The 144179-nt window shown below is 45.3% G+C and overlaps 3 protein-coding genes across 5 annotated transcripts; 2 read left to right on the top strand and 1 right to left on the bottom strand.

Moving 5' to 3' along the window:
* The first annotated feature begins 6657 nt into the window (after positions 1–6657).
* ark2ca (arkadia (RNF111) C-terminal like ring finger ubiquitin ligase 2Ca) lies at positions 6658–45714 on the top strand. The gene is given in 9 exon segments (XM_063047332.1): positions 6658–6716; positions 6718–6800; positions 14301–14574; positions 19031–19150; positions 22808–22934; positions 34758–34862; positions 38510–38605; positions 43218–43324; positions 45597–45714. Coding segments are annotated over 9 exon segments (1089 nt in total).
* Positions 45715–60186: 14472 nt separating this feature from the next.
* Positions 60187–114075, bottom strand: LOC134345782 (clathrin light chain A-like). Of its 3 annotated transcripts, none has more exons than XM_063046980.1 (8): positions 113739–113858; positions 96909–97068; positions 88854–88897; positions 84161–84272; positions 75159–75270; positions 69538–69591; positions 63887–63922; positions 60187–60678 (listed from the first exon to the last, which is right to left on the bottom strand). In XM_063046980.1, exons 2-8 carry the CDS (start codon positions 97054–97056, stop codon positions 60507–60509), a joined length of 678 nt encoding a protein of 225 aa, XP_062903050.1. In that variant the 5' UTR covers positions 97057–97068; positions 113739–113858; the 3' UTR covers positions 60187–60506. The 3 variants fall into 3 exon arrangements, with proteins under 3 accessions (XP_062903050.1, XP_062903051.1, XP_062903049.1); XM_063046981.1 differs by lacking the exon at positions 113739–113858 and adding an exon at positions 98662–98715; XM_063046979.1 differs by lacking the exon at positions 96909–97068 and having other exon boundaries at positions 113739–114075.
* LOC134345781 (sialic acid synthase-like) lies at positions 113930–137448 on the top strand. Its single transcript, XM_063046978.1, has 6 exons — positions 113930–114125; positions 119005–119220; positions 134944–135043; positions 135122–135276; positions 135813–136079; positions 137133–137448. Exons 1-6 carry the CDS (start codon positions 113994–113996, stop codon positions 137328–137330), a joined length of 1068 nt encoding a protein of 355 aa, XP_062903048.1. The 5' UTR covers positions 113930–113993; the 3' UTR covers positions 137331–137448.
* The last annotated feature ends 6731 nt before the right edge of the window (positions 137449–144179 follow it).

Raw genomic sequence — 144179 nt, 5'->3', positions numbered from 1 at the left:
GCACTTATCCGTGTAAGCGGAACAAGTGCTACACATGCCCTTACACTTCCTCCCTTACCACCATTCAGGGCCCCAAACAGTCCTTCCAGGTGAGGCATCACTTTACCTGTGAGTCGACTGGGGTGATATACTGCGTCCGGTGCTCCCGATGTGGCCTTCTATATATTGGCGAGACCCGACGCAGACTGGGAGACCGCTTTGCTGAACATCTATGCTCTGTCCGCCAGAGAAAGCAGGATCTCCCAGTGGCCACACATTTTAATTCCGCATCCCATTCCCATTCTGACATGTCTATCCTTGGCCTCCTCTACTGTAAAGATGAAGCCACACTCAGGTTGGAGGAACAACACCTTATATTCCGTCTGGGTAGCCTCCAACCTGATGGCATGAACATTGACTTCTCTAACTTCCGCTAAGGCCCCACCTCCCCCTCGTACCCCATCTGTTACTCATTTTTATGCACACAGTCTTTCTCTCACTCTCCTTTTTCTCCCTCTGTCCCTCTGAATATACCTCTTGCCCATCCTCTGGGTCACCCCCCCCCCCGTCTTTCTTCCCGGACCTCCATCCCCTTTTGCCTATCACCTGTCCAGCTCTCGGCTCTATCCCTCCCCCTCCTGTCTTCTCCTATCATTTTACATCTCCCCCTCCCCCTCCAGCTTTCAAATCCCTTACTCACTCTTCCTTCAGTTAGTCCTGACGAAGGGTCTCGGTCTGAAACGTCGACTGTACCTCTTCCTAGAGATGCTGCCTGGCCTGCTGCGTTCACCAGCAACTTTGATGTGTGTTGCTTGAATTTCCAGCATCTGCAGAATTCCTGTTGTTTTCGATCAGTACCTGTTCTTATATAAATAAGTACAGAGTTTGAAAAAAGAGCACGTTTTAAGGAAACTGCGAGGGATATGAATAGGTCAAGTGGGTGGCAAAAATCTATCAAAAGGAGTATTAAATGGGAAATATGAAATTATTTATGGTACATGCTCTACCCATGAATACTATACACTACTCTGGTTCTCTTCTTGCTCTCTCTATATATATATAGACGGTATACTTCATTGCACTGCAACACATTTCTCGATATATGTCAGTTATCATGAATCTGATTCTGATATATACAATACAAAGAAGCAGGTTGTCTGAACGTTGGCACCTCGCACAGCCCTGTGGTGCAGAGGATCCAAGCTTCTGGTTTTCCCTAGATCAAATGGTTCACCCATTCATCCCAGTAATATGTTGTCTCATCTGTGGATCAGTTTATATTAAAAGGAGCAGTAAGTGACCTATTTTTTAACCTTCTGTACCCTACCAGAGGGTTACATCCCCTGCTTTGGAAGCCACTTTTTGAGTATATGATTTGTAAAAAGATATTATACAGGTACAGCAAATCACAGGACATTGCTAACGGGATTTAACATTGTGTGGAGGTTATGCTTCAGTGATATGGGGCAATGGAGAGGCTTTTTCTAGAGCACAATGTACAGCACTGGTCCTCACATGTTTTGTGACCTCTGTCACGGAGGCTGACACGAGAACATCTTTCAAGAGGTTAGACCCTCACAAGGCAACAGGCCCCGATAGTGTAGCTGGCAGGGCTCTAAAAACCTGTGCCAACCAACTGGTGGGTGTGTTCAAAGACATTTTCAATCTCTCACTGCTAAGGTTGGAAGTTGCCACCTGCATCAAAAGGGCGGCAATCATACCAGTACCTAAGCAGAGCAGGGTGAGCCACATTATGACTGTCACCCAGTAGCACTCACATCTACAGCCATGAACTGCTTTGAGAGGTTGGTTAGGGCGAGAATCAACTCCTTCCTCAGCAAGGACCTGGATGTGAGATACTCAAAGCACCCTGTCTGGCAGCAACAATCATTCCACGGTCAAAGTCACTTCGATCACATTTCTTCCCCGTTCTGATGTTTGGTGTGAATAAGAATTGAATCTCTTGACCATGTCTGCGTGCTTTTATGCATTGAGTTGCAGCCACAAGGCGGCAACAGTGGTATGCAGGAAAGCACCTGCTGTTCACCTGTTCTATGTTCATGATGGGCTGTTGAACGAGCAGGTCTACAGGTATACCTAATAAAGTGGCTACCGAGTGCAGTTAGGCACAACTTATCAGTAGGTTAAAAGTTTATTTTGTGTAGATGAGTAACAGAGTGACGAGGGGACTTTTGGGAAGTTAGAGTTGGTATCACATATCCATTTTTATGTTAAAATAAACTCTAACACTGTGGGCTGAAGGGCCTGTTTCGGTGCTGTACTGGTCTATGTTCAGTCAAGGGAATTCATGGCATACGTACACACATCAAGGTGGCAAAAAGAAAACAGAATGCAGAAGAGGGTATAACCAATACAACAGATGTGGGAAAATCAGTGCAGGTAATATACTTTGTCATTCAGGAGAATTTTCACATATGTTAATGTGCAAACCTAGGGCACATATGTTTGGGTTGCGGGGGCGGGGGGTTACCATACTAGCATGGACAGAGATATTGATGACTGGCTGACAGCTGGTCCACCTCTGATCACTGAGGTGACAACCTGAGAGGGCCCTCTGGAATATCTCATGATACGCTAACACTGAGGCTGCTCAGTCAAAGCATCCCCCTGCAGTGGTGAGAATTTCCTGGCAGAAGACACTCCAGAGGGAGTTACTGGTCAAGTGACCCAACAGAGGAGAAACTAACGTGTGAGGTACGTATACAGCCTCAGTCTCTGACAGTTCTGTAAACATCTTCTTGAGAAGGCCTCTGTTGTGCCCATTAGTGCGTGGATCTTTTAGCTGGGGTGCCCCTTGGCTGCCACTGGGCCCTCTGGTCCTTAGGAGGGCCTGACAATTGCATTCCTATGTCATAGTATATCTGAAGCACCTTCAATAACTCCAAAAGACTGAAGTAGGGTAAATACTGAAAGGCTTCTATTCGCTGTACGACTTCCATGGTGAGTATCTGCCCCCGGACTTAAGGGGAGGGGCAAGGTGAAATCACCTTTATTCAGGGATCTGTGGGAGGAGCCACAGGGGCAGTCAGCAGAGGGGCCTGTCCAGACAGTTAACCCAGTTACAATATATATATGGTTTACCACAACATCCCTGATTCAATCCTAGTGCCAATGGACATACTGTTACTACTAAAAATCGTATGGATCTGCTCCCCTAAAAGGACTTTGACCATTTGCCCTACCCTTGCTCCTTATATTTTTAGCAACCCCTATAAGGTCACCCCTCTTTCTTTTGTGGAGAAACAGCACTAGCCTATCCAATCTCAGTAAATATATTTAAGACACGGTTGGATAGATTTTTGCATAGGAGGGGAAATTAAGAGTTGTGGGGAAAAGGCAGGTAGGTGGAGATGAGTCCATGGCCAGATCAGCCATGATCTTATTGAATGGCGGGGCAGGCTCGATGGGCCGGATGGCCAACTCCTGCTCCTACTTCTGATGTTCTTATGTAATCTCTTCTTATAACGCAGGCAACCAATCTGTGCAAAAAGGAAGCTGAATAGATTGAGGAAACATTAGTAATGATCTTTCAAGAGTCACTAGATTCTGGAATGGTTCCAGAGGACTGGAAAATTGCAAATAGCGCTCCAATATTTAAAAAAGGAGGGAGGTAAAGGAAAATAGATTATAAGCCAGTTAGCCTGATTTCAGTGTTTGGGAAGATATTAGATATTAAGGATAGGGTTTCAGGGTACTTGGAGGCACATGATAAAATAGGCCATGTTCAGCATGGTTTCTCTAAGGGGACATTTTGCCTGGTAAATCTGTTGGAATATATTGAGAAAATAACAGGCAGGATGGACGAAGGAAAATCAACGGATGTTATTTATTTGGATTTTCAGAAGGTCTTTGACTAGATGCTGCACATGAGGCTGCGTAACAAGGTAAGAGACTACAGGAAAGATACTAGCATGGATAGAAGATTGGCTGACTGTCAAGAGGCAAAGATTAGGAATAAAGGAGGCATTTTCTGGCTGACGGCCAGTGACTAGTGGTGTTCTGCAGAGTTGGTAACTGGAACTGCTTCTCTTCACATTATTTGTCTATGATATGGATGATAGAATTGATGGCTTTGTGGCCAAGTTCATGAATGATACAAAGACAGCAGGGAGTCTGCAGAAGGACTTGGACAGATTAGAAGAATGGTTTAAGAAGTGGCAGATGGAATGTAGTGTAGGGAAGTGTATGTTCATGCACTTTGGTGGATGGAATAAAGGTGTAGACTAAATAGGGAGCAAGGTCAGAAATCAGAGCCACAAAGGGACTTGAGATTCTTCATGCAGAATTCCCGAAAGGTCAACTTGCAGGTTGAGTTGGTGGTGAGGAAGGCAAGTGCAATGTTAGCATTCATTTCAAGAGGATTAGAATATCAAAGCAAGGATGTAATGCTGAGGCCCCTTATCTATGAAAAGATGTGCTGGCATTGGAGAAAGTCCAGAGGAAGTTCATGAGAATTGTCCTGGGAATTGCCCTGGCCCTGTACTCATGGAAGTTTAGAAGAATGGTGGGGGGGGGGGGTCTCATTGAATCCTATTGAATATTTAAAAGTGTTAATAGAATGGAATTGGAGAGAGGATGTTTCCTATAGTGGGTGAACCTAGGACCAGAGAGCACAGTCTCAGAGTAGAAGGTTGCCCCCTTAGAACAGAGATGAGGGGAAATTTCATTAGCCAGAGAGTGGTGAATCTGGAATTCATTGCCACAAATGGCCGTGGAGGACAAGTTGCTGAGTATATTTGAAGTGGAGGTTAATAGGTTCTTGATTAGTAAGGGTATCAAAGATTATGGGGAGAAGACAGGAGAGTGGGGTTGAGAGGGGTAATAAATCAGGCATGTTGGAATGGTGAAGTAAACCCTTTGAGCCAAATGACCTAATTCTGCGTCTTATAGTCTATGGTTTTATAGTAGAATTTAAAAATTCAAGAATAAACCATCCAATGCTTTTTCACTCTTGCAATTATATTCAATGCTTTAAGTAGTGTCCATAACCATGCAAATAGGCTGTTGCCACCCACTTGGCCCTCTGGCGTGGAGCACAACTGCAATAATTGAGGAATTTCTTCACCCAACCTGGCCCTTCTCTCTCCAGTAGGGGAAGAACCCTGCACTGTGATCCTTCCCCAACAAGCCCTTGTGGTAGATACAGTGTGTCCCTCAGCACGTACTCCTGCAGCTTAGGATGTGCGGGTCAGCTGCCCTCCCCCACGGACATCTCAATGGATTGGCAGACCAACAAGTTTCGGGCAGGCCAAGGGCTGTCGCTCACATGAGATACTCACAAACACCGTGGGCAGGGAGGGTCCTCGAGCTTTCCACGGCCCTTTCTGTTCTGGTTCCTCCTCCTGCTCATCTTCATCCTCCTGGTGAAGTCTGTGTCCTCACGATGGCAATATGCTGCAGCGTACAGTGACCCACCATGGATCATGGTATCCAATCTGCCTCTCAGCGAGACCCCATCAGAGCAGCCTGTTATTTTGGCACACAAGTGGTCTTTCTTGTCACCTCTTGCTTTCTGTTTTACAGGTTACAGCCAATGCGTATCCAGACAGAGTTAGAAACACCTTTCGTTGGGATTTGTTGGGCTTGGAGTACTTACAGGTATATACTCATGGAATGCCATAACACAGAAACAAGACCTTTGGCTCAGCTAGTTGAAGCCGAACTATTAATCTGCCTCATTCCATTGACCTACCCTCAGACTATACCCTCCATACCCCTCCTATCCATAACCTATCCAAATTTCTCTTCAGTGTTGAATTCAAACTTGCACTGGTGGCTCATTCCACCCTCTCACCTTCCTCTGATGCTTAAGTTCCCCTTAAGCATTTCACCTTTCACCCTTGACCCATGACCTCTAGTTCTCCTCTCACTCAACTGCAGTGGAAAAAAGCCTGCTCACATTAAACCTATCCACACCCTCATAATTCTGTATAACTCCATCAAATCTCCCCTCATGCTTCTACACCCTAGGAAATAAAGTCCTGACCTATTCAACCTTTCCCTATAACTCAGGTTCTCAAGTCCCAGCAACATCCAGGTAAGTTTTCTAGATCTTTGGAGTAAATTTTTAAATTTACTTCATGGATTAGAGGAGAAGAGTCACTTTAGTTTAATTTTGACCTCAGGACAAGTACAAGTGAAGAGAGAGGTTAAACCGGTGGCTGGTTTTCATCTGTTTATAGTGTTGTACAAAGTTTAGTTCCAATCTCAGTACTCCAAGCACATGGTATAACATCGGAAATTTTATAATGAGTTACTTACAGACACATGTTTAAATGCATCTCTGAGTGGTAGCTACATTTCAACCACTAAATAACACGTGTCACCTTTTGATCATAAACATCACTCATAATGTTCCCAATGTTACGAGATGCAAAGCTGACATTTCAAATTATACACATATACCCAACTTCTCCACACACACGCTCGTGCACTCGGACACCAAGTCTGACCTATTCCCGTACACTCTGCGGTGGAGAGAGAGTTGTGTATATTCCTGGGGGAGGGGTGTGATGGGGTGAGAGTACAATAGGGTCAGTAACCCCCGATTGGCTGGCTGGAGCGCTACGGGATAGAAAGTCCCTGGATAATGAGGGCTCTCGATTGGCCTGCTGCTCTTTGTACGAGAGGCAGCTGCCGGCGCAGCTCCACATTTGAATGTATATAGGGATAGGGGATTGGAGAGTAGCGGCTCCATGGGCCATCTGTCTCAGCGGCCAGCGGCAACAAAGACGCCAGGATGGTGCTGATGCACGTCGGATATCTCGTCTTCCCAGTTTTTGGGTCTGTGAGCAACAGAGGTACTACCTTCAGGGGGAAAAAAGTGATTTAATGTATTCTCCCTTTTTAAGTGACAAGTGCTTGCTTTCATTTTTGCTAATTAAGTGCTGTGAATCTCTCATGTAAAATCTGCAGCACAGATCAGGTGCTCTTTGTGTTTCAGTTTGTGAGGAAATATTAATCTTTAAATCTTGGTACATAATTCTCTTTCAGTCTCTAGTTCAATCTATTTTGAACCTGCTATATATATAAGTTAAACAAATCTTACTTTGTTGGTCTATTTGTCTTATCCTAAGTTACAATATTTACATAATTCATTTACCTTCTAATGCTGAGAATGACAGAATTAAAATACACCTTTGTTATAAGAGCTTTATTGAATATAATGTGCTGTGTAAGTACTTTACGGTGTTCTACAGACAACCCTTTTGTTCTCGACACAGAGGTACCTGTCCTGTTTACAAGGCTGTGCCTCTTCAATGCACTAATGTACTAATGGACTGGTGCTAATCTGATGTTATTTTCTTTGTTGCAGTTTTCCCTCAGCCTGCTTCACTTTTTGCAGGACGGGTGGAATGAATTATTATTGTGGTTTCTGCACTGATTGAGACTGATGCTTATTTGGAATCCAGCTGTGGAACTGTTTTTCTGACGTACATTCTCTCTCGGACAGCTTTTGACAATGTAGTTCTGAAAATCCATTGACCTCCATGACTTCCACCATCTGATGTCCTGTTTTTGTTTAATTTCTGAGGCAAATTAGGTTCTGAGATTTAGTTCAGGGAGCCTTACCCATGTTTGTATTAGTCATAGAACACTACAGCACAGAAACAGGCCCTTTGGCCTATCTAGTCTATGCCAACCCATTAATCTGCCTAGTCCCATTGACCTGCACACAGACCACAGCCATCCATACCCCACTCATCCATGTACCTATCCAAATTTCTCCTAAACGTTGATATTGACCCTTCATCCACACTTGCATTGGCAGCTCATTCCACACTCTCTCAAACCTGAGTGAAGAAGTTCCCACTCATCTTTCCCTTAAACATTTTCCCTTTCACCCTTAACCCATGTTACAACTTAACCTTTAGTTGTAGTCTCACCCAACCTCACCGGAAAAAGCCTGCTTGCACTTACCCTAAATGTAGCCCTCATAATTCCATAAATCTCTATCGAATCTCCTCTCAATCTTCTTTGTTTGAGGGAATAAGGTCCTAACCTATCTTTTCCCTACAACTCAGGTTCTCAAGTTCCAGCAACATCCTTGTAAATTTTCTCTGCACTCCTTCAATCTTATTTACATCTTTCCTGTAAGTAGGTGACCAAAACTGGATGCAGTGCCCCAAATTAGGCCTCACCAATGTCACATACAATTTCAACAGAACATCTCAATTCCTGAACTCAATACATTGATTTATGAAGGTCAATGTGCCAAAAGTTTTCTTTGTGACCCTGTCTGCCCGTGATGCCGGTTTCAAGGAGTTATGGATCTGTATTCCCAGATCCCTCTGTTCTACCACACTCCTCAGTGCCCTGCCACTCACCGTGCAAGATTGATTGGTCCTCCCAAAGCAAAACACCTCACACTTATCTGCATTGAATTCCGTCCGCCATTTTTCAACATACTTTTCCAGCTGGCTGAAATCCCACTGAAAACTTTGATAGTCTTCCTGGCTGTTCACTATGCCTGCAATCTTGGTGTCATTGGCAAATTTGCTGATCCAGTTTACCATATTATCATCCAGATCACTGATAAATGACAAACAACAATGGACTTTTAATTTGCCTCAAGGCAGCACACATCTCCTCCTCTGTAATCTGTACAGGGTCCATGGGCTCACTGCTGCTTTGCCTCTCATCTATGGACTCTATGTCTGTCTCATGAGTAAACTCAGAAACAAGATATCTATTTAAGATCTCTTCCAACTCTTTCGGCTCATATATTACCACTCTGATCTTCCAGAGGACCAATTCTTTCCCCTGCTATTCTTTTGCTCTTAACATATCTGTAGAAGCCCTTGGAATTCTCCTTCACCTTGTCTGCTAGTGCATCCTCATGTTTACTTTTAGCACTCCTGAAATTTCCTTCTTAAATGTTCTCCGGTGTTTCTTACACCAGCTATACACCTCCTTTTTCTTAATCAGTGCCTCAAAATCTCTTGAAAACCAAAGTTGCCTAAACCTTGCCTTTTATTCTGACAGGAACAAACAAACTCTTTACTCTCGAAATTTCACTTTTGAAGACTGCCTGCTTACCAAGTATATCTTTGCTAGAAAACAACCTATCTCAGTATACATTTAAGGCCTAATTAGGCCATTTGGTCATTTGGCCCGTTGAGTCTGCTCCACCATTTCATCATGGCTGATCCAATTTTCCTCTCAGCCCCAAACTTCTGCATTCTCCCCATATCACTTCATCATCATCATCATCATCATCATCATCAGGTGCCGTGCCCAGTTTGAGCTCTGACTGCCATGGCTCACACACTCCTGTTTCGGGTCAAGTGGATCAATTCATTGGTATTCATTTCCAGTTCTCTGGCTGCTGTCTCCATCATCCCTTCATGTCCTGACCAATCAATCATCTATCAGCCTCTGCCACTATAATTCTATACACTTAGCAGATTCTTTCTGATACATAGAAACGTAGAAATCTGCAATACATTACAGGCCCTTTGGCCCACAATGTTGTGCTAACTATGTAACCTACTCTAGAAACTGCCTAGAATTTCCCTACCACATAGTCCTCTATTCTTCTAAGCTCCATGCACCTGTCTAAGAGTCTCTTAAAAGACCCTATTGTATCCGCCTCCACCACCACTGCCGGCAGTGCATTCCACACTCTCTGTGTGAAAAACTTGCCTCTGACATCACCCTTGTACCTACTTCCAAGCACCTTAAAACACCCTCTTGTTAGCCATTTCAGCCCTGGGGAGAAAAACCACATGATCAATGCCTCTCATCATCTTATACACCTCTGTTAGGTCACCTCTCATCCTCCATCACTCCAAGGAGAAAAGGTCAAGTTCACTCAACCTATTCTCATAAGGCATGCTCTCCAATCCAGGCAACATCCTTGTAAAGCTCCTCTGCACTTTTTCTGTAATATCCACATCCTTCCTGTAGTGAGGTGACCAGAACTGAACACAGTACTCCAAGTGGGGTCTGACCAAGATCTTGTGTAGCTCTAACATTACCTCACAGCTCTTGACTCACTCCCTTAATTGATGAATGCCGACACATCATATGCCTTCTCAACAACACTGCCAACCTGAGAAGCAGCTTTGAGTGTCCTATGGACATGGACCCCAAGATCTCTGAGATCCTCCACACTGCCAAGGATCTTACCATTATTATATTCTGTCTTCAAAGTTGACCTCCCAAAATGAACCACTTCACACTGATCTGGGTTGAACATCTGCTACTGCTCAGCCCAGTTCCGCATCCTATCAATGTCACGCTGTAACCTCTGACGACCCTCCAGACTACCCACAACACCCCCAACTACCATCAGAATAGCATATAAATTGACCTTTCTCCAGTTTAGAATCTCAACCTGAGGACTAGACCTATTCTTTTCCATAATTACCTTGAAACTAATGGTATTATGATCATTAGATGCAAAGTTTTCACCTACACAAACTTCTGTCACCTGCCCTGTCTCATTCCCTAATAGGAGATCTGGTATCTAGTATCACACTCTCCCTAGTTGGGACTTGTATGCACTGATTAAGGAAACTTTCCTGAACACATCTAGTATGGGAGTCCCAGTCAATATGTGGAAAGATAAAATCATTTACTATCACAACGTTATGTTTCTTGCAACAATCAGCACTCTCTCTACAAATTTGCTCTTTTAAATCCTGCAGACCGTTGGGTGGTCTATAATATAATCCCATTAACGTGGTCACACCTTTCTTATTCCTCAGTTCTACCCATAAAACCTTATTAGACAAGCTCTCCATTCTGTCCTGACTGAGAACTGCTGTGACATTTTCCCTGACTGGTAATACAAACCCTCCCGCTCTATCACGTCTGAAACAGCGAAACTCCAGAGCAGTGAGCTGCCAGTCCAGCTCCTACTGCCATCAGGTCTCACAATGTAATAATTCCACACGCCGATCCGTGCCCTAAGCTCATCTGCCTTTCCTACAACCCTCCTTGCTCAGAAATATATGCAGCTCAGAACATTAGTCCCACCTTTTGATTTCTGACCTGGTATGTAGGCTTAACAATAACTTTCTCCACAGCCACTCCATTATCTGTTTTGGCACTCAGGTTCCCATTCCCCTGCAGCTCTAGTTTAAACCCCACCACGCAGCACTAGCAAACCTTCCCGCTAGGATATTGGACCCCCTCCAGTTCAGGTGAAACCATCCCTACTCTGCAGGTCTCACCTTCCCTGGAAGAAAGTCAAATGATCCAAAAATCTGAAATCCTCCCTCTTGCACCAGCTCCTTAGCTACGTACATCATCTTCCTCTTCCTGTAAGACTTCCTATTTCTTAGCTGTATGATCTTCTATTTCTGGCCTCACTAGAACTTAGCCGTCCTGACATCATAACCCTTTTAACTTGACACCTAATTCCCCGAACTCACACTGCAGGACCTCATCACCCATCCTACCCATATCACTGTGTACTGTACCTATGTACTGTACCTGTATAGAGTACCACCTCTGGCTGCTCACCTTAGGAATGCTGTGGACTCGGTCTGAGTTATCCCTGACCCTGGCACCTGGGAGACAACACACCATCTGGGAATCCTGTTCTCATCCACAGAATCTCCTCTCTGTTCCCCTAACCAGCCAATCTCCTATCACTACAGCTTACCTCTTCTTCCCCCTTCTTCCCACCCCCACTATTCCTTCTGAGCCACAGAGCCAGACTCAGTGCTAGAGGTCTGCTTGCTGCAACCTCTCCCTGGGTAGGATGTTCCCCCCACCCCAGCCAACAGTATCCAAAGTAGTATACTTATTATTGAGGGGAATGACCAGGGGCTATTCTGCATTGGCTATCTCTTCCCTTTTCCTCTCCTGACAGTCAACCAGGTACCTGCCTCCTGCAATTTGGGGATGACTACCTCCCTGCAGCCCCTGTCTATCATCTCCTCATTCTCCTGGATGAGCTGAAGGTCGTTGATCTGCAGGTCCAGTTCCCTAACATGGACAGAGTGGATGTGGCAAAGTTGTTTCCCATGATGGGGGAGTCTAGTACGAGAGGGCATGACTTAAGGATTGAAGAGCGCCCATTCAGAACAGAAATGCGGAGAAATTTTTTTAGCCAGAGGGCGGTGAATCTATGGAATTTGTTGCCACGGGCAGCAGTGGAGGCCAAGTCACGGTGTATTTAAGGCAGAGATTGATAGGTATCTGAGTAGCCAGGGCATCAAAGGTTATGGTGAGAAGGCGGGGGAGTGGGACTAAATGGCAGAATGGATCAGCTCATGATAAAATGGCGGAGCAGACTCGATGGGCTGAATGGCCGACTTCTGCTCCTTTGTCTTATGGTCTAACATGGTCTCCAAGGATTGTTTCAACATGAATGATGAAAGTGGACACTGACTGGTGATTTAAACCATGAATCAAACGTGAAGCTGCCCTTGCTTTCTGCTTGTGCTCATTCATACCTGAAGGCGTTCCCTGGCTTGATTTCCATACCTTTCTTCCCTATAGTTGTACTAAATTAGAATACTAATTGACTGCCTGATCTGATAGCAAGAATAGCAAATAAAAGATAAATGAGAGTCCTGAACATCCCAGCAGGAATGACTTCCTAATGATCAGAAGTCAGGCTGCTTCACCCAGGAGCACTGCAAACATTTAGAGTGTTCCAGCTACTGCACTGAGTGGGATGAATTAAATCAGAGTGGACCAGAGATGGTATCCAAAAAGAATCCTGTCTGGGCTTGCAGAAAGACAAGGGGAGTAGGGATTAGCACGCGATGGTAAAGATAAAAAATGACAAAAGATGTGCAGATGGGCCAAATGAGCTGATTCTGCACCTATGTCTCATGGACTAATCAGGACGAGCACAAACTTCCCTCTATCTGTTTTCTTCTTTTAGACAGGTTGAAAAGCTTTAAGTAGCTGGTTAGTGAATTTAGAGGGCAGATTGGAAATTAGACCTTGGGCTGGCTAATTATCCTCTCACTGTGGACTGCTATGGCACTAAAATTCACTTGGGTTGGATGCACCTGCTGACACCTATTGTGTGGAAACATGTCAGGTTAACTCTTGTGAGATACAATCATGCATTGACAGGCCATTTTGTAATGGTGCTCTTCTTAAATGTTTAAATAAGCTATCTTCTTCATTGATCAGATTCAGTATCAAGACCTGGGCATCCAAAATATCGGCTCCTTCAGCCTTCCGACTACTGTTTTAGATGTTTATTCAGAGGCAGAAGATGCAGAAAGACAAGACATAGGAGCAGTTTTTATCAGGCCATTCAGCCCATCGAGTCTGCTCCACCATTCGATCATGGCTGATTTATTTTCCTTCTCAACCCCATCCTCCTGCCTTCTCCCGTAACCTTTGATGCCCTTACCAATCAAGAACCCGTCAACCTCTACTGTAAATATGCCCAGTGACTTGGCCTCCACAGCAGTCTTGGCAATAAATTCCACAGATTCACAACCCCCCAACCCTGCTAAAGAAATTCCTCCTCATCTCTGTTCTAAAGGGATGTCCATGTATTCTGAGGCTGTGCCCTCTGGTCCTAGACTCCACCACTATTGGAAACAACCTCTCCACATCTACTTTATCTAAGCCTTTCAATATTTGATAGATTTCAATGAGATCTGCCTCAATCTTTTAAACTTCAGTAAGTACAGGCCCAGAGCCATCAAACTCTCCTCACATGTTAACCATTTCATTCCCAAGATAATTTTTGTAAGCCTCCTCTAGACCCTCTCCAAAGCCATTCTTTAATAAGGGGATCAAAGCTGATCACAATCGAAACTGATCAGTCAGTGTTTCGAGATTATCGATCCAGTGATAATCTGATGACAAATGATTTGTCGTCTTAAAAATTCAATGTATCTTCAGCTAATCCTGGTCCAGTAGTCAATGGATTTTGTGAAGGGAGAGGGAGAGGCTCAGTGAATTGTACACTGGGTTCCCCTGGTGTATCAGTTGACTGTAGGTAGGTCAGAAGGCACAAGGGGATGAAGTAAAAGCTATGGACCTTACTTCTTGAGTCATGGCATGTTTAGCGTCACTTGCCAGGACTCGGGAGGCAGTGAGTTCCAGTCCCACCCCCAATGTCCACTGAGGTAACTTTCAGAATTGAGGTTCTTCTAGGAAAGTAGATCTGCCAAGTGAAATGCATTCAGAGAAGGATGGGTGTTAAACATTCACCCAAGATCTCTCAATCTGCAAATTTGGTAGAATAATAAGATGAAGAGCACAAACTTCCGTTTTAACCTTGCGCACCTTCACAACGGTCTTCTGCAGAACCTCCTACAAATCCTGTGCTATTGTATTAGTCATAATAATGATCATTCTTATCTTTGCAGGTCCACCTTTTCCAAGGCCACAGTCTTCTCAAGCCACTTCCTGCAGACAGCTTCACGTCACTCATCAGCACGAGTTTCCTCGACCTTACTCTGTCTCGTCACAACCAGCCCTGAGTGCCCAGGTGACCTCATCGCACCAGGCCTCCACTTCTTCTCTGCCACTGCACCAGACTTTGACAAGCCCTCAGTTCCAAGATCTGCCTGCCTTCTTATCTCAGCCGCTACACCAGCAGTACCTCCTGCACCAGCAGGGAAGGCTGATGGCATTCCCCAGGTACGTAAAACTCACTGACAATCAGCAACATTGCATCTTTTAAAGTATGAATTCTGTACAAGCTTCCTCTGAAGTGAATGCGGTATTGCCCCCAGCAATTAGAACTGATCTAACCATGATCAAATAGCAGATCTGATAGTCAGTAACACTGACTCAGGCTGAGAAAGCTCAGACTCACTCAAGTATTCCAACTAGAATTGGGATTGTCATAGATGTTCTCAGAAATTAAATATTCTGCAAGTATTCAGTGGATGTAGTGTACTTGGACTTTCAGAAGGCCTTTGACAAGGTACCACACGTGAGGCTGCTTAACAAGCTATGAGCCCATGGTATTACAGGAGAGATTCTAGCATGGATAACTCAGTGGTTGATTGGCAGGAGGCAAAGGGTGGGAATAAAGGGAGCCTTTTCTGACTGGCTGCCAGTGACCAGGGGTCTGTGTTGGGACTGCATCTTTTTACGTTTTATGTCAATGATGTGGATGATGGAATTGATTGCAGCATGCTGCTGTACAGAGGGACTTGGGAGTGCTTGTGCACGAATCACAAAAGGTTGGTTTGTAGGTGCAGCAGGCTGTCAAGAAGGCAAATGGAATGTTGGCCTTTGTTGCCAGAGGGATTAAATTTAAGAGCAGGGAGGTTATGCTGCAACTGTGTAGGGTACTGGTGAGGCCGCACCTGGTGTACTGTGTGCAGTTCTGGTCTCCATACTTGAGGATGGCTATACTGGCTTTGGAGGCGGTGCAGAGGAGGTTCGCCAGGTTGATTCCAGAGATGAGGGGGTTAGACTATGAGGAGAGATTGAGTCACCTGGGACTGTACTTGCTGGAATTCAGAAGAATGAGAGGAGATCTTATAGAAACATATAAAATTATGAAAGGGATAGATAAGATAGAGGCAGGAAAGTTGTTTCCACTGATGGGTGTGACTAGAACTAGGGGACATAGCCTCAAGGTTCAAGGGAGTAAATTTAGGACTGAGATGAGGAGAACTGCTTTTCTCAAAGAGTGGTGAATCTGTGGAATTCTCTGCCCAATGAAGCAGGGGAGGCTACCTCAATACATATATTTAAGACAAGGTTGATTTTTGCATAGTAGGGGAATTAAGGGTTAGGGGGGAAAGGCAGGCAGGTGGAGATGAGTTCATGGCCAGATCAGCCATGATCTTACTGAATGGTGGAGCAGGCTCAGTGGGCCAGATGGCCTACTCCTGCTCCTATTTCTTATGTTTTTATGTTGCGAAGTTTGCAGATGATATGAAGATAGGTGGAGGGACAGATAGTTTTGAGGAAGTGGAGAGACTACAGAAAGAGTTAGGTAGATTAGGAGAATGGACAAAGAAGTGGCAGATGGAATACTGTTGGGAAGTATATGGTCATGCACTTTGGTAAAAGAAATAAAAGGTAGACTATTTTCTAATGGAAAGTAAAATACAAAAACCTGAGGTGCAAAGGGGCTTGGGAGTCCTTGTGCAGGATTCCCTAAAGGTTAATTTGCAGGTTGAGTTTGTGGTGAGGATGACAAATACAATGTTCGCATTCATTTCAAGAGGACTAGAACATAAAAACAAGGACATAATGTTGAGACTTTATAAAGCACTGATGAGCCCTCCCTTGAGTATTGAGAGAAATTTTGGGCCCCTTATCTTAGAAAGGATGTGCTGAAACTTGTGAGGGCTCAGAGGAGGTTCGCAGAAATGATTACAGGATTGAATGGCTAGTCATAGGAAGAGTGTTTGATGACTCTTTGCCTGTATTCACTAGAATTCTGAAAAATGTGGGGTGACCTAATTGAATCCTATTGAATGGTGAAAGGCCTTGATAGAGTGGATGTGGAGAGGATGTTTCCTATGGTGGGAGAGTCTAAGAAATGTGCATACAGCCTCAGAATAGATTTGCATCCTTTTAGAACTGAGATGAGGAGGAATTTCTTTAGCCAGAGAGTGGTGAACATTCCAAAGGGTCAACAGCCGCAAGGCAGTGGGCCGGATGGTATCCCAGGGTGGGTCCTCAAAGTGTGTGTGGAACAGCCGGCTGGGTTGTTTATGGACATTGTTAATCTCTCCCCCTCCCAGTGTGTAGTGCCCTCCTGTTTCAAATTGTGCAACATTGTCCCTGTACCTAAGAAAACCAAGGTTGCATGCCTGAATGATTGGCGCCCTATCGCACCCACCCACCTCAGTTATAAGCAAATGCTCTGAGAGGCTGGTCAAGGACTACGTCTGCAGCATGTTACCACCCAAAGTGGACCCCCTGCAATTCACCTACCGATGGAACCGATCAACAGATGATGCAATAGCCATAGCTCTACACACTGTCCTCACACACCTGGAGAAGGATGCTTATGTGAGAATGCTGTTCTTGGACTACAGTTCGGCATTCAACACCATAATTCCCCCCAGGCTTGACAGGAAGCTCAGAGACCTTGGCCTGCACCCCACCTTCTGCAGCTGGATCCCGGACTTCTTGTCAGATCACCGACAGGTGGTAAGGATGGGCTCCCTCACCACTGCCCCTCTGACCCTCAACTCAGGTGCCCTCCAGGGTTGTGTCCTGAGTCCCCTCCCCTACCCCCTTTACACCCACGACTGTGCTGCCACACGCAGCTCCAATCTGCTAATCAAATTCACAGATGACACAACTTTGATCGGCCTTACTTCTAGCAGTGATGAGACAGTCGACAGAGGAGAAGCTGACACCCTGACACAGTGATACCAGGATAACAACCTCTCCCTCAATATCCAAAGAACAAAAGAGCTGGTCGTGGATTACAGGAGGAGCGGAGACAGGTTTGCCCTGGTCAATATTGATGGATCTGCAGTTGAGAGGGTGAGTAGTTTCAAGTTTCTTGGTATACACATCACAGAAGATCACATGTGGACTGTACACATTGACTTTGCAGCAACAACAGCCTCTCTTCCACCTCAGGCAACTGAAGAAGTTTGGCATGGGCCTCCAAATCCTCAAGACCTTCTATAGGGGCACCATTGAGAGCATCCTGACTGGCTGTATCACTGCCTGGTACAGGAACTGCACCAGCCTTGATCACTGGGCATTGTAGATGGTGGTACGGACAGCCCAGTGTTTCAGTGGACGTGAACTTCCCTCCACTGAGGACATTTACAGCAGCAGGTACTTGAAGAAAGCCTGGAAGATCACCAGGGACACCAGTCACCCCAGCCATAAACTGTTTCAGCTGCTTCCGTCTGGCAGACGGTACCGCAGCATTAACGCAACGACCAACCAGCTTCGGGACAGCTTCTTTCTACAAGCCATTAGACTTTTAAATTCACATTTCTGTACATTGCAACAGAGTCATAATGCAAAGATTTTTACTCTCTCATGTTGTGGGACGAATGTTAAGATTTTAATAAATTAAGTTTTCATGAAATGAAATTAGAATCCCAATGAAATTTAAGGTATTTACTCTGATTCTAATTTCATTTGTCATATGATACAAAATTAATATTTAGAAGTACATCCCATGGCCCAGAAATTATTCTATGGAATAGTAAGTAGTAGCACCTTAACATGCTGATTTGAAATTTCTCTCTCTGATAATACTGATTAATACAAATAGTGGACAGTAAAACCTCAGGTCAGTTTGGTACAATTCACAGTGCAATCTCAGGTTATCTTACTGCATTAAAGTATCTTCCTGAAGATTGCCCCTGTTTAATTATGTCACGTGTAAGCTAAAGCTAGTTGACTAAAAGACACCGAAGCATTTAGGCTCTCACGACCAGACTATGTAACAGTTCCCTCCCCCAAGCCATCAGACTCCTCAATACCCAGAGCCTGGACTGACATCAACCTATTGTGCCTACTGTCTTGTTTCTTATTTATTATTATTTATTGTAGTGCCTGTACTGTTTTGTGCACTTTGTGCAGCTCTGGATAGGACTGTAGTCTAGCGTAGTTTTTGTGTTTTCTCTTTCGTAGTTCAGTGTAGCTTTTGTATTGTTTCATGTAGCACCATGGTCCTGGAAAACGTCTCATTTTTACTATGTTCTGTACCAGCAGTTATGGTTGAAATGGCAATAAAAAGTGACTTGACTTGACAATGTTGTTCTGGACCAATTAAATTAATAATCTAACTAACTAATCTCTTCTGCCTACACAATGTCCATATCCCCTATTTTCCTTGCATTCATGTACCTACCCAAACATCTGTTAAAAGTCCCCAGTATATCTGTCACTCCCACCAGCCACCCGAGGCAGCACATTCCAGCCACACGCCTGATAGATTTCCCTCGACAGTGAGGCAGGGTCTCGGTGTCTGAGTCAAGCCAGCTGTCTTCACTGAGATGTCCCCCTATATCACACTTAAGTACACTGGAGACTTGGGTTCAGAACTGTACGAGGGGCCAAACCTGTAGAGTAGTGCAGGCAACCTGTGACTCTCAGTAAATGTAGGGATTGGCCCAATCTGCAGTAGCTTCATCATGTCATTTTGCAGGCGGGCACAGGAAAGGGCACCTCCTTACCCTCACCGCCTTCGGCCGGCCTATGACTTCACCAACCATTCTGCTTCGGGAGTGGGAACGCAGACCGGATACCTGACTGAAGGCACTGAATGGTAAGTGCTGGGAAATCCTCAGTGGTTTGCTTTTGCTAAGGTGTCAGTGGTATCATACATTAGTTCTGCCTCAGGAATAGGTGAATAAGACCTGACACTACATCAAGTTGTAATTACTTTTCTGTCGTCTTTGCAGTGTAAGTCGTCAAATAAGGGGAGGACATATATGTTAACCAGAAATGTTGCTGTACGGAGGCACCTTGGGATCCTAGAACATTGGTCGATAGGATGTTGGAGAAGGTATCTTCATAGATAGGGACATAGTGTATAAGAGTTGGGAGATTGTCACAACTTTACAAACACCGGTTAGGTCATACTTGTGCAGTTCTGGTTGCTGCATTATAGGAAGATTGTGATTGTGCTGGAGAAGGTGAAGATTCACCAGGATGCTTCCTAGATTGGAGAACTTCAGTATGAAGAGAATGAATCTCAGGAGAGTATATGGTGGCATATAGTCACTTTGATAATAAACTTGCGTTCAGACTGATCCTTCATATCAAAGGGGAGAAAACTGAGGGATAACAGACATCTCAAGCTTGTCAGGCTGCAGAAGAGTCTTCTGAGAGATGGCCTTGGAAGTTTATTTGAATTAATAAGCTAAATCTGGGTATTAACTAAAAAGTAAAGTGAGAGATCAGGACAAGGGAAAACAAGGTAAGTAAATTTAATCAGAAAAGTAAGTTTTTAAGTGAAAAACCATTAAGTAAATTTAGCTTTGTTAGTTTATTGTTAACAGCGAGTGAGAAAAGAGCGTATTAGGAGAAGTACTGCAAGTTACTCTGGCAATAGAAAGTAGTATAAATTTACATTTAAGAGAAAATCTGCAGATGCTGGAAATCAAAGCAACACACACAAAATGCTGGAGGAACTCAGCAGGTCAGGCAGCATCTATGGAAAAAAAGTACAGTTGATGTTTCAGGCTGAGACCCTTCAGCAGGACCGTGTTGTGTGTGTTGCCATAAATTTGCATTTTTGAAGCTTTATTGATAAATGAACTGTGATAAATTGAAAGCCCATTCCATTTCTATATTTGCCTTGAAATCTGGATAAAGGATAAATGTCCAATGTGGTGTTCTGGAAAGACAAGAGAAAGCCACAGGTAATATTTCTGTGAGGGAAATGGTGCACGGAAGGGGTAGAAACTGGAATAGTTTTGGGAATGGACTGGAAATCCCCTTTCTGGAGCAATGGGACAATACTAGACCTTTGCAGGCACCAAACATGCATCTTCTCAATCACAAAGCATTGATCTACAAAGGGATGGCGATCAATTCAATGAATGAAAAAAAAACAGTGACAGATGGATTACAACATCAACAAATCTGGACCCAATTAGGAAAGTGTATCTAAAGCACTAACTGGTGAATATATGGAGGCAGCGAGAAACAGAGGTGTGGCGTTGGACAAGGACACCCACTTGCTTGGCATCCCATTTCCCACACCTCGGCATTCGATCCTACCACTAGCTTCAGTGTTTGTCAGCTACAAAGACACAGCAGTTACATGCCCAAACTAGTCTGAGAGCACTTCTTAAAAAGTCATTCACCAAAAGTACTGGACAAAAGGTGGGTGGCAACACCAGCACCTGTAGGTTCCCCTCTGATTCACACGCTAAGTCCTGACTTGGGATTAGTTGGCCATTTTTTCACCATTGCTGCATCTCACTGCACCACTGATGAAACACAATGAGAAATGTTGTAAATTTGGCCAAAAAGAAAAAGGAAGCATAAATATGTTCAGGAAGATGAAATCAAACACACCCTTAAGGAATATAAAGAAAGCAGGGACAAACTCAGACTTTCAGTTCAGCATCCAAGGATTTTGGTTCAAGTTGATCCAGACTCAAGTTGTTCATGGGCCTCTGAAGTTCCCATGAGAGGATCTGAGTTATTGGGAAAAGTTGAGAAGGTTAGGACTTTATTCAATGGATCAAAGGGAAATTAGAAGGATTTTATAGAGGCATACAAAATATTGCAGGGTACAGATAAACTGAAGGCTTGCAGGCTTTTTTCCCCTCAGCATCCTGGTGAATCTGCATCCCCTTGCAGGCGTTTCCCTTTGGAAACCTTAGCTGGAGCTCATAGTTTAGAGTGAAAGGTGAAAAATTTAGGAGGAATCTGCGGGAGATCTTCTTTACTCACAGAGTGGTGCGAGTGTGGAACGAGCTGCCAGTGGGAAATGGTTTGCAAGTTCAATTGCAACATTTAAGAGAAGTTTGGGTAGCGACACAGATGAGAGGCATTTGGAAGGATATTGTCTGGGAGCAGGAACATGGACTAGGTAGAAAATTCAGGCTGGCATGACCTACGCAGGCCTGTTTCTGTGCTGTCGTGCTGTACTGCTCAATGACTATGCCTGGCTTTATGTTAAGGTAGATGCAAAGAAACAATTCCCACAGGATGAGGGGGCAGAGTTAAAATGAAACAAACCATTCCTGCTGCAGTTAGTAAGAAGGTGTTTCTACTTGCAGAGGGACATAGAGATCTGGAATTCTCTTTCATAATGGATACCAGGTCAATTATTAATTTAAACTCCGAGATTGGTGGATTTTTGTTACCTATGGTAACAAAAATATTTAGAAAAAACAGCTGCAGGGAGTTAGGTTATAGAATAGCCATGATCTCATTTGAATGGTGCAATAGCCTCCAGGGGTTAAATAGTTTATTCCTGTTTCCACGTTTCTCTGCTTAACGCACAGAGAGTGGAATACATTCAGTGGCCACCTTATTGGCTACCTCCTGTACCAAAAATAAATGTGGCCACTGAGTGTATGTTTGTGGATTTCTGCTGCTGTGGCTCATCCACTTCAAAGTTCAATCTGTTGTGCGTTTAGAGATGTTCCTCTGCACACCACTGTTGTAATGCATGATTATTTGAGTTACTCTCATCTTTAAGACTTCACCTTTTTCTCCAGTCCTGATGAAGCGCCTCGGCCTGAAACATCGACTGTTTACTCTTTTCCATAGGATGCTGCCTGGCCAGCCGAGTTCCTCCAGAATTTTGTGTGTGTTGTTCGAATTTCCAGCATCTGCAGATTTCCACATGTTTGTGATTCCATGGTCAAAGTCACTTAGATCACATTTTTTTCCCTGTTCTGATATTTGGTCTGAACAACAACTGAACCTTTTGACCATGTGTGCATTCTTTTGTGCATTGAGTTGCTGTCACATGATTGGCTGATTAGATATTTCCATTAACAAGCAGGTGTACAGGTGTACCTAATAAAGTGCCGCTGAGTGTAGATGTGTTGGCGCGTGGCCAAGTGGTTAAGGCGTCGGTCTAGTGACCTGAAAGTCGCTAGTTCGAGCCTCAGCTGAGGCAGCATGTTGTGTCCTCGAGCAAGGCACTTAATCACACATTGCTCTGCGATGACACTGGTGCCAAGCTGTATGGGTCCTAATGCCCTTCCCTTGGACAACATCGGTGGCGTGGAGAGGGGAGACTTGCAGCATGGGCAACTGCCGGTCTTCCATACAACCTCGCCCAGACCTGCACCCTGGAAACCTTCCAAGGTGCAAATCCATGGTCTGACGAGACTAATGGGTGCCTATGATGAGTGTAGATAGCCTCATGCTTAACCTGGAAAAAGTTGCTTTTTAGAATTGGAGTTTTTTGGGAAACACGCAGTTATGTGTTTGCTGTTTCTCTGTTTTGAAGGGACGTCAGTGCAGAGGCTGGAATACCCCACGTTCAGTACCAGCTCCTTCCAGTGCACCGTCTGCACCATTACTTAGCAACGCCTAGGATACATCACATATCCAGAAGTATATCTTCCAGCTCAGTGGTAAGTGCGTTTGCTGATCTACCTTCAGAAAACTAATAGAACACTGGCTTTTATTGCAAAGGGGAAGGGAAATACCAAATGAGAGGAGTGTTAATGCAACTTAAAGAATACTGGAGAACAATGTACAATTTCAGAATCCCTGTTTAAATAAAGATTGGAGAGAAGGTTCATTCAGTTGATTCTTGGGATGAGGGCTTGGCACGTGAAGAAAGGTTCAGCAGATTAGCGCTGTACTCATTGGGGTATCGAAGTGTGAGAAGGTGAAAGTGCAGGACTTGGAAAGGTGGACGTTGAGAGTGTGTTTCCCCTTGTGGGAGTTTCTAGGACTCGGGAGTCTGAGAATAAGGGGCTTTTCATCTCAGGTGGAGATGTTGTCAGGGACCGAGGCCCTGAGTTATAGGGTGAGGTTGGGCAGACTAGGGATTTATTCCATGGAGTGCTTATGGAGGTGCTTAAAATCATGGGGGAGGGGCATGGATAGAGTACTGTAATCACACAGCCATCTTGTCCCCAGGGAAAGAACCAAAACTAAAGTACACATGTGAGGAGAGAGCGGAATGATTTAGAAGGCACCTGAGGGATGTCTTCTTGGAGAGAGCGAGGAGTGTTTGGAATGAGCTGCTGGAGAAATTAGTTGTGGCAGATGCAACATTTAAGAGATACTCGGATAAATATATGAATCGGAGGGATTGGGGGATGAGGGCCAAATGTGGGCAAACAAGACTAGTTTAGGTGGGATCTGGGTCAGCATGGACAAGATGGACTGAAGGGCCTCTTTTCTGCTCCATTGCTCTGACGAGGAGAACAAAGTTCTTCACTCGGGGTTAGGGAGTTGTGGAGGTGAGTCCATTAAATACATTCAAGGCAGAGGTAAAGAGGCATTTAAACTATGAGGGTATGGGGAGAGAGGTGGGAAGGTGGTATTGAGGGGAGGATGGGGAGAGAGGTGGGAAGGTGGAATTGAGGGGAGGATGGGGAGAGAAGTGGGAAGGTGGTATTGAGGGGAGATGAGGAGAGGTGGGAAGGTGGTATTGAGGGGAAGATGGGAAGAGAGGTGGGAAGGTGGTATTGAGGGGAGGATGGGGGAGAGGTGGGAAGGCGGTATTGAGGGGAGGATGGGGAGAGAGGTGGGAAGGTGGAATTGAGGGGAGGATGGGGAGAGAAGTGGGAAGGTGGTATTGAGGGGAGATGAGCAGAGGTGGGAAGGTGGTATTGAAGGGAGGATGGGGAGAGAGGTGGGAAGATGGTATTGAGGGGAGGATGGGGGAGAGGTGGGAAGGTGGTATTGAGGGGAGGATGGGGGAGAGGTAGGAAGGTGGTATTGAAGGGAGGATGGGGAGAGAAGTGGGAAGGTGGTATTGAGGGGAGGATGGGGGAGAGGTGGGAAGGTGGTATTGAGGGGAGGATGGGGGAGAGGTGGGAAGGTGGTATTGAGGGGAGGATGGCGGGAGGTGGGAAGGTGGTATTGAGGGGAGGATGAGCAGAGATGGGAAGGTGGTATTGAGGGGAGGATGGGGGGGAGGTGGGAAGGTGGTATTGAGGGGAGGATGGGGGGAGAGGTGGGAAGGTGGTATTGAGGGGAGGATGGGGAGAGAGGTGGGAAGGTGGTATTGAGGGGAGGATGGGGAGAGGTGGGAAGGTGGTATTGAGGGGAGGATGGGGGAGAGGTGGGAAGGTGGTATTGAGGGAGGTTGGGGAGAGAGGTGGGAAGGTGGTATTGAGGGGAGGATGGGGAGAGAGATGGGAAGGTGGTATTGAGGGGAGGTTGGGGAGAGAGGTGGGAAGGTGGTATTGAGGGGAGGATGGGGAGAGGTGGGAAGGTGGTATTGAGGGGAGGATGGGGAGAGGTGGGAAGGTTGTATTGAGTGGAGGATGGGGAGAGGTGGGAAGGTGGTATTGAGGGGAAGATGGGAGGAGAGGTGAAGGTGGTATTGAGGGGAGGATGGGGAGAGGTGGGAAGGTGGTATTGGGGGAGGATGGGGAGAGAGGTGGGAAGGTGATATTGAGTGGAGGATGGGGAGAGGTGGGAAGGTGGTATTGAGGGGAGGATGGGGAGAGAAGTGGGAAGGTAGTATTGAGGGGAGGATGGGGAGAGGTGGGAAGGTGGTATTGAGGGGAGGATGAGGAGAGAGGTGGGAAGGTGGTATTGAGGGGAGGATGGGGAGAGAGGTGGGAAGGTGGTATTGAGGGGAGGATGGGGGGAGGTGGGAAGGTGCTATTGAGGGGAGGATGGGCGGAGATGGGAAGGTGGTATTGAGGGGAGGATGGGGGAGAGGTGGGAAGGTGGTATTGAGTGGAGGATGGGGAGAGAGGTGGGAAGCTGGTATTGAGGAGAGGATGGGGGAGGTGGGAAGGTGGTATTGAGGGGAGGATGGGGGAGGTGGGAAGGTAGTATTGAGGGGAGGTTGGGGAGAGGTGGGAAGGTGGTATTGAGGGGAGGATAGGGAGAGAGGTAGGAAGGTGCTATTGAGGGGAGGATGTGGTGAGGTGGGAAGGTGCTATTGAGGGGAGGATGGGCGGAGATGGGAAGGTGGTATTGAGGGGAGGATGGGGGAGAGGTGGGAAGGTGGTATTGAGGGGAGGATGTGGAGAGGTGGGAAGATGGTATTGAGGGGAGTATGGGGAGAGGTGTGAAGGTGGTATTGAGGGGAGGATGGGGAGAGGTGGGAAGGTGGTATTGAGGGGAGGATGGGGAGAGGTGGGAAGGTGGTATTGAGGGGAGTATGAGGAGAGAGGTGGGAAGGTGGTATTGAGTGGAGGATGAGGAGAGGTGGGAAGGTGGTATTGAGTGGAGGATGAGGAGAGGTGGGAAGGTTGTATTGAGTGGAGGATGGGGAGAGGTGGGAAGGTGGTATTGAGGGGAGGATGGGGAGAGGTGGGAAGGTGGTATTGAGGGGAAGATGGGAGGAGAGGTGAAGGTGGTATTGAGGGGAGGATGGGGAGAGGTGGGAAGGTGGTATTGAGGGGAGGATGGGGAGAGAAGTGGGAAGGTAGTATTGAGGGGAGGATGGGGAGAGGTGGGAAGGTGGTATTGAGGGGAGGATGAGGAGAGAGGTGGGAAGGTGGTACTGAGGGGAGGATGGGGAGAGAGGTGGAAAGGTGGTATTGAGGGGAGGATGGGGGGAGGTGGGAAGGTGCTATTGGGAGGATGGGCGGAGATGGGAAGGTGGTATTGAGGGGAGGATGGGGGAGAGGTGGGAAGGTGGTATTGAGTGGAGGATGGGGAGAGGTGGGAAGGTGGTATTGAGGGGAGGATGGGGAGACAATTGGGAAGGTAGTATTGAGGGGAGGATGGGGAGAGGTGGGAAGGTGGTATTGAGGGGAGGATGAGGAGAGAGGTGTGAAGGTGGTATTGAGGGGAGGATGGGGAGAGAGGTGGGAAGGTGGTATTGAGGGGAGGATGGGGGGAGGTGGGAAGTTGGTATTGAGTGGATGGAGAGACAGGTGGGAAGGTGGTATTGAGGGGAGGATGAGGAGAGAGGTGGGAAGGTGGTATTGAGGGGAGGATGGGGAGAGGTGGGAAGGTGGTATTGAGGAGAGGATGGGGGGAGGTGGGAAGGTGGTATTGAGGGGAGGATGGGGGAGGTGAGAAGGTAGTATTGAGGGGAGGTTGGGGAGAGGTGGGAAGGTGGTATTGAGGGGAGGATAGGGAGAGAGGTAGGAAGGTGCTATTGAGGGGAGGATGTGGTGAGGTGGGAAGGTGCTATTGAGGGGAGGATGGGGAGAGAGCTGGGAAGGTGGTATTGAGGGGAGGGGGGAGATGTGGGAAGGTGGTATTGAGGGGAGGGGGAGATGTGGGAAGGTGGTATTGAGGGGAAGATGGGGAGAGAGGTGGGAAGGTGGTATTGAGGGGAGGATGGGGAGAGAGCTGGGAAGGTGGTATTGAGGGGAGGGGGGAGATGTGGGAAGGTGGTATTGAGGGGAGGGGGGAGATGTGGGAAGGTGGTATTGAGGGGAGGGGGAGATGTGGGAAGGTGGTATTGAGGGGAAGATGGGGAGAGAGGTGGGAAGGTGGTATTGAGGGGAGGATGGGGAGAGAGCTGGGAAGGTGGTATTGAGGGGAGGGGGGAGATGTGGGAAGGTGGTATTGAGGGGAGGGGGAGATGTGGGAAGGTGGTATTGAGGGGAAGATGGGGAGAGAGGTGGGAGGTGGTATTGAGGGGAGGATGGGGAGAGAGCTGGGAAGGTGGTATTGAGGGGAGGGGGGAGATGTGGTAAGGTGGTATTGAGTGGAGGATGAGGAGAGGTGGGAAGGTTGTATTGAGTGGAGGATGGGGAGAGGTGGGAAGGTGGTATTGAGGGGAGGATGGGGAGAGGTGGGAAGGTGGTATTGAGGGGAAGATGGGAGGAGAGGTGAAGGTGGTATTGAGGGGAGGATGGGGAGAGGTGGGAAGGTGGTATTGAGGGGAGGATGGGGAGAGAAGTGGGAAGGTAGTATTGAGGGGAGGATGGGGAGAGGTGGGAAGGTGGTATTGAGGGGAGGATGAGGAGAGAGGTGGGAAGGTGGTATTGAGGGGAGGATGGGGAGAGAGGTGGAAAGGTGGTATTGAGGGGAGGATGGGGGGAGGTGGGAAGGTGCTATTGAGGGGAGGATGGGCGGAGATGGGAAGGTGGTATTGAGGGGAGGATGGGGGAGAGGTGGGAAGGTGGTATTGAGTGGAGGATGGGGAGAGGTGGGAAGGTGGTATTGAGGGGAGGATGGGGAGACAATTGGGAAGGTAGTATTGAGGGGAGGATGGGGAGAGGTGGGAAGGTGGTATTGAGGGGAGGATGAGGAGAGAGGTGGGAAGGTGGTATTGAGGGGAGGATGGGGAGAGAGGTGGGAAGGTGGTATTGAGGGGAGGATGGGGGAGGTGGGAAGTTGGTATTGAGTGGATGGAGAGACAGGTGGGAAGGTGGTATTGAGGGGAGGATGAGGAGAGAGGTGGGAAGGTGGTATTGAGGGGAGGATGGGGAGAGGTGGGAAGGTGGTATTGAGGAGAGGATGGGGGGAGGTGGGAAGGTGGTATTGAGGGGAGGATGGGGGAGGTGAGAAGGTAGTATTGAGGGGAGGTTGGGGAGAGGTGGGAAGGTGGTATTGAGGGGAGGATCGGGAGAGAGGTAGGAAGGTGCTATTGAGGGGAGGATGTGGTGAGGTGGGAAGGTGCTATTGAGGGGAGGATGGGGAGAGAGCTGGGAAGGTGGTATTGAGGGGAGGGGGGAGATGTGGGAAGGTGGTATTGAGGGGAGGGGGAGATGTGGGAATGTGGTATTGAGGGGAAGATGGGGAGAGAGGTGGGAAGGTGGTATTGAGGGGAGGATGGGGAGAGAGCTGGGAAGGTGGTATTGAGGGGAAGGGGGAGATGTGGGAAGGTGGTATTGAGGGGAGGGGGAGATGTGGGAAGGTGGTATTGAGGGGAAGATGGGGAGAGAGGTGGGAAGGTGGTATTGAGGGGAGGATGGGGAGAGAGCTGGGAAGGTGGTATTGAGGGGAGGGGGGAGATGTGGGAAGGTGGTATTGAGGGGAGGGGGAGATGTGGGAAGGTGGTATTGAGGGGAAGATGGGGAGAGAGGTGGGAAGGTGGTATTGAGGGGAGGATGGGGAGAGAGCTGGGAAGGTGGTATTGAGGGGAGGGGGGAGATGTGGGAAGGTGGTAATGAGGGGAGGGGGAGATGTGGGAAGGTGGTATTGAGGGGAAGATGGGGAGAGAGGTGGGAAGGTGGTATTGAGGGGAGGATGGGGAGAGAGCTGGGAAGGTGGTATTGAGGGGAGGGGGGAGATGTGGTAAGGTGGTATTGAGGGGAGGTTGGGGAGAGGTGGGAAGGTGGTATTGAGGGGAGGTTGGGGAGAGGTGGGAAGCTGGTATTGAGGGGAGGATGGGGAGAGAGGTGGGAAGGTGGTATTGAGGGGAGGATGGGGAGAGAGGTGGGAAGGTGGTATTGAGGGGAGGATGGGGAGAGAGCTGGGAAGGTGCTATTGAGGGGAGGATGGGCGGAGATGGGAAGGTGGTATTGAGGGGAGGATGGGGGAGAGGTGGGAAGGTGGTATTGAGTGGAGGATGGGGAGAGGTGGGAAGGTGGTATTGAGGGGAGGATGGGGAGACAAGTGGGAAGGTAGTATTGAGGGGAGGATGGGGAGAGGTGGGAAGGTGGTATTGAGGGGAGGATGAGGAGAGAGGTGGGAAGGTGGTATTGAGGGGAGGATGGGGAGAGAGGTGGGAAGCTGGTATTGAGGAGAGGATGGGGGAGGTGGGAAGGTGGTATTGAGGGGAGGATGGGGGAGGTGGGAAGGTAGTATTGAGGGGAGGTTGGGGAGAGGTGGGAAGGTGGTATTGAGGGGAGGATAGGGAGAGAGGTAGGAAGGTGCTATTGAGGGGAGGATGTGGTGAGGTGGGAAGGTGCTATTGAGGGGAGGATGGGCGGAGATGGGAAGGTGGTATTGAGGGGAGGATGGGGGAGAGGTGGGAAGGTGGTATTGAGGGGAGGATGTGGAGAGGTGGGAAGATGGTATTGAGGGGAGGATGGGGAGAGGTGGGAAGGTGGTATTGAGGGGAGGATGGGGAGAGGTGGGAAGGTGGTATTGAGGGGAGGATGGGGAGAGGTGGGAAGGTGGTATTGAGGGGAGTATGAGGAGAGAGGTGGGAAGGTGGTATTGAGTGGAGGATGAGGAGAGGTGGGAAGGTGGTATTGAGTGGAGGATGAGGAGAGGTGGGAAGGTTGTATTGAGTGGAGGATGGGGAGAGGTGGGAAGGTGGTATTGAGGGGAGGATGGGGAGAGGTGGGAAGGTGGTATTGAGGGGAAGATGGGAGGAGAGGTGAAGGTGGTATTGAGGGGAGGATGGGGAGAGGTGGGAAGGTGGTATTGAGGGGAGGATGGGGAGAGAAGTGGGAAGGTAGTATTGAGGGGAGGATGGGGAGAGGTGGGAAGGTGGTATTGAGGGGAGGATGAGGAGAGAGGTGGGAAGGTGGTATTGAGGGGAGGATGGGGAGAGAGGTGGGAAAGGTGGTATTGAGGGGAGGATGGGGGGAGGTGGGAAGGTGCTATTGAGGGGAGGATGGGCGGAGATGGGAAGGTGGTATTGAGGGGAGGATGGGGGAGAGGTGGGAAGGTGGTATTGAGTGGAGGATGGGGAGAGGTGGGAAGGTGGTATTGAGGGGAGGATGGGGAGACAATTGGGAAGGTAGTATTGAGGGGAGGATGAGGAGAGAGGTGGGAAGGTGGTATTGAGGGGAGGATGGGGAGAGAGGTGGAAAGGTGGTATTGAGGGGAGGATGGGGAGAGGTGGGAAGGTGCTATTGAGGGGAGGATGGGCGGAGATGGGAAGGTGGTATTGAGGGGAGGATGGGGGAGAGGTGGGAAGGTGGTATTGAGTGGAGGATGGGGAGAGGTGGGAAGGTGGTATTGAGGGGAGGATGGGGAGACAATTGGGAAGGTAGTATTGAGGGGAGGATGGGGAGAGGTGGGAAGGTGGTATTGAGTGGAGGATGGGGAGAGGTGGGAAGGTGGTATTGAGGGGAGGATGGGGAGACAATTGGGAAGGTAGTATTGAGGGGAGGATGGCGAGAGGTGGGAAGGTGGTATTGAGGGGAGGATGAGGAGAGAGGTGTGAAGGTGGTATTGAGGGGAGGATGGGGAGAGAGGTGGGAAGGTGGTATTGAGGGGAGGATGGGGGGAGGTGGGAAGTTGGTATTGAGTGGATGGAGAGACAGGTGGGAAGGTGGTATTGAGGGGAGGATGAGGAGAGAGGTGGGAAGGTGGTATTGAGGGGAGGATGGGGAGAGGTGGGAAGGTGGTATTGAGGAGAGGATGGGGGGAGGTGGGAAGGTGGTATTGAGGGGAGGATGGGGGAGGTGAGAAGGTAGTATTGAGGGGAGGTTGGGGAGAGGTGGGAAGGTGGTATTGAGTGGAGGATAGGGAGAGAGGTAGGAAGGTGCTATTGAGGGGAGGATGTGGTGAGGTGGGAAGGTGCTATTGAGGGGAGGATGGGGAGAGAGCTGGGAAGGTGGTATTGAGGGGAGGGGGGAGATGTGGGAAGGTGGTATTGAGGGGAGGGGGAGATGTGGGAAGGTGGTATTGAGGGGAAGATGGGGAGAGAGGTGGGAAGGTGGTATTGAGGGGAGGATGGGGAGAGAGCTGGGAAGGTAGTATTGAGGGGAGGGGGGAGATGTGGGAAGGTGGTATTGAGGGGAGGGGGAGATGTGGGAAGGTGGTATTGAGGGGAAGATGGGGAGAGAGGTGGGAAGGTGGTATTGAGGGGAGGATGGGGAGAGAGCTGGGAAGGTGGTATTGAGGGGAGGGGGGAGATGTGGGAAGGTGGTATTGAGGGGAGGGGGAGATGTGGGAAGGTGGTATTGAGGGGAAGATGGGGAGAGAGGTGGGAAGGTGGTATTGAGGGGAGGATGGGGAGAGAGCTGGGAAGGTGGTATTGAGGGGAGGGGGGAGATGTGGTAAGGTGGTATTGAGGGGAGGTTGGGGAGAGGTGGGAAGGTGGTATTGAGGGGAGGTTGGGGAGAGGTGGGAAGGTGGTATTGAGGGGAGGATGGGGAGAGAGGTGGGAAGGTGGTATTGAGGGGAGGATGGGGAGAGAGGTGGGAAGGTGGTATTGAGGGGAGGATGGGGAGAGAGCTGGGAAGGTGGTATTGAGGGGAGGATGGGGGAGAGGTGGGAAGGTGGTATTGAGGGGAGGATGAGGAGAGAGCTGGTAAGGTGGTATTGAGGGGAGGGGGGAGATGTGGTAAGGTGGTATTGAGGGGAGGATGGGGGGAGGTGGGAAGGTGGTATTGAGGGGAGGGGGGAGATGTGGGAAGGTGGTATTGAGGGGAGGATGGGTTCACCCTTGTGCCTGATGGGTGCAGCAGATTTCAGGGACAGTCTGGCCTTGTTCCTGCTCCTGATTTATTTTTATGTTCTATGATCGTCACCTCATCATTATGGCACCAAGTAATAGTAACGTGAAATGCTTCCATAAGCACACTCAATCTATTCACATCATTTGTTTCGAGGTTCAGCGTGGCACAGGCCTTTCCAGCCCAATGAGCTGCGTTGCCCAGCAACACACCTATTTAACCCTAACCTAATCACGGGACAACTTACAATGACCAATTAACCTACCAACTGGTCCGTCTTTGGAGTGTGGGAGGAACCGATCTGCTCATGAGGAGGAGATACAAACTTCTTACAGACAGTGATGGAATTGAACTCTGAACCCCACTACCCCAGCACCCCGAGGTGTAATACCATCGTGCCAACCTTGATGCTAGCGTGGTGCCCTGAGGCAGGTTCCCTCAGACTCTCTGGTTGCTGCACCTTTCCTGACGGACATACTGGTAAGGCCAGTTCGTAACTGAGCCACACTGACCGTGAGCTGAAGGGTTTAATTTTTACTCTGGGCTGAGTCAGCAGAACGTCAGTTGAGGTGGAAGTCCCGGCCCTCAGATGCCCCCAGTTGGAAACATTGGCCTACTTTACAACTGGTAGGTGTGTTTACAGACATTTTTAATCTCTCCCTCTCCCAGTGTAGAGTGCCCTCCTGTTTCAAAACGTCCATCATTGTTCCGGTACCTAAAAAGACCAAGGTAACAGGCCTGAACGACTGGCGTCCTGTCACACTCACCTCTATAATAAGCAACTGCTTTGAGAGGCTTGTCAAGGACAACATCTGCAGCATGTTACCACCCACACTGGACCCCCTACAATTTGCCTACCGACACAACCAATCGACAGATGATGCAATAGCCACAGCTCTACATACCGTCCTTACACATCTAGAGAAGAGGGATGCTCTGTGAGAATACTGTTCTTGGACTACAGTTCAGCATTCAACACCATAATTCTCTCCAGGCTCAACAAGAAACTCAGAAACCTCGGCCTTCACCCTGCCTTGTGCAGCTGGATCCTGGACTTCTTGTCAGATCACCAGCAGGTGGTAAGAGTGGGCTCCCTCACCTCTGCCCCTCTGACCCTCAACACAGGTGCCCCTCAGGGTTGTGTCCTAAGCCCCCTCCCTTACTCTCTGTATACCCATGAATGTGTCTTCACCCACAGCTCCAATCTGCTAATTAAATTTGCTGACAACACTACACTGATTGGCCTAATCTCAAACAATAATGAGGCAGCCTACAGGAAAGGAGTCATCTCTCTGACACAGTGGTGTCAAGAAAACAACCTCTCCCTCAATGTCGCAAAAACAAAGGAGCTGGTTGTGGATTACAGGAGGAATGGAGACAGGCTAGCCCCTATAGACATCAATGGATCTGGTGTTGAGAGGGTGAACAGCCTTAAGTTCCTCAGTGTAAACATCATCAAGGATCTCACGTGGTCTGTACATACCGGCTGTGTGGTGAAAAAGGCACAACAGTGCCTCTTTCACCTCAGGAGATTGAAGAAGTTTCGTATGGGTCCACAAGTCCTTTCTATAGGGGCACAATTGAGAGCATCCTGACTGGCTGCATCACTGCCTGTTACGGGAACTGTACTTCTCTCAATCGCAGGACTCTGCAGAGAGTGGTGCGGACAGCCCAGCACACCTGTAGTTGTGAACTTCCCACTATTCAGGCCATTTACAAAGACTGGTGTGAGAAAAGGGCCCGTAAGATCATTGGGGACCCGAGTCACTCCAACCATAAACTGTTCCAGCTGCTACCATGCAGGAAACGATACCGCAGCATAGAAGCCAGGACCAACATGTTCCAGGACAGCTTCTTCCACCAGGCAATCAGACTGCTTAATTCATGCTGACGCAACTGTATTTCTGTTATACTGTATTGACTATCCTGTTGTACGTACTATTTATTATTAATTACTATAAATTGTGCATTACGCATTTAGACGGAGATGTAACATTAAGATTTTTCTCCTCATGTATGTGAAGGATGTAAATAATAAAGCCAATTTAATTCAATTCCACCTACAAGAGTCATAGAACACTACAGCACAGGAGCAGGCCCTTCAGCCCATCTAGTCCCTGCTAAACGGTTATTCTGCCTAATGCCATGGAGCCGAACCTGGACCATACCACTCCATCCATGTGCCTATCCAAGCTTGCAATCGAACCCGCATCCACCACTTTCATTGGCAGCTCGTTCCACACTCTCACCACCCTCTGTGTGAATTAGTTTCCCCTCACGTTCCCCTTAAACATTTCACCTTTCACTCTTAACCCCTGACCTCTAGCTCTCGTCTCCCCAAACCTTAGTGGAAAACATCTGCTTGCATTTACCCTATCTACACCTCTCATAATTTTGTACACCTCTGTCAAATCTCCAGTCAATCTTCGAAAGCCCTGGAGAGTTATCCATACTAATCTGCATCAAGACAGAAAACACCTCCTCTTCTGTAATCCAGATATGGTCCATGATCTCAATAATATTTTGCTTCAGTCCTGTAGATTCTGTGTCTATCTCCTCAGTAAGTTCAGATGAAAAAAAATCCATACAAGATCTCTTACGTTTCTTTTGGTTCCACGCATAGATGACCACTCTGCTCTTCCAGAGGACCAATTTTGTCCCTTGCTATCCTTTTGCTCTTAATGTATCTGTAGAATCCTTTGGGATTCTCCTTCACCTTGCCTGCCAGAGCAATCTCGTGCCTTCTTTTAGACCCACTGATATCCCACTGGAGTGTTCTCTTGCATTTCCTGTACTCCTCAAGCACTTAGTGAGGCGAGGCGAAAGTGAGTATGTGAACATGGTGGATGTGAGGAAGTGTTTGCGCTAGTATGCATGTGTAAGTGTTTGTGAGCGGGTTTGAGCTCCACTGTAATATGTAGCCTCTCCCTGTGCTGTGGTAGAAAGCTTCCACAGGTTCACTGCTTTGACTTATTGTAATAAAAAAATGTTTTCCAGATTATTCCCGAGGTGAGGAATTATTCTTATCCACATCTTCACCTGCTTACGCTCCAAGGATTGAATGCAGGACAACAGATTCCAGCTGTCAGAGAAAGTTATGAGGTGTGTTACTTGTATCATAAATCCTGAACATGAGGCCTATTTATAGCGCTTGAACAGCCTGCATGATTGGCGGTCTTGAGATAGCGAATGGTTGACGTGGGTGTAAAGGCCAACTTCAAACTTCTCTGCTCAGTGTGCTAGCATGCACAATGAGTCACCAAGCAATGTTGAGAAAAGGCTGCTTCACCCTGACGTGTGGCAAATGTTTGATAACAGCAGCTGGTGCTTCACCCTGACGGGCGGCAAATGTTAGTAGTAATGGAAGTAGGCCACGTCAAGGAGTCACACGGCAAGGAATAGGACTTCCAGCCCAACTTGACATGTCTACCATCTAATCTAGTCCCATTGGCCCATATCCCTCTAAACCTCTCCTATCCATGCACATACCTGTCCAAATGTCTTTTAAATGCCAGCTTCACCACAGGCACTAGCCTCCCCAGCATCGAGGAGGCAGCACCCATCATTAACGACCCCCATCACCCAGGATATACCCCCTTCTCATTGTTACTATCGAGGAGGTGGTTCAGGATCCTGAAGAAACACACTCAACGTTTTAGAAACAGGTTTTTCCCCTCTGCCATCAGATTTCTGAATGGACATGAACACCACCTCACTATATTTTTTTTGTTTGCCTATATACTTAATTTTTTATATATATTTATTGTAATTTATAGCTTTTCATTATTATTATAATGTATTGACCTGGCTGGTGGCGTAGTGGCATCAGCGTTGGACTTCGGGCCGAAAGGTCCCGAGTTCGAATCCGGCTGGCTCCCCTGCACGCTTTCCATCCGTGCTGGGTTACGAGCTGGTGATCTCTTTGGAAACTCACCCGGCAGAAGGCAATGGCAAACCACTGCTGTAATTTGCCTTGTACGCGATTCCCCACTGCGTCAGAGAGGAGTGGAGGGAAATCGTCCGCTAACCGGAGAAACTCTGGGTGCGACGTACCTTTACTTTCCTATAATGTATTGCAATGTACTGTTGCTGCAGAAAAAACAAATTTCATGACACGCGCCAGTGATATTAAACCTGATTCTTATTCTAATAAATGTTATTCTACCTGCCTTAACAACTTCCCTTGGCAGCTCATTCCGTATGCACGCCAGCCCCTCCATGAAGAAGTTATCCCTCAGGTCTCTTTTAAATCGCTCCCCTCTCACCTTAAACTTATGCCCTCCAGTTTTTGATTCCCTTTCCCTGGGGGGAAAAAAGACTGAGTATATTCACCTATGCCCCTCATGGTCTGGTACACCTCTATAAGGGCACCTTTCTGTCTTCTACACTCAAGCAATAAGGTCCCAGTCTGGCCAATTATTCAAGCCTCCGAAACCTTGTAAATGCTCTCCTCAGTTGATTTAAGACCATAAGACCATAAAACATAGGAGCAGAATTGGGCCATTTGGCCCATTGAGTCTGCTCCACCATTCAATCATGGCTGATCCTTTTTTCCCTTCCTCAGCCCCACTGTCCAGCCTTCTCCCTGTAACCTTTGATGGCCGTGTCCAATCAAGAATCTATCAAGCTGTGCCTTAAATACACCCACTGACCTGGCCTCCACAGCTGCCTGTGGTAATAAATTCCACAAGTTCACCACCCTCTGGATAAAGAAATTTCTCCACTTCCCTGTTTTGAAAGGATGCCCCTTTATCCTGAGGCTGTGCCCTCTTGTCCTAGACTCCCCCACCATGGGAAACATCTTCTCCACATCTACCCTGTCTAGACCTTTCAGCATTTGAAAGGTTTCAATGAGATCTCCCCTCATCCTTCTAAATTGCGATGAGTACCGACCCAGAGCCATCAAACGTTCCTTGTATGATAACCCTTTCATTCCTGGAATCATCCCTGTGAACCTCCTCTGAACCCTCTCCGATGCCAGCACATCTTTTCATAGATAAGGAGCCCAAAACTGTTCACAATACTCAAGGTGAGGCCTCAGCAGTGCCTTATAAAGCCTCAGCATCACATTCCTTAAATGGGTATGTCTCCAGTGGAGTTAAAGCCTAGAGACTTTCTCCCTGAGCTGTATAATGTGCTTGTGAGGCCACACCTTGAGTACGGTGTACAAGTTTTGGTCTCCATATTGTGTGAGGGATGTGAAGGCACTGGAGAGAGTCCAGAGAAGGGTGACGAGACTCATTCCAGGTCTGCAGGGTATGAACTATGAAGAAAGATTGAAAGAATTAAATCTTTTTAGCCTAAGTAGATGTAGAATGAGAGGAGATATGATAGAAATGTTTAAAATTATTAAGGGTATAAGTAAGATGGATGCAAGCTGATACTTCAAAATGAATCCATCAATGAGGACACGGGGCCATAGGTGGAGACTGGTTAAAGGGAGATTTCAGACTAACATTTGGAAGCATTTCTTTACACAGCGAGTTGAGAACACATGGAAAAAAAATGCCCAGTTGTGTAGCTGAGAGTAGTACCTTAGAGACTTTCAAATCTAAACTCGATAGATATTTCAGCACACTATGTGAATAGGAATTTGGCAAGCTTTGTTGGGCCGAACAGCCTGTTCTTGTCAAAACTTTTCTAATGTTCTAATGTCTCACTTTAAGTTACATGTTCCAGAACATTCTAAGGGTGAAAGAAAAAAGAAACTTTTAACTGGAAAATAAAATGAATAACAAGCTGAACATCTGAGCTGAGACTGGTGCAGACTCCTGGGGGCTACGGAGGAACACCTGGCAGAATTTTCACTTGTCATAGTCTCATAAAGACAAACAGCGAGAAATGAGGGCTTCAACCCACCTCATCCTCAACCATCACTACCTGTGTAGACATTGCGTGTGTGTGTGAGTGAGTGATGGGGCTTGTTTTTCTGTTGTTGTTGCTTGTTGTGTTCTGTGTCGTTCTGCCGAGCGTTGGGGTATGCTACGTTTATGCCGGTATGTATGGCGGCCCCATCACATTGGTTAGATTGTATTGGATGTTAACACAAACTACACATTTCATGTTTTGCTGTACATGTGATAAACAAATTAATCTGAATCTACATTAATTCTATTCTTTTAGTTCTCCCCACGTTCTCATCAACTGTCCCTCGGATTTGACACAGTAGGGGCGATTTACAGGGCCAATTAAGATACAGGAGCAGAATGAGGGCCACTTGGCCCGTTGAGTCTGCTTCGCAACCTACCAGCTTCCACACCTCTGGGTTGTGGGGGGGATACTAGAACATGCAAAGGAAACTTGTGTAGTCGCACTCCACAAAGTCAACATTTACATACAGGTTTGAATGCAGGTCTCAGTTGCTAGCAGTCGTAGGTTCTACTAGCTACACCCTATTGCAGAGAAGGGGAAGGGCATGTTGTCTGTGCCCTATCTGTCTCCAGACCTACCTGATGGCAGATTGGTATGATGCGGAACCCCCAGTGACAGGTCACATAGTGTAAATCCTCCATTTAATGGCATGCTGCATTGATAAGCAAAGTCGTTCTTTGCCCCTCCGCAGTCCACCAATCGCCCTGTCTCACCAGTCCCTCTCTCCTCATTAAACTGGCTTTTTTCCCTATCCACTCTTATGGGGCTTAGCACGAAATAGTGGCAATTCCTTCCCCTCACAGACGCTGCTCGACACACTGAGTTTCTCCAGCCGATTTGCTCACGTCGCCTTGTTCACTATTGCTTGCGCCTTTCAGGAGCTGTTGCAGCTCGAGGACAGGCTCGGGACTGCGAGCCGGGCGAGCATGCAGAATACGATTGAGAGATGCACCTTGCCACACAAATACAGGAAGGTGAGAATCGGGTGACTGCTCGCAACGCTGCCAATCACAGAAGATGGTGAAGGTGGGTGGGTTGCTTGGGACAACTGGCTGAGTTTGAAAGGAATGAGATGTCAGGAGAATGGGATTGCATAATATGAAAAGGGTTTGAGATGTCAGGCTAATTTCTGACGTGCTTTGTGCACCTTTTAAAATGTATGATAAATGCTCAGTGCACCTCTAGTAATCCAACAAGACCTTTTTGTTAAAACTTTTTTTTTGAAAGTTCTCTACTACAATGCTTTATTTTAACTTTAAGACTCCTAAGGTGTGGACAAAACAGAAAATGCTGGAAACAATTGAAGTCGAGTACATGGTATTCAGAAGTCCCTGTATGCACAGGTGCAATGAAACATTTGCTGATGACAGCATCGCAGGCACAAAGTATTGGAGACACTACATTAACAAGAGAAAAACATAAATTGAATATAAATTAAACGAAATTATTCAAGGAATAAGACAATTAGAACAAAAAGGAAATGAAATCCTGGAGGAACTCAGAGGGTCAGCAGCATCTACGGAGGGATAGAAACAGTTGACATTTCAGGTTGAGACCCTTCAAAAGGACTGGAAAGAAAGAGGGAAGGTAGCCAGTATAAAAAGTTGGAGGGAGGGGGAAAGGGTGAGCAGAAGTAGGATTGGTGGAGCCAGGTGAGGCTGGGTGATGGGTCAGGGAGGGAGAGAGTGGGGAGTGGGCAGGTGTTAGCTGTAAGTGACAAAGGGCTGAAGAATTTGAAATCTGAAAGGAGAGCTCAGTTGATCATGGAAGGAAGGGGAGGAGGGGAGGAGGTGAAGAGGGAACCATCCCTGTCCATGGCCTCCTCTACTGCCAGGTTGAGGTGAGATGTAAATTAGAGAACACACCTCATATTCCACCTCAGTAGTCTCCAATCTGACAGCTTGAACATTGATTTCTCCAACTTTCGGAAAACACTTCTCTCTGTTCCTCTTTACATTCCCCTGCAGACAGAAACAGGTGAGTTGATTATGGGGAGCAAGGACATGGCAGACCAATTGAATAGTTACTTTGGTTCTGTCTTCACTAAGGAGGACATAAATAATCTTCCAGAAATAGTAGGGGACAGAGGGTCCAGTGAGATGGAGGAACTGAGCGAAATACATGTTAGTAGGGAAGTGGTGTTAGGTAAATTGAAGGGATTGAAGGCAGTTAAATCCCCAGGGCCAGATGGTCTGCATCCGAGAGTGCTTAAAGAAGTAGCCCAAGAAATAGTGGATGCATTAGTGATAATTTTTCAAAACTCGTTAGATTCTGGACTAGTTCCTGAAGATTGGAGGGTGGCTAATGTAACCCCACTTTTTAAAAAAGGAGGGAGAGAGAAACCGGGGAATTATAGACCGGTTAGCCTAACGTCGGTGGTGGGGAAACTGCTGGAGTCAGTTATCAAGGATGTGATAACAGCACATTTGGAAAGCGGTGAAGTGATCGGACAAAGTCAGCATGGATTTGTGAAAGGAAAATCATGTCTGACGAATCTCATAGAATTTTTTGAGGATGTAACTAGTAGAGTGGATAGGGGAGAACCAGTGGATGTGGTATATTTGGATTTTCAAAAGGCTTTTGACAAGGTCCCACACAGGAGATTAGTGTGCAAACTTAAAGCACACGGTATTGGGGGTAAGGTATTGGTGTGGGTGGAGAATTGGTTAGCAGACAGGAAGCAAAGAGTGGGAATAAACGGGACCTTTTCAGAATGGCAGGCGGTGACTAGTGGGGTACCGCAAGGCTCAGTGCTGGGACCCCAGTTGTTTACAATATATATTAATGACTTGGATGAGGGAATTAAATGCAGCATCTCCAAGTTTGTGGATGACACGAAGCTGGGTGGCAGTGTTAGCAGTGAGGAGGATGCTGAGAGGATGCAGGGTGACTTGGATAGGTTGGGTGAGTGGGCAAATTCATGGCAGATGCAATTTAATGTGGATAAATGTGAAGTTATCCACTTTGGTGGCAAAAATAGGAAAACAGATTATTATCTGAATGGTGGCCGATTAGGAAAAGGGGAGGTGCAACGAGACCTGGGTGTCATTATACACCAGTCATTGAAAGTGGGCATGCAGGTACAGCAGGCGGTGAAAAAGGCGAATGGTATGCTGGCATTTATAGCGAGAGGATTCGAGTACAGGAGCAGGGAGGTACTACTGCAGTTGTACAAGGCCTTGGTGAGACCACACCTGGAGTATTGTGTGCAGTTTTGGTCCCCTAATCTGAGGAAAGACATCTTTGCCATAGAGGGAGTACAAAGAAGGTTCACCAGATTGATTCCTGGGATGGCGGGACTTTCATATGAAGAAAGACTGGATGAATTGGGCTTGTACTCGTTGGAATTTAGAAGACTGAGGGGGGATCTGATTGAAACGTATAAGATCCTAAAGGGATTGGACAGGCTAGATGCAGGAAGATTGTTCCCGATGTTGGGGAAGTCCAGAGCGAGGGGTCACAGTTTGAGGATAGAGGGGAAGCCTTTTAGGACTGAGATTAGGAAAAACTTCTTCACACAGAGAATGGTGAATCTGTGGAATTCTCTGCCACAGGAAACAGTTGAGGCCAGTTCATTGGCTATATTTAAGAGGGAGTTAGATATGGCCCTTGTGGCTACGGGGGTCAGGGGGTATGGAGGGAAGGCTGGTACAGGATTCTGAGTTGGATGATCAGCCATGATCATAATAAATGGCAGTGCAGGCTCGAAGGGCCGAATGGCCTACTCCTGCACCTATTTTCTATGTTTCTATGTTTCTAATCCCAGTAGCCCCTTCGCCTTTTCTCTTCCCCTGCTTCACTTGCTGGATCTGCCCTCCTGGTTTCTCTCCTTTCCCCCTTCCCTCCAGTGCATGAACCACTGTTCTCTTCTATCAGATTCCATCTTCTTGTCCCTTCTACCCATCTCCCATACTCTTACATCTTTCCTATTCTCCCCCTCCAATAACTGCCCATCACTCTGCTTTTGCCACCATCCGCCTGTCACCCTCCATCTCTTGCTCTGCCCCTTCCCCCACTTTTTATACCAGCCATCTCCATTTTTTCTTTCCAGGCCTGAAGAGAGTCTTGGCCCGAAACGTTAATTGTCCATTTCCATCTGTAGATGCTGCCCTTCTGTCTGAGTTCGTCTGGCACTTGGTATTGCTTCAGATTTTCAGTCTGTTTTGTATTTCTATTGCAGTTCTAAGTGGTCATAGTGTTGCTACGAGTTATTGATTAGTGTTGCTGAATGGTTGAAAGGAAGTAGCTATTCTTGAACCTTCAGGCATCTGTGTTCTTGCCCTCTGATAGCTGAGACGATGGCATGTCCCAGATGGTGAGGATCTTTGATAGATTTTGCCTTCTTGAAGAACGCATAATGTAGATCCGTATGATGCTGGGGAGGAATGTGCCTGTGATGTGTTGAATGGTGTTCACTACTCTCTGCAGCTTTTTATATTCCTGCAAACTGGAATTGCTGTACCAGATCGTGATACAACCAGCTAGGATACTCTCAACAATATATCTGCAAAAGGTTGATTAGGAGCAGTAGCTCACCTTCAGCCGAGATGCTTTAAAGCCTTGCAGATTCATCAATAAAATGAACAATTTCAAATAATTTTGCATTTCACATTCTGAACATTCGCTTCATTTTGTACTGGCACTTTCAGATTTTATTCCTCTTCTCTTCACTATATCTCTATCAGATTACCCAATAACACCTTTATCACATTCTTTCAATTGGTTCTATCATCACTGGTTGATTTTTCAACTTTCCTGCCTTCCACTTTGTCACGGACTTTCCCTCTTGCTCTCTCCACGATGTTAAGATCTGTTTTATCTACTTTTTCCAGCTCTATCTGAGGATTAGCTTTGCTTTTCCCTTTGCAGATGCTTCCTGACATTCACAAGCAGTCAGTGTCACTCATTGGTTGGGTCAATATTTTGTCTCTGAGTTGTGCGGCCCGCATCAGCTCAAGTTTCGGAGAGGTTCTATTTGCACCATTACTGAGGCTTTATAAGGAATTGGTTAGACCACACTTGGGGTATTGCGAGCAGCTTTGGGCCCTTTATATATGAAAAGATGTGCTGACATTTGGAAAGGGTTCAGAGGAGAATGATTCCAGGAATGAAAGGGTTAACACATGAGTTTTTGATGGCTCTGAACATGTACTCAGTCAAGTTTAGAAGTACAGGGAGGGGGTGGGAATCTGATTGAAACCTATTGAATATTGAAAGGCCTGGACAGTGTACGTGGACATGGACAGGATGTTTCCTATAGTGGGGGAGACTAGGAACAGAGGACACAACCTCAGAATATAAGGGATATCCCTTTAGAACAAATGAGAATTTTTTTTTTAGCCAAAGTGGGTTAAATCTATGGAGTTCATGGCTGTGGAGGCCAAGTCTTTGGGTATATTTAAAGCAGAGGGTGATAGGTTCTTGATTGCTAAGGGTGTCAAAGGTTACAGGGAGAAGAATGGGGTTGAGAGGGAGAATAGATCAGCCATGATGGAATGGTGGGGCAGACTTGATGGGCTGAATGGCCTAATTCTGCTCCCATGTCTTATGGTGTCTGACATTAATACATTTACTTATTATTTGTAGAGAATACAACAGGATATCAAAGAAGGTAAAAAGGAAGAAGAGGAAATGGACTTCGATGAGAAATGCACGATTTGCCTCTGTATGTTGGAGGAGGGAGAAGATGTTAGGTATGTTAGAAAGAAAGTGCTCCACTGGGCTGACTGTAATCTTCTTCTGCCCCATGGGATCCAGCGGGTCTTGGTTCCATCACAGTTCTGAGGTAACAAATATGAAGTCCATTGATGGGACAGGTGGAACTGGGCAGTATGTGGGTGTATTGATTAGATTCTTGCATACTCCTGCTGTCGATGCATGGCCTCCATATGATTCCATTGAAGAACGTGAAGCCCTTGTTGCCTCCATAGATATTTCTGCATCAGTATAGATTTTAGATTTAGATTGATTTATCACATCTGCATCGAAATACAGTGCAATGTCTCATTTGTATTAACATTTAATGCACCCAAGGTTGCAACCGGCAAGTGTGCCCACACATTCCAGCGCTGACATAGCATTCTCGCAATACTCAGCAGAACAACGCAGAACACAACGAAACAGAAAATACCAAACAACAACAGTGAAACAAGCCCCATTCGTCCCTCCGTCCCTCCCTCCCTCCAACAGACACAGTCCTCTAACTCCAGGACAGGCCATCTTCCTCGGCTTCCACCCTCCGGTGGACTTGTGGATTCGCAGACAAATGAGTCCCAGCTCCCCCAGCAGACTCGCAGACCCAGGCGTGAATTTTTACAAGCTGGTGAGGATGTTACACTTCTTCGAGAAGATTCTGAGAATGTTCTTGTAATATTTTCTCTGTCCTCCTGGAAGTTCCTTCCCTGACACTTCTCAGAGGCTTTTTCCCAGGGCTGAAATGGCTAGCACAAGAGGGCACAGTTTTAAGGTGCTTGGAAGCAGGTACAGAGGAGAAGTCAGGGGTAAGTTTTTTACACAGAGAGTGGTGAGTGTGTGGAATGGGCTGCTGGCGGCAGTGGTGGAGGCGGATACGATAGGGTCTTTTAAGAGTCTCCTGGACAGGTACCTGGAGCTCAGAAAAATAGAGGGCTGTGGGTAACCCTAGGTAATTTCTAAGGTAAGGACATGTTCAGCACAGCTTTGTGGGCCGAAGGGCCTGTATTGTGCTGTAGGTTTGCTATGTTTCTCTGACACAGCTTGGAGTAAAGTTGGATTCCGGTATTGGAGATGTAGAAGGTGCAGACTAGCTGCAGGAACTGGTTAAACCCGAACAGAGCTCCATTGGCCCTGATGGGTGACATTCGGTCATCTACCTACCCAGTGAATCCAGAGGATTTTGCAGAGGATGAGTTGCACGTGAGCAAAATTAATCTGCCTACTGTAGCTCAGTGGCTGAAGTGGGTGTGATCTTGGTTCAGGAATGGAGACAGAGGTTGACCAGCCAGCTGCACCACAATACCACTCATCATTTCTCTGATGGTTTGAAGTACCATCAATAACTTGTCCCATATACAGGAGGTCAGGAATCACTGCTGCTCAGTCTAATGAGCCTTATGCTGGGGTGTTGAACACTGCATCAGGAGGGTGTGCTGGCACATTGGAGGCTGCCAGGAATTCTACTGTATGGTTTGTTATTGATACCTGCTTTTATGGTGGGGGTCTCTGGAGAAAGGTGAAGAAGTCCATGTTGACCAGTGTCTCACATTCGGTCTAGATTGTTGGAGTGAGTGTTACGTGATAGGGCAAGGATCTTCATTGGAAGGCCCATCCAAAAGCATAACACACCAGGTCCCTGCACCAAACCTTAACTGCTCCTCCTTTCTACACCTCAGTGGAGGGATTGTCGATGGCTCATGAATCAGCCTTGAATTTGCACACAAGTAGGACTTATCAGCCTAATGTAGATCAATGGTTGAAGTCGGTCTGATTTTGGTTCTGGAGTAGGGGGCAAAGGCTGAACCATCAGCTGGACCACAGTAAATAATCTGGGAATACTGATAACTATGGACTGGAAATGAAGACATGGAATTTAGCCTAAGTACCCCCAAATAAGTTGCTCCGTTCAGCAGGTAGAAGTGACAATTGGAGCATAAAGTTCACAGAATAAAATTGGTAACACACAAAATGCTGGAAGAACTCAACAGGTCAGGCAGCCTCTATGGAGGGGAATAAACAGTCGACATTCCGGACTGAGATCCTTCATCAGGATTTCCATCATCCTAATAATCAAAGGGTCTTGGCCCAAAATGTCGACTGTTTATTCCCCTCCGCAGATGCTGCCTGACCTGCTGAGTTCCTCCAGCACGCTGTGTGTGTTGCTCTGGGTCTCCAGCATGGACAGAATCTCGTGGGTTTATAATGTTTTGGCATATGAGGTGCAAGCGACGGGCGGCGCAGTGCTATTGATCGTTTTGTGTCTTTGTTCAGGCGCCTCCCTTGCATGCACCTGTTCCACCAAGTCTGCGTAGACCAATGGCTGACCACCAGCAAGAAGTGTCCAATGTGCCGAGTGGATATCCAAGCACAGCTCTTTCCAGACAGCTGATTGGACGAGCAAATGGGACGCAATTCCACAAGAAAGGAAATCATGTTCTTCCCGAAATATGTCGGGTGGAGCTCAGCCTTGTTACCAAGCTTTGCCTTTTAAATGATGTATTTTGGAAATGATGTAACCTAAATCAAGCTGCAGCAACCCATATTAATGGGGTTTTTAGTCACTTTGCAATAGAGAATAGAAATATAGACCACTGAATCTTAGGAGCTGGTACTCCCAGAGGACAGTGGAATTTATCTTTCGTATTAGAACCTTTATTATAATTATTATTGGACAGAAGTGTTTGTAGATTGAATTGCTCAATAATTTTCAATGTTATAAAGAGTTTCTTGTAGATTAATCAATCTCCTGCTCATCTACTAGAATTGTCCAGTCTCCTATCAGCTGCTTCAGCCCGATGGCTGTGAATCCCCTTTCCGTCCTAGTGAAAGTTCAAATATCTATTGTCACGAATGGTAATGCAGCTGACAGTGAGGACAAATTTAAACATACTTCACCTAAATATTGGAAGAAATGCTTTTCGCTCCACAGAATAATGGACTGTGTGATCAAAAGTAGTTAATTCTGTGTTAGCCTACGCCTGTTAAAAAGCTTGCGTGCAGATGGGTTGTGTTACTGGAATAAACAGGAGAAGATCTAGTTGGATGTTGCATTGGCTGGAGATCTTCAAGCTCAGCCAAGGGCAGAAACTGGACAGGTGTCTGGTACAAAGAATAACTCCTGATTTAGGATTTATTTAATCCTTGGTGAGGAAAGGGTGCAAAGATCTTGGTAGATTATTCTATCAGGAGATTGAATAGGTCTCTGTTGAGGTCCTGATAATCAATATAGTTTTGTTTGGAGGTGTAGTAGACAATGAGGAAGATTTTCAGAGCCTGCAGAGGGACTTGGACCAGCTGGAAAAATGGGCTGAAAAATGGCAGATGGAGTTTAATACAGACAAGTGTGAGGTATTGCACGTTGGAAGGACAAACCAAGGTAGAACATTCAGGGTAAATGGTAAGGCACTGAGGAGTGCAGTAGAACAGAGGGATCTGGGAATACAGATACAAAATTCCCTAAAAGTGGCGTCACAGGTAGATAGGGTCGTAAAGAGAGCTTTTGGTATATTGGCCTTTATTAATCGAAGTATTGAGTATAAGAGCTGGAATGTTATGATGAGGTTGTATAAGGCATTGGTGAGGCCGAATCGGGAGTATTGTGTTCAGTTTTGGTCACCAAGTTACAGGAAGGATATAAATAAGGTTGAAGGAGTGCAGAGAAGGTTTACAAGGATGTTGCCGGGACTTGAGAAACTCAGTTACAGAGAAAGGTTGAATAGGTTAGGACTTTATTCCCTGGAGTGTAGAAGAATGAGGGGAGATGTGATAGAGGTATATAAAATTATGATGGGTATAGATAGAGTGAATGCAAGCAGGCTTTTTCCACTGAGGCAAGGGGAGAAAAAAACCAGAGGACATGGGTTAAGGGTGAGGGGGGAAAAGTTTAAAGGGAACATTAGGGGGGGCTTCTTCACACAGAGAGTGGTGGGAGTATGGAATGAGCTGCCAGACGAGGTGGTAAATGCGGGTTCTTTTGTAACATTTAAGAATAAATTGGACAGATACATGGATGGGAGGTGTATAGAGGGATATGGTCCGTGTGCAGGTCAGTGGGACTAGGCAGAAAATGGTTTGGCACAGCCAAGAAGGGCCAAAAGGCCTGTTTCTGTGCTGTAGTTTCTATGGTTTCTATGGTTTCTAAAAGAGTTCATAATTTGAATTCAGTTTTGAATTTTGCTTGGGTGAAGGCCTTGAGATGTTGAGGGTGCTATACGAAGGCACGTTGTTATTGACTTAGAAGCAGCAATTTAGAGCCAGAGTCAGACGGCATTGAAATTGGCCCTTCAGTCCAAGTCGGCTGTGCTCGATCATTGATCATTGTGCTCATCCCATCCGGCAAACAGCCCTCAAACCTCTTTTATCCACGTACTTGCATAGATGTCTCTTAATCGTTGCTAACGTGCTCGCCTCAACAACTACTTCTGGCAGTTCATTCCAAATACGCCCACACTTTTCCTGAAGAAGCTGCCCTGATCTCTCTCTTAAATCTTGCTCCTGATTCTCCCTGAGAAAAGGACCCGGCCCCTCGCCCTGTTTATGGCCCTCGTGATCTTATATAACTACCTTCTTGTACTCAAAATGTGAAATAAAAGGGGATTGCTGAGACGTCAGCAGGTCTGGCATCAAGAGTTAGTGAATCTGACCAATGAGGTTGCAGGAAGGAGAGAGCAAAGAGAATGCGTGTGATTGGGTGGAGGTGCTGAGGTTGTAAAACAGAGAGTGCTTTCTGAGGGAGGGTGGTGAGGATGCTGTTAATCACAGCTGATCCATTCCATTGTAAGTAGAAGTTTGCAGTGGTTTAAGAAGCCAAGGTCAGAGATGTCCGAATGAGAAAGGATAAGGAAATTAAGTGACTGGAATGGGAAGCTGATGGCATTTCCGTCTGACTGAGTAGGGGATTTCTGCAGTAAACACTGGAAACACTGGAAATACTCAGCAAGTCAGACTGCATCAGTAGGAAGAGTAACAAGGGAGCATCTTAGGTTGAACAACTTTCAGTACTTTATCAAAGACAAGAAGGGAAGGAGACATCACTAAGGGTGAACAAGGCAAGGCAGACAGACGGAAGTATTCTGCAAAATGGTCATTTAAATGGTCTTTTCCACTGTGAGCTATACACTAACTGAGAAAAGGTACAGGGAGGGACCTACAAGTACAAGAAGGTAGTTCATGAAAGTGGTGACACAGGTAGACAAAATGGTGTAGAAGACATGTGACATGCTGGCCTCCGTTGGATGGGTCACTGAGTAAGAAGATTGGGGTGTCGTGTTATACTGCACAAGGCACTGATGAGGTTGCACTTGGGATGCTGTGTGCCGTTCTGGATGCTGTTCTATGTCATTAAGCTGAAAAGGGTGTGGAAAGCATTCACAGGACGTTACTGGGACTGGAGGGCTTGAGTTATTATGACAGACTAGATAGGCAGGAACTGTTTTCCCTGGGAGCTGACAGCTGACCTGATAGAGGTTTATGGAGTCATGAAGGATATTGATAAAGTGGATAGTCGTGGTTTTTGTCCCAGGGTAAAACTAGAGGGTACAGGTTTAAAGTGAGAGGGGAAAAATTTTAAAGGGATCTGAGAAACGTTTTCACTCTGAGGGTGTTGGGTATACAGTATTAGGACTGTACCTAATAAAGTAGCCACAGGAATGGAACTCAATGTGATCTGCTACTGTAGGTTCAACGTGTTGTGCGTTCAGAGATGCTCTTGTGTACACCACTGTGTAATATGAGGTTGTTTGAGTTATTGTTGCCTTTCTGTCAGCTTTAATCAGTCCGGCCATTGTCCTCTGACCTCTTTCATAAACAAGGCTTTTTCGCCCACAGAACATCTACTCACTGGATATTTTTGTTTTTTTTTTCATTGTTCTCTGCAAACACAAGACTGTTACGTGTGAAAATCCTAGGGCATCAGTGGTTCCTGAATAACTCAAGCCACCTCATCTGCTACCAACGATCTTTCCACAGTCAAAGTCACTTGGATCACATTCTGATATTTGGTCTGAACAACAACAGAACCTCTTGACCATGTCTGCATGCTTTTATGCATTGAATTGCTGACACATGATTGGCTGATTAGATATTTGCATTAATGAGCAGGTGTACAGGAGTACCTAATAAAGTGGCCATTAGGGTAGAACAAGCTGCCAGAGGAAGTGATAGAGGTGAGTATAATTACACATGGGTAGGAAAGGTTTAGAGGGATATGGGCCAAGCACAGGGAAATGGGTTTAGCTGAAGTAGACATTATTAGCAAAGACATGTTCGTCCGTGAAGGTCCTGTTTTTTTTTTGGTGCTGTATGTCTCTTTGTGTCTTGCAGTGTGGTGGATCCCCTTTCGAAGCACATGACAGAGCTCAGTAAATACACTGCCTATTTAACATTCGAAGTTCAGGAATTTAATAAGACCTGGTTTTTGTATTGTCGGGATTACGTTCTTCCTGAATGAAAGGTTAACTGTTTTCAAAATAGCCAGCAGTTCCTCATACAGGGTTTTGTGTGGTGCTACAGGTTCCAGCAGCGCTGGACTCTTCCGTCGCAAGTCTGAAGAAAGATATTAGGCTACAGTTTAATCAAATGAGATCTTTGCTGGTTCACTTGATGAGTCACTGGTTTTCTCCAAAAACTGTCAATCATAATTAATCATCTGAGATCCAGCTGATTTCAAAGTTGTAATGACAGTTCAAAATTTGATCAAAAAGAGCAAATTTAACCTTTCCAGGTTTCTCAGTAGAATTACTTGACCATTGAGCCAATATAAATCACAATAATCAGATTCAGTCATCTGAAACGCCGGATGTTTGAAAGCAATTGTTTTTAAAAGAAAGTGCACCTTAAAGTGGGGTATATTGTGACCCCCTCACAGGGCAGGCAGGAATGAGAACGTTGCGATTCATCTTTGCAGCTGCAGTGGTATCCAATATTGAAAAAACTGAACTAGGAGTTCGGAAGGAAATGCTAGCAGTGAACAGCATTTCACTGGAGAAAGCAGTGGGGTGTAATTATATTTGGCCCAACCGTTCTTTACAACCGGAAGCACGAGGAGCTACTGTTTTTGCTATGGTTATTTGAACATTTGCAGTACTTAAATATGATGGTGTTCCTCACGGTTTGGAGGCTGTGCCTCACAGTCAAGGCTTCCAGGAGTCCCGCTTGTCTTTTTTTTCATGGCTGAAACAAAATTAGAAGCTTCTTTTGAAAGAAGGTTAAAAAATATTCCCAAAAAAAGTAGCTATCACATGCAAGAATGATCAATGGATCAATAAATTGACACCTTCTCCCTCTGATTTTCAGAAAGAGTCATTGATGGTGATGTGTAGGAGAAAATTTATTCAGGGCAAAAGACAAATATTTTTAGAGTAAACATTGGTAGATCCTGCAGCTATTCATGGGAATGTTAAAAACAGTTAAAAATGTAAAAAAAATCCTTTACCTGATGAATTAACTGTCATGAAGTGTACTGCACATTAAAGCATGCAGTGCATCAGAACAGATGCCTTACATAATTAATCATAATTTATTACTAACAGCAGTTATTGTAGATGTGTATTTAACTTTAAACTTTTGTATAACTGATATAATTTATTTATTTAGAGATATTAAAGCTATTTTAAAATGTTACCTCATTTGAAATTCTTGATTCCATTACAGAAGGGTTTCCTGCAAAATTAGAAGCAATTGGGCACTGCTGAGTGGGATATGTGGGGAGCTGTCAAGAGAGTATGAATGTTCCTGCTGGTTTGTATTTAATGATATAGTCAGGGCTGTGCATGCAAGCAGTGCAGTGGAGGGGGAAACAAGTGGGCCTCATTTACAATGATCATTTGACAGGATATGTGTGGGAAGGGGTTATAACATTGAGAAAGTGACACATCGCTCCTTAGTGTGGCAAATTTTGACGTCTATCACAGCCCTGGTTTTAGTATATTAAAAAAATCTATTGCTGAAAACACTCTGCAGATCAGGCAGGTGTGGGGTTCTGATAAATATTCTTCCATAGGTCTGTTTCTCCTTCCACGGACACTGCCTGAATTGATGGATGTGTCCAGCATTTTTTGATATTATTTTCTAATTTCCAGTATCTACTGTCCTTGGGTTTAGTTAACCCACACTGTAAAAGAAACAGGTTAGTGCTAGTCTGTGTTCGTAAACCACTGGGGCATAGTGCAGAGGTCAGTGTAATATTATTACGCCAGTGACCCAGGTTCAATTCAGCTGCCGTCTATGAAACTGAGATTCATCCTCGGATTCGCTGGGACGCACCATCAGAGATGTAACCTGGTGTCATCAGGTGTTTAGGGTCTTTCAACATCAGCCCAGGTGACCCAGCTGTGGCTTACTTGCGCATCACACCTCTTGATCCATGGCCATCTGGAGGCTCACTCAGCTGTGATGGCCCTGATGGTTCTTTGCAGCCCCTGTAATGCCAAGGAGAGAGTAGGTTCTGCAGAGTAAGCAGCCAGCAAAGCCTCTACGTCCCACCTCTACAGGCTCACATCGTGCCCTCCACCCCGGTCTGGCACTGCTCTAGCAGCTCCTGGTATTTGGCTTTCTTGTGTTCAAACGCCTCCTCGAACCAGTCAGATTTTTGTCTGTTCTCCCTGTGACCTTGGTTGCTCTGGTTTCCTCCTACATTCTAAAGATGTGTGGGTTAGAACATTAACTGGTCACATCGTTGTAAATGGCAGTGTGGGCTCATTGGGCCAGAATGGCCTGTATTGTACTGTGCCTGTATTAAATAAAAACAAATGCTGGCAGGCAACACTCACAAAATGCTGGAGGAACTCAGCAGGCCCAGCAGCATCTATGGGAAAGAGCACAGTCGACGTTTTGGGCCGAGACCCTTGTCCTGCTGAAGGGTCTTGGCCTGAAACGTCAACTGTGCTCTTTCCCATAGATACTGCCGGGCCTGCTGAGTTCCTCCAGCAGTTTTCTGTGTGTTGCTTGGATTTCCAGCAACTGCAGATTTTCCCTTGTTTGTGATTGAAATGCTGGGCGGGTTTCTTCTCAGCCAAATGACCTGCCTCTGTGCTGTATACACAATGATTGCTACATAGTGGCCTTCTGCTGGAACCTCTGCGGGATGAGGTCAGGATAAAGCTTGGATGCAGGGCACACTTGTGTTTGAGCAGCTTGCTGACTTCACTTCCTTGGCTCACAAATAATGCCAGGTAACTTGTATCGGTGGGCACTGCTTCCAGGGCCCAGTATTTTGATAAACAATTCTGCGTAGAATGACTTGGAACAAACCATTGGGCATATGAGACTGTTGCACTGTTTGTGGATTGTATTATTAATTTTCTGTTTATGGGCTCACTCATGGTTATTTCTCTTAATGCTTTGAATCCAGCTTCCACTGATGGGTAAAAATCTTCCTTCCCACTGTCGCTTCTGTGTGTACATGAGATTAGTATTGTCTCAACTTGGAATACAAGCTCAAAACCTAGCAATGCCTCAGTTCAGGACTAATATAGTAGAAAGTGGACACTTAGTTAAGAGGGTCCTGTGGGTGTCTGATATATGAAAGTATAACATTGGCTTCCTTAGTGATGAGCTTTAACAGGCAGTATATTCAGCTAATGTGAAATATCAGCCTTTGCTCAGATGGGAGCGCTCTTGCCCGTGATTCTGAATGTCCCAGGCTCCTGTCCCACTGCAGAGATTTGAACGCAGAACTCAGCTTATCAAGGCGGTACAGTACTGGGGTGGGGGAGACTACACTGACAGGGATGCATATTTTGGATAAGAAGTGAAAACAAGCCCCCATCTTTTCTATTAAGTGGATGCAACAGCTTTGCAGGAGAGATCTTCTGGTCTTCATACCAATATTTAAACATTCGTCACAGTTACCAAAAAAATCATGTCTGACACAGCATCCCGTTGATATTTGTGAGATTATGCTGTTCAAAATCAAAATATTCCCACAAAATGACAATAAAGTGTTCTGAAGTTATGAGAGGGAAAGGCTTTAAGGTCAAAAGTCCAAGTTCTTTCTCTATAGCATTCTAATGACCTTCTCGCATACTGTTAATAAATATTTCCCTTCCCCTTCTCTCTTCTGCTTTTTTCATATCATAGAAACATAGAAACATAGAAAATAGGTGCAGGAGTAGGCCATTCGGCCCTTTGAGCCTGCACCGCCATTTATTATGATCATGGCTGATCATCCAACTCAGAACCCCGCCCCAGCCTTCCCTTCATACCCCCTGACCCCCGTAGCCACAAGGGCCATATCTAACTCCCTCTTAAATATAGCCAATGAACTGGCCTCAACTGTTTCCTGTGGCAGAAAATTCCACAGATTCACCACTCTCTGTGTGAAGAAGTTTTTCCTAATCTCGGTCCTAAAAGGCTTCCCCTCTATCCTCAGACTGTGGCCCCTCGTTCTGGACTTCCCCAACATCGGGAACAATCTTCCTGCATCTAGCCTGTCCAATCCCTTTAGGATCTTATACGTTTCAATCAGATCCCCCCTCAATCTTCTAAATTCCAACGAGTACAAACCCAGTTCATCCAGTCTTTCTTCATATGAAAGTCTTGCCATCCCAGGAATCAATCTGGTGAACCTTCTTTGTACTCCCTCTATGGCAAGGATGTCTTTCCTCAGATTAGGGGACCAAAACTGCACACAATACTCCAGGTGTGGTCTCACCAAGGCCTTGTACAACTGCAGTAGTACCTCCCTGCTCCTGTACTTGAATCCTCTCGCTATAAATGCCAGCATACCATTCGCCTTTTTCACAGCCTGCTGTACCTGCATGCCCACTTTCAATGACTGGTGTATAATGACACCCAGGTCTCGTTGCACCTCCCCTTTTCCTAATCGGCCACCATTCAGATAATAATCTGTTTTCCTATTTTTGCCACCAAAGTGGATAACTTCACATTTATCCACATTAAATTGCATCTGCCATGAATTTGCCCACTCACCCAACCTATCCAAGTCACCCTGCATCCTCTCAGCATCCTCCTCACAGCTAACACTGCCACCCAGCTTCGTGTCATCCGCAAACTTGGAGATGCTGCATTTAATTCCCTCATCCAAGTCATTAATATATATTGTAAACAACTGGGGTCCCAGCACTGAGCCTTGCGGTACCCCACTAGTCACCGCCTGCCATTCTGAAAAGGTCCCGTTTATTCCCACTCTTTGCTTCCTGTCTGCTAACCAATTCTCCACCCACACCAATACCTTATTCCCAATACCGTGTGCTTTAAGTTTGCACACTAATCTCCTGTGTGGGACCTTGTCAAAAGCCTTTTGAAAATCCAAATATACCACATCCACTGGTTCTCCCCTATCCACTCTACTAGTTACATCCTCAAAAAATTCTATGAGATTCGTCAGACATGATTTTCCTTTCACAAATCCATGCTGACTTTGTCCGATGATTTCACCGCTTTCCAAATGTGCTGTTATCACATCCTTGATAACTGACTCCAGCAGTTTCCCCACCACCGACGTTAGGCTAACCGGTCTATAATTCCCCGGTTTCTCTCTCCCTCCTTTTTTAAAAAGTGGAGTTACATTAGCCACCCTCCAATCCTCAGGAACTAGTCCAGAATCTAATGAGTTTTGAAAAATTATCACTAATGCATCCACTATTTCTTGGGCTACTTCCTTAAGCACTCTAGGATGCAGACCATCTGGCCCTGGGGATTTATCTGCCTTCAATCCCTTCAATTTACCTAATACCACTTCCCTACTAACATGTATTTCGCTCAGTTCCTCCATCTCACTGGACCCTCTGTCCCCTACTATTTCTGGAAGATTATTTATGTCCTCCTTAGTGAAGACAGAACCAAAGTAATTATTCAATTGGTCTGCCATGTCCTTGCTCCCCATAATCAATTCACCTGTTTCTGTCTGCAGGGGACCTACATTTGTCTTTACCAGTCTTTTCCTTTTTACATACCTATAAAAGCTTTTACAGTCCGTTTTTATGTTCCCTGCCAGTTTTCTCTCATAATCTTTTTTCCCCTTCCTAATTAAGCCCTTTGTCCTCCTCTGCTGAACTCTGAATTTCTCCCAGTCCTCAGGTGAGCCACTTTCTTTGGCTAATTTGTATGCTTCTTCTTTGGAATTGATACTATCCCTAATTTCTCTTGTCAGCCACGGGTGCACTACCTTCCTTGATTTATTCTTTTGCCAAACTGGGATGAACAATTGTTGTAGTTCATCCATGCAACCTTTAAATGCTTGCCATTGCATATCCACCGTCAGTCCTTTAAGTGTCATTTGCCAGTCTATCTTAGCTAATTCACGTCTCATACCTTCAAAGTTACCCCTCTTTAAGTTCAGAACCTTTGTTGCTGAATTAACTATGTCACTCTCCATCTTAATGAAGAATTCCACCATATTATGGTCACTCTTACCCAAGGGGCCTCTCACGACAAGATCGCTAATTAACCCTTCCTCATTGCTCAAAACCCAGTCCAGAATAGCCTGCTCTCTAGTTGGTTCATCGACATGTTGGTTCAAAAAACCATCCTGCATACATTCCAAGAAATCCTCTTCCTCAGCACCTTTACCAATTTGGTTCACCCAATCTACATGTAGATTGAAGTCACCCATTATAACTGCTGTTCCTTTATTGCACACATTTCTAATTTCCTGTTTAATACCATCTCCGACCTCACTACTACTGTTAGGTGGCCTGTACACAACTCCCACCAGTGTTACGCAGCTCTACCCATATCGATTCTACATCTTCCCAGCTTATGTCCTTCCTTTCTATTGCGTTAATCTCTCCTTTAACCAGCAACGCCACCCCACCTCCCCTTCCTTCATGTCTATCCCTCCTGAATATTGAATATCCCTGAACGTTGAGCTCCCATCCCTGGTCACCCTGGAGCCATGTCTCTGTGATCCCAACTATATCATAATCATTAATAATCTGCACTTTCAATTCATCCACCTTATTACGAATGCTCCTTGCATTGACACACAAAGCCTTCAGGCGTTCTTTTACAACTCTCTTAGCCCTTATACAATTATGTTGAAAAGTGGCCCTTTTTAATGCTTGCCCTGGATTTGTTGGCCTGCCACTTTTACTTTTCTCCTTAGTACTTTTTGCTTCTACCCTCACTTTACACCCCTCTGTCTCTCTGCACTGGTTCCCATCCCCCTGTTGTGAACTAACCTCCTCACGCCTAGCCTCTTTAATTTGATTCCCACCCCCCAACCATTCTAGTTTAAAGTCACCTCAGTAGCCCCCGCTAATCTCCCTGCCAGGATATTGGTCCCCCAAGGATTCAAGTGTAACCCGTCCTTTTTGTACAGGTCACGCCTGCGCCAAAAGAGGTCCCAATGATCCAAAAACTTGAATCTCTGCCTCCTGCTCCAATCCCTCAGCCACGCATTTATCCTCCACCTCATCGCATTCCTACTCTCACTGTCACGTGGCACAGGCAGCAATCCCGAGATTACTACCTTTGCGGTCCTTTTTCTCAACTCCCTTCCTAGCTCCCTATATTCTCCTTTCAGGACCTCATCCCTTTTCCTACCTATGTCATTGGTACCTATATGTACCACGACCTCTGGCTCCTCACCCTCCCACTTCAGGATATCTTGGACACGATCAGAAATATCCCGGACCCTGGCACCAGGGAGGCAAACTACCATCCGGGTCCCTGGACTGCGTCCACAGAATCGCCTATCTGACCCCCTTACTATTGAGTCCCCTATCACAACTGCCCTCTTCTTCCTTGCCCTACCCTTCTGAGCTACAGGGCCAGACTCTGTGCCGGAGGCACGGCCACTGTCGCTTCCCCCGGGTAAACTGTCCCCCCCAACAGTACTCAAACAGGAGTACTGTTTGTATCGCGAGAACTAGTTTCAAAAGTACCCTCCAGCAGGGTGCTGAAGTGTTCTGAGTGAAGTGAGTTTGTAGCACGTCAACTCCGATTCTGTTCGGTTGAAATCTCAGAACAAAACTGCCCTGGGTCAGCACTAATTGACAAGCTATTTCTAATCTTGCTAATGAGGGTGATAGGATGGGACGTTTGGAATGATAGAGGAAGAACACTGTTATAATTGTTTCTGTAGGAGTGGGAGAGTTAGACAGTTGGAGCAGGAGAGAGGAAATTCTTACTCTGATTGGTTGACCAAACCCAGGGATTTCTGGATGCTAGGCTGAGGCCTTTACAGTTTTCCCTGTATCCCAGGTACAGTGCCAACAACACCACCTCCCTCCCCTACCTCACCCTCCCAGTGCTTCATGCCCTTCCCTACAGCACCCCACCTCATCCCTTCCCAGTAATTCAGCCCCCCTTTACACCACTCCCAAATCTTCAATCCCTCCCAAAGCTGGGCCCCGGCATGTTCCCCGAAATGATAACACCAAAGAATTGCACGGTGCTCAGCACGGCACTTTGCAGTACTGGTGATCTGGGTTCCATTCCCCTCTGCCTGTAAATTCTCCCCGTGACCACATGGGTTTCCTCCCACAGTCCAAAGGTGTACGGGCTGTTAGGTTAATTGGTCATTGTAAATTGTCCTGTGATTATGCTAGAATTAAATTGGGAGATTGGTGAGTGGCGTAGCTCAATGGGCCGAAGGACCTATTTCATGCTCTGTCTCAATAAATAAATTTAAAGTTGCCGACCCTCTCTACCTTTGATCCTGCGACAAGGACTGGCTAATGGACCTCCTGGTTTCCTGCACAAGTCAACTATCAGCTCCTTGGTCTTGCTAACACTGAGAGCCTCGTTCCCTTCTGCCGCCTCCCATCCTGTTCCACAGAAACGCTTTCCTGCTGTTTCTCTGTGTTGGGATAATGACTGTTATAGTGATGGATGGTGTGGAATAGGAGGCTGATTCTTCACTGCTCTTTCACACCGGCACAGAAATTAAAGACATCAGCAGAGCTCCTGTTCACAACACAGCTCTTGTGTCCTGTGACAAACAAGAGAAAATCTGCAGATGCTGGCAATCCAAGCAACACACACAAGATGCTGGAGGAACTTAGCAGGCCAGGCAGCATCTGTGGAAGAAAGTACAGTCGACATTCCGGGCCGAAACATCGACTGTACTTTTTTTTCCCCCACAGATGCTGCCTAACCTGCCGAGTTCCTCCAGCATTTTGTGTGTGTTGCTCTTGTGTACTGTGAATGTTTTAACACGCTTGCTTCACGTTTAACAGCCTGCCCTGAGTGGTCAGGAGACATGGAAGTGGAATTTAATTTGGTGTTGAACTACATTAATGTGGGACAGGTTCAGAGGGAGGTGGGAACTGAGGCCAATGATCTCTGATGCGGTAATCTGCCTCTGAATCCTCTGTTCACACTTGAAGCCTTAAACTCAATCATAGAAACATAGAAAATAGGTGCAGGAGTAGGCTATTCGGCCCTTCGAGCCTGCACCGCCATTTATTATGATCATGGCTGATCATCCAACTCAGAACCCAGCCTTCCCTCCATACCCCCTGACCCCTGTAGCCACAAGGGCCATATCTAACTCCCTCTTAAACATAGCCAATGAACTGGCCTCAACAGTTTGCTGTGGCAGAGAATTCCACAGATTCACCACTCTCTGTGTGAAGAAGTTTTTCCTAATCTCGGTCCTAAAAGGCTTCCCCTCTATCCTCAAACTGTGACCCCTCGTTCTGGACCTCCCCAACATCGGGAACAATCTTCCCGCATCTAGCCTGTCCAATCCCTTTAGGATCTTATACGTTTCAATCAGATCCCCCCTCAATCTTCTAAATTCCAACAAGTACAAGCCCAGTTCATCCAGTCTTTCTTCATATGAAAGACCTGCCATCCCAGGAATCAACCTGGTGAACCTTCTTTGTACTCCCTCTATGGCAAAGATGTCTTTCCTCAGATTAGGGGACCAAAACTGCACACAATACTCCAGGTGTGGTCTCACCAAGGCCTTGTACAACTGCAGTAGTACCTCCCTGCTCCTGTACTTGAATCCTCTCGCTATAAATGCCAGCATACCGTTCGCCTTTTTCACCGCCTGCTGTACCTGCATGCCCACTTTCAATGACTGGTGTATAATGACACCCAGGTCTCGTTGCACCTCCCCTTTTCCTAATCGGCCATCATTCAGATAATAATCTGTTTTCCTATTTTTGCCACCAAAGTGGATAACTTCACATTTATCCACATTAAATTGCATCTGCCATGAGTTTGCCCACTCACCCAACCTATCCAAGTCACCCTGCATCCTCTTAGCATCCTCCTCACTGCTAACACTGCCACCCAGCTTCGTGTCATCTGCAAACTTGGAGATGCTGCATTTAATTCCCTCATCCAAGTCATTAATATATATTAATATCATAGCAAGATTGCAAACGCCAAAGCAACTTGGTGTTTAAATAAATGGTCTTCTGCTGCTGTAGCCCGTCCACTTCAAGGTTTGACACGTCGTGCATTCAGAGATGCTCTTCTGCACACCACTGTTGTAATGTGTGGTTATTTGAGTTACTGTCACCTTCCTGTTGGCTTGAACCAGTCTGGTCATTCTCCTCTGACCTCTCTCATTAACAAGGTGTTTTCACCCACAGAACTGTAACTCACTGGATTTTTTTTTAGGTTTTTCACCCCATTCCCTGTAAACTCTAGAGACTTGTGCATGAAAATCCCAGATCAGCAGCTCCCAAGATACTCAAACCACCCCACCTGGCACCAACAATCATTCCACTGTCAAAGTCACTTAGATCACATTTCTTCCCCATTCTGATCCTTGCTGTGAACAACAACTGAACCTTTTGACCATGCCTGCATGCTCTTATGCATTGAGTTGCTGCCATGTGATTGGCTGATTGGATTTGTGTGTTAACAAGCAGATGTACCTAGTGAAGTGGCCACTGAGTGTATTTGAAACACTGAAAGTGACAAAATGCTTCACACTGCTGTGGTATATTTTATTTTATCTTCAGTGTAATACTGGTTGATAATCCAGTTTTAATCCTTATTTACATTTGTGAAGGAAACAATGCACCATTCAGTGAACACAGACGACTAACAGCAGAGCCACTATTCACAAAAAGCATACAGCAAATGCCTGGTTACTGAGTATAGATGAAGCCCCTCTCCTGGACACAACCTTCCTTCACCAGGCGGTAACCTGAGAGGACAAGGAATGTGAGCAGATTTCAACACCAGCGATCCTTCCAGACAGTGCCAGTGTTAATGCTTCTCTTACGAAAGCTTGGTCCAAACTCTCTGGTTTTACTTCAGAGCCACGGGTACCTGGCTGAGAGAGAGGAGAACAGAACGCATCCGGGACACGTCCTTGGATGGCTTGCTGGTCTTCGAGTTCAAGTCGCACAGGTGTAGGACACGTTCCCAGTCTGAGCCTGAGCCAATTTCCTGGACTTCACCTGCCGCTGTGTCCTCTGTCCTAATAGGGCGTGAAAGGACAACTATTTAATGCCTGCTATCTGTTTTGAAATGCTACCTGTGCTCTCCTAAAATAGTTTCCCCTGCTTTCTTTCTAAATGACAATGAAGGGTGATGTTCGTGAAATCCCAGACTCGCCCTGTAGTTCCATTTGCTCAACCCTGGAAACCCCTGTTAATTCTCTACTGCTGTGGTTCTGTGTCCCTCACAGGTTGCTCTTGTCCTCTGGCAGTCCGGGTAACTCTCCTTCCCTTCACAGCCGATCAACCTCCTGCCATCCACAAATGGACCGTCAATTAATCCATCTCCCAGCTCTTGCTGGTCACAGGCCCTCACGTGCCCGACCACCTTTCCCAACCAGATGTGCAGGCTGCAAGTTCTCCACCCTTACTTCATGGTGAGCAATAGTTTATTTATCTCAACTCCTTTCCAATTTCTCTACTAACTGTTCAGGCCCCTGCCTCGGTTTTACTGAGCATCACTGCTCAGATCTCACTGTTCATCCTGTCGAGGCATCTCATAACTTCATACACAATTAAACAACCCTGCTGTCCCTGAAGCAAACAGTCAGAGCCTTGACTGTCTCTCCTTGATGGCACGCCCTAGCGAGGGACACTGGGGACTGCGGATGCTGGAAGCTGGGGCAAGACACAATCTGCTGGAGGAACTCCGTGATCAGGGAGCACCTGTGGATGCAGAAGGTGGGGGTGGGGGGGCTGAGTTCGACATTTCAGATCGCAACCCTGTACCTGTCCTGATGCAGGATTTCCGCCCAATGTGTTGCCCGTCCCTTTGTCTTCACAGATGCTGCCTAACACATTGAGATCCGACCTGGGCCCAGCACATTGATGCAGTCGTGAAGGCGGCACACCAGGGCTCTGCTTGGCTACGAGTCTGAGGTTTGGTATGTCACGAAGACCCCAGTAAAATCCTGTGGATGTACAGTGGAGAGCATCCTGGCTGGCTGCATCACAGCCCGGTACAGAGGCTTCAATGCACGGGATCGCAATGTGCTGCAGATTTAGTTAGTTCCATCACAGGCACAGCCTCCCCCACCACTGAGGACACCTGCAAGAGGCAGTGCAGCAGGAAGGCAGCATCGGTCATTAAAGACCCTCACCAGCCAGAACATACCCTCTTCTCATTGATATCACTATAGAGGATGCACAGGAGCCTGAAGACACACACTCAGTGTTTTATAAACAGCTCCTTTTGCCATCTGCCATCAGATTTCTGAAAGGCCCTAGAACCCACCTCACTATTTTGTTCTTGTTTTACACTCCTTACTTACATTTTTTTAATATTTCTATACAATGCCTAGTAATTTTTATTATGTATTACACTGTACTGCTTCTGCAAAACAACAAATTTCACATCTTTTAGTGATAATAAACCCGATTCTGATTCCCCTCAAATAGCTCTGAACACACACTCCTGTTTAAAAGCAAATTCCCTGCATATTTCTCCTCTCATCATTGGTCTGACAATCAATCCTGAATCTATGAATCCTAATTTTGCTTAATAACTTTTGCACGTTGGTAATTTAAATAAATCCAAACACAATACTCACAAGTCCTTCCAAACTGTTGTCATCCCAACAATCAATGCCAGGCTGACTACCTTTTTTCCTGCAGCATCTTTCTTGGTCAGTGGGAGTTCTCCCACTTCATAGGATCATCCTAAGATCTGGAGAGCGATTTATCCAGCTCACTGTTTTAACTCTTCAACTGAAGATCTGATCCAGGGGTTTGTTGCCTTTCAGCTCAGTTATTTTTCAGTATGTTTTCAGACTGATTGTCAAATTAGTCATTCTTACTTCCAGAACTTTTCATAATTCCATGTTGCTTTGTATATTTTCCCTATGAAGATGGTGGTAAGGTAGCTATTTACCATTTTCTACCTTTCCTTACAAATCTATCCCAACTCTTTCAAGTGGATTACACAGACCTTTTCCCCATTCTGGTATCTCGGTGATCTATTTCTGCTTTTCTACTTACTCAGCTTCTCAAATCTATTTTTCTTTGCTACTTGACTCATAATTATTTTTATTCAATTCATTGATTGTCCATGACTGAATTCCAAACTCCTCCAAACCCTCAAGAAACACTAAAAGCTTAAATATAATCAGTAACACCTCAACCTGCAGTCCTGTGTGGAGTCTGGATTTCTACCTTTGACCAAGTGCATTTCCAGTTTTCTATTACGTCCCAAACACATGCAGATTGGTGGGTTAATCGGCTGCAGTGTACTGCCCCCTGTGTGTGGGTGAAGGGTGGGATCTGGCTGGAGTTGAGGAAATGTGGGGAGAAGAAAATGGGATTGGGGTAAACATGCAGTTGATGGCCAGCATGGATTCAGTGGGCTGAAGGGCCTGTGTCCATGCTCTATGATTTTTTGAGACCATGGCTGATCTGAGTACCAGACCAACCATCTTTCCTCTCCCCAGTAGTCTCAGACTAGAGGCTTGGAGCTTCAAAGAGGTGCAGGTCCTTCTGCATTCTGATGCCAGCAGTTTACAGCGGCCAATTATTCTGTGGGAAGTGGGAGCACACTGGGAGGAACCCATTGGTCAGAGGGAGAACATACAAACTCCACACTGTAACACTGCAGGTCAGGATCGAACCAGGACTCCAGAGTTGAGAGGCTTTACTGGGTGTGTCACTGTGCTGCCCTAATCACCTGCCACTGGGACATAGACAGGCCAGGACTGCTCACCTTAGCCAGTGTAACCCAGACACAGCCTGGGGCCTGGGATTAGAGTGGTGTTGAGGACAGGACGCAGTGTCTGTGGCAGAGGGAGCAACTACCTCCGATGCCTGTGTATGTTGTGATCTGTGGTGTACTCATTACTGAAAGATTCTGTCTGCTGTCAGACCAGGCACTACATCCTACTCGACATCACCTCCCGGAACAAGGAGCAGCTGCAGTCCACTGCAACCTTGCTGAGCCAATCCCAATCTGCAGGAGTGATGAAACACTACTGTTTGAACAGGCTGTGGAGGAAACGTTCTTGCAGTACATAATACTCTATGTACACAGATCGTCACACACCAGCAGGTCACAGGTAGCTACTCCCTCTGTCAGCTCATGACTCAGGAATGAAGTTCAGAAACAGATGGGGGTTGTCGGAGGGTGGATTCTGTCCCTGGACTGCTATTCCAGCTGGAGAGCTCAGTACGGTATCAACAAGGGAGAAGAGTTCACTTAACTGTTGTAGGTTGTAGCAGTGTTGCTTGATGTTTGTGCTTCACCACATGTTGGAAAGAAAAAAAAATTAGAGTGTTACAAAACTGGACAATGCCCTGAATCACCAATCAGCAGCAGACTGCACCAGGAGTCTGCAATAAATAAAACCAGCGATTATGTCAAACAACTTCAGTGGAAATTAAAACTCAGAGAAATAGAGCCAGGTTGTCAATGGTCTTTCAATGGACTCTGTGTTGTTGAGTTAAATCCCGTCCAGTCTCTCGACCGTTACATTTGCAACATTAACTGCAAACCCCCAATAGTCCAAATCAGTTTAGTAAGTAGTCACTCCAGATCTTGCACACGTCTACTACCCAATATCTGTCTATGGCTATGTCAGAATATACCGTACAGAATCCTTTCCCGTACCACCTGAGACAAATGAGATTGCAGTCAGTTTGATGAGACATTGTAGATGATATTCTAGCTCTACAATCCCATGCCCTCCCCGTTCCTCAAGTAGTATTAAACACCAATGATGGAAGAGGTCTAACAATTACTTACACATTTCAACACAACTGGAGGCCAAGAGGCTTGCCAAGAGGCTTACCAATTGCTCTACTTCCTCAGGAGAATAAAGAAATTCATCATGTCCCCATTGACTCTTACCGATTTTTACTGATGCACCGTAGAATGCATTCTGGCTGGATGTATAACGGCTTGGTGCAGGAACTCACAAAATGCTGGAGGAACCCAGCAGGCCAGGCAGCTATGGAAAACGAGTACAGTCCAGGTTTCAGGCTGAGACCCTTTAGCAGGACCAGTCCTTTACCTTTTTCCATAGACGTTGCCTGGCCTGCTGAGTTCCTCCAGTGTTTTGTGTGTGTCGTTTGGATGTCCAGCATCTGCAGATTTTCTCCTGTTGCTGCAGGAACTGCTTTGCACATGACCTCAAGCAACTGCAGAGAGTTGTAGACGCAGCTCAACAAATCACAGGAACCAGCTTCCAGTCTATGGACTCTGTCTGTACCTCTCACTACCTCAGTAATGCAGACAGCAAAAATCAAACCCACCCTGCTCATTCTCTCTTCTCCCTTCACCCAAGCAAAGTCGGAAAGCACGTACCACCAGGCTCACGGACAACTTCTATCCCAGCGTTACCTGAACTGACCTTATGGCCTCTCGGCCTCACAATCTACCTCGTTAACATTTTGCACTTTGTTCTTTCCCTGCAACGCACTGTTTCAGTAGCTTTTATACTTTATTTCGCATTGTTATTGTTTTGCTTGTTCTCGCTCAATGCACTGTGTAAGGATTTGATCTGTGAGAGCAGTATGCAAGACAAGCTTTGCACTATATTTTGGTACAAGTGACAATAATAAGCCGATACCATTTGGCCCATTGGGCCAATGCTGATTCCTGGAGAGCAATCCCATCAAACCCATTCCCCCTCTCCTCATTTATCCGTACATCTGCAGCTAATTCACTCCCTTTGATTTCTTACCCATTCAAACGTGGAGCAAGCTACACTGGCCAATTAACCTAGTGACCCACAAGTCCATGAGATGTGAAAGGAAACCGGAAAATCCCACACAGTCACAGGGAGAACGTGCAAACTCCACAGAGACAGCACTGGAGGTCAGCATTGACACAAGGTCTCTGGAACCATGAAGTGGTGGTGTAAACCCTTGTATTTTCAGGCATGTTGTTGATAACATTCAGAAGGGTGATTTTATCATTTTGTGGGATTTTTAAGAGTTTGTGATTCTGGTTGTAATTAGTCCTGCGTGTTATAACACACAGAATATACAAACACCTTTTCACAGCAAAACTGTTAACACTATAAACCCACAGGAATTATCTCTGAAATTTAGCTAGTTTTTACAGATTACCATCTCATTTAAATTGAATTCTCCTTGAACACCACCAAGGTAGGCTGAACCATCTCCACGCATAACTTCTCACTTCAGAGCCTGGACTCACAGACTCGAGAGTCCACAATCCACCTTATCATGACTCTTGCACCTTATTACCAAAAGACCATAAGACATAGGAGCAGGATTAGGCTATATGGCCCATCGAATCTGCTCTGCCATTCAGTCACGGCTGATCCTCAACCCCAGTTCCTGGCCTTCTCCCTGTAACCTTTGATGCCATGTTCAATCAAGAACCTATCAACCTCTGCCTTAAATACACCCGACGACCTGGCCTTCACAGCTTCCACAAATTCACCACTCTTTAGCCAAAGAAATTTCTCCTCATCTCTGTTTTGAAGGGGCACCCCTCTATCCTGAGGCTGTGCCCTCTTGTCCTAGACTCTCCCACCATGGGAAACATCCTTTCCACATCTACTCTGTCTAGGCCTTTCAACATTCGAAAGGCTTCAGTGAGATCCCCCCTTATCCTTCTGAATTCCAGCGAGTACAGACCCAGAGCCATCAAAGGTTCCTCGAATGATAACCCTTTCATTCCTGGAATCATCCTTGTAAACCTCCTCTGGACCCTCTCCGATGCCAGCACATCTTTTCTAAGATGAGGGGCCCAAAACTGTTTGCAGTACTCAAGGTGAGGCCTCACCAGTGTCTTATAAAGCCTCAGCATCATATCCTTGCTCTAGTATGCTAACATGGCATTTGCCTTCCTCACCACTGACTCAACCTGCAAGTTAACCTTCAGGGTGTTCTGCACAAGGACTCCCAAGTCCCTCTGCATCTCCGATTCCTGGAGTTTCTCCCTGTGTAGAAAATAGTCTGCACATTTATTCCTACTACCAAAGTACATGACCATGCATTTTCCAACACTGTATTTCATTTACCACTTTCTTGCCCATTCTCCTAATCTGTTTAAGGCCTTCTGTATCCTACCTATTTCCTCAACACTACCTGCCCCACCACCAATCTTTGTATCATCTGCAAACTTGACAAGAAAGCCATCTATTCCATCATCTAAATCATTTATATACAGCATAAAAAGAAGTGGTCCCAACACTGACCCCTGTGGAACACCAGTAGTCACTGGCAGCCAACCAGAAAAGGATCCTTTATTCCCACACACTGCCTACCAATCAGCCAATGCTCTAACCATGTTAGTAACTTTCCTGTAATACCATGGGCTCTTAACTTGGTAAGCAGCCTCCTGTGTGGCACCTTGTCAAAGGCCTTCTGAAAGTCCAGATATACAACAGCGACTACATCCCCTTTATCTATCCTACTTGTAATCTCCTCAAAGAATTCCAACAGGTTCGTCAGGCAGGATTTTCCCCCAAGGAAACCATGCTGACTTTGTCCTATCTTGTCCTGTGTCACCAAGTACTTCATCACCTCATCCTTAACAATTGACTCTAACATCTTCCCAACCACTGAGGTCAGGCTAACTGGTCTATAATTTCCTTTCTGCTGCCTTCCTCTTTTCTTAAAGAGTGGAGTAACATTTGCAATTTCCAGTCCTCCAGAACCATCCCAGAGTCCAATGATTCTTGAAAGATCATTACTAATGCCACCACAATCTCTAACGCTACCTCTGTCAGAACCCTAGGGTGCAGCTCCTCTGGTCCGGGTGAGTTGTGTACCGTTTAGGTCTTTACCTAACCTGCCCTTCTCTGTAACTGTAGCACTGTATCTGGCATTCTGTTACTACCTTGACGTACTTATGTTGTGAACTGATCTGCGTGGATAGCATGCAAAACAAAGTTTTCCCAATCCTCATGGAGGGTCGTGGCTGGAAATGGCATCTCTTTATTCCTTTCCACAGTGCTGCCCGACCTCCAGTATCTTGTTTGTGTTTCCCAGTACTTTGTTTGCTATGTGACAATATTAAACCAATCAGTTAACCAAATAAGTCTGGCCAAAATCTTTCCACCTGCCTCTCCCAGTTCTTCATTTTTGTTTAATAATTTCCCAGACTTTTCAATAAAGTAATTAAGAGACTGTTGAAGGGAGTGTCATAATCCAGGCATGATCTCTAAAGTAGATGGCAGGGTTTGTCATTGAAACGTTGGTTATAATCAATACCTGTACCCAGCTGGAAGTCTGAGAAGAGTTTATTTGTCATATAAGCCAGGAAAGCACTAGATCCTTTTTTAAAAATCCACACAGGTTTATTGATGCAATTAAGCAGATAATGTTCTGTGTTTTAGGGCCCCTTAGACATAAAAACAGTTTAAAGTAAACAATCCAGGAGCTGGTAAACAGGTTGGAAACAGACAGTGAATATCTCAGTGGATTGAGACCATTTGTGTCCTCTAACTGGGAGGATGGTCACACATTAAGAAGCAGCTGAACTTGTGTAAATCAGGAGCAGACTGCGGCCACTCCCCCCAGCAAAACTGCCCCCTATTTAAGAAGATCAGGACTGATCAGATCGTAATCACTGCTCCATGGTCCTGTCTCGGTCCATATGGACAGAAGGGCTGAAGTTATAATGAGAGATTTAAGGGGGATCTGAGGGGTAGATTTTTCACACAAAGGGTAGTTGGTATCTGGAATAAGCTGCCAAGGGAGGTGGTGAGGCATTAACAGTAAGAACATTTAAGAGACATCTGAACAGGTCCTTGAACGAGCATGGCATAGAGGATACAGAATTCAATAGGTGCATTTAATGTCAGAGAAATGTATACAATATACATCCTGAATTAATGCAGCCAAGTAGATTTGGTACAGACAGGTAGACACGGTGGGTCAAGGGACCTGTAACCACCATCAGGAGGAGGTACAGGAGTCCGAAAACCCACATTCAACAATTCAGGAATAGCTACTTCCCCTCCACCGTCAGAGTTTTAAATGGTCCATGAACCCATATCACTCTCATTGTTCCTTTTTACTTGCACTGTTTATTTATTTTTGTAATTTTGTGATTTATAGTAATTTTACAACTTTATTTCACATCATCCTAAGTCAGTGATACAAATCAAATTCTGTTTCTGTGCTATACATCTCAATGACCCGAATCTTTCAGCCCTACTCAAAGACCTTGCTTTCAGTGGCTTTGAGGAAGGGAGTTCCAAAGATCCCACTGGAGGATGTGTGTCTGTGTGCGCGTGTACGTGTCAATTTCTGAACAATTACCTCTAATGTTAGATTCACCTGCAAGAGGAAACGTCCTCTCCACACTCCACCAATCTAGTTCCCCTTCTCTCTTCTAAACTTCAGTAGATACAGACTCAGCCTGTCCAACCTTACTTCATAAGACAACCTTACTATTCCAGGTGTTAGTGTAGTAAATCTTCACTAAATTGCTTCCAATACATTAAGATCTTTTCTTACACATGAAGACCAGTGCAATCTAACAGTAACATTCCATAGCTTTCCTACTATCCTAGAGTGTTAGGAATATTTATCAATCTAGGCACTATTTAATCCATATTTAAGATACGTTAAAAAGAGAAGAATGTGTCACCATATCTACAATAACAAAAAATATAGAAAAACAAAACCTACAGATGCTGGAAATCCAAAATTAAAAGTGAGAGTGCTGACAATATTGAGCAGCACCGGTTCTCATAAAGGGTCATAGACCTTATCCATTAACAATCCAGCTCTCTCCACAGTTGCTGCCTTATCTGCCCAGAATCTTCTGCATCTATGTTATATTTCCAGAATCTGTTGTATTTTGCTAATGAACATCTTCTGGAAGGATTTGAAAGAATAGAAAAGAGAAATATTGAAAGGCAACATACACATAGCCAATGACATCGGCGAACGGTTGTTTGTAGAAAGCTTCATCCAGAATCCTTGGGGATGAAGATGTCAGTTGTGTGGTCCGTGGATCAGCAGTAGAGAGAAGAAAGTAAAACAGGAATAAGAACCCAGTCAAAGCAACAGGACAAAGCACATCACTGAGTTCTCAGAGAGAGCCTGGGGATGTGGAGGCTGGAGAGAAGAGCGAGGAATGTTGGGTGGGGACCTGTTCCACTGACCTTCCACGTCATCTGGGCTCTGCTCTCTGACTGTAGAGAAGGAGCAGAGGGAATGAGGTGGGGAGGAAGTGGCCACCCACCGATTTCCTCAGTGATGCAAGCCTTTGGACTTCCTGTCAACCTTCACACTTACACCCAATGGAAGCTTCAGCAGCACAAGATGTTAATTTCCTCTCAGGCAGTCTGTAACCAAACAACTTCCACACAAGAACAAGATGGAGAAGAAAGAGCCTGCTATGGCATTCAGCAAGAGTATGACCAATCTTTTACTTCAGTGCCACTTAGAGAGTCGTAGAGTCATACTATGTGGAAACAGGCCCTTCGGTCCATCTGCTCTGTGATGACCATGATTCCCATCTGAGCTACTCTCATTTACCTATGTTTGGCCCATATCCCTCTAAACCTTTCCTTTCTATGTATCTAGTCCAAAAGTCTTTTAAATGTGTTTATATACCTGCCTGAACTTCTTCCTCTGGCAGCTCATTCCATATACTAACCACAGTTTGTGTGGAAAAGTTGCTCCTCAGGTTCCTATTAAATCCCTCCCCTCTCACCTTAAAGCTATTCCCACTAGTTCTTGTGGAATAAAAACTGTGCGCATTCACCCCTTCTATGCCTCTCATGATTTTATACACCTCCTTAAGATCACCACTCATTCTGCAACACTCCAGTAAAAAGTGATGGGTATTTCCATTGTATACCCTCCTCTTTCCACATGTAGATGCTGAGACTGGGGACTCATTACTAAAGCCAGAAGTCCAGGCCCAATGTCTGAGAGTCTGCGACTGCGAGACCAGGCCCAGTGTCTGAGAGTCCAGGCCCAATGTCTGAGAGCCTGCGACTGCGAGACCAGGCCCAATGTCTGAGAGTCTGCGACTGCGAGTCCAGGCCCAATGTCTGAGAGTCTGCGACTGCGAGACCAGGCCCAATGTCTGAGAGTCTGCGACTGCGAGTCCAGGCCCAATGTCTGAGAGTCTGCGACTGCGAGTCCAGGCCCAATGTCTGAGAGTCTGCGACTGCGAGTCCAGGCCCAATGTCTGAGAGTCTGCGACTGCGAGTCCAGGCCCAATGTCTGAGAGTCCAGGTCCAGTGTCTGAGAGCCCAGGCCCAGTGTCTGAGAGTCTGCGACTGCGAGTCCAGGCCCAGTGTCTGAGAGTCTGTGACTGCAAGTCCAGGCCCAATGTCTGAGAGTCTGCGACTGCGAGTCCAGGCCCAATGTCTGAGAGTCTGCGACTGCAAGTCCAGGCCCAATGTCTGAGAGTCTGCGACTGCGAGTCCAGACCCAATGTCTGAGAATCTGCGACTGCGAGTCCAGGCCCAATGTCTGAGAGTCCAGGTCCAGTGTCTGAGAGCCCAGGCCCAGTGTCTGAGAGTCTGCGACTGCGAGTCCAGGCCCAGTGTCTGAGAGTCTGTGACTGCGAGTCCAGGCCCAATGTCTGAGAGTCTGCGACTGCGAGTCCAGGCCCAATGTCTGAGAGTCTGCGACTGCGAGTCCAGGCCCAATGTCTGAGAGTCCAGGTCCAGTGTCTGAGAGTCCAGGCCCAATGTCTGAGAGTCTGCGACTGTGAGTCCAGGCCCAGTGTCTGAGAGTCTGCGACTGCGAGTCCAGGCCCAATGTCTGAGAGTCCAGGTCCAGTGTCTGAAAGTCCAGGCCCAGTGTCTGAGAGTCTGCGACTGCGAGTCCAGGCCCAGTGTCTGAGAGTCTGAGACTGCGAGTCCAGGCCCAGTGTCTGAGAGTCTGCGACTGTGAGTCCAGGCCCAGTGTCTGAGAGTCTGCGACTGCGAGTCCAGGCCCAGTGGCTGAGAGTCTGCGACTGCGAGTCCAGGCCCAGTGGCTGAGAGTCCAGGCCCAATGTCTGAGAGTCCAGGCCCAGTGTCTGAGAGGCTGCGACTGCGAGCCCAGGCCCGGTGTCTGAGAGTACAGGTCCAATGTCTGAGAGTACAGGCCCAGTGTCTGAGAGTCCAGGTCCAGTGTCTGAGAGTCTGCGACTGCGAGTCCAGGCCCAGTGGCTGAGAGTCTGCGACTGCGAGTCCAGGCCCAGTGGCTGAGAGTCCAGGCCCAGTGGCTGCGAGTCCAGGCCTAGTGTCTGAGAGTCCAGGCCCAGTGTCTGAGAGTCCAGGCCCAGTGTCTGAGAGGCTGCGACTGCGAGTCCAGGCCCAATGTCTGAGAGTCCAGGCCCAGTGTCTGAGAGGCTGCGACTGCGAGCCCAGGCCCGGTGTCTGAGAGTACAGGTCCAATGTCTGAGAGTACAGGCCCAGTGTCTGAGAGTCCAGGTCCAGTGCCTGAGAGTCTGCGACTGCGAGTCCAGGCCCAATGTCTGAGAGTCCAGGCCCAGTGTCTGAGAGGCTGCGACTGCGAGCCCAGGCCCGGTGTCTGAGAGTACAGGTCCAATGTCTGAGGGTACAGGCCCAGTGTCTGAGAGTCCAGGCCCAATGTCTGAGAGTCCAGGCCCAATGTCCGAGAGTCCAGGCCCAATGTCCGAGAGTCCAGGCCCAATGTCTGAGAGTCCGTGACTGCGAGTCCAGGCCCAGTGTCTGAGAGTCCAGGCCCAATGTCTGCACGTCTGAGCATCCAGAGGAAGCCTGTCTGGGATTGGAGCTGTGTGTGTGTGTGAGTGTGTGTGTGTGTGTGTGTGTGTGTGTGTGTGTGTGTGTGTGTGGAATAGGGCTTGTTTTATTGTTGCCTTGTTTTGTTGCTGCTGTTGATGCTTGTGTTGTTCAACTGAACATTGTGGTTATGTTATGTTGGTGCTAGAATGTGCAGTGAAACTCTCAGGCTGTCCCCAGCACTTCCTTAGGTGGTGTTGGTTGTTAATTGAAATGACACATTTCACTGTGTATTTTGATGTATACATAATAAATAAACGAACTTGCATCTGAAAAAAAATCCCAACCTGTTGAATCTCCCTTTATAATTTAGCCTCCCGAGTTCTGGCAACATCCTCATAAATCCCCTCTGCACCTTTTCCAATTTAATGGCAATTTTCTCATAGCAGGGGGCTCAAAATTATATACATGACTGTATTCCAAATGAGGCCTTACCAACATCCCGTACAATTGCAACATAACATCCCTGCTTTTCTACCCAGTGCCCTGACTGATGAGGGACCGGATGCCAACAGCCTTCTTCACTACCTTTCAGGAAATCATACACTTACGTTCCTAGATCCTTCTATTCAACACTTCCCAGGACCCTGCACTGTGAAAGTCCTACCCTCATCCATCTTCCAAACATGCAACACTTCACGCTTATTTGAATTAAAATCCATTTGCCAGACCTCAGCCCTCTTGCCCAGCTGATCGAGATCCCTTTGTAATTCATAACTTCCGTTTTCACTTTCCTTCTTGCACTCGTCCCTCATCGTCTACCTTAGGGTAGAAGCAGTTCCCACCTCTGTTGTTCCTAGTTGCTGTCAGGTGTCCCCCTATCAGCGGGAACTACCTAAACTGATGGAAAAGAAGGTTAATGCCCCTGGTCACTATTTGGCCACAACAGGGACCTCCTGGCTGCAGACTCCTTTCCTTATCCCAGAAAATGGCACAGCTGGCAGGAGATTCCACCACAGCGTGGAGTCACACTGGCTGGCCAGTGTGGTTTTGATCAACCTTTTCCTCTCTTTCCATGTAGCTTTATAAAATTTAGCATTCTATGCCAGATAGTACATAACAACACAAGAAATAGGAGCAGGAGTAGGCCCATCTGGCCCGTTAAGCCTGTTCTGCTATTCAATAAGATCATGGCTGATCTGGCCATGGACTCATCTCCACCTACCTGCCTTTCCCCCATAACTCTCAATCCCCCTACTATGCAAAAATCAACCTTGTCTTAAAGAAATGATCTTACAGAAATGTATAAAAGTTATAAGGGCACAGATAAACTCTGTGCTCAGCTTATTCACGGGTTTGTGGGGGGGTGGTTGGGAATCAAGAACCAGAGGACGTAGGTTTAAGAGATTTAATAGGAGCCTGAGGGGCAACTTTTTCACCTAGTAAGTGGTCAGTATATGGAACGAGCTGCCAGAGGAAGTGGTTGAGGCAGGCACATTAACAACTTCTAAAAGGTACTTGGATATGGGCCAAATGGATCAGTTGGGCCAAAGAGCCCAATTCCATACTGTATGACTCCATGACTTATTCATTACCAGAGACTTTTACAGTGTAATTCTATGGTGTATGCAGCAGCCAAGAGTAATTGCTCCCTGAAGCAAGCTTTCCCTTGATACATTAAGAAACGGGAGCCTTTCCTTCCAGTTTCACTTCTGAAATGGATGATGCTGCAGAGCTGTGGAAACTGTGACTTGTGTTCAGAAGCTCGTCACGTTCCCTGGAAAAATTTGGAATTAAAAATAAAATCCATCTCCGCTGACTGACTCCTCTTTCCCAGAAGCGCCTCTCCATACTGGAAGGGCACAGTCTGCACTCACAGCTCCTGAGCTGCCAGATGAGTAAGCGCAATCCTGTCCTGGGGGAGTAGATGTAGGTGTTAGAGAGATTGATGAGGAGAGGAAGGAGACACACAAGGAAAGCAGATCTGAAAACTGACATAAATTTGGACGTGTTTTTATGGAAGCGCTGATTCAGAAGAAGTGACAACATCAAAATTATAAAGTTTATTCCTAATGCTTCTGTTCAGGTAACAAGGGATGGAAGAAAACAAGTTTTGAAGTTCTACTGACTGAGTATTTTGGCTGGAAAGTTCCCTCAAAACCTTCCCTCACTGCCAAGGCTGACTGATAACAAAACAAGTAAAAGGAGCAGAAACTTCAAAATGAGAAAGTTTAAAGAAATGGCAAAATATACAGTAAATGTAATGGAATTAAACCTAGATCCTTTCATTTTGACATTTTCCTCTATTAGAATCAATGAGGAAATGGTGGATGAACAGTCACCAGCTAATTTACTGTACATTGATTCCGTCCAACACAGGGCAACCCTTAATCAAAGCTGGTTTTGCGGTTCTGGAGTCAGCACATGGGCCAACATTAGTTGATATTGGTTGAGATTCTCTTTGAATGAACAATATAGTAGAATGTATAAAGGAGAGTGGAGATCTGACACTGTCTCCCTCAAAAAGCTACTCAAGCTGGGGACTGTGAAAACTTCAAAACTTGAACTGTTCTTTATTGCGTGTGGCAATTAACGGCTTATGGACAAGGTGGCAAATGAAATGAAGATAAAGATCAGTTGTGATCAAACTGAGTATGGAGCAGGCTGAATGCACCGCTCACAACTTTGCTTCTTTATACACTTCATTTGTTTTATCGTTAACTTTGAGATTGCAAGAGTATAATCGATAAAAAGTTGCCAAGAATTCCCATACAAAAAGCAAGGTTTTCTTGGAACGGTGGGAATCTCCATAAGAATAAGCCTCCTGTGACTACCTGTTATTGGTTTTCATTTCCTCCAGATGCTCCTCCTGTTGTGTGTACCAGTCTTCCAATTCTTTCTTAGCCTTCTCTCTCCACTCTAGCTCCGCTTCACGCGAGTTTGCATCTAAGGAATTCAAAGAATAACGTCTTATTTTCTTGTAGTGAGATTCCACCATTCCTGCAGTGACCACACAATGGAGTCCATGGGTTAGAGACTGCGCAATGCAGATCAACATGGCACTGCATGGGAACTCCTGTGCGGCAACATTCCATTCAACGTGTGTCCAATGCATCATGCGGAACAGAGCAGCGGACCGGGTGTGCGAGGTGGTGTGGGAGGGGAAGAGGGGTAATAATGTGATGGGATCTGGAGCTGAGGTTCAGTATCATTGAGGCAGGGCTTATGGTCAGGCTCATTGAACCATTTGACCTTAACCACTACAGTTGTAAATTAACTAACTTCAAAGTATCATTTAAGCTGAATGGAGGAGAGGGAGGGTTATGGGCTGAACACAGGAAATTGGGACTAGCTAGTTGGATAACGTGGCCAGAAGGGACTCATTATGTCAAAAGGCCTGTATTCATGCCATATTGATCTGTGACTACTTTTACCACTACTCCTGTCTCCCATGGCTATTTGGAAACCAAAAAGATAGATAGATAGATACTTAATTGATCCCAAATGAAATTACAGTGTCACAGTAGCACTACAAATGCACAGATATACAAATATTAGAAGAGAAGTAGAAAGAATAAAAAATAAGTTATCTCAAGCAGTCTAACAGGAGGGGTTCATCACTTCCCCGACTTGGCAGAGGGTAAGAATGACCTCATATAGCACTCTTTGGAGCAGCACAGTTATCTTAATCAATTACTAAAAGTACTCCTCTGTTTAGCCAAGGTGGTATGCAGAGGGTGAGAAACATTGTCCAGCATTGCCAGGATTTTCCATAGGATCCTTTGTTTTACCACAGCCTCCGGTGTGTCCAGTTTGACTCCTATACAGAGCCAGCTTTTCTAATCAGTTTATTGATCCTGTTAGCATCACCCATGTTGATGCCATTGCCCCAGCGCACCACCACATAGAAGACTGTACTGGTGACAACAGACTGGTAGAACATGTGAAGGAGAGGCCTGCACACTCCAAAGGACCTTGGTCTCCTCAGGAAGTAGAGGCAACTCTGGCTCTTCTTGTACACAGCCTCTGTGTTGGTGCTCCACTCAAGTCTGTTATCCAGGTGCACCCCAAAGTACCTGCAGGTCCTCACCACATCCACGTCTTCACCATCACTAGTAACAGGGAGCAGTGCAGGCTTAGTCTTCTGAAAGTCCATCATCATCTCCTTTATCTTACTGATGCTGAGCTGTAGATGATTCAGCTTGCAACACTTACACCAGGGTCCTGTACTTATCCTCCCATCCTCCTTTATACACCCAACTATTACCGAGTCCATAAGACAAAGGAGCAGAAGTCGGCCATTCGGCCCATCGAGTCTGCTCCGCCATGTTATCATGAGCTAGTCCATTCTCCCATTTAGTCCCACTCCCCCGCCTTCTCACCATAACCTTTGATGCCCTGGCTACTCAGATACCTATCAATCTCTGCCTTAAATACACCCAATGACTTGGCCTCCACTGCTGCCCGTGGCAACAAATTCCATAGATTCACCACCTACTGGCTAAAAGAATTTCTTCGCATCTCTGTTCTGAATGGGTGCCTTTCAATCCTTTAGTCATGCCCTCTCGTTCTAGACTCCCCCATCATGGGAAACAACTTTGCCACATCCACTCTGTTCATGCCTTTCAACATTCGAAATGTTTCTATGAGGTCTCCCCTCATTCTTCTAAACTCCAAGGAATACAGTCCAAGAGTGGACAAACATTCCTCATATGTTAACCCTCTCATTCCCGGAATCATTCTAGTGAATCTTCTCTGTACCTTCTCCAACATCAGCACATCCTTTCTTAAATAAGGAGACCAAAACTGCCCACAGTACTCCAAGTGAGGTCTCACCAGCGCCTTATAGAGCCTCAACATCACATCCCTACTCCTATACTCTATTCCTCTAGAAATGAATGCCAACATTGCATTCGCCTTCTTCACCACCGACTCAACCTGGAGGTTAACCTTAAGGGTATCCTGCACGAGGACTCCCAAGTCCTGTTGCATCTCGGAACTTTGAATTCTCTCCCCATTTAAATAATAATCTGTCCGTTTATTTCTTCTGCCAAAGTGCATAACCATACACTTTCCAACATTGTATTTCATTTGCCACTTCTTTGCCCGTTCTTCTAATCTATCCAAGTCTCTCTGCAGACTCTCTGTTTCCTCAGCACTACCAGCCATTCTCTGAGTCATCAGAGAATTTCTGCAGATAACATGACTCAGTGTTGTAACTAAATAATCTGCTGGCAAGAGGTTGCTTAGAGTTCCTCACCTTAGTCTGCTGCAGGATGTAGACTGCTAAACCAATCATGAATAATGGAGCAATACAGTGTAACCTGGCCAATTGTGCCTATGCTGGAGTGATACTGTGCAATCATTGTCAATAATGGAGCGATAGTGTAATCTGGCCAATTGGGCCTATGCTGGCTCTTTGAAAGAGTCATGCATTTAACCCCTTACTTTGGGCCTTGCAAGAGATTTCAAATAGAGTAAAAAGTTGTAATAATATGTTAGAATTTTATAAAAGACTGAAGTGGCTAACTTCTCTTTGGTCTTAAATCTGATAAAAGCAAACTATAAAAGCAGAGATTGCTGCAAATCCTCAGCAGGTCAGACAGCAAAGAGAAGGGAAACAACTCACATTTCAGATCTGTGACCCTTTGAAAGCGGGCATGAGGTGGCTCTGGGAGACTGAGAAACTTGGTGTGATAGTGGCTAAATTTTAAAGATTTAGGACATAACTTAAAAGTAGTGCATGTCCTGTTAAGACCGACAAAACATCAAAAAAGGTCAACTGTGCTCATCAAGAGAAGTTAAAGATAGTATTAGATCAAAGGAAAAGGCTCATGTTGCTGTTCAAAAGGGGAGTAAAATGGAGGTATGTGGAAATAGAACGGAGACAGGAGGAGCACAGATTGCTAAAGTCAAGTTTATTAATACTGGAGAAATTAGAGGGACAACAGCCTGTCAAAGCTTCAAAAGAGAGGGGACAAAACAAGTAAGTGTAATTTCCTATACTGACACAGCAGAACTCCAGATGAAGGGTCTTAATCTGAAACATGAACTCTCCATTTTCCTTCAGAGATGCTGCCTGACCTGCTGAGCTCCTCCAGTTGTTAGTTTTTGCTCCACTTTTCAGCATCTGCAGGCTCATACGTTTCTGTCAGTAAATAGGCAGGAGAATGAGAACATGTCTGTCTTCATAGAAGGATGCAGTAACATTCCTGGAAATAGGGGAGAGGAAGGAGCTGAAACAGTGAAGCTTTAGTGAAATAGAGTGGTACAGAGGTTCAGCAAGGAAACAGGCCTTTTGGCTCATTGAGTCTGTGCTGACCATCAACCAAGCATTTACACCAAGCCTAAATTTATCACATTTTGAAAATTCCCCCCACATTCCCATGAACACCTCCCACTCAGCTCCACACTAGGAGAACCAATTTATATCCCTACTCCCAATGGTACTCCCAAAATGCATTATCTCACATTTATCTGTACTGAACTCCATCTACCATTAACAGCCTATTTCACTAGTATATTGATATCACTCTGTCTAATACACACTAGCACACGAGAGCCTATAACTACCCCCCACACAGTGCACAACTGCCAGTCTTCATATCATCTGTAAAGTTACTCATCATGCCTCCTACATTCACATCCACAGAACTCACATAGATTATATACAGCAAAGGTCCCAGCACTGATTCCCGAGAAGCACCACTAGTCACAGGTTTGAAAACGCTAAAACAATCCTCTACACCAATGATTCTCAGTTGTTTTTTGGCCACGGCCCCCTTAGGGGCTCTTCTCAGGTTCCAGGGGCCCCCCTTTCAAAGTGTCTGGAAGTCTTCATCATTTTAACCATATATAACCATATAACAATTACAGCACAGAAACAGGCCATCTCGGCCCTTCTAGTCTGTGCCGACCTCTTACTCTCACCTAGTCCCACCGACCTGCACTCAGCCCATAACCCTCCATTCCTTTCCTGTCCATATAGCTATTCAATTTAACTTTAAACGACAACATCGAACCTGCCTCAACCACTTCTGCTGGAAGCTCGTTCCACACAGCTACCACTCTCTGAGTAAAGAAGTTCCCCCTCATGTTACCCCTAAACTTTTGTCTTTTAACTCTCAACTCATGTCCTCTTGTTTGAATCTTCCCCACTCGCAATGGAAAAAGCCTATCCACGTCAACTCTATCAATCCCCCTCATAATTTTAAACACCTCTATCAAGTCCCCCCTCAACCTTCTATGCTCCAAAGAATAAAGACCTAACTTGTTCAACCTTTCTCTGTAATTTAGGAAATAAAACCCAGGCAACATTTTAGTAAACCTCCTCTGCACTCTCTCAATTTTATTGACATCTTTCCTATAATTCGGTGACCAGAACTGTACACAATACTCCAAATTTGGCCTTACCAATGCCTTATACAATTTCAACAGTACATCCCAACTCCTATACTCAATGCTCTGATAAATAAGGGCCAGCAAACCAAAAGCTTTCTTCACCACCCTATCCACATGAGATTCCACCTTCAGGGAACTATGCACCGCTATTCCTAGATCCCTCTGTTCTACTGCATTCCTCAATGCCTATCACACAGCTGCTGGAAAAGACGATCCAGAAAGGCATGGGATTTGATGAAGTTTACAGCGTTTATGACAACTGAAAGCGAAAGATTGAGACGTCCTCCTAATTTTTTAGCTACTAGGTGCTCCCTGTGAATGACGCAATGAAGGTACAACTCTTTTTAGATGGGCGATGAATCCTCTGTATCGACCAACCATAGAGGCCGCACAATCAGTTGCACAAGCAATTATATTCTCCATTGGAATATTGTTCTTGCTTAAGTAACTTTTGACTTCTTCAAAAATAGAGAGCCCCTAGTGTCCGTTTTAATCCTCCTGGCAAACAACATCTCTTCCATCAGTTCGTTTCCGTTCCAGAACCTCACATAAGCCATAAGAAGAGCGTCATTATCTTGTAAAGTAGTTTCGTCTAATTGTAAAGAGAATTTCTTGGATTGTAATGAACTGACCAATCCCTCTTCAATGTCCCGAGCCATCTCATCAATTCTTCTGGCAACAGTAGAACTACTCAAAGGAATTGCCTGAATTGTTTCTTTGGCACTCAAATTCATGACATCAGATATTATTATGGACACTGAAGGCAGGATAAGCGACTCACCAATGTTGTGAGTATTTCCAGTTTTAGCAACCAGTTTACTATTTTTGTATGATGCAGTAAGACCCTTCTCTAATTTCTGTGACGTTTGAATAAGCATTTGTTTCAGCATTGGCCTTCTCTCAAAATTATCTCGAAGGTTTTTGAAGAAATCTAAGTGTTTATCCTTCTTCTTTGGATGCGAGGTATCCAAATGTTTTTCTCAATTTGCTTGGCCTCATGCTTTCATTTGACAATATAGTCATGCAGTTCAAACACATGGGCAAAGATGGGTTTTGCGGAGCTGCAATGAAACCATACAATAAGTATTCCACTGAACACTGCTGACATTTTTTTCACCAAGGAACTCATGGGTAGAATTATTTCTGAAAATAATAAGCGCGCAAAATACGGATACATTACTGACAAAAAGTTATGTCACCCAGAGCCAGGGATTTTTTTTTTTTGGTGACTTCATATGCAGTAATAATCACTTTTCACAACCTACCTTAACATATAATATATCCAAACACATATACTTCAAAGTTACTAGCCAAGAAAAACCTAGCAAGACATGCTGATCTTCGGAGAATGAAGTATGGCGATAATGGATGCGGGAACCCTTGATTGAGTACGTTGACCCGGTGCAGTCTGATTCGCGACTGACTCTGGTGAGGCTGTGTGGGAGGAGCTTAAGCAATGAATTTACCAGGTGTGCCGATTTCAGACGGTGTGTTGGAAAGGTATTATAAATAGGAGGGAAACTATTGACTCCAATGAAGGTTGCTGCTTGGGTATCAATTGGTTCAGTTACCAGGGCCCCCATAAACCCTTGGGGCTCCCCTTCTCAGTCGGTGGCCCCCTTCAAATGTTCCAGGGCCCCCAAGGGGGCAATATGGCTTCCGTTGAGAATGGCTGCTCTACACCCTGTCTCCTATTGCCAAACCAACTTTGCATCCAGTTTACGCTCGATCCCATGGGCCCCAAAGATTTTGGACTGATATTCCTTGTGGGACCTTGCCAAAAGCCTTACTGAAGTCCATGTAAACCACTACACTCTGTTACCTCTTCATAGAATTCAATCAGTTTGGTCAGACAGGACTTGCCCCTAACAAAAGCATGTTGGCTGCCTCTGACTGTGCCTGCCTTTCCAAGTGAACAGTAATCCCCTCACTCAGAATGTTTCCTGATATCTTCCCTGCCACTGATGTCAGGTTCACATGTCTATAGTTACCAGTCTTCTCCCTGCTGCCTTTCTTATAAAGAGAGTCATGTTTGCTGTTCTCCAGTCATCTGATACCTCGTTTGTGTCCAGTGAAGATCTAAAAATTTCAGCCAGATCCCCAACAATCTCTTCCCTTGCCTCCAATTGATAAATTCCATACGGTCCTCGATATTTATCCGCCTTTCAGACTAATAAGGCATCAAGTTTCTCTTTATTTATTGAGACCTGCATGAGACATTTACCATTCCTTTCCATAAGGTGAATACTACAACCACAAAGTGAATACTGGTGAAAAGTTTTCACTTAGAATCACTCCTGCACCTTCTGGCTCCACACGTAGATTGACCCTAATGGATCTTACTTTTTCCTGGTTATCCTTTTGCTGTCTAATATACTTATAAAATATCTTCAGATTAACCTCAATGCTGTTTACCAGTCATAGTTTGTGACACACACTTCCCTCACAAGTTTTCTTTTTAAGTATTTCCATAAACCTTCTGTGTTCTCGATAACCTTGGTCATCTTTGGTTCCTTGTACCTGTGGTTTGTTTTAATATTTTTCTTTTTATCCGATCCTCAATATCCAAGTTCCCCGTATTTGCTGCCCTTGGCATTCGCCCCTACACAAACAAGTTGACCCTGAACTCTTACTATTTCTCCTTTGAATGGTTGCCACTCTGCAGATATAGAACTGCCTGCAAGTAGATGCTCCCAATCAACCTTAGCCACCTTCCATCGTATTCCAATGAATTGGCCTTCCCCTGATTTAAGACGCTTATTGGTGTTCTATCCTCATCTTTTTCCATAGCCACTTTGTTATAGACACTGTTCCTAAAATGCTCTCCCACTGACAGGTCATCCACTTGACCAGTTTCATTCCCCAAATTAAGGTACAGCAATGTTCCTTCCCCATTGGTCTATCTACATAATGTGTTAAAGAGCTTTCTGAACACATCTTAAAAATCCACCCCCCCCACCCGAGATTTTTACGCTAAGGCAGTCCTAGTTCATACTTTGGAACTTAAAACCGCACAGTACTGTAACTCAGTTTTATGTTTCTCTGATATCTGGTAAAATCTGATCCTCTACCTGTTGGTCTGTTATACACCCACAAAAATGACATGATTCTTTTTGTCTCTAATCTTCACCCTTTTGGCCTCAGCCGAGAAGCTTTCTAGGCCATCCTCTCTCAATAATGAAGTAATGCAGACATTGAGAAATCATGCAATGCTACTCCCATTCATTTCCCCGTCTGTCTCACCTGGATATGTTATACCCTGGGATACTGAAATGCCAGGCGTGCCCATCTGCAACTAAGCCTCAGTGACGGCAACTATCTATATCACCTACTTCCCTGTAAATTGTAGCATTGAGTTCATCTACCTGACTACCTAGATAGATACAACTTACTGTAGCTTTAAATTCCCTGCACGTTCACTGGCTCGATTGATCTGCCTAATGAGCTTACTCACTTTTCCTCCTCTGGGTGATCATCATTCCCCATCTGAACACCTATTCTGAGCTCCATTCCCCTGCCTACTCAGATTAGACCTCCCCCAACATCGCTCGGGAACCTCTCAGCAAAGATGTCGGTCCCACCCTGGTTACAGTGCAACCCATCCGAATTGCACAGGCCCCACCTCCCCCAGAAACAGTTCCAATGATCCGGGAACATACAGCTCATCCTCCTGCTTTATCCCTTCAGCCACATATTCATGCACTGGACCCATCCCTCCATCCCTGTACTCACTAGCTCGTAGTACTGGAAGCAATCCAGAGATTACAACCCAGCATCAAGGACACCTTCACGGTGCCTCGAAAAGGCGACATCCATCATTAAGCACCCCCATCACCCAGGACATGCCCTCTTCTCATTGCTGCTGTCACGGAGGAGGGACAGGAGCCTGAAGACACACACTCAACATTTCAGGAACAGCTTCTTCCCCTCCACCATCAGATTTCTAAATGGACAATGAACCCATATACACTATCTCACTATTTTTTTTTAACCTCACTAATTTAACTTTTATATATATTTCTTATTGTAATTTAGTTTTCTTTATTATGTACTGTATTGCAATGAACTGCTGCTGCAACACAACAAATTTTATGACATATGTCAGTGATATTAAACCTGATTCTGATTACAGTAACCAATCCTAGTAATTTATGAATTATGTAATTTCCTTATGGATTTCCTGCCCACACCAATAAAGCCAAGGATCTTTGTGTTCCTTCACAAGCTCTGCTGACTGGAGCATCTGTTCCCAAAGGCCTGTATACATTAACCCTCAGATCTCTGTTCCCGCATCCACTTTAACATTTAATACTATTTGGCTCACAGTTCTGTCTCCGTTATCTCTCCAGAGACACACCACTTTACACTTCACAGTGTTAGCCTTGACAAGCCGATGATTTGACAGTAATTCCCTAATGGATCAGCAACTGTTTACCCAAAGCCTCCAAGTGTTTGATTTGTTCTTCTCTCCACCTGCGTATGCTGTCTGGCTCCTGGTACAGGCCGTCGGCTTCAGAGATAGCAGCATACACATCAGCAACGTTCTCCTATCAAAAACAGAATTAGGAGTTTAAACATGTCAGTTAATCTAGACATCTGTTGTGTTCATGAGCAGGGGCAGCAGAATAAACGGAGTTCTGAAATGGGCAGATCTGGGGACAGTGAATGCCATATATCCCAGGGCTGGGTCTGACGGGGCTCGGAGTCCTTTGTTTTTCACGTTGACAGGTCTAAGGGAGCTGCTGGGGAGGCTCTCAGTGACTGAGCTGGAAGGTGGATGATCTGAAATATTAACTTTGCTTGTCTCTCCTTGGATATTGCCAGACCTGCTGTGTATTTCCAGCAGTTCTGTTCTAGTTTAGTATTTTGCTTCCATACTGAGTTTATCATCCGCAGCCCCTTGTTGCCCGCACCTATCACCTCCCAGGCTCTGTCACCATTTCCACCTTTCTCCTCCCTACCTATCTCCATCTACCAATCACCTACTTCCGGTAAAATGGCAGCACGTGCGAATGCAGCAGCCTCTCAGGGCCAAACAAAGGTGCTTTTTTCTTTGTAAAGAAGTTCCACATGGACTAGAAGGGCCGAGATGGCCTGTTTCCGTGCTGTAATTGTTATATGGTTATATCAAATGTGTTTTTTATGATCCAAAGACAATTCTACTCCAAGAACTTTGGGTACTGCAGGGCTGCTCCATCAGTGGGCTGCTCATTGAGTGGAGTAGCTGAGTTGGTGTTGGCGGCAGAGCCAGCCAACAGGCTGGAAGGGATTGGCCGAATTGTCAAAGGAACTGGACGGGACATCAGAGGAGACGATTTCGGTACAGAGGAGATGACCCGGCTGCAGACCGTGCCGCTGCCCACTACTCAGGAACATCAGAGTTGGTGCAGTATAACCATGGGAGATTATCTCAGACATTTCACTTGCGACTACAAGACTGTTAGGCCTTCTGCAACTTACATTATCACAGTCTGTTACCCTTGTCTGGTGGAGGGCAGTCGACTTGGGAGCTGCATAGCCTCAGTAGGCCTCAAGCCTCGGGCTTGCCTGCAGCTGCAGACCAGGTGAGAGACGTGTAAGCAATACAGCATGGTTGAGCTTGGCCGGGACTTAGCCTTGCCTGTCAGTGCTGCCCTCCCATTTTCAAGCAGGAAATAACAGGCTAGATTGTGTACATCTGTACATTGCCGGGAGACTGTACAATCCATAGTGGGACATGGTCGTTCAGGGTCTTGGACTAAATACATGTTTTTTTCCGAATAATCAACATTTTGAATTATGTTACTCTCTATTTGAATGCTTGTTTGCTATTTTGAATGTTTTTCACCTTGCCCCCAGAGGAACAGCTGTATCTATGTATGGTTTGAATGATAATTAAACTTGTTTTGATCTGACCTCTTCTCACCTGGATCCACCATTTACCCCACCCTTTCCACTAACCTCTTTATACTAGCTTATCTTTTATTCCAGATGAAGGGTCTCAACCCAAAATGTTGACTGTCCATTTCCTTCCTACAGATGCTGCCTAACCCACTGATTTCCTCCAACAGATTGCTTGTTGCTTCAAATTCCACCTTCTGCAGTCTCTTGTGTGTCTCTGATTTGATAGTTGCTGGAATCACCAAAATTCAGCCTGCACTTCTTCATGGGGAAGTGTGTTTTGTCTGGAGTACTGGTGAGCAGAATCTAACCTGAGAAAGACAGGTTGAACTGGCCGGTAGCACAGACTCAGGATTTTGTAGGGCCTTAGCTGCTGTTTAGGGAGCTACACCTCCACTCCCTCACCTCCCAGCATCTTCAATCAAGACTCAAAGTTCACAACTTCACCTCCCCCTCAAACCATTCTCATACTTACAACGCAAACATAACCCGTTGGTGTTAGCAATTCAACTATGACAGTCTAGTCAGCCAAGCACACAATCTGCTCACAGCAGTTAATAGATTTGAAAATAAAAATCAACAATTATTTTCAATGGGGAAAATTAAAAACTGCAGACCCTTAATTAGTCTGTTTGTGCTGGTTTGTTCAGTCAAATTTTATCCTATACTTTTTACAACGATATTACCCTCTCTGTTGGCCCAGTGATAGTGGAAAATTTACAATATTGGAATCTTTGCCCCAGCACCCCATCAGGCCAAAAGGCCAGTACACCTGTCGCAATCCAAACTGAGCTCAAGGTTATTTACAGGTAGGTGCTTCGATTGTGAGCAGATAATAGTTCTCCACAAAGCTCTGTTCACATCCCTTCTCCTCAGATTACAGTTGATTAGACTGAAATTGGGAGTATTTTCACTTGACCAAACCCCCACCATCAACAGCACCAGAGAGGAGCTTGGCTTGGCTGCCTTCAACATGATTTACTTTCTTCTTGTTTGAATGGACGAGATTCCACCAGCACCTAAGGGAGTCGCTATCAGAAATAGAAGCACATTTGACTGACACATCACCACACTCTGCTCCACTACAAGAGCATGCTTGTAATATGCACCTTCCAGAAGATTTACCACAAGAGCTCACCAATGTATAAAATAGCTCCTAAACTTGACACTTCTATCACCTAATGGAAAAGGATCAGTCTTGTATATTGCAATTTATAAACTCCCTCTATCACATGCTATTCTGACTGGGGGTTAGTCACTCACTTCTCATCACTAGGACAAGACTGAAACTTCGACACTGGCAGTGCGGTCATATCACAGTTCAAAATTTAGCTCATCACCACCTTCTCAAGGTGGCAATGGATGGACATTAAATATTCCTTATTAGCAATGCTCGCAACCCATGAACGAGTACACAAGTTTCATGATCTTCCTTAATCATGAAGTCCTCCCACAGGCGAGGTTCCAGAAGACTAGCAAGTAGCTAACATTGCTCCATTATTCTGGAAAGGAACCTGGAACTATAGACTGGTAAGTCTCACATCAGTGGTAGGGAAACTACTGGAGAGAATTCCTAGCAACAGGATTGATGACCATTTGGAAAACCATGGCCTAATAAGGGAGAGCCAGCATGGCTTTGTAAGGGGCAAGTCATACCAACTTGATTGAGTTTATTGACGAGGTAACGAGGGTGACTGATGAAGATAGAGATAAGGACGTTGTCTACATGGATTTAGGTAAAGTGTTTGACAAGGTACCTCATGGGAGGCTCATCCAGAAGATTCAGATGCATGGGATCCATGGTGAATTGGCTGTTTGAATTCAGAACTGGCTTGCCCATAGAAGACAGAGGATAGTGGTTGGAGGACCTTATTCTAACAGGAGGTCTGTAGATAATGATGTTCTGCAGGGATCTGTGCTGTGACCTTTGCCGTTCGTGATGTATATAAATGACCTGGATGAAAATGTAGATGGGCGGGTTTGTAAATTTGCAGATGATACGAAGATTGATGGTGTTGTGGATAGTATAGAAGACTGGCAAGGAACACAGCAGTTTACAGATAATTTACAGATATGGGTAGAGAAATGACAGATGGAGTTTAAACCAGCCAAATGTGAAGTGTTCTACCTTGGTAGGTCAAATGCAAAGATCCTTAACAGTGTTGATGACCAGAGGGATCTTTGGGCCCAGGTTCTTAGCTCCCTGAAAGTGGACACACAGGTTGAAAGGGTGATTAAAAAGGCACATGACATAATTGCCTTTATTAGTTGAGGCATTGTGTTCAAAAGTCAGGAAGTTATGTTGCAGCTTTAAAAAACTCTAGTTAGCCGCAACTGGAGTATTGCATACTATTCTTGCCACTCCATTATAGGAAGGATGTTGAGGATTTGGAGATGGTGCAGAAGAGATTTACCAGGATGCTGCCTGGGCTACAGGGCATGTGCTATAAAGAGAGGCTGGACAATCTTGGGTTGTTTTCTCTGGAGCGGTGGAGGCCGAGGGCAGATTTGATGGAGGTTTATAAGATTATGAGAGGCATACATAGATTAACAGACAGTATCTGCTTCCCAGTGTTGAAATGTCTACCAGAGGGCATGCATTGAAGGTGAGAGGGGGTAATTTCAAAGGAGATGTGAGGGGAAAGCTCTTCACACAGAGAGCTGTGGGTACCTGGAACGTGCTGCCTGGGATGGTGATAGAGTCAGATTCATTCAGGACTCTTAACTGACATCTAGATAGGCACATGAATGTGAGGAAAATGGAAGGATATAGATATTGTGTAGTTCAGTTGTCCATCTGATTATTAATTTAATTGGTTCAGCACAATACTGAGGGCTAAGTGGCCTGTTCCTGAACCGTAATGTTCTAAATTACAAAGCCTAGCCCTACGTGACCCAAAGTGTCATCCGAACATTTACCTGAATATTTCTGACCTGACTCCTCCAGCATCTTGTTTATTGTTCCAGATTCCAGTATCATGAGACTCTTGTGTCTCCTAGCCTATCTTGGCCTCCCTTGTGCATATAAAAAAAATTCAGCTCTCATATCGTTTCTGTAAATCTTTGTTTTCCACTTACTCTGTTGCTTTCTATGCGAGCTGTGGCCAGATGTATGGGGCTACCTGTGATGCAGCCTCCCTCCGGACACAACCTTCCTGCAGGGAGAAGATCCTCCCCCTCACGTTCATCTGCATTCACAACATTCAAGACTTGAAGTATACGTACTTGGAAAGGAAACTGTAACGCACCTGGCTGGAGTCTCCAGAGGCAGCATCCACTTCATCGGTATTCTCTGTAACAAGCAGGAGGACAATGAAAACTTTAGAGACTTATTCTCAATATTGTGTGTGTACTGCTTATATCCGATTCTTTTTGAGGGTCTCTTTGGAAGGATTTGGGCAGCACAGTACACGGTAAGCACAACACTAAAACAGCTCCAGCAACCCGGGTTCAATTCTGCCTCTGTCTGTAAGGAATTTGTACTGTATGGTGTTCCTCCCCTTTCCAGAGGCATAGGTGTTAGTAGGTTAATTGGTCACATAGGTGTAATTTGGGGGGGTGGGGGTGCGGGATCTTTGGGCTAGAAGGGCCAGTTACCGGGCTGTATCTCTAAATCAATAAGAAATAATAATAAAAATAATAACATAATAAATTTCACCAGTCCTGACAAGCCAGGGTTCTCCTGGTACTCTGATCCTGGTCTTACAATAAGGCCTCTTCTACACTGGCAAAATTAGAAGCACTTCTGATGGAAGGTCATTAAATGCACAGTGCCTATAAAAAGTATTCACCCCCCTTGGATGGTTTCATATTATTGTTTTATAATGCTGAATCAGTGGATTTAATTTTTTGACACTGATCAACAGAGAAAGACTTTTGTATCAAAGTGAAAACAGATCTCTACAAAGTGATCTAAATTAATTACAAATATAAAACAGAGAATAATTGATTGCATAAGTATTCACTGCTACAAGTTAGTATTTAGCAGATGCACCTTTGGCAACAATTACAGCCTTGAATCTGTGTGGATAGGTCTCTATCAGCTTTGCACATCTGGACACTGCAATTTTTCCCCCATTCTTCTTTACAAAACTGCTCAAACTCTGTCAGATTGCATGGGGATCGAGGGTGAACAACCTTTTTCATGTCCAGCCACAAATTCTCACTTTGGACTTTGACTTTGACGGCCACTCCAGGACATTAACTTTGATGTTTTTAAGCTATTCCTGTGTAGCTTTGGCTTTATGCTTGGAGTCATTGTCTTGCTGGAAAACAACACTTTTCCCAAGTCACAGTTCTCTTGCAGACTGCATCAGGTTTTCCTCCAGGATTTCCCTGTATATTGCTGCATTCATTTTACCCTCTACCTTCATAAGCCTTCCAGGGCCTGCTGCAGTTAAGCATCCCCACAGCATGATGCAGCCACTACTATGCTTCACGGTAGTGATGGTGTGTTTTTGATGATGTGCAGTGTTTGGGTTACGCTAACTATAGTGTTTAGTCTAATGGCCAAAAAGCTCAATTTTGATTTCATCAGACCATAGAACCTTCTTCCATCTGACTTCAAAGTTTCCCACACGCCTTCTGGCAAACTCTAGCCAAGATTCCATGTGAGTTTTTTTCAACAGTGATTTTCTCTTTGCCACTCTCCCATAAAGCTGTAGCTGGTGAAGGACCCAGGCAACAGTTGTATGTACAGTCTCTCCCATGTCAGCCACTGAAGCTGGTTAATCCTCCAGAGTTGTCATAGGTTTCTTGGATGCCTCCCTCACTGGTCCTCTTCTTGCATGGTCACTCAGTTTTTGAGGATGGCCTGCTCTAGGCAGGTCTACAGCCATATTCTTTCCATTTATGGGATGATTGACTCAACTGTACCCTGGGGCTATTCAGTGACTTGGAGATTTTCTTGTATCCATCTCCTGATTTGTGCTTTTCAATGACCTTTTCGCGGAGTGATTTGGAGTGTTCTTTTGTCTTCATGGTGTAGTTTTTGCCAGGATACTGACTCACCAGCAGTTGGATTTTCCAGATACAGGTGTATTTTTACTACAATCAATTGAAACACCTTGTCTGCATGCAGGTGATCTCCATTTAATTAATTATGTAACTTCTCAAACCAATTGGCTGCACCAGTGATGATTTGGCATGTCCTATTAAAGGGGGTTAATACTTATGCAATTAATTACTTTGTGTTTTATATTTGTAATTAATTTAGATCACTTTGTAGAGATCTGTTTTCACTTTGACACGAAAGAGTCTTTTTCTGTTGATCGGTGTCAAAAAAGCCAAATTAAGTCCACTGTGATTCAATGTTGTAAAACAATGAAACATGAAAACTTCCAAGGGAGGATGAAAACTTTTTATAGGCATTGTATCTTGTTCTTTACAGTCTTTTATCTGATTGCTGCCCATTTCAAAAAGTCTTTTATGTTAGGCTTTGAGAAGCTCTGTATCTGTCAGCTGCAGTTAATCCTTTAACTTGCTCCTGTGATTTCATTCACCTCCTTCAAATAGACCAGCTGTGATTACAGTTTTCACCACCCACTCACAGCCAACACCAGCTCCAGTCACGTCATCCAGCTCCACCCTCTCCTTCACATTTCCTTTGTTCTCAACGTCCCACCGATGTATCAGCAATTTAAATCAAATTTGATTTCTACCTTTTCCCAGACACAATTAGATTTTATTGACTAGAAATGTTAACTTTGATCGTCTCTACAGATGCTGCCCGACTGCTGAGTAGCTCCATCGTTTTCTGTTTCTATGGAGCAGGGGCGGACACTCAGCTTCACTGCTCAATAGATCCTGACTGATCTGGTTGTTACTGTGTGTTTGTCTACTTGGTAAGCTTTTACCCCTTTGCTAGTAAGTAAACTATCTACCTTAGCCTTTAAAATATTTAAAGTCTGTGCTTCCAACGTCATAAAGTAATACAGCACCGAAACAGGCCCTTTGGCCCATCTCATCCATGCTGACCAAGATTGCCACTAAGCTAGTCCCACTTGTCCACATTTGGCTCAACAGGAAAGAAAAGAAGATTAATTTTATTTGTCACATGTATATAGAAACATTGAAACACACAGTGAAATGTGTCACTTTGCATCAAATCAAATCAACAAGGATTGTGCCGCGCTTTCAGTGCCAACATAGCATGCCCACAACTTACTAACCAGAACCTGCATACTTTTCAGATGTGGGAGGAATTCAGAGCACCCAGAGGAAACCCACATGGACAGGGAGAGATCAGCAGGAATCGAACCTCGACTGGTGATTGCTGGGACTATAAAACAATTGCACTAACAATTTGTTACCATTCTGCCCCTCTACACCTTTGCTATTCATGTATCTATCCAAATATGTCTTTTATATGTTGTTACTATACCTGTCTCTACCACCTTCTCTGAAACCTTGCTTCATATAACATAGGTGAAGAAGTTTCGCTTTTAAATCTCCCTCCCCTCACCTTAAACCTATGCCCACTAGTATTTGATTCTTTTCCTCTTGGAAAAAGACTGTGTGTGCATGCTCCCCATCTATTCCCCTCCTGAATTTATAAACATCTTTAAGGCCACCCCTCAGTCCTGTACACTCGAAAAAATAGAGGTCATCGTCTGCTCAACCTCTCCCTATATCTTGAGTCCTAGCAACATCCTTATAAATCTCTGCACTCTTTCCAGCTTTACAGGTCTTTCCTACAACAGGATAACCAAAACTGTACACAGTACTTCAAATGTGACCTCACCGAAGTCTTAGACAGCTGCAATATAACATTCCAATTGCTATATTTAATGTTGGTACTGATAAGAACAGCTTGCACAATGCCACCTTCACCATTCTATCTAATGGATGACACAACTGTCATTAGCCAAAGGTGGTGATGAGTCAGCATGGAGGAGGAGATTGAAACTCTGGCTGAGTGGTGCCACAGCAACAACCTCTCACTCAATGTCTGCAAACCCAAGGAGCTGATATTGATTTCAGCAGGGGAAAACTGGAGGTCCATGAGCTAGTCCTCAGCAGGGGATCAGAAGTGGAGAGAGTCACCAACTTTAAATCCCTTGGCGTTATAATTTCAGAGGACCTGGTGGTGTGGGTCTGGCATGTAACTGCCAGTACAAAGAAAGCACAGCAGTGTCCCTACTTCCTTAGAGGTTTGTGCAGCTTCGACATGCCTTCTAAAACTTTGACAAACTTTTATACCTGTGCGATAGAGAATATACTGACTGGTTGCCTGGTATGGGAACACTAATGCCCTGGAGTGGAAGAGCCTGCAAAGGTAGTGGATACAGGCCAGTTCATCAGGGATAAAACCCTACCCGCCACTGAGCTCTTCTCCAAGAAGCACTGTTGCAGAATAACAGCATACATGGTTAAGGACCAGCACCATCCAGGCCATGCTCTCTTCCTGCTGCTGCCATCAGGAAGAAGGTGCAGGAGCCTCAGGTCCCACACCACCAGGTCCAGGAAGAGTGATTAGCCCTCAACCATCAGGCTTTTCAACCAGAGGGGATATCTTCACTCACCCCAACACTGAACTAATTCCACAACCTATGGAGTCACTTTTAAGGACTCTATAACTCATGATCTTGACATTTATTGCTTATTTATTATTATTTTTCTTTCCTTTCGTATTCATAATATCAAGAACATAAGACAAAGAGTCCTTGAAAGTAAGTCTGTAGTTTGTGGGAGCATTTCAGTGATGGGGCAAGTGAAGTTGTGTGGAGTTATACCCTTTGGTTCAAGAACCTGAAGGTTGAGGGGTAGTAACTGTTCTTGAACCTGGTGGTGTGAGTCTTGAGGCTCCTGCATCTTCTTCCTGACCAAGATCTCCCTGTAATTTTTGATAACCTTCTTCACTGTCTACAATATGATTTTAGTCTCTTCTGTAAGCCTAATAACTGTGCATTTTATGTTCTCATCCAAATTGTCTATAAATAATAGACAACAATGGGTTCAGCACAGATCCCTGAGGCACACCATTAGTCACAGGCCTCTAGTGGGAAAAACAACCTTCCACTATCTCCCTCTGCTTCCTACCATCGAGCCAATTATGAATGTGGCTATCTCACTCTCTTTAGCTCCCAGGTAATCTAACCTTCCATATTAGCCTTTCCAATAGGAACTTGCTGTCCCTAAACTCTTGATATTGCACTGTTAAAATTCTCCACTTGTCAGGCATCTCTTTACCTGTAAACAGCCTCACCTAATTGGCATCTGTAAGTTCTTGTCTAATGCCTCCAAAGTTAGCCCTACCCCAATTTAAGACCTGCGTACGAGTCCCAACTTTCTCCTTAACTATTTTAAGGGTAGTAGATGAATACTAATATTGTACAACCTACAGGTTCACTTTTGAGGACTCTTTACAACTCCTGTTCTCAGTACTGGTTCTTTGCACTGTTTGTCTTTAGCACATTGGTTGTTTGTCGGTCTTTGTCTGTTTATGTATCATTTTTCATAAATTCTATTGTATTATTTCCATTAAGTGCCATTAAATGTTTTTGATAATAAATTATACTTTACTTTTAATAGAATTATGGTCACCGGTTGAAGAGTGACAGTTCGGTCACTTGCCCTGCCTCATTCTCTGAGTGGAAGTGTTGCATCCTCTCTAGTAGAATACTCTATATACGGATTAACAAAGCTTTCTTGGACACACTTAACAGAGATCCCTTTGAGAGTTGCAGAGATTATTAACCCTCTGGAGAAATTTCTTTGCCTCATCTCAGCCTGACATAAGTGACTCATTAGATTTGCCCTTCTCTATTCTTCTGCAAGAGCAAACATTCAAAGTCTCATTTGTTTCAGTGCCATCACCTCACGCTTATCAGGGTTAAATTCCATCTGCCATTGCTCTGTCCAACCGGCCAAATGGTCAATCTTATCCTGTAACCTAACAATACTCTCCTCCTTGTCAACAAATGTTTTATATCATCTGCAAATTTGCTAATCAGCCCCCCTCTCTTAATGAATATGACAAATGAGTAAGAGTCCCAGTATCCATTCTTGTATTCAGCACTTGTCCCAGGCTTTCAATCTCAAACAAACCTCCAACATTACTCACACTCACCAAGTCAGTTTTGGATCTGGTTTTCCTGCTTGCCTTGGATCCTGTCTCCCATGTGACGTGTCAATGGCCTTTTTGAGCTCTGTGTAAACTTTATTAGCCATGGTGCCCTCAATATAATTCTCAGCATCCTAGGCGTAGATTAATCCTGCGCCTCAGAGCATTTTCCAATGACTTCTCTCCCAGCGGTTGCGATAGTCCATTACTAACTGCCTTATACTTGCTACCTTTCTTAAATAAAGGCATTCCATCTGCTGTCCTTCAGTTATCTGGCAACTTACCTATGGCCAGAGAATTTCAATTTCTGTCTGGGCCAGCAATCTCCCACTTGCCTCACACAGCAGACTGGTGTATTAGGCTCTGGGGACTTAACCACCTTTGAAACCTGCTAAGACATCTAATATTGTCTCCTCTTTTACCATAACTTATTCCAGAATTTCAACTTCCCCCCCCCCCAAATTCTTCAGCTGTAATGTCCTTCACCTTATTGAAGAGATGAGAAATAATTATTTAAGATCTCCCATGGCATGTGGCTCCCTACTCAGATTTCCCCTTTGGGTCCCAATCTGCCTGACTTCTGGCTTGGTTACACATGCCCAAAATACATAAAATACTTGGAATTTTATTTATTTATTGAGATGCAGTACAGAGTAGGCCTTGGGGCTATGTCACCCAGCAATCCCCTGATTTAATCCTAGCCTAATCACGGGACAGTTTACAATGACCTACCAACTGGTACATCTTTGGACTGTGGGAGGAAACCGGAGCACCCGGAGGAAACCCACACGGTCACAGGGAGAATGTACAAAGTCCTTACAGGCAGCAGCGGGAATCGAACCCGGGTTGCCTGCACTGTAAAGCGTTGTGCTGACCACTACGCTACCGCACCGCCCTGGTGATACTTCGTGGGCCCTGCTTCTTCCGAAAATTATTTTGTACCGCTTCCAACCCTACTAATGTCAGACCTCTCCCTTATCAATTCTCCTTACCACGGGCACATGAAGTCTCCCAGTCTCCCGCTCCCTCGTCATACTTCCCCATTCACGCCTTTCACTCCCCCCCACCACCATTATGAATCGCCCCCCACTGCTGTGATGACTTTGCTCTTTCTCCCCCCACGAAAGACCAACTTTAGTCAGAAATATAACATGGGCGAGAAAATATCGCACCCCAGTCATACGGTAAACGCGACCTGCGACCCCAGTTGGTTCTTCTCCTACCACTAAATGATGTTTTCTTGGTTTAGTGGATTAAAAAACCGTAACAACATCAAATTCAGTGCAATAAAAATGCTTCAAATTATTCTTATTTAAAAAAAGGCACCCACCCTGTGCTTTACAACCACCAGCTCTGGACATTGAAACCAAGCAAAATCTAATCTACACATCCAGGATTCTCTCAGATACAGTGAGATGTCAAATCAGATTACGAGATTATCATTTTGAATTTAATGTAGATTAACTGCCTCCGCGGGATAAAGCAGCTGTTTGACCGTGACACCTTCACAGAAAACACACCGGTAAATTAACCACAAAAAGCTGAATTTCTTGTTTAAAAGCGTCCTTGTTGAAGGGGCATTCGAGCTGATAGTCCCGGGAATCCGAGCGCCGGGCTGTCGGTGATGGACGGGACCCTGAGAAACCGCGGCCTCTCTGCCCAGACCCTCCCACCCCGTCTTGTCTCCGGGCAGCAATGATAAGCTCCTCTACCCATCTGTCACCCTGGATGGAGTGGAAAAAAAATGGTGTCAACATACTGCACCTGAGCAGGGAGCCGGCACCCACGGCGCGATGAGAACATGCAGTAAACTCATTCAGTAAATACTGCCTCCACGCAGGATTTCCGCAGCTGCGGTGGTTTTTATTCCCGTTTCGTGTCGGTGGTGGTAGGGGATGTCAGGGGCACTTTAGCTCCCGGACTGACAAGTCCGAGGAGAGGGCTAGCGATGGTTTCCCGCCGCTTTATTCGGTAACCTCTCCCTCGAACCAACTGTTCAACGGTGTTTAGACGGATCCCAGATACATAGACCGACCCCATCCCTTCCTGCTGCTAAAAACCCCGCTACATTTTCACTGACAGATACACCTGTATTTCCCTCAGCACCGCAGACTGGGCATCTACCCAAATGTGGGGCCGAACGTCCAGCTGTCTGGCCCGTGTGGGAACCGCCTTACCTCTGGTCGCGGTGCGGATTTGGGGAAAGGGGAGTCGGGGGAAGCTGTGGACAGATGCTCACCTCGGGCTCCGGTGTCGGGTGTGTCGGGCTCCGGGGCAGTTTCCCCCTCGGGCTGGGTCTCGATGCCCTGGATTTGGGTGTGATGCTGGTGCAGGAACGCGGCGGCGGGATCCTCAGCCCCGGGAGCACCATCGTTTCCAACATCCATGTCCTCGTTGCCCTGTCAGTCCCGGAGGTTACACAGTGTGAAATATCGGAGGGAGAGCGGAGAGGCTGCAGCAGGATCAGTCCACCGCCGCGTTCAGTCAGCGGCGAGGTCGAGCGGCAGGAGCGGGCGGATCAGCGCAGAAGCACAAGTAGCGGAGTCTGCGGCTCGGCTCGGGGACCCAAGCCAAGTGCGGGCTTTGACCTACCTCGCCCGCACCCCAACCCAACCGATCCTCATATCAATCACAGCCTATCCCAACTCCAACCACAACAGATCCTAATCCGAATAGATTCAAACCCCCACAGATCCCAACCACAATCGGGATCCAAACACCAACAGATCCCGACCCTAATCCCAACGGATCCCAACCCCTGACCCAACCGCGCCCGCTAGCCCAGGACAGCAGAAATAACCCAGTTCCGCGGGTCCAACAGCAGATACGCGATGTTATTGGGGAAAAAAGATTCAGGGGGACAGGATTGATCTACATTGAGATCAGGGAGTCAGCGTGATTTAAGGGGAGATCCTGTCTGAACTAATTCAGGAGACGGTAATGAAAATATGTGGACGGGGGCAGTGCCGTCATGTAGTCTACCTGGACTGCAGTAACACCTTTGCAGGGGTCCCACATGGGAACTGGTTGAAAAGGTTTGAGCCCATGGCATCCAGGGGAAATTGGATAAACCTTGGCTTGGTGATGGGAGGCAGAGGGTGACAGTGAAGGGTTTTTCATTAGAAACCTGTGACCACAGGTGTACCACACTAAACAGTGCTGGGAACATTATTGTTTGTCCTTTGTACTGTATATTAATGATATGACTATGAATAGAGTTATACAACACTACAGCCCTTTGGCCCTTCTAGTCCATGCCAAACTATTATTCTGGCTAGCCCCATTGACCTGTACTTGGACTGTAGCCCTCTATACCCCTCGCCATCCATGTACTTATCCAAATTTCGCTTAAAAGTTGAAATTAAACCTGCATCCATCACTTTCACTGGCAGCTCATTCCACACTCTCATCACTCTCTGAGTGAAGAGGTTTTCCCTCATGTTCCCCTTAAACATTTCCCCTTTCACCCTTAACTCATGACCTCTCATTCTAGTCTCACCCAACCCTCAGTGGAAGAAAGTTTGCTTGCATTTAACTAATCTACACCCCTCATAACTTGCATATCTCTATCAAATCTCCTCATATCCTCCTATATTTCGGGGAGTAAACTCCTAACCTATTCAAGCTTTCTTCTAACTCAGTTCCTCAAGTCTTGGCAACATCCTAGTAAAGTTTCTCTTTCAATCTTATTGATATCTTTCCTGTAGGTTGGTGAGCAAAACTGCAGACAATACTCCAAATTAGGCCTTGGCAATGTAGGAGGTAGACTTGGTACTATTGCATATTACTGTACACAGCAATTAATGGCATGTGGATAGTGAGGATGGTCCTCAACTACATAATGATATTGATCAATTGGTAAGATAGGCCAACATACTGAACCTTCACAAACTTCAAAGAACATAGAAATGCTGACATGCCTTCTTTGGAATGGCACTTACATGCTAACCCCAGGACAGATCCTCTGAAATAATACGAGGAATTTAAAGTACCTGTCCCTTTCCGCCTCTGATCTGATGAGGACTGCCTCATGGACCTCTAGTTTCCTCCTCCTGTAGTCGATAATTGACTCTTCGGTTTTGCCGATGTTGAGTGAGAGGTTGTTATTGTGGCACCACGCGGCCAGGTTTTCAGCCTCCCTCCTATATGTTGATTCGTCCCACCTTTGTTCCAGCCAACAATAGCTAACTTAAACAGGGCATTGCAACGCTACTTAGCAGCACAGTTATAAGTGTAAAGTGAAGGTGATTTAAGGAACATTGCGACCTTATTGTATGTCCATAGATCCCCGAAAATGGGACCAGAAATAGATGAAGAAGCCATACATTACAAACAAGAGAAAATCTGCAGATGCTGGAAATCTAAATTACACACACAAAATGCTGGAGGAAAGGCAGTGTCTATGGAAAAGAGTATTGTCAACGTTTTGGGCTGAAACCCTTCGGCAGGACATACATTGACTGGGCACAGAATATAAGAGCAGGGAGGTTGTGGTACAACTTCATAAAAAAAAACCACAGCTGGAGTAATCTCCACAGTTCTGGTTGTCACACAATAAGAAGGATATAATTGTATTGGTGTTGGTGCAGGGGAGATTTGCCTGGATGTTACCTGGGATAGATATTTTCAGTTACCCAGATAGGCTGGGTTTACATTCCTTCAAGTGAAGGAGGATGAATAGGGAACCAGGCAATTGTATAAAATTGAGGGATGGATATGAGGAAACTTTGGTTGATAGAAGAGGTGTCTAAAATTGGGCAAATAGTTAAATTAAAAGATAGGAACTTTAGGAGGAACTGGGCAAGGATTTGTTTACACAGAGGAAGGATGGAATCTGGAACAAACTGGCTGAGTAGGTGTTTGAGGCCGGGGCTTTGACTTAAGATGGACTCTTGACCTGACAAGATGTAAAGGCTCAAGACCAAATGCTGGCAAATGGGGTTACAATAGCACTTGATGTTTGGGGGTGGACATGATCAATCAAGAGGCCTGTTTCTGTGCTGTATTGGTATCACAGAGATGCAGTTGAAAAACAAGTGAGATTTTCAACTTCACATTCCAGGTTATGGAATCTTTAGGCATGTTACAGGGAAGGCAGTACAATAGTAATCAATGAGTCTATCACTCCAATATGGATGGAGGTTTTTTTTTATTAAGTGCAATCGTGAATAATAGCCAGATCATAAATGCTGATCAAGTCAATTAGATCCCAGAGAGAACTCTGATAGGCCAATCAGATGGTTCACTGCTGCTCAGTGATAACAGGAACAAGGGTCGCTAGCCCCTGTACCCCAGAAACATACTTGAGCGGTACGGCAGAGGTATATGCTATGCATGACCTGATCTGAAAGCATCATGTTGACTCATAGCAGATGGTGTTCACGGTGGAACAGCTTGGTCAAGGATGGGGTGATCAGCACTGATGGACAAATTATACCTCCACTACCCCAAAGTTATCTCAGAAGACCCTTCAAATGAGACTTATGCATGGAGCTTGGTAACAAATGGAGGAGCATCATTTTAGTGTGTATTAGAGGTCTCCAGATAAGGGATCAGATATGTAGATAGTGTAAAAATAATAATGCAGTGTGATACAGGATTTCAACTGCACCTTCCACCTGGTAAAGCTGCTGCCTCATGACTGCAAGCTAGGTTCAATACTCCCTCTGTGGTTTATACTTTCCCCTTGCTAAATGTTTCCCCCCACCTCTCAAACATGGGTTCACTGAAAATCTAACAGATTTGTCCCCAGGGTGGCCAGTCTGCCAAGAGGAGCACTTAAGAGCACAAAGGATCACCAGTGCCTCACTTGTCTGGCAGTGTCCTCCTGGCCTGATCCTTCCTGCACAGTTAGGCTTTGTTCCGAATGCTCACTGCATTCAAGGTGGCGATTGTGGAGATGAGATCATTGTCCACCTCCTTGCTCGTGTCTGGAAAGGGACGCAGTGGCCTTTACTGAAGTTTGCTGCGAGCAGCTGTGTAACAATATTCTCAGATCCAGGGTTGCTTACTGAGACAAGCATCAACTGCTGCTAGAAGATCAGCAATTCAGTGATGACACACTTTGGTCTTCCAGAAACAAGATGCTTTTCCAATATAACTGGATAACCAGAAGCAAGTGCTGCCAAAGGCATATTCTAGGGAGCAGTACAGTCTGAGGAATGCACTGAAGCTCTGTGCAGCCAACACAGAGCAAAGGCTTTGTGGGGAAAGGTTATAGTCCTGGCTCCTGCTCCACCAGATGCTGAAGAGTTGGGCCCAGTGTAACAGCCTCTCAAACACACCAGCCATGCATTGTTTCAGGAGGGAACATGATTGGCACTGATGTATTATTCTCCTCCCTTCTCCCATAACGTTTCACACCCTGACTAATCGAGAACCTATCAGTGCACCCAGTGACTTGGCCTCCACAGTGGCCTGTGGCAATGAATTCCACAGATTCACCACCCTCTGGCTAAAGAAACTCCTCCTCATCTCTGTTCGAAATGAACTTCCCTCTATTTTGAGGCTGTGCCCTCTGGTCCTAGACTCTCCCACCTAAGGAAACATCCTCTTCATATCCACTCAATCTGGATCTTTCAACATTCGATATGTTTCAATGAGATTCCCCCTCATTCTTCTACATTCCAGTGAGTACAGGCCCAGAGCCTTCACCTGCAGCTTATGTTAACCCTTTCATACCTGGAATCATTCTCATGAACCTCCTCTGAACCCTCTCCAACGTCAACACATCCTCTCTTAAATAAGGGGCCCCAAATTGCTCTCCAGTACCTTATACAGCCTTAGCATTACATCCTTGCTTTTATATTGTAGTCCTCTTGAAATTAATGCTAAAATTGCATTTGCCTTCCTCACCACTGATTAAACCTGCAAATTAAACTTCAGGGAATCCTGCACAAGGACTCCCAAATCCCCTTGCACCTTGGATTTTAAAATTTTCTCATCATTTAGAATATTATCTATGCTTTTATTCTTTCTACTAAAGTGCATGACCATACACTTGCCAACACTTTATTCCATCTGCCATCTCTCTGCTAATTCTCCTAATCTGTCTAAATCCTTCTGCAGCCTCTCTGCTTTCTCAATACTACCTGCCCCTCCTCCTATCTTCTATCATCCACAGATTTGGAAACAGACAAAGGAATCACGTAGGGAGCAATCCCACAACCAAACACATCTTTCCCTCCCCCCCCCCACTTTCTGCTTTCTGCAGGGATTGCTCCCTACACGACTCCCTTGTCCATTCATCCCTCCCCACTGATATCCCCCCAGTACTTATCCTTGTAAGTGGAACAAGTTGCCACACCTGCCCCTACACCTGCTTCCTCTCTACCATTCAGGGTCCCAAACAGTCCTTCCAGGTGAGGCGACACTTCACTTATGAGTCTGTTGGGGTCATATACTGTGTCCGGTACTCCCAGTGTGGCCTCTTATATATTGGTGAGACCTGACATAGATTGGGAGACCACTTCGCCAAGCACCTACATTCCATCCACCAGGAAAAGTGGGATCTCCTAGTGGCCACCCATTTTAATTCCACTTTCCATTCCCATTCCAATGTCTATCCATGGCCTCCTCCACTGTCATGATAAGGCCACAATTAGGCTGGAGGAACAACACCTTATATTCCATCTGGGTATCCTCCAACCTGATGGCATGAATATCAATTTTTCAAACTTCTGGTAATGCCCCCACTTCACCATTCCCCATGCTCTTTTCCCTCTCTTACCTTATCCTTTTGCCTGCCCATCGCCTCCCTCTGGTGCTCCTCCCTCCTTTTCTTTCTTCCTTGGCCTTCTGCCCTCTTCTATCAGACTCCCTGTTCTCCAGCCCTGTATCTCTTTCACCAATCAACTTCCCAGCTCTCTACTTCATCCCCCCCCTTCAGGTTTCACCTATCACCTTGTGTTTCTCTCTCCCCTACCCCACCTTCTAAATCTACTCCTCAGCTTTTTTTTCTCCAGTCTTGCCGAAGGGTCTTGGCCTGAAACGTTGACTGTACTCTTTTCTGTAGATGCTGCCTGGCCTGCTGAGTTCCTCCAGCATTTTACGTGTGTTGCGAAGCCATCATCCAAATCATTGACATACAACATCAAAAGAAGTAGTCCCAACACAGACCCTTGTGGAACACCACTAGTCACTGGCGGCCAATTCGAAAAGGATCACTTTATTCCCACTCTTTGCCTCCTGCCAATCAGCCAATACTCTATCCATGCTAGTACCTTTTCTGCAATACCCTGGGCTCTTATCTTGTTTAGCAGCCTCATTTGTGGCACTTGTCAAAGGCCTTCTGAAAATCCAAATACGCAATATCCACCAATTGTCCTTTGTCTGTCCAGCTTGTCATTTCTTTAAAGGATTCCAACAGATTCGTTAGGCAAGATTTTATCTGAAGGAAATTGTGCTGTCTTTGGCCTATTGTCATGTTGTTCCAAGTACCCTGAAACCGCATCCTCAACAATTGACTCCAATAACTTGCCAACCACTGAGGTTAGGCTAACTGGCCTATAATTTCCTTTTTTTCTGCCTCCTTCCCTTCTTGAAGAGTGGAGTGACATTTGCAATTTTCTAGTCCTCAGTTAAAGAAACTAATGGAGTCTACCAAGATGGAGTATGAGGTGTTGCTCCTCCAGAAGGCTATTCCAATCTGCTCTTTTCACTTCAAAAACGGCCGCTTTCCTCCTTAACATCAGGAACTCCTGCCTCACAAGCACTGGGTTCTGCACAGTATCCATTATAAGAAAATGTATTGAAATGTAGAGAAAAACATCTACCAATTGTATTTATTGTATATTTTTGAAATAAAAAGTAGAGTTTAGAAGAATAAGAGGCGACACAAGAACATTGTGTGCGATATGATGGAACAGCTAGTAAAACCGCTGTTTCATTGTGCCAACAGCCCAGGTCCAATCCTGATCTGCAGATGACTGTGTTGAGTTTGTACATTCTCCCTGTGACCAAGTTGGTGTGTATCCACAGCCCACTGATACAGGTTGGTAGGTTAACTTGCCCTTGTGTTTAAGTGAGTTGTAGAAACTGGAGGGAGTTTTTAAGGATGAGAGAATAAACAATATTAGTGTATATTTGTGGTTGATAGATGGCATACATCAAATAGGCTGATTGACTAATTTCTATTCTCTACAAAATATAAGCAGGAATTGACCACCCAGCCATTTGAATCAGGTTCACTAGTCATGGTTGAACTTACAGTCAATGCCATTTTCTTTCCTTATCCTTATAACACTTGGTTTCTTCAAAGTCCACAAATCTATCAATCCCCATTATGTGAACACATTGACTAAGACCCTCTGTGTAAAGAAATTGGTCCTCACTTCAGTCATAAAAGGCCTACCCTTATTCTAACAACATTTCTCCAGATCCTAGACTTATGAACCAGAGGAATCATTTTCCTTGTATCTAGTCTGCCAACCCTTTATGAATTTCCTAGGTTTTGATGAGTTCTCTTATCATTCTTCATAACTAGAGAGAATAATTCAAGTCTCATCAAACTCCTTCCTTATGGTAAACAACATCCCCTGGAAGCACAGTATCTCATTGAATCATACACCAAAAAAACATAAATTTTGTTGATGAAGTGAAGGCAGGGAGGATTACACAAAATACTCTGCAGATGCTGGGGTCAAAGCAACACGCACAACATGCTGGAGAAACTCAGCAGGTCGGGCAGCATCGGTGGAAACAATCAGTCAATGTTTTGGGCCGAGGATGGCTATGGAGTCTAGAATAGGTGATAAATGTTTAACAATAAAGGAAAATTGATTAAAACTTGGACAAGGAGAAATTTCTTTGCTCATGGAAAGTATACTGAAGGGCCAGATATATGAGTATTTGGATAGACTTGGACTGATTAGGGATAGTCAGCACAGCTTCGTGGGTAGTAGGTTGTGTCTAACCAATCTTGTAGTTTTTCAAGGAAGTTACTAGGAAGGTTGATGAAGGCTAGGGCAGTGGGTGTTGTCTACATGGACTTTCACACAGAACACTGGAGGAACTCAGCTGGTCAGACAGCATCTATTGCTCAACATTTTGGGCTGAGACTCTTCGTCAGGACTGGAAAGGAAGGTCAAAGAAGCCAGAATAAGAAGATGAGGGGAGGGGAAGAAGTACAATTAAAATTTTTTAATTTGAAAGCCTGGTGAGAGGGGAAGTCAGGTGGGTGAGGGAGGAAGTAAAAAGCTGGAACGTGCTAGGTGGAAATGGTAAAGAACTGGAGGAGGAATCTGATAGGAGAGTGGACCATGGGGAAAAGGGAAGGAGGAGGGTCACCTGGGGCCAGTGAGGGAAGGTGAGGAGAGGAAGAGGTAAGAAGGGTCCAGAGTGGAAAATTGAAGGGGGAAGAAGGAGGAGGAAAAATTACTGGAGGTTGGAGAAATCAATGCTTATCCCATCAAGTAGGAGGCTACCCAGACGGAATATGAGGTGTTTCTCCCCCCAACCCGAGAGTGGACAGTAGAGGAGGTCATGGACTGACATGTCAGAATGGGAATGGGGATTGGAATTAAAATAGTTGACCACTCGGAAATCTTTTTGCAGATGGAGTGAATATGCTTGACAAAGCAGTCACCCAAACCACATTTATGCAATGTAGAGAAGGCCACATCAGTAAATGATCCCAACAGATTCGCCGGTGAGGTATTGCCTTACCTGGAAGGATGGTTTGGGGCACGAATAGAGGTGAGGGAGGAGGTGAATGGGCAGGTGTGGCACTTCTTCCGCTTGCAGAGTTAAGTGCCAGGAGGGCCGAATGGACAAGGGAATCACAGAGGGAGTGATCCTTGTGGAAAGTGGAGAGCGGGGAGGTGAAGATGTCTTTTGTGGTAGGGTCCCATTGAAGATGGCAGCAATTGATGTGCTGGATGCAGAGGCTCATGAGGTGGTAGGTGAGAATAACAGGAATGCTATTCCTGTGAAGGTGGTGGGACGATGAGATGAGGATAGATGTCTGGGAAATGGAGGAGATGTGGGTGAGGGCAACATCAATGGAGGAAGGAAAACCCCATTCTTTGAAGAAGGGAGGTATCTCTAAAGTCCTCAAAAGGAAGGCCTCATCCTGAGAACAGTTACTGTGGAGACGAAAGAACTGAGAAAAGGGAATACTATTTTTACAGAAGACAGGGTGGGGAGAGGTATAGTCAAAATAGCCGTGGGAGTCAGTAGGTTAATAAAATATATCGGTCAACAGTTTGTCTCCAGAGATGGAGCCAAAGAGATTGAGAAAGGGGAGAGGTGTCAGAAATGGACCGTGAATTTAAGCGCAGGGGGAAATTGGAGGCAAGGTTGATGAAATTGACGAGCTCAGAATGGGGCATGAATCAGTACCAGTGCAGTTGCCAATGTAGCACAGATGTTGGGGAGCATTACCAGGGAAGGCTTGGAACATGGACAATTCCACATAGCCAATGAAAAAGCAGACATAGCTGGGGCCGATGTGGGTGTCCATGGCTACACCTTGAGTTCAGAGGAAGTGGGATGAGCCGAAAGAGAAATTGTTGAGTGTGAGGAGGACAGTGATGGTGGAAAGGAACTCGTTGGATCTGTTGTCAAGAAAGAAGCAAAGAGCTTTAAGGCCTTCTTGCACGGGTACAGAAGTGTATAGGGATTGGATATCCATGGTGACAATAAAGCAATTAGGACCAGGGAATTGAAAGTCACTGAGGAGATTGACAGCATGTGAAGTGTTGTAGACGTAGGTGGGAAGGGACTCAACCAAGGGGTTAAATGGAATTAAGATGTGCAGGTAGGAGTTCAGTGGGACAGGAGCAGGCAGAATCAGTCAGGCTTGTGGATCTTGGGTAAGTGGTAGAAATGAGCAATGTGGGGCAAGGGAACTATGAGGTTGGTGGCAGTGGATTGCAGATTCTCCACTGTTGATGAGGTTGGTAAAGGTGCCGGAGACAATAGCCTGGTGGTCCTGAGTGGGGTACTTTTCAAGGGATAAGTAAGAGGAAGTATCTGAGAGTTGCCGCCTGGCCTCAGCACGGTAGAGGTCAGTCGCCAGACTACAGCAGCACCCCCTTTGTCTGTGAGTTTGATGGCGAGGTTGGAACTTGTGCAGAGATAGTGGAGGGCAGTGTGTTCAGAGGGGGTAAGGTTCAAAGAGGAGAAAGGAGTGCTGAAGTGGAGGGTTGATCTCTCATCAACAATTAGAGATAAAAAGATCCAGAGCATGTAGAAAGCCAGAGCAGGTTATCCAAGAAGAGGAGGAGGAGGGTTGGAGGTTGGAAAAGTGATCATTGGTACTGAGTGGGGAACTACACAAAATGCTGGAGGAACTTAGCAGGCCAGCCAAAATGAATAAGCAATATTTCAGACCAAACCCTTCATCAGGACTGGAAAAGAAGGGGGAAGAAGCCAGAATAGGAAAGTGGGAAGGGGAAGGAGCACAGCTAGATGGTGATAGGTAAAGCCAAGTGGATTGGGGAGGAAGTGAGAAGCTGGGAGGTGATAGGTGGGGAAGGTAGAGGGGTGGAGAAGAAGGAATCGGATAGGAGCAGAGAGAGGTTCCTCCAGCATTTACAGTCTCTTGTGTTTCCATGGGCTGGTTTGTCCACTCCCCAGATATGGGGCTATTCTGTGACTAACTTCCCAATTTCCTCAGTAAAGTTCCTACCACACAGCTTTCAATCCCCACCTGGTCTACAGTATGGTGGCGGTTCATCACCCACTCGTCTTTGCAGCCCCAAAATGGTCACCTCTTCCCACACCCTTTAACCCCCACACTCCACCTGTCACCCACCAAGCCCCCCTCACACTCTACACCTGGCCCGTCATCCTCCCCACCCCACTACCTTCTGTCCGGTCCACTCACCCTCCCCTCGCCCTAGTGTTCAGTTCCTTACACTCCCCCCCATTACCCAGTATATCGTTAATTACTAATTTCCCCCCAACCTCCATTCCCGGTGTCTGTCCATTATACCCACCTGACTACCCCACATCTTCCCTATTCAGTCCATCACCATGGCTACTACCCCCACTGGTCCCCTCCAGCACCACGTCCCTCACCAACCCCCGAGGCAATAAAGGTTCCCCGTAGGACACAGACTATCCTACTCCTGTCACCCACGCCATGCCCCGAGTGGAATTTCTGTCTGTCTGTCTGTATCTTGTTTTACGGCAGTTGGCATCCAGCTTAATGGTGCATTACCGCCACCCTCTGCTCCAGAATGTGCACTAGACATACTTTCTAAATCCCTTCACCCAATCGCGCACGTGTACACACACACACACATACATATACAAACCTACACTTCACCCTCCCATCTTTGACCATCCTAGTATCCTATTCCTGTTTATTCATCATATTCTATAAAAAACCCCGTACCCCTTAAAAACGCTAAAAATACCCGGACGTGCTCTCTCACCCATGCCCAGCAACCCTTTTAGTGTGAATTCCTGCATCCCCAACTCCCTTAATTTATTTCTCATCATCTCTCTCTGTATCCCATACTTCCTGCAACTCAGAACTACATGTTCTACTGACTCCTCTTCCTGACATTCCTCACACAATCCTGTCTGGTGTTTCCCTATCATTTTCAATGTTTTATTTAATGCACAATGCCCCAGCCTTAACCTAGTCCACACAATTTCCTCTCTTCTGTTTCCATTACCTACCCTAGTAACTGCAACACTCTTTTGTATTTGATATAAATGCCTCCCTTTCCCCTCCCTGTCCCATCTTTCTTGCCACATTCGGTTGACTTTTTCCCAGATTACACACTTAACCTCTGCTTTACTGATACTAATGTGCATTTCCACATTTTCTTTCTTTAACGCCCTCTTTGCCAACTCATCCACCCTCTCATTCCCCTTCACCCCTACATGTGCTGGAACCCATAGAAATTTTACCTGACCTCCCTGATTTGCAATTCTTGTAACTAACTGAAGGACTTCATAAAGTACATCTTGCCGACTATTTGTGTGAAAAGACCTTAAACTTGCTAGAACTGAGGATGAATCTGAACATATCAATGCTTTGGCTTGTCTGGCTTTCTGCACCCATTGCAACGCAACCAACACTGCCAGCATCTCCACTGTAAACACCCCTAACTTATTAGATGTTCTTCTGCTGATTCCAATTTCTTTTGCTGGTATTACCACCCCAAACCCTGTCACTCCTGTTTCAGGTTCCTTCGCACCATCTGTATAAACGTGAGTATAATCACTATACTTTTCCATCACATGACAGTTAAATGCATTTACCAAATCTGTTTTATATCTTTCTTTCCCTTTTACCTCTAACAAATGCCAGTCTATGTCAGGGCATACAAGCTTCCATGGAGCTACAACCGGATAAACTACTGAAGGACTTATCCTCAGATCAAACACTCCACATTCTTTCGCGATATCATTCCCTGCCTGACTAAAGGTATCCCTCTGAAACCTCCCATTTTCCCAGCACTCCTGCAACACTCCTTTAGTAGGGTGAGAATCATTGTGCCCCTGCAAGTTAGCCCAGTAGTTTGCCATCAGTTGCATCCTTCTTAGTTCCAAAGGCATTATTCCCATTTCTACCTGTAGTGCTGACACTGGTGACGTTTTAAAAGCCCCACTGCAGTCTCAAGGCCTGAGCCTGAATCACATCCAGTTTCCTTATAAGAGACCTAGCTGCCGATCCACATACTATATTTCCATAATCCAATACAGATTTTACTAAAGCCACATACATTCTCTTCAAAGCTGAACAACTTGCTCCCCATTCCCTACCAGTCAAACATCTCATCACATTTATTACTTTTTTACATTTCTCCTCAATTTTCCTGATATGGTCTGCCCATGTTAATCGTGAATCAAATATAACTCCCAGAAATTTAAATGATGCAACCCTTTCTAATTCAACCCCATACATCCTTAACTTCTTCCCTACCTCAACCCTTTTCCTGGTAAAAAATACAGTTTGAGTTTTATCTACTGAAAATCTACATCCCCAATCATATCCCCACTCCACCACTTCATCAATTGCTTCTTGTAGTTTCCTGATTATATGGTCCATGTTCCTGCCTCTTTTCCACAAGGCCCCATCATCCGCAAACAGTGACCTACCTATATCCACTGGTACCTTTGTGAAGACATCATTGATCATAATGATGAAAAGTAATGGGCTAATCACACTACCTTGAGGTGTGCCATTTTCCACTATGTACTGTTTTGATAATTCTGATCCAATCCGAACTTGAATTTTTCTACCAAACAAAAAATCTTTAATCCAATTAAAAACTCTCCCACCAACCCCCATCTTGTGCAGTTTAATTAATAATCCTTCCTTCCACATCATATCATAGGCTTTTTCAATGTCAAAGGACACTGCCACTACTGACTCTCTATTTGCCTGGGCCTTCCTTATTTCAGTCTCTAACATAATCACTGAGTCCATGGAATTCCTTCCCTTTCTAAAACCACTCTGATAACTTGCCAGCATTCCCCTTTTCTCAAGCTCATATGATAACCTTTCTGTTATCATCCTTTCCATTATCTTACATATACTTGATGTTAATGCAATTGGTCTGTAGCTAGTGGGTTTTGACAGATCCTTGCCAGGCTTCCTTATTGGAATTACTACTGCTTCTTTCCATGCACTTGGTAATCTTCCCTCCTCCCACACTCTGTTATAAAAATGCAGCAACTTCAAGAGTGCTCCTTCTCCTAGATTTTTTAGCATCACAGAGCATATCAGATCTTTCCCTGGGGAGGTTGGTCTCGATCTCTTTATTGCTCTCACCATTTCTGCTAATGTAAATGGATCATCAATTATATCATCTGTTCCTTCCCTCCTGCTTAACACACCTGGGTGTTGGCTTATTATTCTTTCCCTTCTTCTTCTCCATTCTTCAGACAAATTTTCTGAACTGTGTATCAGTACAAATGACCTGGCCATGACCGCAGCCTAATCCCTACTGGAGACTGCAGTTTCCTCCTCAGATATCATTACTGGATATTCCCATTCCCTTCTATCTCCTCCCATCCTCTGAATCATTCCCCATATCTCTCCCACAGGTGTTGTTCTTCCTACCTTGTCGCAAAAACTCCTCCAACTTGCCCTTTTAGCTTGACGTATAGTTCTTCTCACCACTGCCTGTGCTTTCTTATATTGAAGCAAATGCTGCATATTATGGGTCCTTTTAACTAGCCTGAATGCTGTATTTCTGTTTTTTACAGCCTGACAACATTCCTCTGTCCACCACGGTACCAGTTTTCTATTCATCCTATTTTTACTCCTAGGTATAGACCCTTCTGCTGCCATGATAATTGCTGAAGTCACCTGACTATTTAATTCATCTACATTTCCAGAAATATCAATCTTTGTCAACCCTTCTTCACTCAATATCTGGAACTTACCCCAATCAGCTTTTTCAAACACCCACTTTGGGGTTCTGCCACCTGGTCTTACTTCAACTCTTTCACCCACTGAACACAAAACTGGGTAGTGATCACTGCCTACTGTTGAAGCAGTCCAAACTCCCCAGTTACTAATGCCAGCCAAGGTATTAGACACTAACGTAATATCTAACACTGACTCAGTTCCTGTTGTTATATCTATCCTTGTGCCGCTACCATCATTCATACACACCAAATCCCTTTCTTCCATCAAATCTTCAATTACCTTTCCATTTGGATCTGTAATCTGATCCCCCCATATTGTGCTATGAGCATTGAAATCTGCACACCACACTACTTTATGTCTGTTTTGTCCTTGTATCTTTAATAGGCTGTCCAAATCCAACCTTTTACATGGATTGTAGTAGTTAATTATAACCACTCTCTCCCCTCTCTCCCACACTTCCACCACTATGTATTCCTGATCATCATGATATCCTTTTTCCAGTACCTTATATGGTATACCTTGCTTGATTAACATAGCACAACCCCCTCCTCCCCCTAGATTTCTATCTTTCCTTATCATTGTATACCCATATACCACAAACTCTAAAGTTGGTTTCAACCAAGTTTCCTGAATACATAGAAACATAGAAAATAGGTGCAGGAGTAGGCCATTCGGCCCTTCGAGCCTGCACTGCCATTTATTATGATCATGGCTGATCATCCAACTCAGAACCCAGCCTTCCCTCCATACCCCCTGACCCCTGTAGCCACAAGGGCCATATCTAACTTCCTTTTAAACATAGCTAATGAACTGGCCTCAACAGTTTGCTGTGGCAGAGAATTCCACAGATTCACCACTCTCTGTGTGAAGAAGTTTTTCCTAACCTCGGTCCTAAAAGGCTTCCCCTCTATCCTCAAACTGTGACCCCTCGTTCTAGACCTCCCCAACATCGGGAACAATCTTCCTGCATCTAGCCTGTCCAATCCCTTTAGGATCTTATACGTTTCAATCAGATCCCCCCTCAATCTTCTAAATTCCAACGAGTACAAGCCCAGTTCATCCAGTCTTTCTTCATATGAAAGACCTGCCATCCCAGGAATCAATCTGGTGAACCTTCTTTGTACTCCCTCTATGGCAAAGATGTCTTTCCTCAGATTAGGGGACCAAAACTGCACACAATACTCCAGGTGTGGTCTCACCAAGGCCTTGTACAACTGCAGTAGTACCTCCCTGCTCCTGTACTCGAATCCTCTCGCTATAAATGCCAGCATACCGTTCGCCTTTTTCACCGCCTGCTGTACATATACACACTACATCCAGTTTCACAACCATTTCTTTAATAAAGTGCTTGAATTCCTGGCTATTGGCCAGTAAGCTCCTTGCATTCCATTGTAAAAGAATCACCATAATTAGTATTAACCAACACATGACACTTCCTGGCTTGACTGATTACTGAGGTTCTCCCTCACTTCCTCCCATGTCAGTCCTACTAACCCTAAATGGTTTACTGCTGCTTTTACCACCAGCTGAATTTTGTCACTTTTTGACTTTACCTCAGCCGTACTATTAATCACTCCTGCAATGAATGTTACTAGAGCCTTTTTGTCTACATAAATTCTGTCATTTGTTCTTTGTTGCATCTCTTGTATCCCTATTGCTCCCTGTTCATTAGGAGCATTACTCTGTTCTCTTGACATTCTTACAGCTTCTGCATAAGTGATCTTTCTTTTCACTCTTATTTCTTGAATTTTAGTCTCCCGTCTGACAACCTCACACCCACTATATGCCACATTATGAGCTCCTCCACAATTGCAGCATTTTGGTTGAACTCCTGTTCCGCACTTTCCATATTCATGATCACTCCCACATCTAGCACATCTCCTCTGCCTTTTACAGTTTTTAGCCACGTGTCCAAACCTTTGACAATTATAGCACCTCAGTGGCTTTGGCACATACACCCTTACTGGGTAACTCATGAAACCCAGGAACACCTTCCTTGGCACGCTTTCTTCTTCAAATTCAATCAATACTGATTCACTTTCCTTTTTCACTCCCTCCTTTGTTGTTTTCAGTCTTTGAACATTCGTTACTTTCCCTCCTTTGATATTCCCCTTTATCTCCTCCATATTTATACTCATTGGTATCCCCGTGATCACTCCTTTACAACCATTATTTTGTGCTCCCACCCTCCCAGTGTATTCCACCTTGCATCTTCCTATCTCTTTTAGCTTGAGTGCTTTCTCAAGTTGTTCCTCATTCGCACATCTTACCAATAAGTTGCCATCATTAAGGCCTTTTGCAAATACTATTTCCCTATCTTATTTGTCAGAGTTGTTGTTAGCACAAACGGGTTAATTGTCTTCATATGTCCCTGAGCCTTCTCATTAAACCTAATTATGACAACACCTCCTATCTGAGCTTGTTCATCTTCCTCACTTTCAGAGCTTTCTCCACTATCATTTCTTATTCTTTTATTCCCTTTGTCTTGGTTTTTATTCATCCGACCCCTCACTACCTCCTCATTCCCTTTATTTCTCCCTTCACAATAATCCACCTCTCCCCAGCTGCCTACCTCTGATCCCAAGTCTCTATCCCTCTCCTTCTCCACTTTCTTTCCCTCAAACCCGCCTCTTATCTTGTCCGCCATTACCGGACCCACACGACCCCTTCCCAGCAATTTCCGTTCCTTCCCCACTCTCTTTCCCTCAACAGGTTCCAAAACACACTCACGCATCAAGCAAAACACAGCCAGCTTCCAGTCGAGCCAACTCAGCCACCCCTCTGGCCGGCCGGCCAACCAAACTAGGTCGCTCTCTTCCAGCAGTTTTTTTTGTGCCCCGAGTGGAATTTGGCTCCTGGGAGGGCGAGACCATAACCGGAAGCAGTTGCGTTGCCCGGGAGACGGGGCGGGGATAAGGCGCATGCGCAGCCTCCCCTCTTCCTGCTGCCCGCCGGTGCTGCTGTCTGTGCTGTGGAGGGGTCGCGATGCCGCTGGAGTTCGAGCTATGCCCGGGGCGCCCCATCGGCGGTCCCCACCCCTGCTTCATCATTGCCGAGATCGGCCAGAACCACCAGGGCGACATAGACATCGCCAAGAAGATGATCCGCATGGCCAAGGTGGGAGACTGGGGTTTTGGAGGGGCTATTCCAGAGGACTGGGGCGGGAGGAGGACCCGAGTGAGGGAGAGGACCTGACCTGACCTGACCCGACCCGGCACCATTTCTGCAGCCGGACTCACTAGGTGTCCCTGCTGTTTTCTACTTAGCTTTGTCTGCCGAGCTGACATCGGCAGCCGGAGACGTGGCTGGTTCCACAGGCTGGGTCCAGTTTTGCTCCCCTATCATTTGTGTGCGGCCTGTAGTTCCCCTACCCACCTCTTCGGGAAATCGCCTCCTTTATTGCTTCTAAACCGTACTTTAAGCTTTTGCAATCAATACAGCATCTTTGACAATTTTTCCAACATTAATTGTATTTTAAAAATTGGTGCGAGGTTCCCTTTCCAAGTGTGAAGTAACAGCCATGCGTCTGACAATGATGATCTCCCCTTGATATTAAACGGCATTGCCATCACCGAGTCCCATCATCAACACTGACTAAAACTGAACTGGACTGTCCACGAAACTACCCCGGTACATGAGTGGGTCAGAGGCTGGGCTTCCTGCATTCAGTGATTAGCCTCCTGACTTCCCAAGACCCTGTCCTCATCTGTAAGACACAAATCAGAAGTGTGATGGAACACACCACTTGCCTGGGTGAGAGCAGCGTAAAGAGCTGAAGTAGCTCAGTGCCACTTGGGACAACACAGCCTGCTTGTTCAGTCTTCGCTGCCTGTGCACCTCCCCACCGACCACAATCAACCACTCTGAACATTCTCTAAGTCCACGGCTAGCACAGAATGGTTTTAGTGCCTACCATCTACAAAACGCATTTACTAACCCAGATCACAATGATACAGGAATACCACCACATCCAAGTTCCTCTCCAGGTCTCACACATCCTGACTTGAAAATATACATCAGACTGACATACCTGGTTCTAGGAGGCTCACTCTCATCTTTCCAAGGATATTTATAGACGGGCCATAAGTGCAATCCCTTATGGAAGCACATAGATTCTGGAATGTGGTTACAGGCAATATTAAATATAATCCCTTATAGCAGTGAGTACCTGAACTCTGGCAACCTCTAGGTGGAGAGCTGCTTTATCTCGTCTTCCATTCATCCACCAATTTTGGTTAAGATGTGCGACAGCTTTCTGGCAGTCAAAAAGCTAAGAAATCTGACTAAAAGCATCACTAAAAATGCCTTTTCTGAGGTAAATGGTGTTAAATTATCACCACAAACAGTGAGGGGGAGAGTGATGGTGAGGCAAGTTCAGTGGTGGAGCTGAGATGGTGAGTTGCAGGTGGATTTCCGACACCCATGCAGCTGGCCCGGGAGTCAGGTTTGACCGCTGTGGGCACCAAGCTGATTGGAAGAGCCTGAGAGCAGAGTTGGGCTGGGCAGTGAAATTTGAGTCCGGAGCAGGTCACTGGGCATCTAAGCCCAAAGCCTTTCACAGCAGCGGTGTACGCCGGCCCAGACTGGAGGTGAGAGCTGACTTCACTCTCTCTCTCTCCAGGGTGTAGGAGCCTTTGGCCGTTCCATTATTTGGTCAATTTAAACCCCAACCCAGACAGACTGAAAAGGCGGGGGTGTCAGGGTCCAGAGTGAGAGCCAATTCACTCATTCTCTAGTATGGTCATCTCTATGGCGCTGAAGACTACCCTGACCACTGTGCTGAGTGCCCACCAATATAATGAACTGATAAGCGAGGCTTTGGGCTGCTTGAGGGTTCAGATCTGAGAACTCACTTTCGGTTTGGAATGCTGTTGTTCACTTCAATTGTTTTGCGCATCAAGTGTTGGTATTTTTATTATCTAATTGGGTTCACTTGGGTTTATTGTTTTGTGGTTACCTGTGACCAAGCCAAACTCAAGGTTATCTAATTTATACATTCTTTGATAATAAATGTACTTGAATACATAGAACATAGAAATGTACAGCACATTACAGGCCCTTTGGCCCACAATGTTGTGCCAACCATGTAACCTACTCTAGAAATTGCCTAGAATTTCCCTAGTGCATAGCCCTCTATTTTTCTAAGCTCCTTCTACCTATCTAAGGGGCTCTTAAAAGACCCTAATGTATTTGCTTCCACCACCACCGCCGCCAACAGTGCATTCCATGCACCCACCACTCTCTGTGAGAGAAACTTACCCTTGCCATCCCCTCGGTACCTGTTTCCAAACACCCTAAAATTATGCCCCTTCGTGTTAGCCATTTCAGCCCTGGGAAAAAGCCTCTGCCTATCCACACGATCAATGCCCCTCATCGTCTTATAGACAATAGACAATAGGTGCAGGAGTAGGCCATTCGGCCCTTCGAGCCAGCACCGCCATTCACTGTGATCATGGCTGATCATCCACTATCAGTATCCAGTTCCTGCCTTATCCCCACAACCTTTGATTCCACTAACTTTAAGAGCTCTATCCATCTCTTTTTTGAAAGCATCCAGAGACTTGGCCTCCACAGCCTTTTGGGGCAGAGCATTCCATATATCCACCACTCTCTGGGTGAAAAAGTTTTTCCTCAACTCCGTTATAAATGGCCTACCCCTAATTAAACTGTGGCCTCTGGTTCTGGACTCACCCATCAGCGGGAACATGCTTCCTGCCTGCAGCATGTCCAATCCCTTAATAGTCTTATATGTTTCAATAAGATCTCCTCTCTGCCTTCTAAATTCCAGTGTATACAAGCTCAGTCGCTCCAATCTTTCGACATATGACAGTCCCGCCATCCTAGGAATTAACCTTGTGAACCTACGCTGCACTCCCTCAATAGCAAGAATGTCCTTCCTCAAATTTGGAGACCAAAACTGCACACAGTACTCCAGGTGTGGTCTCACCAGGGCCCTGCATCTCTATCAGGTCACCTCTCATCCTCTGTTGCTCCAAGGAGAAAGGCTGAGTTCAGACAACCTATTTTCATAAGGTATGCCCTCTAATCCAGGCAACATCCTTGTAAATCTCCTCTGTACTCTCTCTATATTATCTACATCCTTCCTGTAGTGAGGTGACCAGAACTGAACATAGTACTCCACTGATCAAGGTCTTATACAGCTGTAACATTACCTCACAGCTCTTGAACTCAATCCCATGGTCGATGAATGCCAACACACCGTGCACCTTTTTAATAACACTGTCAACCTGCGCAGCAGCTTTGAGTGTCCTATGGACATGGACCCCAAGATCTCTCAGATACTCCACACTGTGAAGTGTCTTACCATTAATATTATATTCTGTCTTCAAATTTGGCTTACCAAAATGAACCACTTCACACTTATCCGGGCTGGAGTCAGTTCTCAGCCCAGTTCTGCATCCTGTTGATGTCCCGCTGTAACCTCTGACAAACCTCCAGACTATTCACAACACCCCAACCTTTGTGTCATCAGAAAACTTAATAACCCACCCTTGTACTTCTTCATCCAGGTCATTTATAAAAATCACAAAGAGGAGGGGTCCCAGGACAGATCTCTATGGAACACCACTGGTCACCGACCTCCATGCAGAATACAAACCATTTACAACAACCCTTTGCCTTCTGTGGCAAGCCAATTCTGGATCCACAAAGCAAGGTCTCCTTGGATCCCATGCCTCCTTACTTTCTGAAGGAGCCTGGCATGGGGAACCTTATCAAGTGCCTTATTGAAATCCATATACACTACATCCACCACTCTACTTTCATCAATGTGTTTGTTACATCCTCAAAGAATTCAATCAGGCTTGTAAGGCACGACCTGCCCTTGACAACGCTATGCTGACTATCCCTAATCAGATTATGTCTCTCCAAATGCTCATAAATCCTGCCTCTCAGGATCTTCTCCAACAACTTACCCACCACTGAAGTCAGACTCACTGGTCTATAATTTTCTGGGTTATCTCTACTCCCTTTTTGAGCAAGGGAACAACATTTTCAGCCCTTCAATCCTCTGGTAGTTCTCCCGTCCCTATAGATGACGCAAGGGTCATCGCAAGAGGCTCAGCAATCTCCTCCCTAGCTTCTCACAGTAGCCTGGGGTACATCTCATCCGGTCTTGGTGACTTATCCAGCTTAATGCTTTTCAAAAGCTCCAGCACATCCTCTTTCTTAATGCCTACATGCTCAAGCATTTTAGTCTGCTGTAAGCCATCCCCACAGTTGCCAAGGTCTTTTTCCCTTGGTGAATACTGAAGCAAAGTACTCATTAAGTACCACAGTTACCTCCCCCAACTCCATTCACGTGTTTCCACTATCGCATCTGGTTGGTCCTGTTCTCACACAGTTCATCCTCTTGCTGTTCACATACTTGTAGAATGCCTTGGGCGTTTTCCTTAAATATTGAACTAATTAAACTAGTAACTAAATGCCCAACTTAACTAATATCTTGTACCTAGATGATATCCATATCCATTCATTCTCTGCATATTCATGTGCCTATCTAAGAGCATCTTAAATACCTTTATCATACTGGTCTCCATTAGCATCCCTTGCAAGTGCACTTCAGGCACCATTCTCTGTGTGGGCTCATGTTATGCCTAACTATTGCAAGTGAACTTTTATTTGTGTGTTGTTGCCCTTCAGAGTTGGTTCTGCTCTTCTGTGAGAAGCATAAATTCTCTGCTCTCTATTGGCAACTTTTGGATACAACGTAAAACTAAAGTTGATCTCTGGATGTTCACAATCCACTTAAAAGAGCCGAGCAGTTCTTGTTATTCAGGCCAATGTTATTCCCAAGCTGAATGACAATAATCAGTGATATTTCACCTTCAAGACAATAATTATACTTTTTGTCTTCGGAACTTTGAATATCTTAAGTTTTGTATAAATACAGGTCTTTTACAAGTTTGTACAGGGATTGAAACGTGAAATTTATGTTGGATATTGTTTGTAAATCTCTGCTGTCTGTTTCTTTTAGGAATGTGGGGCGGATTGTGCTAAGTTCCAAAAGAGTGAGTTGGAGTACAAATTTAACAAGGCAGCTTTGGAGAGACCTTACACATCCCAACACTCCTGGGGTGCCACGTATGGTGATCATAAACGCCACCTGGAGTTCAGTCATGAACAATACAGGGAGCTGTCAAAGTATGCACAAGAAATTGGTATCTTTTTCACAGCATCAGGCATGGATGAGGTGAGTACTGTCTGTAGGGCATTTCTAACTAATTTATTACTGTTTTGTGATTTGATGCCCTGCAATGTGGAGAAAAATTGCAGGTGTGAGATGAAACAGAAAATATTGGAGGTAGCTGGTGAACACAGCAGGCCAGGCAGCATCTATAGGAAGAGGTACAGTCGACGTTTTGGGCTGAGATCCTTCGTCAGGACTAACTGAAAGAAGAGACAGTAAGATTTGAAAGTGGGAGGGAGAGGGGGAGATCTGAAATGATAGGAGAAGACAGGAGGGGGAGGGATGGAGCTAAGAGCTGGAAAGTTGATTGACAAAAGGGATACGAAGCTGGAGAAGGGAGAGGATCATGGGGCAGGAGGCCTTGGGAGAAAGAAAGGGGGAGTGGGGAAGCCCAGAGGACCACCTCCAACGGGATCCCACCACTAAGCACATCTTTCCTTCCCCCGCCCCCTTCTACTTTCCGCAGGGATCTCTGCCTATGTGACTCCCTTGTCCATTCGTCCCCCCCATCCCTTCCCACCGATCTCCCTCCCGGCACTTATCCTTGTAAGCGGAACAAGTGCGACACATGCCCATACACTTCCTCCCTCACCACCATTCAGGGCCCCAGACAGTCCTTCCAGGTGAGATGACACTTCACCTGTGAGTCGGCTGGGGTGATATACTGCGTCCGGTGCTCCCGATGCAGCCTTCTATATATTGGCGAGACCCGACGCAGACTGGGAGACCATTTCGCTGAACACCTACGCTCTGTCCGCCAGAGAAAGCAGGATCTCCCAGTGGCCACACATTTTAATTCCACGTCCCATTCCCATTCTGATATGTCTATCCACGGTCTCCTCTACTGTAAAGATGAAGCCACACTCAGGTTGGAGGAACAACACCTTATATTCCATCTGGGTAGCCTCCAACCTGATGGCATGAACATTGACTTCCCTAACTTCTGCTAATGCCCCACCTCCCCCTTGTACCCCATCTGTTACTTATTTTTTATACACACATTCTTTCTCTCACTCTCCTTTTTCTCCCTCTGTCCCTCTCACTATACTCCTTGCCCATCCTCTGGGCTTCCCCCCTTCCCCTATCTTTCTCCCTAGGCCTCCCGTCCCATGATCCTCTCCCTTCTCCAGCCTCGTATCCCTTTTGCCAATCAACTTTCCAGCTCTTGCCTCCATCCCTCCCCCTCCTGTCTTCTCCTATCATTTTGGATCTCCTCCCCCCCCCACTTTCAAATCTCTTACTATCTCTTCTTTCAGTTAGTCTTGTAGAAGGGTCTTGGCCCGAAACGTCGACTGTACCTCTTCCTATTGATGCTGCCTGGCCTGCTGCGTTCACCAGCATTTTTTGTGTGTGTTGCTTGAGTTTCCAGCATCTGCAGATTTCCTCGTGTTTGCATTTTTTAAATATTGGAGGTATTTAGTAGGTCAGGCAGCATCTTATGGGGCAAGAGACAGGACAGTAGCTTTCATAACTTCTGAGGGATCATTGTGCATTGGCAAATTATGGTATTCAATTGAGAGCCGAAGGGCTGTCCCTGTGTTGAACTACGAAGTGTAGAGGATATCTGCCGGAAGTTTAGGGTCTGCCTTCAAAGGCTCTGGTAGTATGCTGTCTGGGCTAGCTGCTTTTCCTGACTTTAGAAAAGTGCTTGGCACAATTGATTTCCAAGTCGGGCGGTGTTCCTGGAATTAAGGGAGATTCTGGAGGAGGTGACCTGATCAGAAGCTCACTGAAGTACCGTGCCCAATGCTGGAGCTGCTCGGCTGCTTTAGTTAGGACATTGCATCTGTATCCTTCACTTGGGTGTTGATCTGGTTGAATTTGCCAGCTAGTTTCGTGGTAGTATCATACAGTTCTTCATATTCCCATTTGCTGAGGCTCTTGCTTGGGGTACAAGGGTGTTGATGTACACTCACCTGTTCCTCTTAATGTTTCTCCTTACTTCCTTGTGCACTACGTCATATCCCCTCTGTGCCTCCGCTTTCCCGATCCTAGTTCTGCTCCCATTACATTTTTCTTCTGGTCTTTTGTTGATTGTTTCCATTGATTCTGGTGTAATCCACTCCTTATGCTTGAAAGTCCTTTTTCCCAGCACTTCCTCACAAGTTTCATTTATTGCCTCTTTGACAGCAGTCCATTCATCTTTGATATCAAGTCCTCAAGTGCTTGGAACCTGTTGGAAAGTGTGAGAACAAATCTCTGAACTGTTTCTTTAAGGTAGCTCACATTGTACTTCAGTCGCTGATTGAGTGGTGTGTAGCTTCTTTTCAGCTTCATCAGTACTTTGGCGATCAGAAGATGGTGGTCTGATCCTGCATCTGCACCTTGTTTCACTCTTGCATCATGGAGTGATCTTCAAAACTACTTTGAGATGCATACGTGGTCAGTCTGGTTCTCAGTTACCTTGTCTGGTGACATTCATATTGCCTTTTGTATTTGCTTGTGAGGGAATAAGCTTCCTTCATTTCTCCAAGAGCGTGTTTCCCCATCACCTGTTCATATCCTACATTATCCCTGCCAATTTTACCATTAAAAGCTCCCATTACAATGGTCATGTCTTTTTCCTTCCCTCTGCTGATTACTTCACTGAGTGCATTGTAGAACTTGTCTTTGTCTTCATTAACATCATTTGTTAGTGCATCACATTGGATAACACGAGCTGTTATCTTCTTGTGCTTGATTTTTAAACCAGCAGTGATGATTCTGGAACTGATGGCTTCCTATGACTCTACATGATTCTGGTATCATTATGAAGGTTACACCCTTTGTATCTGCAAAAATGATTCTGGGATTGAATGACTTGTCATGTGAAGAGCATTTGATAGTTCTGGACCTGTATTTGCTGGAATTCAGAAGAATGAGGGGTGACCTCATTGAAACCTATCGAGTGGTGAAAGGTCTTGATAGAGGGGATGTTTCCTATGGTGGGAGAGTTCAAGACCAGAGGACACAGCCTCAGAATAGAGGGGCATCCTCTTAGAACAGAGAGGAGGAGGAATTTGTTTAGCCAGAGGGTGGTGAATCTGTGGAATCTGAGGTCAAGTCTTGGTGTATATTTAAGAAAGAGGTTGATGGATTCTTGATTGGTCAGGGCATGAAGGGAAATGAAGAGAAGGCAGGAGATTGGGGTTGATAGGAAAGTTGGATCAGCCATGATGAAATGGCAGAGTAGAAGACATCCTACCCTGCAAAAACTCATTTCAGGGAGGTAGCACCCCCACCCCCTGGTCGACCTCCAAGGGTGCATGTATACAGGACATTTGATTATGAAAGAACACAACAATTTATTTGATCACATATTGAAACTATTTACTTTGAGTATTTTATTGGCAGTCTCAATGCTAATAGCTAAATGCTAATGCAAATAGCTTTTCTATTTCTTTTGGAAACTTTCCTTGTACTGTGATGTGGCTTGCTTGGCAGATTTGAGCATTCTGCTGTAAGTCTCAACCTCCTAGCAGTCTGTGTCAATTAATTTGTTGATTTTGCAAGACATCAGATTCGCAAGTGTTTTGTGAGACATCTGGCTTCTGAATTCTGTCTTAATGTGATGCACAATGCTGAATGCCCTTTCTACATCACAATTAGAATTTGGCAGCACCAAAAGCAGCTTCATCAACTGGCAGAGCTCTTTGAATCTCAACTGCCCTGTGCTCACAGATTTTACTTTGGACAGCTTCCCCTAGAACGCATCAACTGGCAAACTTTTGTAGTTTGGCACCAGTCCTTCAAGGTTAGTTGAGACATAATCCAGGACTTCCAAGTGGAGATGTTCTCTTGCATCTGCCTTGATCACATTTGGAAATCTCTCTGCCAAAGTCAAAATCTGCTCTGGATTCACCTCATCTTGGCTCTCTGTATTGACCACTGACAGATTTTACAAGATTTGGTCTCTCATTGGGAACTTCTCCAAGATTTTTTGAAAGCACCTGACATAGAATGCTCTGGCATCTTTGAAGAACTGCTTTATCTTGTAAAGGGGGGGGGGGTGGATCTCTTGTGCTTCCTTGCTTAGCAATTGCCTCCTTGCCAGGTACCCAGTAAAAAGCTGTTCATCTGGGCGATGAATTTCAGGGTTGCTCACATCTATCTCCTGAATGTTCTGTTTTCTCAATACCTTTAGCTGAGTAAATCTGCTTGCTATGTCATGCAGGAGCTCTTCTACACTCTGATCCAATTTGAAGAGGATAGCTGCCTTGTTCTGAAAACTCAAATTGAATTTGTCATAACATTGTGTGACATTATAGAAACATAGAAAATAGGTGCAGGAGTAGGCCATTCGGCCCTTTGAGCCTGCACCGCCATTTATTATGATCATGGCTGATCATCCAACTCAGAACCCCGCCCCAGCCTTCCCTCCATACCCCCTGATCCCCGCAGCCACAAGGGCCATATCTAACTCCCTCTTAAATATAGCCAATGAACTGGCCTCAACTGCTTCCTGTGGCAGAGAATTCCACAGATTCACTACTCTCTGTGTGAAGAAGTTTTTCCTAATCCCGGTCCTAAAAGGCTTCCCCTTTATCCTCAAACTGTGACCCCTCGTTCTGGACTTCCCCAACATCGGGAACAATCTTCCTGCATCTAGCCTGTCCAATCCCTTTAGGATTTTATACGTTTCAATCAGATCCCCCCTCAATCTTCTAAATTCCAACGAGTACAAACCCAGTTCATCCAGTCTTTCTTCATATGAAAGTCCTGCCATCCCAGGAATCAATCTGGTGAACCTTCTTTGTACTCCCTCTATGGCAAGGATGTCTTTCCTCAGATTAGGGGACCAAAACTGCACACAATACTCCAGGTGTGGTCTCACCAAGGCCTTGTACAACTGCAGTAGTACCTCCCTGCTCCTGTACTCGAATCCTCTCGCTATAAATGCCAGCATACCATTCGCCTTTTTCACCGCCTGCTGTACCTGCATGCCCACTTACAATGACTGGTGTATAATGACACCCAGGTCTCGTTGCACCTCTCCTTTTCCTAATCGGCCACCATTCAGATAATAATCTGTTTTCCTATTTTTGCCACCGAAGTGGATAACTTCACATTTATCCACATTAAATTGCATCTGCCATGAATTTGCCCACTCACTCAACCTATCCAAGTCACTCTGCATCCTCTTAGCATCCTCCTCACAGCTAACACTGCCACCCAGCTTCGTGTCATCCGCAAACTTGGAGATGCTGCATTTAATTCCCTCATCCAAGTTATTAATATATATTGTAAACAACTGTGGTCCCAGCACTGAGCCTTGCAGTACCCCACTAGTCACTGCCTGCCATTCTGAAAAGGTCCCGTTTATTCCCACTCTTGGCTTCCTGTCTGCTAACCAATTCTCCACCCACACCAATACCTTACCCCCAATACTGTGTGCTTTAAGTTTGCACACTAATCTCCTGTGTGGGACCTTGTCAAAAGCCTTTTGAAAATCCAAATATACCACATCCACTGGTTCTCCCCTATCCACTCTACTAGTTACATCCTCAAAAAATTCTATGAGATTCGTCAGACATGATTTTCCTTTCTCAAATCCATGCTGACTTTGTCCGATGATTTCACCGCTTTCCAAATGTGCTGTTATCACATCTTTGATAACTGACTCCAGCAGTTTCCCCACCACCGACGTTAGGCTAACCGTTCTATAATTCCCCGGTTTCTCTCTCCCTCCTTTTTTAAAAAGTGGGGTTACATTAGCCACCCTCCAATCTTCAGGAACTAGTCCAGAATCTAATGAGTTTTGAAAAATTATCACTAATGCATCCACTATTTCTTGGGCTACTTCCTTAAGCACTCTAGGATGCAGACCATCTGGCCCTGGGGATTTATCTGCCTTCAATCCCTTCAATTTACCTAACACCACTTCCCTACTAACAAGTATTTCGCTCAGTTCCTCCATCTCACTGAACCCTCTGTCCCCTACTATTTCTGGAAGATTATTTATGTCCTCCTTAGTGAAGACAGAACCAAAGTAATTATTCAATTGGTCTGCCATGTCCTTGCTCCCCATAATCAATTCACCTGTTTCTGTCTGTAGGGGACCTACATTTGTCTTTGCCAGTCTTTTCCTTTTTACATATCTATAAAAGCTTTTACAGTCAGTTTTTATGTTCTCTGCCAGTTTTCTCTCATAATCTTTTTTCCCCTTCCTAATTAAGCCCCTTGTCCTCCTCTGCTGAACTCTGAATTTCTCCCAGTCCTCAGGTGAGCCACTTTCTTTGGCTAATTTGTATGCTTCTTCTTTGGAATTGATACTATCCCTAATTTCTCTTGTCAGCCACGGGTGCACTACCTTCCTTGATTTATTCTTTTGCCAAACTGGGATGAACAATTGTTGTAGTTCATCCATGCAACCTTTAAATGCTTGCCATTGCATATCCACTGTCAATCCTTTAAGTGTCATTTGCCAGTCTATCTTAGCTAATTCACGTCTCATACCTTCAAAGTTACCCCTCTTTAAGTTCAGAACCTTTGTTTCTGAATTAACTATGTTATGGAGAAAGCATGTGTATATTTTCACTTGGGGGTCTTTCTGCCTCTTCTGAATATGAGATAACTTCTGATTCTCACTCTTTGACTCAAAATATGAAATAAAGGCTGGTCATTGGTGGAGCAGATGGTTCAAACCTTTTCCTAAAGGAAGCTAGCATGTAGGACAATGCTTTTGTACTCTCTACTGGGCAACATTGCAGAGCTCTTGAAACTGTTTTAGGTCTTCTCTTTGTTTGGAACTTTTCTCAAGGTAGTAGTAGATGTCAATGAGCAGGTCTTCAGGTGACATTGAGAGCTCCTTAGCAGCAGTTTTGGCACAAATGTTGACCAGGTGATTTGGACAGCCAACACTGTAAATATGAGGGGCCTGTGCTTTCACTCTTGATAAGACAGAGTTGTTTTTGCCAATTATCACATTGCAGTTGTCACTGCTAAATCCTACACAATTAGACCATCCAAGGCCTTTGTCATGCATGGATGATGCAATGGAGTTGAATATGTTTTCAGCTTTGGCATCATTACACACTGGCATGTCTACAAATCCAACTGTTACCTTATCCTGTGTTTCATTCTAGTACCTGGCTAAAATAGCACATTCCTTCTCACACATGATATCATTGCTTTTATAAACCAAAATACTGTATGCTCTTTTTTCTGTCTGGATGAACTTGTACAGATCCTCTGAACATTCAGTTTCCAGTGCCATGTTCACAATTGCTGCTGTCTTGGTTGATGAGCAGGTATAGTTTTTTTGCTATTTCTGAATCAGGAAATGTTTTCCTGAATAGCTTGCCGGTGTGCTTACACACCTGGAATGGCAGGTTTTCTTAATGATGAAAGATGTAAAGTACATGTCAGCTCCAGTGACCTTCTCTGTCAAACTTTGGTTTTCTGCTGAAAAGAACTGTGAAATACTTGAGCAGCCTTCCCTGCGCTAAGTCTCCCTAATATGTTGTGGTCCCTAAAAGAAATAAAAGCATAAGGTGTATCCTTATTGTATTGTGTAAGGAGTTTCTTTTTTTATATGTCACTGCGTAGTCTAATTAAAATGGCTTCTTTGCTATGTTATAATTGAAAGGGCTTCTTTGTTATGTTAACTGCTGAGAAAGTCCTCCCGCTAGCAGTTTGTTTGGATCACGTTACTGATAAGAAGGTGTTACGAACCAATTGGGATAGTTGGTATGCTTTTGGTGTGTCTGTAAGACATTGTATGCACGGGGTTTTGAGGAGAAGGCGGGAGAGAGAGAGACGGAGGATGGACCAGGTGCTGTGAGTCTGCTAACGGGGTCAGCCCCCGAGCAGGAGTTCGAGGTCCAGGGTGAGGAGAGGAGACGGAGACAGACTCATGTGGAGTGTTTGGTCGACCACCGTTGTTGGTCCCAGGTGGCGGTCGAGGTGGTCTAAGGGGTCGCAGGGTGAAGAAGAAGAGTCCTGAGCTCCAACTGTTTGTACACGAAGAGATTGAACTTTGATAAGTGTGGTGCCTTTTATTTTCCTTTTATATTGTATTCTCTATTAATTATATAGTTCCAGTAATATCTATAAACTGTAAATCATTTAATCATATCTGGTATATTGTCTGTTATTTGGGTGGGGTGGGGTACATCACACAGCATCCACACAAACTATTACCCAGTTTGGCGGGACCGAGGGCTGTTTCCCTAGACGACAGTGAGCCGAGCGACCCTGAGGCTGGCTGGGGGGGCTACAATTGTTTTATGTAATACTTTGTTTAGTAATTTTGTCTAATCTGTAAACCAAGTTGGGTATACGCAGAAATTGTGACATTAAAATACGTACTTGTATTATGATGGAGTCATTTTTTAAATTCTATTACAACTTTAAGCATGTCTACAGGGAGTTTGGCCTCATCACATAGGACGTCAATAGGGTAGCCTACAATAGAGGAGGCCGTGGATAGACACACTCAGGTTGGAGGAACAACACTTTATATTCCGTCTGGGTAGCCTCCAACCTGATGGCATGAACATCGACTTCTCTAACTTCCGCTAATGCCCCACCTCCCCCCTCGTACCCTATCTGTTACTTATTTTTATACACACATTCTTTCTCTCACTCTCCTTTTTCTCCCTTTGTCCCTCTGATTATACGCCTTGCCCATCCTCTGGGTCCCCCCCCCTTGTCTTTCTTCCTGGCCCTCCTGTCCCATGATCCTCTCATATCCCTTTTGCCAATCACCTGTCCAGCTCTTGGCTCCATCCCTCCCCCTCCTGTCTTCTCCTATCATTTTGGATCTCCCCCTCCCCCTCCAACTTTCAAATCCCTTACTCACTCTTCCTTCAGTTAGTCCTGACAAAGGATCTCGGCCTGAAATGTTGACTGTACCTCTTCCTAGAGATGCTGCCTGGCCTGCTGCGTTCACCAGCAACTTTGATGTGTGTTACTAAGAAACTGCAGGCTTTCATCAGCCAGTACCTGAGAAGGATCCTAATCATCAGATGGACTGACAAAGTAACCAACCAGACACTGTGGGAAGGCACCAGCCAGGAATCATTAGAAACACAAATACGCAAACAGAAATGGAGGTAGATTGGCCACACATTGAGGAAGCCAAGCAACAACATCACCAGGCAGGCATTGAAATGGAATCCCCAAGGAAAGAAGAATAAAGAGTATCCGAACAACACATGGAAGAGGGATGTTGAGGCTGAAATTAGACGAAGGGGACACTCCTGGGTTCACCCTCCAGAAACTGGCTCAGAACAGAGAGTGATGGAGATGGGAGGTCACCCATGGCCTATGCTCCACTGGGAGCTGAGGATGCAAGAAGAGGAAGAATGTGTAGTCGTGACTGTAACTTCTAATCCAGCCACTTGTGCCAGAGGTGGTTGGTTTTGTCATGATGATGTTCTTTACTTGGGTGAGTAACTATTTGAGGACGTGACTTTTGCCTGGTTTGAGCAGGTTGTTCTGAGGAAACATTGGACAGGCTGGGCCTGTACTGGAGCTTGCAGAGTGAGAGAGGACTTGATTGAAGTATAAGATCATGAGAGATCCTGATAGTCTGGATGTGGAGAGGACTTTTCCTGTTGTGTGATTATATCTTAAAAGAATGAGTTGTCCATTTCGGGTAGATAAAGAGAATTTTTATTTGATTGTTGATTCTTTAGAACACTCTCTTTCTTAAAGATTGTGGGAGCCTTGGAGTACAATAGGACAAGTGGTTAGGTCTTCCATTTATAGATGGTGAAAGTTTGAAATTCAGAGTTGAGTTTGTGATCTGATCAGCCATGATCTTAGAGGCAGAGCAGGAATGAGGATTGAGAGGCCTCCTCCTTGTGTATAGCTCTTCCTCTGCCTCGTCTACTGCTGCCTCTCTGACTTGTGTGTGTCTCTGTGCACAGTCAGTCAACAAACTGCAAGATTGTGCCCAAAATACTGATACCTTTAGACTGAATACAGAGGACAGTGAAGATGGCCACAAGATGCAGACACATACATGTCTGTCTGTATGAGGCATGGGTCTTGGTTACTCATATCATCAGTAACCCCTTTTATCAAACTGATCATGCTGTGGACCTAAGAGGAAACCCCTCTATTTACTGTCCCAGATTAACTAAGTCTAGGAAGACAAAGGGGAACTTTGTGCAGTGGTCCAGTTACACAGTTGCCCTCACTGCTGCTCGGCTGGAAGTGTCTACAGCTACAGCTGAAGGTAGTGCTGAGCTTTCTCACCCTGAAACAGGGTATCGTGTTCCTTGAAAATAGTCCATATTGCTGTTCTGTAACCTGAGTTAAAAGAAAATTTACTTTATTTAGTAACACACACAAAACAGTGGAAGAATTTGGCAAGTCAGACAGCATCTATGGAGGGGAGTAAAGAGTCGACGTTTTGGGCCAAGACCCTTCATCAGAATTAGAAAGGAAGGGGCCAGAAGCAAGAATAAGGTGAGGGGAAGGAAGTTGAATAGGTGAGACCAGTTGGGGGAAGAGGGCATGAAGTAAAAAAAAACTGGGAAGTGATAATAGAAGAGATAAATGACTGAAAAAGATGGAATTTAATAGGAAAAGACAAAGTGGGGGGGAAAAAGGGAAGAAGGAGGGCCACTTAGAGGGAGGTATTCACTTGCGGGGAGAAGAGATGAGAGGGGAACCAGTATAGAAATCAATGTTAATGCCATCAGGTTGGAGGCTGATTTATTTGCACATTTTCACAAGTTTGCTAAGAATGAATTTTATTTTGTGTTTAGAATTTCTGAATGGTGATCTGTCAATTCTGTAAGGGCAAATTTCCAATACTGGAAGTTCAAAGTAAATTTATTGTCAAAATCATTGTCACCATATACACCCTGAGATTCATTTGTTTGCAGTAGAACAAAGAAATACAATATAATCAATTGATAACTACGAAGACTGACTAACAGTCAATGTGCAAAACAAGACAATCTATGCAAATTCAAAAACATAATAATAATAATAATAATAATAGACAATAGGTGCAGGAGTAGGCCATTCAGCCCTTTGAGCCAGCACCACCATTCACTGTGATCATGGCTGATCATCCACACTCAGTACCCTTTTCCTGCCTTCTCCCCATATCCCTTCACTCCGCTATCTTTAAGAGCTCTATCTAACTCTTTTTTGAAAGAATCCAAAGAATTGGCCTCCACTGCCTTCTGAGGCAGAGCATTCCACAGAACCACAACCCTCTGTGTGAAAAAGTTTTTCCTCAACTCCATTCTAAATGGCCTACCCCTTACTCTTAAACTGTGGCCTCTGGTTCTGGACACCCCCAACATCGGGAACATGTTTCCTGCCTCTAGCATGTCCAATCCCTTAATAATCTTATATGTTTCAATCAGTTCCCCTCTCATCCTTCTAAATTCCAGTGTATACAAGCCTAGTCGCTCCAGTCTTTCAACATATGATAGTCCCGCCATCCCGGGAATTAACCTTGTGAACCTACGCTGCAGTCCCTCAATAGTTAGAATGTCCTTCCTCAAATTTGGAGACCAAAACTGTATACAATATTCCAGGTGTGGTCTCACCAGGGCCCTGTAAAATTGCAGAAGGACCTCTTTGCCCCTTGTTATGAAGGCCAGCATGCCATTAGCTTTCTTCACTGCCTGCTGTACCTGCGTGCTTACTTTCAGTGACTGATGAACAAGGACACCAGATCTCGTTGTACTTCCCCTTTTCCTAACTTGATACCATTCAGATAGTAACCTGCCTTCCTGTTCTTGCCACCAAAGTGGATAACCTCACATTTATCCATATTAAACTGCATCTGCCCACTCACCCAATCTGTCCAAGTCACCCTGCATTCTCATAACATCCTCCTCACATTTCACACTGCCACCCAGCTTTGTATCATCTGCAAATTTGCTAATGTTACTTTTAATTCCTTCATCTAAATCATTAATGTATATTGTAAATAGCTGCGGTCCCAGCACCGAACCTTGTGGTACCCCACTAGTCACTGCCTGCCATTCTGAAAAGGATCCATTAATCCCTACTCTTTGTTTCTTGTCTGCCAGCCAATTTTCTATCCATGTCAGTACCCTACCCCCAATACCATTTGCTGTGATTTTGCCCACTAACCTCCTATGTGGGACCTTATCAAAGGCTTTTTGAAAGTCCAGGTACACTACATCCACTGGCTTTCCCATGTCCATTTTCATAGTTACATTCTCAAAAAATTCCAGAAGATTAGTCGAGCATGATTTCCCCTTCATAAATCCATGCTGACTCGGACATCCTGCCGCTGCTATCCAAATGTGCTGCTATTTCATCCTTTATAATTGATTCCAGCATCTTCCCCACCACTGATGTCAGACTAACTGGTCTATAATTGCCTGTTTTCTCTCTCCCTCCTTTCTTAAAAAAGTGGGATAACATTAGCTACCCTCCAATCCGCGGGAACTGATCCTGAATCTATAGAACATTGGAAAATGATTACCAATGCATCCACGATTTCTAGAGCCACCTCAAGTACCCCGGGGTGCAGACCATCAGGCTGTGGGGATTTATCAACCTTCAGCCCCATCAGTTTACCCAACACCATTTTGTGCCTGATGTGAATTTCCTTCAGTTCCTCTGTTACCCTAGGTCCTCTGGCCACTATTACATCTGGGAGATTGTTTGTGTCTTCCCTAGTGAAGAGACCAAAGTACCTGTTCAGCTCATCTGCCATTTCCTTGTTCCCCATAATAATTTCACCCGTTTCTGTCTTCAAGGGCCCAACTTTGGTCTTAACTAATTTTCTCCTCTTCACATACCTGAAGAAGCTTTTACTATCCTCCTTTATATTTTTTTGTAATAAATTATACCGAGAACCTGAATTGTAGAGTCCTTAGGTTGTGGAATCAGTTCAGTGCTGAGGTGGGTGAAGTTATCCACGGTGGTTCAGGAGCCAGGTGTCTGAAGGCTAATAATTGTTTCTGAACCTGTTGACGTGGGACTTACACGTTCTTCCCGATGGCAGAAGTGAGAGGAGCCCATGGCCTGGATGGTGGGGCGCTTGATGATCGACGTGGCTTTCTAGTAGCATGCTCCTTGTACATGTGCTCAGTGGTGGGGAGGGATTTCCTGTGACAGACTGCTGTATCCACTACTTTTCAATCGGTTATTTCTCTAACTTATGGTAATTTCCCCCCTCCCCCTTCCCTCTCCTTCCATTCCACAAACTGGCTCTCCTTTTGCCTTTTCTCTTCTCACCTGCCTGTTACCTCCCCGGTGCTTCTCCTTCCCTTTCTCCCATGGTCCGCTGTCCCACTAACCTGCACCCAGACCATATGTCTCCATACCCTTCCCAACCATGTACCTATCCAAATTTTTCATAAAAGTTGAAATCGAACCCGCATCCACTACCTGCGCTGGCAGCTCGTTCCACACACTCACCACCTTTTGAGTGAAGAAGTTCCTCCTCATGGTCCCCTTAAACATTTACCTTTCACCATTAACTCATGACCTCTTGTTGTAGACTGAACCAACCTCAGTGCAAAAAGCCTGCTTCCATTTACCTGATCTATACCCCTCGTAATTTTGTACACTTCTCTCAAATCTCCTCTGTCTTCTGTGTTCCCTAATCTGTTCAACCTTTCCCTATATCTCAGGTCATTAGGTCCTGGCAACATCCTTGTAAATTTTCTCTGCTCTCTTCTAGTCTTATTTACATCTTCCCCGTAGGTAGGTGACCAACACTGGACTAATACTCCAAATTAGGTTTTACCAACATTTTGTACAATTTCGATGTAACATCCTAACTCCTGTATTCAATACTTTGATTTATGAAGGCCAATATGCCAAAAGCTTTCAAAGAATTATGGATCTCCCAGATCCCTCTGTTCTAACCAGTTTAAGACCTACCCTGGTTGGTCCTCCCAAAGTGAAGATTTCACATGTATCTGCCCATTTTTCCAGCTGGTCCAGATCAACCATTTCAACGATTTCAACTTTTATGAAAAATTTGGATAGGTACATGGTTGGGAAGCTTTGATGGTCTTCCTCACTGTCCACTGCGCTCTCAATCTTGGTGTCCTTCACAAATTTTCTGATCCAATTTATCACGTTATCATCCAAATTGTTGATATAGATGACAAACAGCAACTGTCCCAGCACCGATCCCTGAGGCACACCACTGGTCACAGGCTGCCCTCTTCAGCCCTTTACCTTTTCCATCTATCACATCCCAGCTTCTCACTTCATCACCATCTAGCTTGACCTCTTTTCTCTTAACACCCAGCACCTTATTCTGGCAGCTTCTCCCTTCCTTTCCAGTCCTGATCAAGAGTCCCGACCCAAAATGTTGACTGCTTATTCCTTTCCGTAGATGCTGTCTAACCAGCTGCATTCCTCCAGCATTTTGTTACTCTGCCTTTCCAGCATCCGCAGGATCTCCTGTGTTTAGTCTGTTCCACTACTCTTTGTAGGCGTTTCCACTAAGGAGGGGATTGTCTGTATTTATTGATTTGTCCTGTGTTCTTCTGCCACTTCTAGCAGGAGTATGCCTATTGGCACTAAGGCTCTGGAGCGACAAGGTAGCATAGTGGTTAGCACAACACATTACAGTACCAGTACCAGTACAATTCCCATTGCTGTCTGTAAGGAGCTTGTGTGTTCTCCCAGTGACCATGTGAGTTTCCTCCCACGTTCCAAATATGTACTGGTTGGTAGGTTAATTCGTCATAAATTGATGCTGGGCAGTGCCACTCGAAGGGTTGTATCTGCGCTGTATCTCAATAAATAAATTTTTTTTAAAGGATACATTGGTCAGCAAGAAGTGGGCAATCTCCATATTCTGAATCACAACTGGTATGTTAACGCTCAGGAATTTAAAACTGACCCTGTGTACCATTTATCATGCAATGTAGACTGTCGGCTGTTTACCACCCTTTCCCTTCCCATAATCAACAGCCAGTAAAACTGATTTTATTGACATTGTTGAAAAGTTACTGTTGCAGCCAGAAAGTTATGAAGTAGGCATAATACTTTATGGGTGCATCCCCCCTCGTCCATATTAGTATCTCCAGTACGTGCTGTCTCAAGAAGACAGCATCAATCATCAAATATCTCCACAGTATGGCCACACCACCTTTTTGTAGATTCCATGGCTCAGGAGCTACAGGAGCCTGAAGTCAAACACCAGCAGGTCCAACAACAACTACTCGCCTTCAACTTTGATTTGATTCTTGAACCAACCTGCACAACCCTAATCACTATCTCAGTAGGGCAACACTGTAGTCACTTGTCACTAAAATGGTTTCTGTTCTAATTGTGCTCTTTCTTGTACAAAATTGTATATAAATTTAAAATTTTTTTCTTGTGAATGCTGCTTATCTGATGCTATGTGTTTGTGTAAGTAAATTTTTCATTGCACCCCTTCATACATGTACTCGTGCATATGGCAATTTATTTAACTTTGGTAATGATGATTTAGACTCCTCTGCCTTGGGGAAAAAATCTACCCTGTCTGTCTCTATAAACCTCAATATGTGACCCCCCCACCCCCTCTCCAGCCTCCAGGGGAAACTATCTCAGCCTGTCCATTCTTTCCTTGTAACTGGAGTGGCCAGTCCTGGCAACACCTTGTGAATCCATTCTGCACCCTGTCCTGCTGAATGACATCGTTCAGTAACCAGAAAGAATAAACAAGCAATGAGAAGCATAGAGGTGGGCAGGCACGTTGGGGTGCAGATTCATAACACTGGCAGAGAAGAGTGCTTTCCAGGAGATAAATGGTGAAGAGTTAAATTATTATTTTTTCTGTGTTTTTAGATGGCAGTAGAATTTCTTCATGAACTGAATGTGCCTTTCTTTAAAGTTGGCTCCTCGGACACCAGTAATTTTCCATATTTGGAGAAAGCTGCTAAAAAAGGTAAATAGGATATAGTAATTCCCCTGAACCTTGGGACTTCTGTTTCCACCGTTACTAATGACTTCTTTGTGTTACCAGGGCGTCCAATGGTCATCTCCAGTGGGATGCAAAGCATGGAAATAATGAGGAAAGTTTACAAAATCATGAAGGCCACCAGCACCAAGTTCTGCTTCCTTCAGTGCACCAGTGCATATCCACTAGAAGCTGAAGATGTTAACCTGCGTGTTATCACAGTCAGTACAATACACCGTAATTTCACAATGAGTAGAACACGTTAGTTAAATGACCCATTTTCCTCACCTGACAACCGTTACTGTTCTTTCTTCCTGCTACCTCCACAGTCTGTAAAATCATGGATTGAGAAATGGTATTCATTCCCTCTGCCCAGTCAGTTCCAGTTTTTCTAAGCCAGTTCTCTCCACACACCCTCCCTTCACCACCCCTGCTCCTTCCCACACAAAGTCCACAACTTCTATCCCTTCACAGTTCATCAATTTTGCCACGAAGTCAAATATTAAACTTGCTCCTTTCAGGCAGTGCCTTTAGTTTGCCATAGCCTCTTGGCTCATCTTTTCCCTTTGACTTTGTCCTCTGGCCAATTGAACGCTGTGGTAGGAAGTATCTTGCTTGTTTCTCTGAAGGCCTCCTCTCTAATTTATTTTCTGAAGCCAGACCTACTTTTGGCATAGTTCAGTCATGGATAATGTTTGTTTGCAAACCAAATGAGACCTGCAGAAAGATTAACTTGTTGACCTTTTGGCCCCTCCAGGAATACCAAAAGGAGTTTCCAGACATTCCTATTGGATACTCCGGGCATGAGACTGGAATAGCTATAAGCATAGCAGCAGTTGCTATGGGAGCCAAAGTTGTGGAGCGTCATGTGACCCTGGACAAAACCTGGAAGGGTAATGACCACCAGGCTTCCCTGGAGCCAGATGAGTTGCGAGAACTGGTCCGCTCGATCCGCACTGTGGAGTGGGCGTTGGGGTCTTCCCTCAAACAGATGTTGCCCTGTGAGATGGCCTGCCATAACAAGGTACTGAAGTCAGTATTGAAGGGTAAACAAAAAAACCCCCTGGTTTTTGAGGTTTTGTTAGATTTATTGAAAAGTATTGAAGCATTCTTACATTCCTCCAGCAAAGAAGTGTTCAACTTTAAGAAGTTAATCCTTGTGCAATAAAATGGTCTCATGTTTGCTGTGCTGTTATGAGTTCAAGTTTTCCTGTTTCCCAAACACATAACAAAGTTTAAAGTACATTTATTATTAAAGTACTGTATATATATTATACACAATCAAATTCATGTTCCTATAGGCAGCCACCAGAAGAAAAGAAACCTAATAGCCCAATAGAACCCATTAAAAACGACCGCTGAACACCCAATGTGTGGGGAAAAAATCGTGCAAACAATAAAGAGTAAACAACTAACACTCAGAACTAAAGTTCATGAAAGTGAGCCCACAGCCACGAAGCCAGTTCGTCACAGCATCTGGTCCAGGAGTCTGTTAGTCGCAGGCCACAGCCTCAGTTCAATGCAGAGATGAGTAAACCTCACGGAACATCGGGCCTGTCTCTCGCCTCTGGCCCCAACACCCCAACCTTTTCAATCGGGCCCTGCTGTTAATTCAGCCAAACATGGACTTGTTTCTTGCTCTCGGCCCGGGTCCTGCTGCTTTGATTCGGCCCCAACGTTGCTCCAGCAATGGCCACACATCAGCCTGTTCCTTGCTCTCAGCACTCTGCCCCGCCAACTGGATTTGACCCGTGCCCGCCATGTTGCCGCAACTGTACTGCATCTTTGAGACTCCGGTTCACTGAATCCCCAGAACGCTGCAAAAATGCCAGGTCATACCGGTGGTTCAAAAGCACAACTCGGAAAGGGAAGTTGCAGGCTATTGATTGCAGTGATCATTGTCCAGAAAAAGTGTGATTAATAGAGTGGTTGGTAGATTTGTTTGCCGCCAGTAAAGCAACGCCGTGTTGCACCAGCACCATCTTAAACCTGTGAAATCTGGGAGAACGTAGCACAGCTTAATGCACAATGGTATGTGATCTTAAAGCAATAATGTTACCTTCTCTTTCTCTTGTAGCTGGGGAAGTCGGTTGTAGCCAAGGTAAATATTCCAGCAGGAACAGTCCTGACCATGGACATGATGACTGTAAAGGTTGCAGTCCCCAAAGGTGTTGAACCAAGCGACATCTTTAACCTGGTGGGAAAGAAAGTCACAGCAAATATAGGTGCAGATGAATCAATCACTGAGGACGTGATCGGAAAGCAGAGTTCTTAAGATTACACAGAGACGATGCTTAAATTAAGCCAATTAGAACTTGATTAATGCCAAGTCTGGTTGTGGGGTTATTAATTAATTAACAATTTATTCTGTAATAATCAATGAAATAAAATGATTTGCTATATCAAATTTTGAATTCCATTCGTGTTCTTTTTTTTTTGGAGTTCGGACATCACTGGCAAGGCTGGCAATTTTTGCCTGTCCAGAATTGTCCTGAGGTAATGGTGAGTTAGCCTGTGCTGCAGCAATCCTGCTGAAGATACTTTGGGAGGGGATTCCAAGGATTTTAAACCCAGTGGCAATGAAGGATCAGTGATGTATTTCCGAGTCGGGCTGGTGGGAGACTGAGAGGAACCCACAGATGGCGCTGTTCCTCCTGCATCTTTTGTCCTCAACTGTCTTGATGATAGAGATCGTGGGGAACCTGGGCAATAACATCAGTGTGTTTCATAGATGGTACACACTGGTGATAGGGGTTGTGGATTTGAGAGGTGCTGACAGGCAGCCTGGGCGACAATGTCAGTGTGTTTCATAGATGGAACACGCTGTAACACACTGTGTATTACAGGAAGGGTTCTGGATTCTAGCATGGATGAAGCAGTGGCTGACTGGCAGGAGGCAAAGAGTGGGAATAAAGGGAGCCTATTCTGACTGGCTGCCGGTGACTACAGAGGTCTGATTCCACTGGGACGGATTCTTTTTACATTATATGTCAATGAATTGAATGATGGAATTGATGACTTTGTTGCAAAGTGTGCAGACAATTTTGAAGATAGGTGGAGGAGTAGGTAGTTTTGAGGAAGTAGAGAGGCTACAGACAGATTAGGAGAATGGGCAAAGAAATGACAGATGGGATACCGTGTTGGATTCCTTACAGGTTAATTCACAGGTCGAGTCTGTGGTGAGGAAGGCAAATGCAATGTTAGCGTTCATTTCTAGAGGACCAGAATATAAAGGCAAGGATGCAATGTTGAGGCTTTATAAAACACTGGAGAGGCCTCACTTGGAGTATTGTGAGCAGTTTTGGGCCCCTTAGAAAGGATGTGCTGAAATAGAGAGGGTTCAAAGGCAGTCCACAAAAATGATTCCAGGATTGAATGGCTTGTCATATGACGAGCGTTTGATGGCTCTGGGTCTGTATTCACTAGAATTCAGATGAATAAGGGATCTCAGTTGCTAAACAGAGTGACCTTGCTTATCAGGAAAGACATTATCCCACAAGAGTAAGAAATCCTCCACAGCAATTAAATTTTTAGCCCTGAATGGGACAATTTAAAATTTACCATGTACTATGGTTGCTTATACAGTAGCTGTGTTATGAAGTATAAAGACTAGAGAGCAATGTTACATATTGTTGAGTTGAGATGCATTCTATATTGAGTTGGAGTTTATAGCTAACCAGGAAGTAGTGTAGTATATTTGAGTAATATTGTAAATAGATCTTTTGTTTCAGCATTCTTTGTTTACATAATTCATTACAGGTTATTTGTAAGGAGTGCAGGAAACACATACACCATTATGCAAATATCACTGTTCTTTGCATTTCTGATCAGATGCTAAATGCATTTCATTGGCTTTGTATCTGTACTCGGCACAATGACAATAAAGTTTAATCTAATCTAATACCATATGCCCACGTCTTACTAAAGGAAAGGAAAATGAAATTAAGTAGACAGATTGTCCCCAGCTCCCATATTTTTCTTTGATTAGTTTTTGGAATTGCAAAACATAACGTTCTGGACCAGCTGGAAAAATGGGGTGAAAAATGGCAGATGGAATTCAATTCAGACAAGTATGATGTGTTACACGTTTGGAGGACAAACCAGTGCAAGACTTAAAAGTTGAGTGGTAGGGTACTGAGGAGTGTGGTAGAACAGGGAATGAAGATCCATAATTCCATGAATGTGGCAAGCTTTTGGCACATTGAGCTTCGAAAATAGAAGTTTTGAGTACAGGAGTACTTGTTATGTTGAAGTTGTATAAGTCATTGGTGAAGCCTAATTTGGAATATTGTGTGTAAGTCTGGTCACTTGCCTACAGTAAAGATATCAATAGGATTGAAAGGGTGCAGAGAAAATTCACGAGAATGTTGCTGTGTCTTGAGAATCCAAGTAAAAGGAAAAGGTTGAATAGATTCGGAATTTATTGCCTAGAATGTAGGAGAATAAGGAGAGATTTGATAGAGGTATATAAAATTATGAGGGGTAAAGATAGGGTAAATGTAAGCAGGCTTTTCCCACGGAGGGAGAGTGAGATGAGGACTAGAGGTCATGTGTTACAGGTGAAATGTGTAAGAGGAATATGAGGGGGCACTTCTTCACACAGGAATGCTGAGAGTGTGGAATGATCTGCCAGCAGAAGTGGTGCATGTAGATTTGATTTCAATATTTAGGAGAAATTTGGATAGATATATGGATGAGATGGGTATGGAGGGCAATTGTCTTGGTGCTGGTCGATGGGACTGGTTAGATTAATCGTTCAGTATGGACTAGATGGGCCAATGGGCTTGTTTCTGTACTGTAGTACTCTGTGACTCTATTGCAATCCATTCCTCGATGTTCAGAGAAGAAAAGTTGAAATCTCCGCCTGTTGCTGCTCACCCATCACTCTCCTTACGCAAGCCCACCTCTGAGAGCTACCGAATCACACTGAGGATTTTAAATAATTCTAGTAACCATGAAACTCCTGGAAAGCTGTTTAAAAAAACATCTGCTGAATCCTCCTTGGAGAAGAAACCCTGCTGTCTGTACCCATTCAGCTGAGGTGTGATCCCAGAACATTGATGTAATTGGCTTTTAACCGCTTCTCAGTCAAATGACGATCAGGACTGTGTAACGGAAATATTTTAAAATTTTCTCCTTTTTATTTTCTAAGTCAACAGCAATAGGTATTCTCTGACAAAGGAGTCATGGTACTTATGCTAAACCACAAGAAGCACTTTATTAGAACGATATAAAGCATGCAACGCAAAAAGGAAAGCAAATCGTTAATGAAGTAGCCGTAAACAATGCCCGGGAACTACAGATCTGAAACTTTTCATGCATCTCTCACTCTCTCACACTCTCACTCGTCTCTATACTCTCCCCTTTGCACAAAGAAAGTGCTCCCTTTTTATACCCTTGAAGATCTCTTCAAAACTTGAATGTAACTCTTCCCCCAACACTTTCCCATGTTAAGGCACAAGTAGGTATTTGCACCTGCACAATGACTTCATCTTATCCGGACAAGCAAGTTTTCATGATTCACTAGCCTCAAGGCTGTAGACTTGTACTACTCTCACTTTCTCAAAATAATCCCATTCCAGGTGAACACGATTTAGTATTATGTGCAGTCCTGCTGAAGGGTTTTGGCCCAAAATGTCGTCAAGAGTCCTGCCGAAGGGTTTTGGCCCGAAACTTGACTGTACTCTTTTCCATAGATGCTGCCTGGACTGCTGAGATCCTCCAGCATTTTGTGTGTGTGTTGCTTGGATTTCCAACTTCTACAGATTTTCTCTTCTTTGTGACCATTTAGTATTACAGACTTTCATTTTATTTTAGCAAGGGGGAGGGAACGTCGACTCAGACCATGAGAGGCCTGCGTCGGGCATTTTCATGCCTTGCAAGGTGCAGATTGGAAGTCTGTGTGGGGCGCCACTCCTCGCACAGACACCAGAGCAATGTGTGATAAAGTGCCTTGCTCAAGGACACAAACACGCTGCCACAGTTGAGGCTTGAACCAGCGACCTTGAGATCACTAGACGAACATTTTAACCACTTAGCCATGTGCCCAACACAAGGGGGAAATCACATTTAACTCTTTCCCTACATAAAAAAACTACTCATAAAGCATATCAAAAAAGCAGAAAGATAAAATACAAAGAATACATATCAATCATGTAGTGAACTGATCTACATGGTTTTCCCTCTCTCTATCTCTCTCTCTCTATCTAGCTGTGACTTCAGTCTAAAGTGAGAGTACCCCTGTTCAATAGGACTTTCTCACTACGGTAAAAGGTGGTACTTGCAACTGCACAATTTTCTTTCACAAACAAGCATATCTTCCATCAATATCTACTCGCAAGGCTGTGGACTGGCACTCTTTAACTGTCTCAAGTCATTCCCACTTTCCAAGCTAACACCATTTGGGCTAACAGCCACCATTTTGTGTCACACAGTTTGGCAGATAACAAGAACAAATCAAATGTAACTCTTTCCTTACAGGATGGTCAATAAATGCTGGCTTCTCCAGCAATATACAACTTCTGTGAATGCATAAAACATTTCAAGGTGATGAGCCCAGAACCAATGGAAGGTCGTTGATATCAATATAGAGCTGGAGGGATTAAAGGGATTGGGTGGCATGACTAGTCAGGGAAAATGTCTGACAGTGCTCAGACAGGACAGACTGAAGAGCTTGTCTACTGAGACTAACTGGGTGCTGTTGCGTTTTATAACTCCAAAACATAAAACGAATTGAAAGAAAAACACAGGGCTAGGATGATGCATGTCTGCTTCATTTTTACTTTAGTGAGGCGCGCATGTAGAACACAGTGGCATAATGACGTTTGCCATTTGCATACTTTTACATGTAACTAGTAATGAATTATGTAAACAAATACTAATTGAACTATATATTCACAATATTACTGAAATATTAAATACACAACAATCCTCTCTGCTCAGCTATGAACTCCAACACAATATAAAATGTATCTCAACTCAAATATGTAATGTATTACTCTCTAGTCATCTAAAGTACTGTATACAATATATATACGTGATGACCTTGGTAAGATTTCTATTGCTATGCTGTGAGGTGTTTTTATTTTAGCAGTTTTCTTTAAAGCCGTGAGTCCTGCAGGTCAGATTGTTTTGGCTTCAGTTAAAGATAAGGAGACATGTTATTCAACTTAGGAATGTGGGTGTCAGTCAATCGGGGTTGATTGTACGTGTTGTAACTTTCTGCTGTTACGTACCCCGTAACTGGGTTGCCAAACCAGCAGAAATGGATCACTCAGTTGGAGTCTGGATTACTGGAACTAAGAAAGTTTTATTAAAGAAATAAGCAACACAGTACTCTAATCAAAAGGATAATGAATACAACAGTTCAGCAATGATAAACACACATGTACACAGAAACTAGGATAATAGGATCAATCAAGCTCTATCGTCGTCTGGGGGTAAATGACCAGTTTCAAAGTGACGCAAAGTTCAGTTCAGTTCACAGTAATCACTGCCGTGGGAGAGAGAGAGAGAAAGCGAATGAATATTCAAAAACAGCTTCCACACAGACCTTCGATATTCCTCGCAGTCAGCTTTCCGGTGAGCCCTTTGTAATGTCTTTTGAGGTCACCGACTGTGACCCCTCCATTCCTCTGCAGTGAACCTGGCACCCAGGCAAGGGCGGACGCACACCAGGTTCCCGCCGATCGTTCCTTTCCACCCTGTGCGTCTATGGCTTGGTCCCGCGACCAGCCCTCCAAAAACTCCCACCGACTTGTGGGAGACGCACTGCTTCCAGGGTCTCGTTACCTTGTGGTGTCGTGTGTGTGTGTCCTGCCTTAGCGAACCTGTCCCTTTTTATCCCCCTGCTGGGGTATCGCCTGTCCATCACTTCAAACAGTTCAGGGTTCAAAGAGGAGCCGGTCTTGACAATTCCCAGACCGCTGTTTCCTTCCATTGAGCTCTCCCGTCTCTTCATTAACATTTCCAAATGCTGCTCCATTGTGTTACTTATCTCTCTCTCCTGAAGACAGGTGGCAGATCAACTGTTGATCCCACTGGGGACAGCACAGGACAGTCAATATCTTAGTCTATGTGTACTTTCGTCACATTGCCCAGTGGAACATTTGAGAGGGCGGGGCGGGATGAAATTTCTGGAGGACAGTTGTCTGGTCTGGGGTCTTTTTGGGTGGGAGCTGCAGAGTGGGGCACAAGGGATGATGCAGAATGCCGTTCGAAGGAGAGTCCCCGTTGTAAGAAGTGCTTTGCGCAGACAAATGATTCTGAGGAGGAAGAGCCAATAGTCCTGAGAGCCAGTTTGTTCCCGATGGTCTTCGAGGGAAATTCAGACGGTGGCGGGTACCTTCACACAAACCATCTGTCCGGCACGTGAGTAAAGCGATACACCCGGCTACTTCAGAAATTTATGTGCACGTTGGTCAGGTTTTAACTGTAATGAGGCTTTTTATTTTTCTTTTCTTTTCCTGAACTGTTTGATAAAGTTGAAAAACTGATCTATCCCAGACCACCAGACAGAGCTTTGAGCCATCGCTAATTCTGACCACACCTAGATGACTGACATTTACTGTAGCTCCTCCAACACTTTAGCTCTCAGCTTCGGTTTTTGACCAACTCTTAATATCCACATAAGGCAACCCCTGTCAAGGGCAAGTTCATTCTGGTGCTAGTAAACGTGGGGGAACTGGAACTTCTGCCGCAAATTCCAGCCATTTTGGGTGGCCGTGGGGCCTCTTCTGGTTTCTCTTTGAGTAATACCTGGCGTGATAGGGAGACTTTTGATTTGCATTAGGGAGAATACATCAGGAGGAGTGTCCTCTTTTGTCAATATTTCAGGTATTTCTTTTTCCAAGGGCAAATGGAACAATCCATCAGCACTTCCATGATCAGTCATCCCCTTGAATTCAGTCTCGTAATTGTGTCCTCCAAGAAATAGAGTCCATCTCTGTGTTTCTGCTGCTGCTGTTAATGGAACACCCTTCTGTGGATTGAAAATGAACACTAGTGGATGATGATCAGTAACGAAGGTAATCTCTCTCCCATACATTTTACACCCCAAACCAGCATCAAGGCCTCTCTGTCAATCTGTGCAGCAGTAAAGGAATGTGGTTGAACGGCTAAGGGG

The sequence above is a fragment of the Mobula hypostoma genome, chromosome 4 (assembly GCF_963921235.1).
Source record: "Mobula hypostoma chromosome 4, sMobHyp1.1, whole genome shotgun sequence".
Taxonomy (NCBI): Eukaryota; Metazoa; Chordata; class Chondrichthyes; order Myliobatiformes; family Myliobatidae; genus Mobula; species Mobula hypostoma.
Note: the sequence above shows the minus strand (reverse complement) of the source record. Positions and strands in the feature narration are given on the sequence as shown.

Excerpts from the sequence above, each read along its gene's own strand:
- LOC134345782 (XM_063046979.1), bottom strand. The coding sequence starts at position 113,931 with ATGCGCCTTATCCCCGCCCCGTCTCCCGGGCAACGCAACTGCTTCCGG. Across the intron at positions 75,271-84,160 it reads CAAACACTTGGAGGCTTTGG|ATGCAAACTCGCGTGAAGCG; the intron begins GTAAACAGTTGC and ends TGAATTCCTTAG. Across the intron at positions 69,592-75,158 it reads GAAATGAAAACCAATAACAG|GATTCTGGATGAAGCTTTCT; the intron begins GTAGTCACAGGA and ends TTCATCCCCAAG.
- LOC134345781 (XM_063046978.1), top strand. The coding sequence starts at position 113,994 with ATGCCGCTGGAGTTCGAGCTATGCCCGGGGCGCCCCATCGGCGGTCCC. Across the intron at positions 114,126-119,004 it reads AGATGATCCGCATGGCCAAG|GAATGTGGGGCGGATTGTGC; the intron begins GTGGGAGACTGG and ends TGTTTCTTTTAG. Across the intron at positions 119,221-134,943 it reads CAGCATCAGGCATGGATGAG|ATGGCAGTAGAATTTCTTCA; the intron begins GTGAGTACTGTC and ends CTGTGTTTTTAG.